This window comes from Ictidomys tridecemlineatus, chromosome 8 (assembly GCF_052094955.1).
Source record: "Ictidomys tridecemlineatus isolate mIctTri1 chromosome 8, mIctTri1.hap1, whole genome shotgun sequence".
Classification (NCBI taxonomy): Eukaryota; Metazoa; Chordata; class Mammalia; order Rodentia; family Sciuridae; genus Ictidomys; species Ictidomys tridecemlineatus.
This window is the reverse complement of record NC_135484.1, coordinates 125,266,101-125,410,279: the sequence shown is the minus strand read 5'-3', so window position 1 is coordinate 125,410,279 and position 144,179 is coordinate 125,266,101. Positions and strand designations below refer to the sequence as shown.

At 35.2% G+C, this 144,179-nt stretch overlaps 3 protein-coding genes and 2 pseudogenes across 3 annotated transcripts; 1 reads left to right on the top strand and 4 right to left on the bottom strand.

Moving 5' to 3' along the window:
• The first annotated feature begins 3,677 nt into the window (after positions 1-3,677).
• Positions 3,678-4,625, top strand: LOC101963006 (olfactory receptor 5V1). Its single transcript, XM_005338846.2, has one exon. The coding sequence runs from the start codon at positions 3,678-3,680 to the stop codon at positions 4,623-4,625; it is 948 nt and encodes a 315-aa protein (XP_005338903.2).
• Positions 4,626-44,946: 40,321 nt separating this feature from the next.
• On the bottom strand, positions 44,947-51,436 carry LOC144365801 (tRNA-splicing endonuclease subunit Sen15 pseudogene; annotated as a pseudogene).
• A 5,325-nt stretch (positions 51,437-56,761) lies between these two features.
• Positions 56,762-57,724, bottom strand: LOC101973193 (olfactory receptor 14J1). The gene has a single exon (XM_005338826.3). It carries the CDS (start codon positions 57,722-57,724, stop codon positions 56,762-56,764), a length of 963 nt encoding a protein of 320 aa, XP_005338883.2.
• Positions 57,725-88,254: 30,530 nt separating this feature from the next.
• Positions 88,255-89,190, bottom strand: LOC101962723 (olfactory receptor 2G3). The gene has a single exon (XM_005338845.3). The coding sequence runs from the start codon at positions 89,188-89,190 to the stop codon at positions 88,255-88,257; it is 936 nt and encodes a 311-aa protein (XP_005338902.3).
• Positions 89,191-97,828: 8,638 nt separating this feature from the next.
• Positions 97,829-139,165, bottom strand: LOC106145319 (olfactory receptor 2G3-like; annotated as a pseudogene).
• Between the last annotated feature and the right edge of the window lie 5,014 nt (positions 139,166-144,179).

Here is a 144,179-nt window from a genome sequence, read left to right as displayed (position 1 = left end):
TCTGTGTGTGTGTGTGTGTGTGTGTGTGTGTGTGTGTGTGTGTGAGAGAGAGAGAGAGAGAGAGAGAGAGAGAGAGAGAATTGGAATCAATAAGGTTTTTTTCATATCAAGCATTTAATATACGTCAGTAATAATGATTATCCTTAATTCATCCCTCTTTCTCATTTCATACCAGAACTTTAAAGATTGTATCTCCTAACATCTCCCAATGCCTCTGATTATTTCCAACCCAGGTCTCACCACTCTGGTGTGAAGTTCCATGACCTTTTGTCTGACTGAAATAGAGAACTCAATGAGCTTGTTTTGCTCATTCTTGCTTCCTTGCCTACACATTTTCCAGAAAGAACATTTTTAGAACATAGACATCTTACATTCTTGAAATATATTCCAATTACTCTTAGATTCTAGTAGAATATTTCACAGGCTTGCAATAGATTCTAGATGCTCCAGATGATTCTTAACTTATTAGAGCAGCCTCCTGCCCTTGCTCCTTTCCTTCCAGGCTTCTTGGATTTCCTTTAGGTCTCACATTACTCCAACCTCAGGACCTGTGCATATGTTCTTATTTGTGTATGGAAAGTTTTCTACATTCACCTTGTCTTACCTACTTAACTCCTGTTTACTATTGAGATTTCAAGTCATATTTTCTCTGGGAAATTTTTGGTAATTAGGTTCCATACTAGTCTATCCTATCTGTTTTCTACTTTAAAATAATTATTATAGTTTTTATTAGATATTTTTAAAATTATGCATAATCTTCAATGTGCACATTCCTAGAGATATGGTTAAATTCTGTTTTCTTTTTAAATTTTTTTTCTTTTTAAATTTACACTTTGTCTTTAGCCATATAATTTACACATTATATGGCTAAAATTTATAATGTATAAATTATATATATCGTATACATCATACATAATTTATACATTAGTACTTATTTTATCTTTAGTACGTACTGCCATATAATTATTAACTAAAATGAGCAGAAAGGGTTTCCCAGGAATAGAAGGAAATGTTAAAAAATTAGTAAGGGGAGGAAGACATTAGGAAAAGAAAAAGAGATGGGTTAGAGAGCAGGAATTTTGGATTGAGTGAAAATTGTACTAGAGAATTAATTTAGTTCTAGTAACAGTGTGAGATACTATATTATGGAAATGTAAACCTTCATCTAATTTGTCAGCTACTTCCACAGAAAATATCCTCAGTAGTTCACAAGCAGTGAGGACATTAATTAAAACAAAAGTTCAAAGGTACTAAATTCCAAACTTAAAATTAGAATGTATATTTTTTCTATAGGCCTGGATAATCACTAAAGTATATACTTGAATAAATATACAATATGTACTTTTAGTTTTAAACACAGTATTTTATTTATGATTTTGGTTTCTCTAATTTGTGTAAGAGCTCAAACTACAAAATTAACTTTTTTCTTGAATTTAAAATTGAATATTTTTTGTGTATTTTACTGAGTATCAAACCCAGGGTTTTGCATATGCTAGTCAGGTGTTCTACCACTGAGCTGTACTCCCAGCCAATACCCTGAAAATTTTTTTAAAATTATTTTGCAATTGACAATTATTATACATATTGATAGGGTACAGTGTGGCAATTAGGTACATTTACATAATGATTATCCCCACAATTTTACCAAACATTTTAATTGACTGACTTAACCTAAACTGTGGAATAGTATCCTTAGTAATACAAACACAAACCTTTAATGTTCATTTGGACAGGCAAACGATAACTGCATTAGATCTTTATTATTTAAATAAATACATTGAAGTGAAAGATCAGATATTTAGTAACAATTAGATTTAACTCTCAAGATGCTGTAGGAACAAATCATTAACATTTGGGAGCACAAGTTATAAAAGTTTGTGACTATATAGTTAAAATAATTTAATTGTATGAACTTAAGTTTTGTTGAAACCAGAAAAGTATTCTTAAAGAACATTCTGTTGTCATTAAAGGGAATCAAATTTTCTACCACTCAATGTAAGTATATTGAGATAAAATGTCTTTTCACCTAAACTCTGCCAGATGTATTTTTTATAGAAACTCTGTCTATAAAGAAAATGGTAATGATGATATTACTTATCTCACTGGATATGTTTAGAGTGAATGAGATGACATGTAGAAAGTGCTTAGAGATTATTGGTAACCTTCTCCACTCAGCACTTAAAATGATTTGTCTAACAGCAACAGAATCTTGAAAAAACCAAATGCCTCTTGAATTTTTCAGATAGAGGACCTGCGCCAGTGAGTTTCTAATTTACTAGGATGAGTGAGTCTTTTTGAAAATTTATAGAAATACAAGTAACCTGACCCCAAATTCAGAAAACTAAATAACAGAAATAAGTAAATTTTTAAAAATGCAAATGTTCACTAATAACAGTGGCTTTTTCTTAAACTACTTCTAATGTTGAGAAATGTTGTTCATTAGAATCTAAGATCATTTTTACCTGTATGTTACCAGGTAACATACAGGTAAAAATGATCCGTAGTTGCATGATAACCTTTAATTTAGACTACTGAAGATATTTTCTGTTAACCTAATGTCAGACCAAACTTCATGACTTATTTCAAAGTCAGGATTCTGTCACATTAAAGGTCGTTAACTGATTCCTTATCATTTATGGAAGTTCTACAGAATTAAGATAAATTATTTACAACTCAAATGTCATGTTTCATAGGGTTTATTGCCATGAAAGACTATCACAATGCAGTGCTTAAGGAAAAAGCAGGTTAAAATACATACTTTTCTCATCCTCATTTTGAATATTTACATATGGGAAACTGATGTGAAAGACAGAAACAAAACCATCTCTGTGAACATTAAGGATTATATTTATCAAAAATTTATTTTTGGGCTGAGGTTGTAGCTCAGTGGTAGAGTACTTGCCTAGTACTGGCCCTGGGTTCAATTCCCAGCACAATATAAAGCCAAATAAACAAAATAAAGGTACCATGTTCATCTACAACTAGAATATTAAAAAAATAATTTTCTATATTTTTAGCATATTCTAAAACAAACACATTAATTTTAATCAGAAAAAAAGACAAGTTTTGTTCTGCATTCAAGGATGGCAAGGAGGAGCACAGATAGCTTTGCAGAAGGTAATGAAGACCAGAGAGATTCTTCTGTAACTATTTCTGCAACACATGTCTACACATCACCAAGAAAATGTAAATAGGGTTGACAGAGGTATTATTAACAGAGAATCTTAGGATGTACATTGCCCTTTTGTGATTTGCTTTTTTTTAAGTTGTTGATGGACTTTTATTTTATTTATTTATATGTGGTGCTGAAAATTGATCCCAGTATCTGACATATGCTAAGCAAGTGCTCTACCAATGAGCCACAACCCAACCCTAGTGATTTGCTTTTAGTTAAAAATGTTTAGTGCTGTATTTTATACAGGGAGATGATTTTCAAATGAAACACTGGAAGTTTTTTTTTTTGTTTGTTTGTTTGTTTGTTTTAACATATTTTTGGGTGGCCGGTATGAGTCATAGTTTATGAGTGTTGCTCCTGTGGTTTACTACCAGATATAGATAGTAATATTTTATTTATAACATTTCCTTTCTTGTTTTTCAGACCATTGCTACTGCAGCATATGATTATTGTAATCTATGCTATTCTTTGCCCAACTCCCCAGAGGAAACCAGACAACATTATGGAAGGAAAGAACCAAACAGCTATATCTGAATTCATCATCTTGGGATTCTCTGACCTGAATGAATTGCAGTTTTTACTATTTACCATCTTTTTTATGACCTATATATGTACTTTGGGAGGAAACATATTCATCATATTGGTGACAATGGCTGATCCACACCTACATACACCCATGTACTACTTCCTAAGGAACCTGGCCTTTCTTGATGTCTGCTACACCACCACCAATGTCCCACAGATGATGGTACATCTTGTATCAGAGAAGAAGAGCATTTCCTTTGGGGGATGTGTGGCTCAACTTTTTGCATTCATTTTCTTTGTAGGATCAGAGTGTCTCCTCCTGGCAGCAATGGCATATGATCGCTACACTGCCATCTGCAAACCCTTAAGGTATTCAGTTATTATGAACAAGGCCCTGTATAATCAGTTAGCAGCCTCATGTTGGACTGGTGGTTTCCTCAATTCAGTGGTGCATACAGTACTGACATTCCGTCTGCCATTCTGTGGCAACAACCAGATTAATTACTTCTTTTGTGACATACCCCCATTGCTGATCTTGTCTTGTGGGGACACTTCTGTCAATGAACTGGTGTTGCTATCTATTGGAGTCTTCATTGGTTGGACTCCTTTACTGTGCATTGTCCTTTCCTACCTTTACATAATCTCCACCATCTTGAGGATCCACTCTTCAGAGGGGAGACACAAAGCCTTTTCTACATGTGCCTCCCACCTGGTCATTGTCCTTCTCTATTATGGTAGTGCCATTTTCACATATGTGCGGCCCATTTCATCTTACTCATTGGAGAAAGACAGACTGATTTCAGTATTGTATAGTGTTGTTACTCCCATGCTGAATCCTATAATTTACACATTGAGGAACAAGGACATCAAAGAGGCTATGAAGACAATAGGGAGAAGGTGGCAGCCACAAAGTCTTGATATGTAATGTTTAGGATAAGAATAAGGATAATAATTATTTTTATATGTAATCTCAAAATAATAATCATATATTAGAATTTAAGTTTTTCACCAATCAGCTGTTTCTCCTGACACTCAAAAACTGCCTGAAATGCTGGGACAGAGATGAAAGACTTGGCACACTCCACATCAAACATACATGATCTTGAGCTTGCTTTCTTTTTCCCCCTCATTTTGGCACTAGAGATTGAACTCCTCAGTCCTTTAATTTTTTTTTTATTTTGAGATAGGGTCTCACTAAGTTGCTAAGGGCCTCACTAAGTTGTTGAGGTTGGCTTCAAACTTGCTATCCTCCTGCCTCAGGCTCCCTAATTTTGGAGATTGCAGTTGTAGGCCATTCTACCTGGCATTCTTGAACTTTTGCTAGTTCCACATGAGAGACATCAATCTATTCTTTTTAGATGTTTTCTTCTTATCTATGTTTTCCATTCTTTATTCTTTTCCAAAGATGGTGACTCTCTTCCATGTAATATTTGTTGGATGAACTTCATCATTTGGTACTTTATTTCCTATATGTGGAAGAATGTGAAAGAAGCTTCTCTTACCATATTTCTTTTTTCTTACTACTTAACTCATGTTTTTGTCCTTTTTTTGGTTCTTTTTAATAAAAAATCATCACCAATATATAAGTTCACATTATTCTCATTTTGACAAAGAAATTTGATGAAATGGTGTCTTAACTCCAGATCTCTTGGTAATTAATTTTAATTTTGTCATTTTAAATTGGCTAAAGCCAATTTATCTTCATATTAGAAAGAAGATACAGTTTCTTAATCCCAGTTTATATTCCTTACTCTATTCAAAAGGTGAAATATCCCGAAAAGATTTTTCTAGGAATAAGTCCACATGACAGATTACTTAACATAATCTTAACATAATATTAGGAACATTTTTATGAAAATTTCGAAAATATAATCAGATTAAAAATATAGAAAATTTATGTTTTATAGGAAGGAATAAAAATTTTAGTAAGATGGCAATTAAAGTTAGAAAAAAATAAAAATTACATGTTTAAAGTATTAAATTACTGCTTTTTAAATACTGTTTAAAAATACTTCTGGTTTACACACTATTCCTTTAACTATGATTATTTGGTAATTGCTGTATTAAGTATTCTGTGTATTACCTATCTTACCTATGTCCTGTAGAAACCCCAAGTAATCCTTCCCTAGGTAGGGCTTGGTTCCTGGCTATATACCACCACTATGACCATTTCCTTAATTTCCAACTTATATCCTACCAATCATTTAAACAAAAACGTCTCTATTATTTATAATTTTGTTCAAAACACACTTTCTCCCAATCACTCCATCGGCAAGTATTTTCTCTTCCTTTTTAAGTCACAGGATACTATGCAAGATGGTGGGGGTTGGGGTGGTAGCAAGAATTCCCTGACTATGCCATTTAAATTGCATATTTTTACCCTCTAGTAATCATTGATAACCCCAATTATTACAACTTATTAATAACAATCATCAATTTATTATTATCTGATTTATGTGTTCTATTCACCTTTTGATTGTTAGGGTCAAGAGTAATTTCTGGCTTATAGTAGCTTTTAAAGAACTTCTATTGATAAAGATTAAAGTAACAGGCTATCATGACATATACTATAGTATTTGTGAATGAAGTCTTTACTGTCTTACTGTAAACACACTTCTAAGGAGGACACGGCTTATAAAAAGTATATATCTTGGTATTCCTCACAGTCCATAGTTTGATGATTTATTCTCTTTTGGGTAATACTACAGGATATTATGCTTTTTGGGTGGATGAATAAAGCAGTTAGTGATGGATATAATTTAGTTATTTTATTGAATTTTTTTTCATTATTGAGCTGAGTTTTTTGGTATTTTGTTGAGGATTTTTTGCAACTACCTTCATCAGGGATATTGACTTATAACTTTCTTTTCTTGCAATGTCCTGGTATGGTTCAAAGCCAGTATACCAAATATCAGGATAACACAAGCTCTTTAAATGAGGTAGAAAATATTTATTTTTCTTAAATATTTTGGAGGTGTTTGAGGATTGTTGTTAGTATTTCCTTTTAAAAGAGTTTAATAGAACTCAGCAGTAAACTATCAGGTCCTGGGCTTTTCTTTTATGGAATTCTTTTGATCACCTTATTTGTTATTGATCTGTTCCAATTTTCTATATCTTCATGATTCAGTATTTGTTGTTTGTATGATTTTTAGAAATTTATCTATTTTTTGTTTTATAATTCCAGGTTTAAAATTATTCAGAATAATCTCTTATGGTCCTTTGTATTTATGTATTTATGTTCATGGATTCTATTTTCTAAAATACTAATTCTTAGGGTTTTTTTTTGGTATTTTAAACTTTCTTGTCTTTATTTTACTTATGTTTTTCTGGTCTTTATTATTTATTTCCTTCTGAGAACTTTGAACATCTTTGTTACTGTTATGTAGTTCTCTGAGTGATAATATTGTTTATTTGGATCTGTCTTTGATACAAGTGTTCTTCGCTATAAATTTTCCTCTTAGAACTGCTTTTCCCCTTTATCTCATAAATTTTGTTATGTTGTTCTTTGATTTTAATTCATCCTAATATTTAAAAGAATATTTTTAAAAAGTTTATTTGCCCATTGTTTTTATGAGAAGCATGCTAATTATTTTCCATGTATTTGTGAATTTTCTGAAATTCATCTGTTGTAAGTATGTAGTTTTATCCCTCAAGAAATATACTTTTTGTGATTTCAGTTTTCTTAAATTTGTTGACTTGTTCTTAGGCCTAACATAAATGTATCTTGGAGAATGTTCCTTGTACACTTGAAAAGGATGTGTATTTTGCTGATGTTGAATGGAATGTTCTTTATATTTTTGTTAGCTCCATTTTATCTAAAGTTTACTTTATGTCCTATGTTTCCTTATTCATTTTCTCTCTGTTGATCTGTTCTTACTAACATTTGCTAGTGTTAATGTATTACAGCCTCTATCTTCCTTTTAGTCTAATAATATTTGCTTTACATATATGTAGGTGCTTTTATTTTGGGTGCATATAATTTTATAATTTTTAAATTATCTGGATGAATTGACCCTTTATCATTACTTTTATTTTCTCATTTGGCAATTTTGACTTAAAGTCCATATGATCCAAGTAAAGCTACTCCTGCTCTCTTCTGATTCTTATTAGTATGAAATATCTTTTTTTTTTTTGCATCCATGTACTTTCAGTCTATTTGTGTCCATAGACATAAATTGAATCTCTTGTAGGCAGCATGTAGAAGGGTCTTATTTTTGTTGTTATCCATTCAACCACTATTTATCTTTTAACTGGAAAATTTAATCTATTTATATTCAAGGTTATCATTTGATAAGTATGAACCTACTTCTGCATTTTTAAAATTATTTTTTTCTGGTTGCTTGGCGGATACTTTGTTTATTTATTTCCCTCTTGCCTTTTGCCTTTGTGGTTAAGTGAATCACTCTAGAAGTATGCTTTGATTCCTTGCTTTTCATATTTTGTGTTTATATCACAAATCTGTACATTTCTTGATATCATGAGTCTTAAAAGAAATCTTCTATAACAGACTGTTTTAAGTTGATAGTGCCTTAAATTTGATTGCATAAAAACTATGCTTAAGAAAATCCTTTTAAAAATAAACTGTAGTTTTATTCCACTATCTTAGAAAGTTAATGAAAAACACTACTTTTTTATAGTTTTGCCTTTTAACATTGATACTAAAAATAAATTATTGAAACACCATGATGATATTATTAGGGTATTCTGAGTTTTTATTTATTTTTATACTTTCCTATGTTTTCATAACATTCATTAAAAATAAAAAACAATGGTCAAATAAAATTAATTAATTAATTCAACTTGCAGTACTACCTTTAGCATTTTTCATAAGGAAGGTCTGGTGGTAATGAACTCCACCCACTTTTGTTTTTCTGAAGGACAGCTTTGAAGACACAGTAATCACAGTAGTTTTTTTTTTTCTGTTAGCACTTCAAATATGTTGTCACATTCTTTTTTTGACCTATAAAGCATTTATGAAAAATCCATGCTAGGATTACTCAAACTTCCTAACATGTCATTGGAGTATTTACTCTTGCTTTCAGAATCCTCTCTTTATGCTTGATTTTTGATAATTTGATTATTACATGTCTTGGTTAGTTTTGTATGGATTGAATCTGATTGGAGAACTTTTATCTTTATGTACTTGGATATTTATCTTTTCCCCCCAAAATTGGAACATTACTATTATTTAATTTTCTTGAGGTTCATAGAGCTTTCTTAAAGAAATTATTTCAAATTATTTGTTAGGCTGTTCATATATGTCCATGTTTTAGGGTCAGCTACTGGAAGATTACTGTAGGGGTTTTTTTTGGTGGTATTTTATCTCTTTGATGTGTGTGTGTGTGTGTGTGTGTTTTGTTTCCTTACATTGATTTTTGCACATTTGAAGATTAAGTAACTCATTCTAGTTTTTGTAGGTTGGCTTTGTCTGGGACACCCTTTAGCAGTCAGCCTGTCCAGAGGTATTGACCCATCCTTCTGGTTTTATTCCAAGGTTGGAATTGCTTCTGGAGTCCTTGAGCAGGATGGCCTGATGCCTGGGTTCACAGGTAAATGGATCCTCTGGGGTTAAACTGATGTATGAGTGTGTAGGGATGGCCCTGCAGGCTGGTTTCAGGGGACCTCAGACTGAAGCCTGGTATTGAGATAAGCATTAAGACTGAATCTTCAGAATATTGCCAAGCTGCTGGGATGGATCTGGTGCCTGAGTCCATTGAGCTGGGTCTGGACTCTGAGTTCATGGGGGCTGAATTGGAACAGGGGCAGACCTGGAGCTTGAGTCTACAGGAGTGGATGTGTTTCCTGGGCCCATAGTGGCTGGCCTGGAGACTGATCTGCTAAAACATACCTAGACTCTAATTCCTCTGGTGCCCATGACCATGGGACCAACCTGTACCTGTTGGAGCAGGTACAGAACTTAAGATCATCAGGGTTTGATCTGGTCTTGGGATCCTCACACTGCTAAGAATGTTATATGGTGCTAAGAAAAGGCTTGATCCCAAGGCCACTGAGGTTGACTGGTAGTAGACAAGCATGGAGACTGAATTCACTGCACAATTCTGGAGGTCAGGATATGGCCTGGCACTGGTGCTTCTCTGTGGCCTCCACAGGAGTCCACAAACACTGGTCTGGAATTTGTGGCCAGATGGACCTGCCTAGTCCAGAGCAAAGTCTGGTTCTCACTTTCTTCTCTTTTGCCATATATATGATAACTCTGTCCAGGTCTCAGGGGTGTGGTCAGCCATGTGGTAAAAATTTGTTTTTCCTATACTTTTAAAACTCATCTTTTCTTATTTCTGCACTAAACCCAAGTGCTCTATTATATCACCCACTTTCCTTTCATAGAGGTATTTTACATATGCAAAGCTGTTTAAATTGATATTTATATGCGCATTGGAAAGTCCTGTTCAGTCATCTTGCTGACATCTCTTGATGTCCTATTTTTCTGTAGCAAAAAAACTAATTGTACTTTTTCTTTAACAATCACGCTCACTTGATCATGTCTTCTATTAATGATTTGGCGCCATTAACTACTGGGATTTAATTAGTACACTGCTTCCCTTTTCATCCCACTTTTATAACTCTGCATCATTTCTCTTCTTTAAAAAAAAATCAAATTCATTGTGGTATCATTTGAATACCTCAAAATTCAGCATTTTAAACACATATAAAGCTGGTATTGACAAATATTTATTGGGTATTACTGCTATCATGTTACTATACCTTTCCCTAACTCAAAATGCTTTTCTCATGACTCTTTCAAATAACTTCCCTTGGCATCACTCCCAGCCACTGGCAACTGTTACCTTCCTGTCAGCAAGAATTATTTTTCCTACAATATTACATGAATGGAATCATGAAGTGTGTGTATTATTTGTTTCTAGATTCTTTCATTCAGTGTGACACTTTTGGAATTTATCCTAATTATGGAATATGTAAATAATTGTTGCATCTCCACTAGTGAATACTATTTCATTGTATGGATACATCATCATTTGTTTATCCATTCATTAATCTACGGACATTTAGATTGTTTGAATTTTAGCTATTCTAAATAAAATTGATATATTCTTATGCAGAAATTATCTCTTTATTCCTCTTTAGTAAATATATAAAATTATGTTTCTTGGTTCAAAGCTATTAGCAAACCAAATATGTTTTTGCTCTTGCTAATTTCACTTTAAACAATTGTTGTTTTACACAGAATTTAATTTAAGACAATAAGCCATACCCTACAGGACAAGTAGATATGATGCTGATTTCCAGTGCTAATACTGATCCTAATTAAATGGAAGGGATAAGTGTAAAATTATAGGCATTAAAATTAAAACCCATAGTTCACAATTCAAGACTAATGAAACTGGCCCACTAGATATTTAAACCCCAAATCTGGAGACCAAAGTCAAGGAAGTAAAAGGGATAAAGAAAAAGCATCCAGTATTTTAACACTGCTGTCTAAGATTTAGTCATGACCCAAAAAAAGACAGCATCCCTCTTAGTGTCTTGTGACTCTTGTGAGTCACCTGATCTCCCAATCACAGGGATCCCCAGGCTCCTAGAGAACAATAGGAAGAAAACCAGTACATATTCAGTGGCTTGTTTTTTAAAGTATGAATTTGATAAACTCATTCATCCATGTATTTCTGATTAATTCAGTAATTCTACAGGTGGTCATTTTTATTAACATAATTAATTTATTTATTAGTTTGTGCCTTATGATTGTACCAGGCAGAATGGTGGCTGCTTGCTTATACAAAGTGAAAAGTCATTCTGCCTGAGCACTTAAACTCAAAATCAAGTAGCTTATGACAAATGACTGCTTTATAAAATGGGGTAACTCAGGTTTAGACACAGCCTGAAAACTGCTGTTTTATACATCAAAGAGTAACTCTGAGCAGGGCATAGTCTGCTCTCCACACCTATACTGAAATTTTGAAATCTGTCTTGAGATGAAGAATGAGTGAAGCAGGATTGCCTCTTACACAGAGATATGGCACACACTATACAAAAATAACTTTAAATAATATATAAGTTATTATTATTAGAGAGCTTAGCAACTTAGCAAAACAGTTTAGTTACTTCTACAATATTCTAAGACAACAATCACGATTAACAGCATTATATCCAGACTATCAGATATTTAAAGCTTTAGAGTAAAACATATAATATCATTGCAAAACAATAGTTATTTTAACTAGAGGTGATAACAAACAAACAACAACAACAACAACAACAAATCAAACAAACAAAGAAAAACAACAAAACAGACTCTAGGACAAAGAAAAATTTGAATGAGCCAGGTGGGGTGGTTCATGCCTATAATCCCAGTGGCTCAGGATTCCAATTTTAAAGTTAGCTCAGTAACTTAGTGAGACCCTAAGCAACTTAGACAAACACTGTTTTAAAATAAAAATTTTAAAGATAAAAAGAGTTGGGGATGTGACTCAGTGGTGAAATACTCCTAGGTTTAAACCCTGGTACCAAAAAAAATTAATAAATCTAGTTGTTGTAGGATTTTTTAAAACAATGAAAAATATAACCAAATCAGCAAAATGATAAAGCATAAAATTTTCATTCTTTAAACCAGTTCTTTATAAACTTTACTAAGAGCAGATCAGCCCTTGTCACTATTAGATCCTGTAACAAGGATTTACATTCTTCACTTTTGCCTGCAAATTTCCAATGGGTAGCTAAAAGCAGGATTAAAAACCTGGCATTTCTTCCCCCATTTTACATCCATACCCTTTACCACTGAGTCCTATGCCCCTTGGATTTCAGGAAGACTGTCTGATCTTGATCAACATCTTTTGATTGTGGGATTTATCTTCCAGGCAACAGCAACTTTGCTATCAGGGATAAGACCCCACCTGACCAATCCTGAGTTAAGGATGGACAGGGAATACCTGATCAAGATCATCTGCTTTGGCAGTCATGGAATGTCTCCAGCTGTTCTGTAATCAAAAGTTATCTAAGGATCTTTAAGATGAAATTAGTGTTTTTCATTTACACAACAAATCTCCCAGACAGACATTCTATGTCTCTGTGTCAAGGGAGAAGAGATGCCTCCAAAGAAGAGTTTGAGGATTTCCTGGAGAAAAGGGGAAACTCACCAGTAGGGTTTTTGGCATAAGTAATGGGAACAGAGTAGTAGCACAAGCCAGTCAAAGGCATAGACAGAGGCTTATTTAGGGAAGCAGATAAAAATTCAAATAAGAATGGAAAAAAGTAAAGATAGATTCCTTTGGGGTAAAGCAAGGGAGAATATGGGCCATATCAAGAGTGAGAGATGCTGTTTGGGGGTTCTAGTGGGTGTGGGAAAATATGTAGGAATGATATAAATATGGTGATCTCAAGATGGGTTCTGGTGGTCTGGTCAATCTCTGGATCCTCAGGCTGACATAGTCTTTATAATCCAATCAATAGATAGCACTGGAAATGATAACACAGAAAAGCAGATTCCTGAAACAAGATCCTACTGAAGCCAGAATTAGGCAGATAGGCAAGAGTCAGATCCAGAGAATGGAGGAAATAAAATGTTAATTCCTTCAGAGCCTTTTCTCCACTCTTATCAAGATAACCTGCTCCTGCTCCAACCTGTTGCTAAGGTAACCTGTCTCAATAATTGTCCCTCCCTATAGAGAATTGTTAATTATGCACACTTCCTGGCCAGATCACTCCAACTTTGCCTCTCCAACCCAGCTGCTTCTCTCCTCTTGGCCATCCCACCTGAGCATCTCCTGTACTTAGTTACATACAGAGGAAGGAGAGAAATAAGGGAAAAGGAGCAGAAGAACAAAGGAAGCCTAGGACATATAAAAAGGCAAAAACAGCCTCACTCCTTGAGATACCAGGATACTGAAAGGGTAAAGTTTCTAAGCTGCCAAGCCTGAGTTAAAATCTAAAAGACCAGACATTGTAAAGTTTCTAAGCTGCAAAGCCTGAGTTAAAAAGTGAAGGACCAGGTATTGTTATGTTCCTCTGCCACACCCAGAACCTGAAATTCCTGAGGCAGTTAAGACAATGCCCTACTGGCCATTTAGCCTAGGGCCCTGTGCAGCTTGTCACATAGGCATACAGGGCCCAAACCAATCAGTTTGTGTACCCCAGCTTAGGAGTGACCAATCACCCCCGCCTGACCTGTTCCCGCCAATGAATGTGCTAATCATGTATGAGAGTTGTTGTTCAGTTTTCCCGCACCTCATGCTGATTTGTTCTGATGTATAAAAAAGCCCCTGCCCTCCCCAAAAAGTGTACTTTAGCACTGCTTAGCCTCTGCTCTGGGCTCTGGGCTGCTCTCTCTTCTTGAGTGAGCCTGGAGCCTCAGCGCGCTGAATTGGATCCTCAATAAATCCCCTTCTGCAATTGTGTGAATCAGTCTCTTGGTGGTCTCTTCCTCCGACTTTTCGCTGGACCCTTACAATACCAGTTATTGCCCCTCCTCCCTCCATTGGGAAGTCTATGTTACCCCTTTTAAAAAAATTCTACTTTATATGCTTACCTCTGCGTGCTTCTCTAATGTCATATTTTAACTTATGAGGGAGTAGAACTGGTCATCAATAACTGGCAGTATCACTACCGAAGACTGGGTTGTGTTTTCAGCTCCTGTGTCTTCATATGAGAGGATTTCAATGTGCACACATGCTAAGTAAAAGTATAGCAGAATTTATTAGAAGAAAAATAAGAAGGGGGAACACCCTCATGGGAGAGAGTGTATCCTCTCAGAAAGAAAATCACAGCTCACTTTTTTGCATCCCAGCTTTTACTTAAGTAGAAGAGAGAGTGTTAGAAAGTCTATCCAAATACCACCTCTTGACTATAAATTGAAAGACACATTAGCTAAAAACCTAAGGGCAATTCTTGGTCATTTGGCTGACAGGTCCTAATTGGAACTGGTTTTATAGAATTTGTGGTTATTGAATTCCAATATTAATCATCCTGTGTTCTTAGTTCTGGAGCTCTCTGGTCCAGGTTGTTTTTTCAGAATCTTATTTAAGATGATTTAGCAATTAGATCCTTCTTAGAAAGTATACGCTTATCTTCCTCCAAATTTATCTATCTTCTTCCTGTTGAAAGAGAAATAGTTTATAGAGCTGACTGAGATCAGGCAAGTGTCCTAAAATAGCTACATTGTTAAATGATGGGGGTGTCACTGAGGCAGGGCTGTTCATTAAGTGATTCACTCAGTACTAAGAATTTTCTTAAACTTCTGACCCACTGCTCATGTCTAACAACTAGGGAACAGAAAGTTTCTTGAATTACATATTCCTTAAGATATCACACCTTCCTTTACTAAATTGATTTATTGGGGGTTTAATTAACAGTAAACAGGTAGATATATGTATTTCTCAGAAATTTGTGAGCAATAGGCCTGGGTGAGAGACTGTTTGGGGGAGTTACAGGAGTGGAAATGTATGAAAAGCTTCTGAATTAGAATCTTTCCCTTCTCCTTTCCTTATGCCTCCTTTTTATTTATTTCTTTTTAAATTTCTTATACCTTATCTATTCCTCTTAATATCTCTTCCAAACAAATTGGCACTAAATAACCCCTATAAAGGGGAAATTTTCCTGTCAAACAAATAGTTTAAGAACTCTAAATTGATTGCAGAGAAACTCCAAGTTGGCTGAAAAGCCCTGGACAACAGCAAACAAAGAGAACTTTATGTTGGTTTTATAGAAATCCCAAATAGACTAAAAAGTCCCATTTGACAGGATACGAATTACAAGGGTCAACATGTGCTGCCAATGAGACTAGGGAACAACTAAACTTTGGGCCCAAGGATTTTTAAAATTTAAATTTCCCATGTCATTAAAAGTGGCAAAGGGAAGTGAATTCTGGCTTCAAGGTAAAAGGAGAGTCAAGTCTTAAAGCTTAAATTCAGTTTTACTGCTGCAGGTATATTCCTCACCAGTTCCCTTCCTACAGTCATTTAGTCACAGGGAGCATCCAAGAATGTGGTTGCTCTTGTGTTATCAGAACCCAGGCAGTGTCCCTGGGCTAGGTTTATGGTGATGTTATTGAGGGGAATTGAGATAATTAGCAATTATAATTATAATTCTGAGATATTGGCTGCACCCCCAGACTTGCCATTGGAAGACATGGTTTTTAGGTTCGACATTACTGCTAAATATAGCACAACCTTAGTCGAGTCCATTATATTTCTATTGATTGAATTTTCTCTTTTAAAATTTGTTCCAAATAGGAAGATGGCCGCTACGTACAGGGGTTGCTGAAGTGTTGAGCGTGGGGCTCTGAGCAGCGGCTTTAATCGAGATTTTAAGCAGCGTGTTAGAACTCCTTTCACCATTAATCTGTAGTGGATCACCTTGCCAAGCAGCAGAAAAAACAAGGAGATCGAAAGAGAGACGCTTTTCTGCTCAGAGCCGCGGGTGCTCTGCGCCCATCTGCTGCCTCTTTCTCTTCGCTACTGGCAGAGGAGCTGAATACGTAATCATCAGCGGATTGTAAGTACCTGACAAAGAAACCTCAGTACAACACCTTTTTTTTTTTTTTTTTTTGAATATTTTCTATGCAAAGAGAGTTAGTGGATTGGGATTGTTGGCTGGGCGGTGGTTTCGAGGCCGAAAATCCACTCCGCGGAAGCCGCCATTTGCTTCCTGCTCTGACTACATCGTCCTGCTGCCGCACCTAGAGACGGGAACTGGGCTGTGTGCCGAGTCCTATCCTCTGAAGGCGGGACCACGACTCCGAACGCAGCGGTTGCGTGTTCCCTGCTGCACCTTTGGGCAAAAACGGTTCTGGACTTGCTTGGCAGTCCCCTGCTAGGGGACCCGCGCTCCGGAGGGAGGGGCTGGAGAGCTGTGGCGGCAGCCGCTTGGACACAGGCACCTAGCCGAGGAGCGACGGAGGTCCCAGCGTCGCTGCTAAGGCCGTGGACAACCGCGGCGCCAGAGCGCGGCCCACAGCCTGCCTGCTCAGGATCACTAGGCAAAGCTGAGCTGACGTGGAGCTAAGGCGTGCAGCCGGGGCCCCTCAGAAAACACACACTGAGCACGAATCAGTGGCATGCAAGCTCTGGTTCGCCTGCTTCTCCTGTCTCAGCACTAACGATCCCACTGAAATAACTAGTCCCACCTGAACTCACAGAGGTAAAAACCAACTGAGCACCATAGCCGGACCCAGGGAATCAGGAGGGACGTAGGACCTGCAGAGCAGAACTCACAGCTATTGCTTTCCACCAGTGCTGACAACAGAGGTCCCTTGCACCAGATACCAGGGGAGTCACTACCTGAGGGCAAACAAGTTCGCTGGGGCCCTCAGCCCCAAGCCATACAAACTTGGGGTCTGAGGGAGGCAAACAGAAAGGGTGTGGCCAGGCATCCATGAAAACAGAGCTCCCAGGAGCAGCAGACCCAGCGTGTAGCTAGTAGTGTGGTAAGCGTCACAGGTGAGCGGGGCCTGGATTGAGGAACCACAAGAGAAGACTCTAAGTACTCAGGACTGGAGACCCACACAGTCTGGGAAGAAGAGCTGAGGCACAGTGATTGGTTCCTACCTATCAAGAAAAGAAGCCTGGCCCAGTGGGCATAGCTCCACCTACTGGAAGAGAAGTTAACCGAGCTCTATGACTGCATTTATTATTATTATTATTTTTCAATGATTATTATTAGTACTTTTTTAAATTTTTCTATTTTTTTATCTTTTTATTTTTTTTATTTTTATTTTTATTTTTTTATTTTATTTTTTTTTTACTTTTTGATGTTGATTAGTTGTTGTTCTTTAACTTTCTTATTAATGGTTTCAATTTTTTAAATTATTTTTATTCTATTATGGTTACTATTATCTTTTAAACTTTAATTTTCATTTTTTATTATCACTATAATTTTTTTTTGTTTTAAAGTCTTAATTTTTTGTTCTTTTCTTTCTTTCTTTTCACTTTTTTCTTCTGTCTTTTCATTTCTTTTCAATTTTCTTACTTCCCCTTTCCTGAACTCTACCTGCCTACACTCATTCTCTTTAGTGACTTCTTCCCTTCCCTTCTATTATCTCTCCTCCCAAGCATCCAATAAATTTATAAGAATAAACAATAACTCAGCAGTCAAACAGAACAAGAAGTAACATGAGCATAAAAAAGCAAGGAAGAAAAGGAGTACAAACAATGAAGGACAGCCTAAATATTCAGGAGGACTTAGAGTCATCAGAAAAATGGCCATATAAAGAACTCAAGGAACACCTTAGACAGATGGAAAAGAATCTTAAAGATCACATTGAAAGTGAATTACAGAAACAGATAAAAGAAGAAGTTAAGCATCTTTATCAGGAAATAGAGATTATTAAAAAAAATCAAAATGTAATTCTGGAAATGAAGGAAATGGTAAACCAAATTAAAAACTCTATCGAGAGTATCACCAACAGAGTGGAACAAGTAGAAGCCAGAACGTCAGATAATGAAGACAAAATATATCATCTTGAAAGGAGTCTAGCCAACTCAGATAGGCTGGTAAAAAATCACGAGAAAAACATCCAAGAGATTTGGGATAATATAAAAAAACCAAATTTGAGAGTCATCGGGATAGAAGAAGGCACAGAGATTAATACCAAGGGAATGAGTAACCTGCTGAATGAAATAATTACAGAAAACTTTCCAGAAATAAAAAAGGAAACAGATATACAAATTGTAGATGCATACAGGACACCGAGCACACAAAATCACAGTAGACCAACGCCAAGACACATTGTTATGAAGATATCCAACATACAGAACAAAGAGAAAATATTAAAAGCTACAAGAGAAAAGAGGCAGATTACATTTAGGGGTAAACCAATAAGGTTAACAACGGATTTTTCATCACAGACGCTAAAAGCGAGAAGATCCTGGAACAACGTATTTCAAACACTGAAAGACAATGGTTGCCAACCAAGAATTTTGTATCCAGCAAAATTAAGCTTCAGGTACGACAACGAAATAAAAATCTTTCAGGATAAACAAAAACTAAAAGAATTCGTAGCCAGAAAACCAGCATTGCAAAGCGTCTTGAGCAAAACATTACATGAGGAAGAAATGAAAAACAATAACCAAAACCATCAGTGGGAAGTGCCTCTATAAAGCCAGAGGGCGGGGGAAAGCTAAGCTAGGAGAAACAAACTAAAAGAAGATAAATAATCAAACATGACTGGAAGTACAAACCATACATCAATAGTAACTCTAAACGTTAATGGCTTAAACTCTCCAATAAAGCGACATAGGCTGGTAACATGGATTAAAAAAACAAACCCAACAATATGCTGCCTCCAGGAGACGCATCTGATTGGAAAAGACATACACAGGCTGAAGGTGAAAGGTTGGGAAAAAATATACCACGCACACGGACCTCGCAAGCAGGCAGGTGTGGCCATCCTCATATCGAATAAAATCGACTTCAAGACTAAATTAATCAAAAGGGATAAGGAAGGGCATTATATACTGTTAAAAGGAACCATTCACCAACAAGACATAACAATCATCAATATTTATGCACCAAATAATGGGGCTGTGATGTTCATGAAAGAAATTCTCATCAAGTTCAAGAATCAAATAGACCACAATACAATAATTATGGGTGACTTCAACACACCTCTCTCACCATTGGACAGATCTTCCAAACAAAAGTTGAATAAAGAAACTATAGAACTCAATATCACAATCAACAACCTAGACTTAACTGACATATATAGAATATATCATCCAACATCAAGTGGCTATACTTTTTTTTCAACAGCACATGGATCCTTCTCAAAAATAGACCATATATTATGTCATAGGGCATCCCTCAGTAAATATACAGGGGTGGAGATAATACCATGCATTTTATCTGATCATAATGCAATGAAAATGGAAATCAATGATAAAAGAAGGAAGGAAAAATCCTACATCACATGGAAAATGAACAATATGTTACTGAATGATCAATGGGTTACAGAAGACATAAAGAAGGAAATTAAAAAATTCTTAGAGATAAATGAAAACACAGACACAACATATCGGAATCTATGGGACACAATGAAAGCAGTTTTAAGAGGGAAATTCATCGCCTGGAGGTCATACCTCAAAAAAAGGAAAAACCAACAAATAAATGAGCTCACACTCCATCTCAAAGCCCTAGAAAAGGAAGAGCAAAACAACAGCAAATGTAGCAGAAGGCAAGAAATAATTAAAATCAGAGCGGAAATCAATGAAATTGAAACAAAAGAAACTATTGAAAAAATTAACAAAACTAAAAGTTGGTTCTTTGAAAAAATAAATAAGATTGACAGACCCCTAGCCATGCTAACGAAGAGAAGAAGAGAGAGAACTCAAATTACTAACATACGGGATGAAAAAGGCAATATTACAACAGACACAACAGAAATACAGAAGACAATTAGAAATTATTTTGAAAACCTATATTCCAATAAAATAGAGGATAGTGAAGACATCGATAAATTCCTTAAGTCATATGATTTGCCCAGACTGAGTCAGGAGGATACCCACAACTTAAACAGACCAATATCAATAGATGAAATAGAAGAAGCAATCAAAAGACTTCCAACCAAGAAAAGCCCAGGACCGGATGGGTATACAGCGGAGTTTTACAAAACCTTTAAAGAAGAATTAATACCAATACTTTTCAAGTTATTTCAGGAAATAGAAAAAGAGGGAGCTCTGCCAAATTCATTCTATGAGGCCAACATCACCCTGATTCCGAAACCAGACAAAGACACCTCAAAGAAAGAAAACTACAGACCAATATCCCTGATGAACTTAGATGCAAAAATCCTCAATAAAATTCTGGCGAATCGGATACAAAGGCACATCAAAAAAATTGTACACCATGATCAAGTAGGATTCATCCCTGGGATGCAAGGATGGTTCAATATACGGAAATCAATAAATGTTATTCACCACATCAATCGACTTAAAGATAAGAACCATATGATCATCTCAATAGACGCAGAAAAAGCTTTCGACAAAGTACAGCATCCCTTTATGTTCAAAACACTAGAAAAACTAGGGATAACAGGATCTTACCTCGACATTGTAAAAGCTATTTATGCCAAGCCTCAGGCTAGCATCATTCTGAATGGAGAAAAATTAGAGGCATTCCCCCTAAAATCTGGAACAAGACAGGGATGCCCTCTATCACCACTTCTATTCAATATAGTTCTCGAAACACTGGCCAGAGCAATTAGACAGACGAAAGAAATTAAAGGCATAAAAATAGGAAAAGAAGAACTTAAATTATCACTTTTTGCGGACGACATGATTCTATACCTAGAAGAACCAAAAGAGTCCACAAAAAAACTACTAGAACTAATAAATGAATTCAGCAAAGTAGCAGGATATAAAATTAACACGCATAAATCAAAGGCATTTCTGTATATCAGCGACAAAACTTCTGAAATGGAAATGAGGAAAAACACTCCATTCACAATATCCTCAAAGAAAATAAAATACTTGGGAATCAACCTAACAAAAGAGGTGAAAGATCTATACAATGAAAACTACAAAACCCTAAAGAGAGAAGTAGAAGAAGATCTTAGAAGATGGAAAAATATACCCTGTTCATGGATAGGCAGAACTAACATCATCAAAATGGCGATATTACCAAAAGTTCTCTATAGGTTTAATGCAATCCCAATCAAAATCCCAACGGCATTTCTTGTAGAAATAGATAAAGCAACCAGGAAATTCATATGGAAAAATAAAAGGCCCAGAATAGCAAAAGCAATTCTAAGCAGGAAGTGTGAATCAGGCGGTATAGCGATACCAGATTTCAAACTATATTACAGAGCAATAGTAACAAAGACAGCATGGTACTGGTACCAAAACAGACGGGTGGACCAATGGTACAGAATAGAGGACACAGAGACTAATCCACAAAGCTACAACTATCTTATATTTGATAAAGGAGCTAAAAGCATGCAATGGAGGAAGGATAGCATCTTCAACAAATGGTGCTGGGAAAACTGGAAATCCATTTGCAACAAAATGAATCTGAATCTCCTCCTCTCGCCATGCACAAAAGTTAACTCAAAGTGGATCAAGGAACTAGATATCAAAACAGAGACTCTGCGCCTGATAGAGGAAAAAGTTGGCTCCGATCTACATATTGTGGGGTCGGGTTCCAAATTCCTTAACAGGACACCTATAGCACAAGAGTTAATAACAAGAATCAACAAATGGGACTTACTTAAACTGAAAAGTTTTTTCTCAGCAAGAGAAACAATAAGAGAGGTAAATAGGGAGCCTACATCATGGGAACAAATTTTTACTCCTCACACTTCAGATAGAGCCCTAATATCCAGAGTATACAAAGAACTCAAAAAATTAAACAATAAGAAAACAAATAACCCAATCAACAAATGGGCCAAAGACCTAAATAGACACTTCTCAGAGGAGGACATACAATCAATCAACAAATATATGAAAAAATGTTCACCTTCTCTAGCAGTTAGAGAAATGCAAATCAAAACCACCCTAAGATACCATCTCACTCCAGTAAGATTGGCAGCCATTATGAACTCAAACAACAACAAGTGCTGGCGAGGATGTGGGGAAAAGGGTACTCTTGTACATTGCTGGTGGGACTGCAAACTAGTGCAGCCAATTTGGAAAGCAGTATGGAGATTCCTGGGAAAGCTGGGAATGGAACCACCATTTGACCCAGCTATTGCCCTTCTCGGACTATTCCCTGAAGACCTTAAAAGAGCTTATTACAGGGATACTGCCACATCGATGTTCATAGCGGCACAATTCACAATTGCTAGACTGTGGAACCAACCCAGATGCCCTTCAATAGATGAATGGATAAAAAAAATGTGGCATTTATACATCATGGAATATTACGCAGCACTAAAAAATGACAAAATCATGGATTTTGCAGGGAAATGGATGGCACTAGAGCAGATTATACTTAGTGAAGCTAGCCAATCCCTAAAAAACAAATACCAAATGTCTTCTTTGATATAATGAGAATAACCAGGATCAGAGCAGGGAGGAAGAGCAGGAAGGAAAGATCAACATTAAACAGATACAATAGGTGGGAGGGAAAGGGAGAAAAAAGAGAAATTGCATGGTAATGGAGGGAGATGCTCATTGTTATACTAAAGCACTCATAAGAGGTTTCGAGGGGAATGGGTAAATAAACAAGGAGAGAAGTGAAATACAGTAGATGGGGTAGAGAGACAAGATGGGAGGGGAGGGGGGGGATAGTAGAGGATAGGAAAGGAAGCAGAATACAACAGATACTAATAGGGCATTATGTAAAAATGTGGATATGTAACAAATGTGATTCTGCAATCTGTATTTGGGGTAAAAATGGGAGTTCATAACCAATTTGAATCTAATGTATGAAACATGATATGTCAATAGCTTTGTAATGTTTTGAACAACCAATAAAAAATAAAATAAAATAAAATAAAATAAAAGTTCATCGTTATCTCAAAAAAAAAAAATTTGTTCCACATTTTTTGGTGCATTATAGTTGTACATAATCATATGATTTTTTGCTAAGTATTTGTACATGTGCATAATGTAACAGTATAATTTGGCCAGTATCACTCCTCAGCTCATCACCTCTCCTTCCTTGCCTCTCATCCCTTGGCCTCTTTCCTCTGTCAATCTCCCTTTGATTTTCATGAGATCGGCCATGCCCCTGCCTTTCTTTTCCTTTTGCTTCTCAGCTTATATCTGAAAAAAATATAAATCCTTTGATTTTCTGAGTTTGACTTAATTCTCTTAACATGATGGTTTATAGTCGCTATCATTTTCCTGCAAATGACATAATCTCATTTTTGTTTATGTCTGAATAAAACTCCTTTGTGTATATATACCACATTTTTAATCCATTTATCTATTGATGGACACCTAGGCTGGCTTCACAGTTTGACTATTGTTAATTGTGCTTCTATAAACATGGCTATGCAAGTATTACTGTAGTATGATTATTTTAACTCTTCAGGATAAATATTGAGGAGTGGTGTAGGTGTATCACATGGTGGCTCCATGCCTAGACATTGAGGAAACTCCATACTGATTTCCATAGTGGTTTTTATCATTTACAGTCCCATCAACAGTATAAAAGTGTTCTTTTTGTCCACATCCTCTATAGCATTTATTATTATTTGTATTCGTGATGACTGCCATTCTGATTGGTGTGAGATGAAATCTCAATGTAGTTTTGATTTACATTTTCCTAATTTCCACTGATGTTGAACATTTTTCACATATTTGTTTGTCATTTGTATTTTTTCTTTTGAGAAGGGTCTGTTTAATTTATTTGACCATTTATTTACTGTTTTTTAATTTTTTTGAGTTCTTTATTTATTCTAGATATTAATCCTCTGTCAAAAGAGTAGCTAGCAAAGATTTTCTCCTATTCTGTGAATTTTTTTCTTCACATTTCTTTTTTTTTTGCTGTACAAAAAACTTTTTAATTTGATACCATTCCATTTATTAATGCTTGATATTATTTTCTATGCTTCAAGGATTCTGTTGAGAAAGTTGTTGCCTGACATATATGCTGGCATGTTTACCCTATGCTTTATTCTAGGAGTTTCATTGTTTCTGGTCTAATTTCTAGGTCTTTGGTCCATTTTGAATTGATTTTATGTTCAGGGTGAGGGATAAAGCTTTAGTTTCAGTCTTCTGTAAACAAATAAATAGTTTTTCCACACTGAATTTCTTTTTATTCTTATAAAATGAATGTAACTGAAAAACATAAGTGGCTGGGTTCAGTGGCACATACCTGTAATCCCAGCAATGAGGAGGTTGAGGCACTAAGATCTCAAGTTGAAGGCCAGCCTGGAGAAATTAGCAAGACCCTGTCCCAGAATAAATAATGGAAAAAGATGGGGAACCCTCCTTGGTTTCATCCCATGTCCCCCCCCAAAAAAAGAATGTGAAAATGATATTTGAAATTACAATTGAAAAATAACACATTGTAATTAGGGTGGATGAATGATTAAAGCTATTTTTAATACTTATTACATGTGATGCTATTTGATATGCATAATGTGTATCAAGTTGTCATGAGAGAAGAGGGACTTTGAAGAGGGTTTAAAGAGAGAAGGAAGTTGACTCAAGACCAGTGAGGTTCTTAACATATGTAATGGAAAAGAATTTATACCACAGATCATTCAGAGGAATAAGCACAGTTTCTTTTTAGGAAAGTAGATACCTATCAAGTAAAATTGAGGACACCTTGAAAAGGACATCTTGGGGCTAGAGTAAGGAATACACATTCAAGAGAGGATGTGGGCTATTTTGAGAGTGATATGTGGTTTCAGAGATCCCAACTCTTCTTTTTACATAAACTTGGTGAGCATTGGTTATAAAAAGGTATATGGTAATGATTTCCAGACAAATTCTGGTGGTCTGATAAATCTCCGTATCTTCAGGATGATGTGGGGTTTTTTATTATTTGACCAGTAGATAGTGCCAGAAAGTTCCCTAAATTATAGTTTATTGAAATTTTATGTCTCTCTTACCTGGTCAGTTTAATTAACAATGTGCAGATAAAGTTACAAATTTTCCAGTAATTTGGGAGTAAGTGACTTGAAGAAGAGACTCATTTGTGGAATGACTGACATGGAAATTTTATGGAATTTCTGAATTAAAATTGTATTTCCTTCTGAACTTCAAAAAATGAGGTTTCTGTAATTTCTTTGTTCACCTACAATCCTTGCCTGACTTGCTGAAAGTTGAGGGATTTTTCTCCAATTAAAATATGAAATAAATGCAGAAATTTCAAGAAATAGATCTTATTTCCTTCTCCTTCCTTTATGTATCTTTTCTACCAGTGATTTCTTCTATCCTAACTCAAACTTATTTGACATCCACAACAGCCACATGAAAGAGGTATTGTTGTTAATAAGGTTTTATCTATTTTACAGGTCAGCAGTTGCACACCAGAATTATTTCCTCATTCTCCTAAGTCAAACATAATGTAATAATTAATGAAACATTATTCAAACTCAAATCAAATTTTAATTCTATATTCTTATCTGCCACATATCCATATATACTACTGTATATTGCAAATCAGCAGCAGACTTTACCATTTTCATGGACTATTTAAAAAGAATAAAGGACTGAATCAGTCTCTCTAAAATATTTTGATTATTTTTGTCAATATAAATGCAAAACAAGAAAAATTTGAAATTTTGGACTTAAGAATTATTTCTCCCAATCTAAAGAACATAAAGTAGAATAATTTTGGAAGCACCTACAGTATTTATTTTCTCTCCAGGATGGTGGTTTCAGCAATTCTTAATCTTCAGACATGTTGCTTATTGAGACCTTTACCAAAAAAATGCTTCTCTTGTTATACACAGAGCAAACATGAGCTGATTAAAGCCATCATTTTGCATTTTAATGCAATTAAAAGTAGTCTCCTGGAAACTGGCTTTTGTTAAGAAAGTTCTTGTTCTACAACAAGTCACTTGGGGCTCATTATAAAGATTACACATAATTACATTAGTAAAATGTTATAAAGGTTTTTACCAAGTCAGTAACCACATAATTGTTTAGGGAGTTCAAAACTCTTTTCTCTGAAGAGGAAGATGACTCATCAGAGTGTATACACTCAATACTTTCAGAGTTGTCTCCAGAGGTGCCAGATTTGTTAGGAAGTCACTCCTGCTTCCATCTCAATTGTGCCTCCTGGCTTTTACAATTGCTTCTGAAAGAGGCCTTTTGGGGCAAGCCATTTATACAGCACACTGAGATAAACTGTCTCCAAGTTTAAGGCATCCCCCAGGGGTGGGAGAAATAAGTGGCTGCACACAAAGCACCATTCAATTGTCAAGTCATTACTATTGAAAAAGGAAGACACATTAGGAAAATTCAAGGGTGTTTACTTTTTCTCTAATTGTCACTAAACTCAGAATAAATAAAAATTGGAAACTTATTAACAGCAACTGTAGACACACATATTTCTACACACACATATATACACACACACACATATTTAATAATATATATACATATATGCACACATACTACATAGCCAATCACTTATTCATTACTCTTATGGACTTGTTATTCTGATATTCTGAAACATTGGTATAATTGTGGGGAGCTGCCACATAGGAGCTGAGTGCCCTCTAGTGTTGAACAATGGAAATGCGGAGACTGGTTTTTACAGTGCAGGAAGTAGGTGGATCCCCATCTTGGCTCAGCAGGGGAGTGGACATTACCTAATGGAAGTATTGCCTTCTTGTTCTTTTGTAATACTACTCCTTACTGTTTTGGGATTGAATGTTCTATGGTACAGCTTCTCTCAATAAATAGAATGATTTCAGGCATGTGTGTTCTTTTTTTTCTCCTCTCTTGCTTTCCTTGTGGGAGCTGGGGCTGGGCAGCCACTGCTGAATGCCAAGAAAAAGGTATTTTCTCTGTCTCTGTGTGATTATTTAGTGCCAACTCAATCCATCTGGAGTGACCCTGACTGATTTAGTTGCCTGTTGAGGTATATAATAATCTATCATATATTAAGTTTTAATTAAACTACAGAATGAATAATAATTCAGATAAATATGATTTTAAAGAAAGTTTATAATTTTGTAACATGGAATATTTTTTCCACTTGATATTTATTTTCTGGCATTTTAAATAATTTTGTTCATTTTTATAATGTAACATCATGTTTTTCTACAATTTATTATTATCCATAAATTATGACATAAATTTGTCATATATGAATGAAATTTATCGGGTATATAGATTTATGTTTAACATTTGTTACTAGATCACAATTTTTTTCATCTACCTCTGAAAAGCTTGATATATATTATTGATATATATATATATATATTATATAATATATATATATATATATATAACTATGTAAAAATTATGAACTCTACAAACTCTTCAACTCCAAGACTATAATCATACCAACATACTACTTACTAATTCAAAGAAAAGAACTTGGAGGACTCAACAGACATGGTTTTGAACATGTTATTTCTTACATGTTTTTGGCAGTGGCTGGCTAGATACAATGAAAGGTCACATCATGCCTATAAGAAGTGAGGGTCATAGGATAGTGTGCATGCCCATGTGCAATTGGATTTCTTCAGATATTTTCATGAATATACTCTTACTTTACAGGCAAGCTCACTCTGCATTGATCTTCACCTGAAAATTGGAGTCAAGAAAGTGGCCTCCACCATGCGGCCAGCACAATGGTTTCATTAATGAGGTTCTTGGCATAAAGTTAGCTAAATGAGATAGAAATAAAACACACAGACTCAGTTACCTTATTTCTATTGCCAGGTCCAAGACAGCTCCCCTCTCTGGTTCCCTCCTCTAACCACCCAGCAGGGCAGCAAGGATTACTCAGGGCTAGCAGGAGAGAGAGAGTTTGAACACGCCTGGGAGTAGCCTTTTATTGGGGAACAAGAGATTCAGGGGAGAATTCCATCCAATGAAGGTTGAGGGGGGACTGCACTCCAAGGTCAGGGTCAGTGATTGGGCCCCCGGGGTCAGTGGTCAGGCACACCCCCACATGGATGGGCTCTCTCATCAGGAAAGGGCCGGGAAAGCTCCGACACAGCCAGAGCACCTCAGACCCTTAATGGGAGCCACCCAATCATGTGTCAGAAATGGCTTCCCACAGTGGCCTCTCCATTTCCTTTGTATCAAATTCTTATTTTCCTTATCTCACTTAGCCCAGAACAACAAGCTTTTCCTAGGCAATCACTAGTGTTTACCCCAATGCAATCAATGCAGATATATGTAATAAAATTGTATATTTGAAACATTTTATTACGTTATTCTAGCCCATAAAACATGAATTATCACACTTTAGAACTGACAGAGAGTAAGATTCTGAACAAGAAAAGAAAAAAATAGATGAGAACAGGACAAAGATAATAGTTTCATGAGAAATTATCTTCCTCTTCTATTGCTGCATCTTTTCTTTATAAATTCACAACTAAGTTGCCCTGCTCTACAGAGTCTTTTATGATTGTGTTTGGAAGAAGCAAGTTAACTATGGTGATTCTCTTCTGCTTTTTTTGTATCAAAAATAAATAAAAGTATTTGCATAGGGGAAATGCATGGATGTGTTAAAGTTATGAGAAGAAGATAATTCCATGACATAACTTTTATATATTTTACAAAGTATATTTTATTTTTCTTTCTAAATAATATATAAGTACCTATTCAGTTAACCTAAATTACATATGTAAATAAACGATTGAGTGGGGCAGAGGCACATTATGAAAGAACATTCTCATGTTACTAATATAGCACAGGACATATGCTTTAGCACCTTTCAAAATGGCAGAGGATACATTTTAAGAAAGTGTGAAATGTTATGGCTTGAATGTGAGGTGTCCCCCAAAAGCTCATGCATGAGACAATGCAAGAAGATTCAGAGGAGAAATGACTGGTGTGTGAGAGTCTTAAGCCAATTGGTGAATTAATCCCCTGAAAGAGGTAAACTGGGTAGTAACTAAAGTGACTGGAGGAGGTTGGAATTGGGGACATGACTTTGGGTTATATATTTAGCTATCTGGCAAGTGGAGACTCTCTTTCTCTGCTTGCTGATCAACATGTGAGCTGCTTCCCTCTACTACATGTTTTGCCTCACCTTGAGCTCCAAAGAATGGAGCCTGCTCCACGAAGATTGAGATCTCTAAAAGTGAGCTCCTAAATAAATTTTCCTCCCTTAAAATTGTTGTAGTCAGATCTTTTAGTCACAGCCAAAAAAAAAAAAAAAAAAAAAAAACCTAAAACAGTGCTGAAATGAGCTCATTTATAAATAAAGTTAAGTTTTTTTAATTTTAATATTGTTTAGTTTAGAACTCATAAATCAAAAAATTAGTATTATCTCATTTGTCAGTTTTATTCCCCATAACAGAACACTCCTATAGTTAAACAGATTTGATAGTAGTCTTGTTTAGTCAGTTTTTGTTTGTTTTTTGTTTGTTTAAATCACTGTGACCAAAAGATTTGACAAGAACAAAGTGGAGGAGGAAAAGTTTATTTGGGGCTTGTTTTCAGAAATCTCAGTCCACAGATGGCCATTTTAATAGCTCTGGGCCCAAGGTGAGGCAGAAAATTATAGTGAAAGGAAGTGCAGAGGAAAGCAGTTCAGGACATGACAATTAGGCAGGGGAGAGAGAGAGAGAGAGAGAGAGAGAGAGAGAGAGAGAGAGAGAGAGAGAGAGAGAGAGAGAGAGAGACTGTTCTACTCACCTGAGACAGAATATATACCCAAAAATATATGTCCCAATGACCTATCTCTTCCAGTTACACCCTACCTGCCTATGGTTGCCACCAAGTTAATCCTTATCAGTGGATTAATGCATCAATTAGGTTTAATATTTCACAATCAAATCATTTCACCTATAAAATTTCTTACATGCATATATAGTATGTATTTGTATCTATGTATTATAATATGTCTCTATATATTACCTATGTATGTAATACTTATATGGGTGTCTAAGAGGACTTAGAGGAATTTAGGACTTAAAATAGATTGTGGCCAAAATATTACTATATAACATATATGAGATATATGTGTACATATATACCACATATACATATATGCATGTATATATGATATACATGTGTACCTATATACACACATTTATATACATATACATATATATTATATAATACCAGAGAATGCAATAGTGGTAACCAGGGTTTGTCATGAAAGGAAATATGTAGTGGTTGTTTAATAGGTATAAAGTATCAGTGATACTAATAGAACAATTTCTGGAGATTAGCTGCACAGCAAAGTGCTTGTGGTTAACAATAAAATATTTTCCACTTCAAAATTTGTTAAGAGGGAATAGAAATCAAGATGGTAGACTAGAAGTGCTTCTGCACTTTTCAACTTCTCCATTGCTTGGAATTTAATGTTGGAGAGCAGTTACTCAGTGAGCTGGGTGACTGAGGAAATATGTTGAAATTCAATATTTAACGTTCAGAGACTTGGAGAGACTCAGAGATGCTGATTTGGAAACAGAGGACAAGAAACAGTGCATTAGCACTAATATTGAAAATCACACTTGAACTTGCTGCTTTGGGAAACATAAGTTCCTACATTTACCTTTCCCCTGAAAACCATAGAAAATATTGTCATGTTGTCCTGGCTAGTATCTACCTTGTGACCCAGTGTGGCCCTATCAGAATGCCATTGAAACCAGTCCTTTGAAAAATATATATTATGAGATTGCCACAGCCAAAAGTGGCATCTACCAGCAGGAACAGAGTGAAAGCTTTAAGAAACAAGTGTCTTTTAATGCCTGGGCATGTGGTTCTTCTCCCCAAGACCAAGGACTCCCCAGGCACACAGAGAACCTGAGCAGTCCCAGAAGTAACAGAGCTGGTGAAGCATTGTGGTTGTGTAGCAAGAGAGTTCCTCTAGTCCCAGGAGCTAGGTGCCTAAGATCAAGGTCAAAGCTGAGAAGACTCTTGCACAGAGCCTCCTCATGAAGGGCATTATCACAGCAGCTAAACATTCTGTGTCCTTGCACAGGAATATTCCCAAGCACCAGGCATGCCACAACCATGAGGTCATCAGAGACCCCAATGTCAGGCACTACTCTCCCATTCTCTGCCACCACTCCCCACACACTTTATTGATCTGTCTTCAATTTATTTATAGTTGAAAATTAGTTCATTATGGGTACATATATACAGGTAACCTCACTGTGATATATTCATATAAGTACATAGGAAAGTTTGGTCAGATTCAGTCCACTGTTTCTCCCTTTTCCCATTCTTCTTTTCACACTCTCAATCCCCTTTGCACTGCTCCACTGATTTTTCTTCTATTTCCATGTGATTCCCCCACAGCTTTTTCTTCTTTCCTCCCTTATTTTGTTCTAGTTTCTGTATAGAAGAGAAGATATATGACCCTTAGCCTTTTGGGTCTGGCTTATTTCTCTTATCATGTGTTTTGGATAGACAAAAACATGTTAATGTCCCCCAGTTTCATCTACTTACCAGCAAATGTCATAATTTCATTTTCTTTATGGTTAAGAAAAACTACATTTTGTGTATGTATGTATGCATTATATATATATATATATATATATATATATATATATATATATATATATATATATTCACATTTTTTTAATACATTCACCTGCAGATGGACACTTAGGCTGCTTTCATAGCTTGGCTGTTGTGAATTGGCTACTACAAATGGATGTGGCTGCATTCTGATGGTATGCTGATTTTGAGTGTTTTGGAAATATATCAAGGGATAGAATAATAGCTGGGTTATAGGGTAGTCCATTTCTAGTTTTTTTTTTTTTTTGAGGGCTCTCCATACTTCTTTCCAGAATGGTTGCATTAATTTGCAGCCCTTTCAATAAAGGACAAGTGTACCTTTCCCCCACATCCTTTCCAACATTTATTATTATGTGTGTTCTTGATACTTGCCATTCTAACTATATTGAGATAAAATCTCAGTGTAAGGTTTTGATTTGTTAAAGATATTGAACATTTTTTCACATATTTGTTGGCCATTTGTGTTTCCTCTTTTGAGAAGTGTCTATTTAGTTTCTTTGCCAATTTATTAATTGGTTTGTAGTGTTCAGTTTTTGAGATTCTTTCTATATTCTGGATATTAATGACTTATATGAGGAGCAGGTAGCAAAGTTCTTCCATTGTGTAGACTCTGTCTTCATGCTTTAAATTATTTGCTTTTATGTGAAGAACATTTTTAATTTGGGCCTATCTAACTTACTGATTCTTAGGTTCATTTCTTGCCCTTTAGGAGACTTGATAAGGAACATGATATTTGTGCCAATGTGTTGGGAGTGTTGAACCTAGTTTTCTTCTAACTGTTGTAGGGCTTATGGTTTAATTCCTAAATTTCATCCTCTTTAATTTTGTGCAGAGTGTAAATATAGGGTCTAGTTTTGTTCTTCTACATATGCATACTTAGAACTATTTGTTAAAAAAGCTATATTTTCTCCAATATAAGTTTTTGGCACCTTTGTTGAGTATTTGATGACTGTAATCCATGTGGGTTTGTCACTGTGTCTATTCTATTCCATTATTCTTCATGTCTGTTTTGGGTGCCAATACTATGCTAATTTTGTTACTATAGTTCTTGTATAGTTTGAAGTCAGGAATTGTTATTTCTCCAGCATTGCTTGCCTTGCTCAAGATTGTTTTGTTTATTCTGGGTCTCTTATGCTTCCAAATGAATTTTAGAACTGTCATTTTTAGTTCTGTCGTGAATGTCATAGGTAATTCTATGGGGGTTGCATTGAATCTGTATGACATTTTAGGTAGTATAGTCATTTTGACAATATTAATTCTGTCTATCCAAAAACATGAGAGATCTTTCTGTCTTCTAAGATATTCATACATTTACTTTGTCCATGTTGTATAGTTTTTACTATACCTGTCATTCACCTCTCTTTGGTTAAATTAATTTCCAAGTATTTTTTTCTGAGGTTATAGTGAATAGAATAGTTTTCATAATTCCTTTTTTATCAGATTCATTATTAGAGTACAGGAAAGTGGTTGATTTACATATGTTCATTTTGTGTACTGCTACTTTGCTAAATTTACCTAGTACTTCTAGAATTCTTCAGATGGAGTTTTGAGTCTTCTAAATATAAGATGAAGTAATCAGCAGAGATAATTTGATCTCCTGTTTTTCCATTTTATTCCTTTAATTTTCCTTCCACAACACACTCTCTCTCTCTCTCTCTCTCTCTCTCTCTCTCTCTCTCTCTCTCTCTCTCTCTCTCTCTCTCTTCCTGATTGTGTTAGCTAGAGCTTCAGGGTCTATGTTGAATAGTAGTGGTAGGAGTGAACATCCTTGTCTTGTTCTTGTTTTAGAGGAAATGCTTTTCATTTTTCCCTATTCAGTATGATATTGGCCTTCTGTTTGTCATATATAGCTTTTACAGTGTTGAGGTAATTTTTAAAATATGAGTGGGTACTGTATTTAGTCAAGTGCTTTTATTTTATTTTATTATTTTTGCATCTATTGATATAATCATGTGATTATTTTCTTAACCTAATTTATGTGGTGAATTTTATTTATTGATTTGAGTACATTGAACCAATCTTGCATCTCTAGGATAAAACTCACTTGATCATCATATATTATCATTTAATGTGTTTGTGAATTTGGTTTTCCAATATTTTATTAATTTTTTTTGCATTTGTGTTCATTAGGGATATTGGTTTGAAGTTTTATTTCCTTGGTGTATCTTTATCTGGTCTTGATATTAGGGTGATACTGGCTTCATAGAGTAATTTGGCAGTATTTCCTCATTTTCTACTTCATGGAATAATTTGAGGAGGATTGGTATTAGATTTTCTTCAAAGGTCTGTTGGAGCTCAGCTCAGCTTTTCTTTGTTCAAAAGCTTTTGCAGCAGCTTCAATTTTATTACTTGATATTGGTCTGTTTAACTTTTCTATATTCTCATGATTCAATTTGGGAAGTTCATATGTCTCTGGGAATGGGTCAATATCTTTGTGATAACCTAGCTTATTGGAGTATAATTCTTAAAAATAATTTCTAAAGATATTCAGAATTAGTGTCTGTGGTGATATCTCCTTTTGCATCTCTAATATTGTTAATTTGAGTCTTCTTTCTCTTTCTTTTGGTGAGTTTGGCTAAAGGTTTATCAACCTTGTTCATCCTTTCAAAGAACCAACTCTTTGTTTCATTGATTTTTTTAATTCTCAATTTTATTGATTTCAGCTTTGATTTTAATTTTTTCCTGTCTTCTACTGATTTTGGTATTAGTTTGTTCTTATTTTTAATAGCTTTGAGGTTAATGTTATATTATTTATTTGGTATATTATTATATTTTAATATAGTAACTCAGTGATATAGACATTCCTTTTATAAATACCTTCATATTGTCCCAGATATTTTGATATGATTTGATATCTCTATTTTCATTTGTTTCTAATAATTATTTTTTCTTCCCTGATTTATTCTGATTTAGTCCTCATTCAAAATTATATTTGATCTTCAGGTGTTAAAATGGTTTCTTTTTTATCTTGTTGCTGAATTCAAGTTTTATTCCATTATGATCTGATAGTATACAAGGTATTATCTCATTTTTTGTGCTTCCTGAGATTTGCTTTGGGACCTAGACAATGACCTATTTATAAAATATTCCATGTGCCACTGAGAGAAAAGTGAATCCAGTTTATGTATGAAATTTTCTATGTTCTATATATATATCACATATATTATTCTACATTTCACATTCTGATGTACAGATATATTATATATTTCTATATTATATATTCTATATTTTTTATACTATGTCCATTTGATTAATGGAAATTTTAGTTCTGAATAATCTTTACTTAGTTTGTGTCTAGAGACCTATCTAATGTTGATAGAAGTTTGTTAAAATTACCCAGTATTATTATATTGTGGTCTATTTGATTCCTTATATTGGAAAGTTTTATTTTATGTTTGTAGATGGACTGTTGTTTGGAACATAAATATTTGTAAGCATTACAAATATGCTGTTGGATGATTCCCTTAACTACTCTGAAGTGACCTTCTTTGTCTCTTCTAATTAATTTTGGCTAGAAGTCTACTTTGTCTGATGAGAGTATTTACCCATATATACTTTTGATTTTTGTTTGCAATAGCATATTTTTTTCTTATCCTTTCACCCTTAGTTGGTGTATGTATTTGTGTATAAGATTAGTCTCTTGTAAACAACATATGGCTATGTCTTGCTGTTTAATCAAATGTGCCAATCTATGTCTTCTAATTAATGAGTTTAGACTATTTTCATTCAATTTATTATTAAGAGCTCATTTTTTGTTTCCTGCTATTCTGATTTGTTTCTAATGCTTGATTCTCCTTTAATTAATGGTTCTTCCAGTGCTATCCTTCCCTATGCTGGTTTTCAAAGTGGCATAGAGCCTAGTAGGCTATGGCAAGCATAGGACCTGTGGTTGTGATTCTTCATGGGTGGTCCATGGTGCAGAAGTGTTGGAATAACTTTCAGTTGCAGCTAGCAGCTCCAAGCAGCTCCAAAGTGCTTGAAATATCCACATTAGTTCAGGCCTGACAGGAGTGCATGCAGGATGAGGTGAAACCACACACTCAGCACTTGTGGTTAGCATTGTGAAACTACCAGGCCAGGAAAATGAGAGTCAGGGGCTTCAGGGCATGAATTCCCTGACTCAGTAAGCTCCCACCCTTAGGAACAAAGACCCTTTCAGATTGCTTTCCACCAGGATAGTAATATTTAGAGTTTCCTCCACAGTGCAGTTACATTAGGCAGAAGATGATTGGCTTATGGATATTGTCTTGCTAATGTAAGATTAACGGGCATGCCCACTCCAACCCTATAACAGTTGTGTGCATTCCAAAAATAAATTGAGCTACTGAATGACTACTTGAGGCTTGTCTCCAGCTAGTTCTCTCACCAGCTCCCAGAGTCTGTGTGTTGATTCCACTTCTCTACCCCTGTGACTGAGGTAGCTGAGCAACTAATTAACCACACCAGTGACAGGAACGTATGCACTGAAGCATTCCCCTTGATTGACACAGATCAACAAGCTACTGTCTCTGCTAGCCTGAGATTCAGTTTGTTCATGGCTTCTAGTTCTCATTACCCAAGATTGAAAACTGTGGGTGTTGCTGCCCTCTGCTGACTGGAACAGAGACAACCATCCCATTCATGTCCCAGCTTCTGCTGGCTGCTGCTGCAGCTGTATATAACACCAATTCACCACAGTGAATTGCAGACTTCCACTAAGTGTTTGCAGGCTGTGTGGAGTGCTGGGTCTAGCTAGCACTTCCTGCAAGTGCACTGATGTTTGGTCTGATCCACACCATTTCCCATGTTTGTGGAAAGGGGGAGGGGCTTCATCAAATTTAATTTAGTAGCAGTCACTCTACAAGTTTCTTTCAAATAACTTATTGAATACCCACTGCAGGGCTATTCCCCCTTGGTTTTATTTCTTGCTATCTTAATGTGTGAAGATGACGTTTTGATTTAATTTCTTCTAGGTTTGCTGGCCACTTGTGGGCTCCAGGAAATATGTCTGCCATGCTTAGCACAGCTTTCTGTTCACAGCCTGGGTTCAGTTTTTTATTTTTTTCAATGAACCTTTCACTCCAGTGCATTTTAATTTGGTCTACTTTCCTAAGCTGTTGCTAAGGGCGTGAACTTATGTCCTCCTCACCTCTATGTGTATGTGTGTGTGTGTGTGTGTGTGTGTGTGTGTGTGTGTGTGTGTTTGCTCAAGGTCATCTGCATACTGTGTGGAGTGTTGCGTTTGGCTAGCACTTCCTATGAGTGCACTTATGTTTGTTCTGATCCACACCACTTCCTGTGTTTGTGGAAAGGGGGAGAGGCTTCAGCAACTTTAATTTAGTAGTGATTATATATATCTTATCTTCCCCCTCCAACATCATGGTGAAGCCAGAATTAGACAGTCAGTATTGTCACAACCCCCTTGCCCGCAAGGAAGACGCGACTCAGGAATCTTCTTTCAGCAGTTTATTCAGGCCCTTGATATTCTTCTAATAATTCTTCTAATCCCCGGAATAATAATAATTGGATGCCCCTCCCAGCCTTAATAAAGCACCGTGAACCCCAATGCGAAGCTGCCACGTGGACCCTTCTCACAGGGTGCTAGAAAACGACACGCCAACTTTCTCTGATAAGGAGTTGACAACACGCCAACTCTCTCTGATATGGAGTTGTCCTTCACAGACCACAGCGGAGCCAGCGCCATCATTTAATGGCGACCACAGTCCACAGGAACGGCTCACCACACAGTATAGATAGATAAATTGAATCAGGTCAGGTCAAGGAGGCTCATTTGAGTGAGTCCAGGAAGTTGAAGACTTCCTCCTGAGGGACTGAATGACTTCAGAGACTTTCCTCTACCCTATCAAGTTAACCTGCCCTACTTCAACCTTTTGCTAAGGTAACCTGTCCAGGGAATTGCTCCTCCCTACATTGAGTTGTAAAAGTTGAAAATTAATGTGTCTTGGGCATGGGCTGCTCCTTCCTGCCCTTACTCCTTTAGCCCACCTGTTTTCCCACCTTTTGGCCATCCCACTGAGCATTCCTGGACCTAGTCACTTATGCAGGAAGAGGAAGAGGAAGGGAGCCAAGAAGAGAGGAAGCCTAAGACATATAAAAAAGGGCAGAATGCCAGGATACCAGCTATGGCCCTCTTCTCCCTCCCAGGATAAATCTATGTGACCCCTTTTTAAATAAACACTGCTTTATATGCTTGCCTCGGCATGCTTCTCTAATGTTATACTTCAACATATGAAGAAGCAGAACCCATCACTGGTAACCAGTGGTATCAATGGCACAGGTTCAGGGATGAGGACTTTGTCCTTATTTTCTACTCTGGTAGCCAAACTTGAAGTCTCTCCAGGTCTCAAACTATCTTACATTGGTCTCCCACCTGCCCTTCCCCCTTCAGCCCACCTGAAGCATTTATTCTATCATCCACCTCTCCAAAAAGCTGTTCTTTATGGATTTCTTTCTCTGCTTTGGAGGGGAGAGGGGTCACTGCCTGTCTCTGCTTCACCACCTTCTCTAGTCCTGTATATATCTCTCTAAAATAACCATTGATTGAAATGGTCTTAATGATGCAATTATGGAACATGTTAGAAAACTTAATTAAACAAAAAAACTCAAATATATGTTGCTTATACAACACAAACATAACTGGCAAAAAATACTGATTAAAAGTGAAGGAATAAAAAAATGATGTTCTATGCAAGTAGGATTAGTAACACTCATATCCAACAAAGCAGACTTCAGGCCAAAATTAATCAGAAGAGGCAAAGAAGGACATTGTAATGGCACCTCACATACACAGAGAGAGAGAGAGAGAGAGAGAGAGAGAAAATCTTACTTAAGCTTCTCCAGAAATATTCATTATAATTAATTTTAGAACTATCGAAGTCTCTACAAAAAAGTTCAGTGTAGCTAAACTTCCTATTTTCCTGTTGCTCTAGTTTACTTGGCCACTATCCTAGAAGAGATCAGCACTCCAAGTGCCAAATGCCCCTTTTCCTAGTTTTTCACAAACATTTATCCATTATAGTAGTTTGTAAAATATGTGTTTATTAATTGTAAAATGTGAATTAAAAAGATAGATCCTTTAATAAGGCCTCTGGCCTTTTGCTGGAGCTTCATAGAGATGTCTACATTTCTAAGAGAAGAGAAGTTACCAATTGGGCTCCATGGCAACAGCTGACAGGAGGAGGGGAAAAAGGGGAGAAGAAGCTCTCCCCTTCTCAGGCACTATCCTTGAAGGATTAACTTGCCCAGAACAGTGAAAGAAAAAGCTGCTTTTATGTGAACTTCTGCAGACTGTGAACTTGTGAGCCCCCTCCTTTCTTCTCCCACACCTCTTCCCTATCTAGAGTTTATATATTCCTCCCATGCTCCCCCTCCCTACCCCCTATGAATCGGCCTGGGTATAAGTTTCTGAAACTACCTGAACTCAGGGTTCAAGGGATTAATTGATTTCAGTGAAAGCTGTACCCTCTGAACCTGGCTACAACCAAATAAAACTGTTTCCTGCTATCATAGTGCCCTGCCTCATTTGTCCCCTAAAACAGTACTACCTATTGCTAAAAAGAATAATTCACCAAGAATACATAACAAATGTAAATATATATGTACTGAACATAAGCTCACCCAATTTATTTCTTTTTTTAAGGTCATCAGTCATATTGGATTGTGATTATCCTAGTGACTTAACTTTATTACCCTAGTGACTTAACTTTATTGCCTCTTTAATTTTTTTTGTTCTTTTTAGTTATACATCACAGTAGAATGTATTCTGATGTATTATACATATGTGAAGTCAAAGCTTATAGCAGCTCAAACAACAGCTAAACTATGGAACCAACCTAAGTGCCCTTCAACAAATGAAAGGATTAAAAAACATTTGAGATATATATACACAATAGAATATTACTCCACAATATAGAAGAATAAAATCATGGCATTTGCTGGTAAATAGATAAAACTGGAGACTATTATGCTAAGTGAAATAAACCAATCCCCCAAAACCAAAGGCTGAATATTCTCTCTGATGTGTGGCTGCTGACTCACAACAAGGGACAGGGAGAGAAGAATAGAAGTACTCTAGATTAGACAAATGGTAATGAAGGAAAGGGAGGGTGGATGGAAATAAGAAGCACACCCAATTTCTTTTTTTAATATTTTTTAATATATGACAGTGAAATGCATTACAATTCATATTACACATATTGAGCACCATTTTTCATATCTCTGGTTTTATACAATGTTTATTCACACCAATTTGTGTTTTCATATATGTCCTTTGGATAATAATATCCATCACATTCCACCATCATTTCTTTCCCTATGCCCCCTCCCTTCCCTTCCCACCTCTCTGCCCTATCTAGAGTTCATCTATTCCTCCCATGCTTCCCCTCCCTACCTCACTATGAATCAGCCTCCTTGTATCAGAGAAAATATTTTCCATTTGTTTTTTGGGGATTGGCTAACTTCACTTAGCATTATCTTCTCCAACTCTGCCTATTTGCCTGCAAATGCCATGATTTTATTCTTTTTTGTTGTTGAGAAATAGTCCATTGTATAATGCCAATTTTTTTAATCAATTCATCTACTGAAAGGCATCTAGGTTGGTTCCACAGTTTAGCTATTGTGAATTGTGCTGCTATAAACATTGATGTAAGCACACCCAATTTCATTGAACAATGAATACTCAACATAAAGGGATTAGTAGGCCCCAATACAATAATAATGGATGAATTCACCACCTCACTCATGATAATAGAAAAGTCATCCAGTTAAAATATCAATAAAACATATCAGAATTAAAATTACACTATAGATCAAATGGATGTAAATATTTTAGTTACAGAATATTCTATCCAACAGCAGCATAATACACATTATTTTCAGCTACTCATGAAACATTCTCAAAAGTAGACCATATTTTAGGCAATGAAAGAAATATTAACAAATACAAAAAATGATTTTTTTTGCATTTGTCAGATGATAATGGATGAAACTAGAAATCAATAGCAAGTGACACTATAGGAACTATGCAAACAAATAGTAGAGATTGGACAATAAACTTCTGAATAACCCATAGGTTATTGAAGAAATCAGGGAAATTTTAAAAATTCATAGAATTAAGTAAAAATAAAAGCACAACATACCAGAATCTGTGGGATACAGTGAAGGCAGTTCAAAGAGGAAATTATACATCCCAAGGTCTTAAAAATAACAGGAACAAATATCTATGTATTAGGTACACTCATACATAGTTGGTGGGACTGCAAATTAATATGACCTTCTGGAAAGCAGTATGGAGATTCTTCAAAAAATCTAGGAAAGAACTACCATATGACTCACCTATCCCAGTCCTCAATATATATACAAAAGACTTTAAATCAGCATACTTTAATGATGCTGTCACATCAATGTTTTATAGTAGTCAATTCACAATAACCAAGCTATGGAATCAGTCTAGGTGCCCTTCAAAAGATGAATGAACAAGGGAAATGTGGTATATATACACAATTAAGTCCTAATCAGTCATAAAGAAGAATAAAATTATGGCATTTGCTGATAAGTGAATGGAACTGGTGACCATCATGCTAAGTGACATAAGCCAGACTCAAAAAGTCAAAGCTTGAAAATTTTCTCTGATATACAGATGTTAGTTCAAAATAAGAAAAAAAAAGAAAGAAAATGAGAGGGAATAAAATGAAAATAGAAGAGAGATCAGTGGAGTAGAGGAAAGAGATTGAAGGGGAGGTTGGAGGGGTATGGAATAAGGGAAGAAAGAGGAGTGGAATGAATGGAACTTTCTTTTCTATGTACATCTTTAGATATTTCAAAAAACTATAAGTAAACTATAAGTAAATAGTAGAAAGATCAATAGAGGGAATGGAACAGAAGAGGGTAAAGGGTAGTATAGAAAACTGAATTAGAGCAAATTATATTATATGCTTCTATAATGATGCCCAAATGAATCCTAATGTTATGTATAAGTAAAATGAATTAATAAAAAGTGATATACAGATTCAATGTAATCCTCAACAAATTACCAATGACATTCTTTACAGATAGTGAAAACAATCCTAAATACACAAGAAATACCAAAGAACCAGAATAACCAAAGAAATCCTGAGCAATAAAAGAATAAATCTAGAGATTTCACCATAGCCAATTTCAAAATATAACACAGAGCCATAATAGCAAAAACTGTATGGTACTGGCATAATAGGAGACAAGTAGACCAGTGGAATAGAATAGAGAACACAGAAATGAACCCACACAACTAGATGTCATCTGACTCTGAATGAAGATATTAAATGCATACATTGGAAAAAAGATAGCCCCTTAAACAAATAGTACTGGGAAAACTGGATACCTGTTTGTAGAAACCTAAAACTATCCCTATATCTCAAAATACAACTCAAAATAGATCAAAGACATAAGATCCATCAATTTGAAACTCCTAGAGGATAACATGGGGGGAACAGTTTAAGATATAGGCATAGGTAAAGATTTTCTGAATAGGACCCATATAGCCCAGGAAATAATAGGAAGAATAAAAAATATATTGCATAAAATTAAAAACTTCTACAAAGCAGAAGAAACAATTAACAGATTGAAGAGGGAGCCTACATAATGGGAAAAAAAAATATTCACCACTTACTCTTCTGAACCAGAATTGATATCCAGAATATAGAAAGAACTTAAAAAAAAAAACCTCCAAACCCCAAATAACACTGTCAGTAAATGGGCAAATGAATCAAATAGTCACTTCTCAAAAGAAACATAAATGGCTAAAAATTACATAAAAACTCTTTAATAATTTTAGCAATCAGGGATATGCAAATCGAAACAGCATTGAGATTCCATCTCACCCCAATCAATGACAATCATCAAGAATGTGAATAAAAGTAAATGCTGATGAGAATGCAGAGAAAAAGGAACTATTACACACTGTTGATGGTAACATGAAGTAGTACAAACACTATTTAAATCAATATGGACTTTCCTCAAAAAGCTAACAAAACAACTACAGAACTACAATATGATCTAGCTATGCCACTACTTGGTATTTATCCATAAGAATAAAAGTCAGCATACTTTAGTATTATATATAAATCCATGCTGATAACAGCGCAATTCAAAATAGCTAAGTTATAGAACTAGCCTAGGTATCTGTTAACAAATGAATGGATAAAGAAAATATTATATGTACGAACATAATATTATATATATGGAGTCTTATTCAGCCATAAAGAAGATTGAAATTAAAACATCTGCAGGAAAATGGATGGAATTGGCTAGCATTATGTTAAATGAAATAAACCAGACTACAAAAGACAGGTATTTCATGTTCTCTCTCATATGTGGAAGAAAAAGATGATCTGAAAGTGTAGGGAGTCTATGAGAGAAGAGAAAGGGAATCAGGGAAGAAGAAAGGGGGTGGAAAGGGAGGGTAATGGAGGGAAGTAAATGACCAAAATATGTTATATGCATGTACAAATATGCTGCAAGGAACTCATTATTCTGTGTTATTAACGTGCACTAATACAAATACTAAAAAAATTAAGAGGTTCAATCTCACATTAAGTACTCACACATACACACACACACACACACACACACACACACACAAACAAGCAAACACAAATCTAAAGGGACATAGGAAACTTCTTAAAGTAATGGATATATCTATTAACTTAATTATGGTGATGATACCATAGGTATTTATATATGTGCAGTTGCATCAAATTGTGCATATGAAATATGTGTGTTTCTTTATATTTTAATTGTACTTCAATAAAACTGTCAAAGAAAATGTGATCAAATTAAATTCAAGAGAAGACTGTCAAAATATCAGGTTATATATCCCTAATATTTCTGTTTAGTCATGTTTAAAGATAACCTTCTCCAGAAAAATCAGATTAACTCACATTTAGAATAAGTATATTAACATGGAAACACACATCTTAGTGACCTGTGTTTGATTTGATCTTGTTATTTTTGTCTTCTTTGTAATCATAGTATTTTTCATGTGACAATTAGTCTCACAATTATATCAAATATCTGAGGGGTAAAATTATTTTATTTTTATCCATGGAAAACAGTCAATACAAACATTTCCTTTATCCACTTTACAAAATAATTTATGACAAAAGAGTTGCTTTTATTTTATTTTTTACAGATTTTTTTTAATTTAAAATATTTCATTATAAAAGTAACATAAGTAAAAGCTAAAATATTGAGGAAAGATAAAGTTTTCCATTCATTGCTCTGTCATCCTACTATAACCAGTTAGTAATTTCATCTACTTTGTCACATTCTAACATGTACTTGGTGTGTTACTTGCAGCCAGGATCACATAATTTTAATGAGTACAGAATATACCCTTCATAGATCTGTTTATTGACTATTTACCTTGACCAGGGGATGACAAAGTACAGCCCCACATTTGACTTCTGCTCTAAACTTCAAGTGATTCATAATTTAAGTTACAAAACAATACTGTTTGGAAAGTCTTTGTTCATATTATTTTCATATTTGGACAAGTCAATAGGAGGATATTAACAAAAGAGGAATAACTGGGTCTAATTAACAAAGATATTTTTAATCCTGAAACTGTCCCTCACTCTCTTATAATATTCCAGCTATGATATAATAAGGATGGTGGTGACAGGATGCAAAGGAAGGCCCAACACTCTCGAAAGCACTTCTCTGGCCCCTATTAATGCTGACATATGAATTTACACTCATGACAAGCATATTTTCAATTCTGATTTAAAGTCAACCCAAAAGGAAAATAAAAGTAAGTACAACAGAAAAACAAACCCACTCAAATAAATCTTTTACTTTATACAAAATATGGAAAAGCAGGCAGAAATAAACTCTCCACATTTCACAATGTACATGAAGTACCAGCTCAAGCTAGCTACAGAGGTCAGAAGGCCCTGGAAGAGCAGAATAAGGGAAGAGGTGGTGATTTCAACAAGGAGCCAGCAGCAGCAGGTGAGTGTGGGTGATGAAGAGGTACAGCACTTCCAGCCCTCTGAACACATCCTCAACATAAAAGTGAGTAAAACTGTCTCTAATAAGAGTTCTAGAGCAACAACTCTATGGTTTTAAGCAATACAAATTCTTTTATCTGAAAAAGTTTTATTCTTCAGAAAGAAAACTTATGGAATGAGAAAAGCTAAATTGACTCTGACTATCTCTGAGATAAAAGATAAAGCAGTTAAATGGGTCTCAAAACCAATCTTTTATGAATAAAGTGTTGAGAAGTACAGATGTCATCTTCTAAGAGTAATATTCTGAGGGTCTGGCAGCATAAACCCTTCAGTGAGTTTATAATAGACTATTGTAGAATCGGACTCCAGGATGGCCAGAGTGAAAGACATTAGTAAATCCGGATTCCCTTGTAGTTTTTGAGATGCCTTCAAGATGTCCCCTATCCTTTGATAGCTGAGGGAAGCAGAGATGGGTGTAGGCAACACAGTCTGTAACCCTTCCCCTTCTATCTCAGTATCAATCAGGCAGATGAGCTGAAGTTCAGGTAATCCCACACAAATTATATCATACCAACTTTTACTCTCCGTGAGGTCCATTTAAACCAAGAATGCTATATACACTTGAGTGGCATCTCCAATATTTAATTCTATCATTTCTAAATACTTAGGGTGGGTGCTCATGCAGGCATCCACCAGAGTCCACTTGCCACCATTGCGAAAGCCGCCCAAGTCCAGACCCCACTACAGCCTGGGGTCAGCTCAGAATCACCACTCTCCTCCAGCCGCCCACGCGGTCTCCCTTGGTGCACCAAGAGTTGCTTTTAATATATAATGTTATAGTAATGCATGGTGACTATATTTTGGTTTTTAAATAATTCAAACACCACTTTCCATGTCTATTTTGCAAAATAAAACAAGGTGAAATTTTACATTCTTAATTTAAAAATAGCTTTTTTATTTTTGGATCTTTCCAGGTTCTCCCTTTCATGAATAAATAGTATTAGTTTGCATAAAACTCAACCTAAAATGTTAGTTAATCTTAAAAAAGACTTTCCTTCTTCTCTAGGACCAATATGTACATATTTAAAGGTAGGCAAAAAGTAGACAAATTATAATGGGAAACATAGTGTTTTTTTTTTTTTCTCTTTATCTTAGGATAGGTTACTTCTTCTATCCCACACTGTCATTCTAATTCTATTTTGGGGGAATGCTTCTCTTTGAATCATCTCCTCACTAATAAAATTCCGTAGCACCTCTGAAATATTTTTGAAAAGTTCTCTTATACCACTACATGCGTTGATTCCTTGCATTGATTGACACAGAACACTCTGTGTCAAGGTTTTCTCCCAACACTTTCTCTTATCATTCTTCACTTCAAATCTGCTCCTTCTTTCCCAGTTTGGAGTGGCAGGTGAGGGACAATGTCTGTATTCTAAGTTCCTTATTTTTCTTCTGAACTTTTATTTCTTCCCTATTATAGAAAAATTAATTTGCCCTTTGTTGTCTAAATCTCCTTTAATAAAAAATTCTCTACATATTGTTTTTCTCCTCTATTTGTTTTCCAGGCAAGTTCTTAACTATTGGACAGCTACATCTGTGTTTTCTTCCCAGCACCAAATTTGGTTGTCATCAGGGATCTATGTCCAGATGACCCAATTTTTGTACTGGTTTTCATATTGGCATAATCAATACCAGGTGGATATCTCTTCTGCCACATTGGCCTTAGACCTCCATGATTTTACCCATTCATTATTGTCCTTAAATTACTGTTGATCACCAACCTATTATGAGACATTTTGATGTTATCTGGAACTCAGAAAATACAAATGTGTGTAAGGTCAAGTCTCATTCTCCCACCTTCAAATAATTTATCATACAATGAGAGAAACAAGCAAGTAGGAGACAATTAACACAGAATTTAGTAAGTACAACTGTTCATCTGAAAAAGACTTCCAAAAACAGTGGAGATTTTGTTCACAGAATGAATGCCACCTATACTTCTACTATGAGACTCTATCCCACTTTCACAGATGTTTGATCTTGGAGTCCACTTATATAATTCTGTGTTTCAAATTCTCCCACTATGCCTCTTCTTTCCAATTTATTCCTTAATATAACATTCTATCTTTTGATATATAATTATGTGGATTTTTTGTCAAACATAGTCACATAACCATAGCCATTGCCAAGGTACAGAATGATTACATTGCCTTCAAAATTCTCCTATGCTTCTTTCTAATGAAACCCTCCTTCTGCCGAGCTTCTAGTGACAATGGATCATTTTTTTCCCTTCAGTTTTCCTTTTCTAGAAAGTGTATTTAGGTGGAATCATATAATATGTAGCCTTTTTCTTTAATTTCTTTCGCTTCAAAGAAGGTCCATCTTGATGCTGGGGATGTGGCTCAAGCAGTAGGGTGCTCGCTTGGCATACTCTCAGCACTGGGTTTGATCCTCAACACTACAAACAAATGAAGATGTTGTGTCCGGCGAAAACTAAAAAATAAATATTAAAAACTCTCTCTCTCTCTCTCTCTCTCTCTCTCTCTCTCTCTCTCTCTCTCTCTCTTTAAAAATAAAAGAAGGTCTCTCAAAGGTATTCTTCCATATATTTGTTGGACATTTGTATTTCTTCTTTTGAGAAATGTATGTTTAGTTTATTTGTTCATTTATTGCTTAGATTGTAATTGTGGTACTAATTTTTTTTAGTTTCTTTTATATTCTGGATAATAATTCCCTGTTGCAAGAACTTTTGGCAAAGATGTTTCTCCCATTTTTAAGGTTTATTCTTCATGCTCTTAATTATTTCCTTTGCTTTGTAGAAGCTTTTTAATTTGATGTTATCACACTTACTGATTTTTTGTTTTATTTCTTGAGCTTTAGGAGTCATATTGCCAAGTTGATGACTGCACCAATAAGCTGGATTGTTGACCCTGTGTTTTCTTCTAGTAGTTACATAGTTTCTCATCTAAGTCCTCTGTCTTTGACCTATTTTGAGCTGATTTTTGTGCAAGATGAGAGATAGGAATCTAGTTTCATTCTTCTACATATAGATCTCCAGTTTTCCCAGTTCCATTGTTAGAAAGGCTGTCTTTTCTTCAACATATGTCTTTGTCAGCTTTTCAAGGATCAGATAACTCCATCTATGTGGATTTGTCTCTGTCTGTATCTTCAATTCTATTCCATTGGTCTTTATGTCTAATCATCCTACTATAGTTCTGTAGTATAATTTGAGATAAGATATTGTGATGCCTCCAGCATTACTTGTATTGTTCAGAATTTCTTTGGTTATTATGGGGTTTTTATTGTTTCATAAGAATTTTAGGACTGTTTTTTTTCTAGTTCTGTGAGAATGTCATTTGCATGTTGATGGGGATCACATTGAATATATTGATTGCTTTTGGAAATATTAGCCATTTTAACAATATTAATTCTGCCTACTCAAGAACATGTGGAGCCTTCCACCTTTGTAAAATCTATTTTCTTTGTTGACTGTTCTATAGTTTTAATTGTAGATATTTTTCAATTTATTGGTTACATTTATTCTTAGGTATTTTATGTTTGGGGAGATTAGAAAACATTATCAACAACCGTAGCAATTAGGAAAAAGCAAATCAAATCTACACTAAGATTTTATCTCACTCCAGTTAGAATGAAAATCATCAGGAATAAATAACAGTAAGTGCTCTAAAGGATGTGGGGGCCAAGGTACACTTATACATTGTTGGTCAGACTAAAAATTAATATAACCACTTTGAAAATCAGTATGGAGATTCTTCAAAAATGTGGAATGGAACCACCATATATCCCAGTTATTCCACTCCTTAGTGTTTGTCCAAAATAGGTAAAATTAGCACACTTTATTGATACATAGATACCAATGTTTATAGCAGCCAAGTTGTGGAACCAGCCAACCTATCCATGTATCCACAAAGAATGAATAAAGAAAATGTAGCATATAAACACAAAGGAGTTTCACTCAATTATAAAGAAGAATAAAATAATGTTATTTGCTCTTAAATATGTAGAACAGGAGAATATAATGCTAAGTTAGAGTGATGGGACAAATGTTTTCTCTCATATGTGTGCCTATGTGCATGAGAGAGATTATAATGAAAAAGAGACCTCACTGAAATAAAAGGGAGACCAATAGGGTAGAGGAAGGGAATTGAGAAGGAGGGAGGAGGGGCAACAGGATAAGGTACTGGGAAATAAAATTGACCAAACTATACTCTGTTGTATCTCCTTGTATGACCATACCTCAAAAACTCCAACTTTTATATATAATTATAATATACTGTTAAAAAATAATGCTAGTGGGCTGGGGATGTGGCTCAGGTGGTAGCGCGCTCGCCTGGCATGCGTGTGGCCCAGGTTCGATCCTCAGCACCACATACAAAAACAAAGATGTTTTGTCTGCAGAAAACTAAAAAATAAATATTAAAAAATAATAATAATAATGCTAGAAGAGGGTCCAATAAAGTATGGGAGAGAAATTAGGTATAGGGTGAAGGAGAGGGGAACAGGAAGTACTGGGCAATGAGTTTGATCAGATTTTGTCATGTGCATGTAGAAATATGTCACAATGAATTTCAGTATTATGTATAATAATAATCTTCAAAGTGTTTGTGCATGTTTTTAATTCTTAAAATAACTTGGCAAATATTTTATGTGTAAGAAAACAGGAAACCAGAAAAACTAATTTAAAGAGCTAGTAAAGAATTAGGAAATTTGAACAAAAAGCTAGAGTGGATCTTATTATTATTGTTATTTTTTATAGTTTATTATTTTGAGAGAAGGAAGGATAAACAACTTGAAACCTAGAGATAGCCAATATTTAATTTAACTTTTATTCTTTCTAATTAATTCTCATGACTTATTTAATACTGAATACATTCATCTATTTGGACTGATTTTTATTTTTCATTTTAATATTAATAGTAAAATACACTGAAAATAATGTACATTGTTAATTTTATCTTTTCTAAATGTATATTTTTTTTCCCTGTAAATGAACTCACAAATCAGGAAATCTTGAGTACAGAAAGAGTAGCAATGAGTTTTGGCCTTTTCCATGGCAAAGAGTTGGAAAGAATTTTCTGTCCTCATGTGTTTAACTCAGTGGATCTAAGAAACTTAAATCAAAGAACAAATCCTGGGAAGAAAGTGGTTGGTTTCTAGTTGGGATGTATATGGGCGATGGGAACAGCAATGAGTGACATTTTATAGAAAATAGTCCTAGTAGTATATCTGAGGTCCCTCTTGATTGGGGCTAAGCTTTTAGTTATGCTTTAAAAATATTTTTTAAAAAATAAATTTGCCTGCTTATTGGCTGTTCCCCAACTGCAAGACAGAACAAGGGATGTCAAGCTCTGGTAAGATTAGTGGAATGAACTCAGGGAATACCTACACTTGTGTGTTGATGTTGGTATCAGCAGTAGCCTGGTGCAGTAGCCCTGGATTTTTGTTTTTACTTTTCTTTCACAAATGCTATGGTATAGGTAATAGAAATTAAGGAAGGACCCTCTAAAAAGAAAAAAAAGAGCAATGGACCTTTGGAGGTACTGAACCAGTATAGTGTAACTACTCTATCCCAGGCAGATTGACTGATGATTTAGGCAGATTGAAGAAGATACACCAGGCTGTAGGGAGATATGAAATATCTTTATGTACGGATGGGAGAGCAGAAAGTCCTGTTCATCTTATGTACAGGATTGTAACAAAGTCTGCAGCATGCAGACTTCATGGATTATATAAGACTACACAGGGACTGTTGCTTCTGACTTTCATAAGACATTGCTCCCTAGAGATCTGGGTGAGGGAGCCTGATAAACTCCATTTTCTTTATAGCCAATGTTTTTTGAATCCATGGTTCCCAGGGTCAGCATCACCTGGTAAGAGTAATTAAATGTAATGTGATTAGGTTCAAGTTTTAGCAGCAGCAATTCTCTTCTCTGCATTGTGTAATCCCTATCACTCCCTAAAATCAGCAAGAGGCAGAAAAGAAGGGTACTTTTGGTCCCTGTTTTAAATATCTGAGTAGTCAAAATAACTAATCCTTCTGGAGTAGTATGAATTTAGTTAAAGCAACAATATATTTGATAAATGAAGCCATTAATAAAAAGAAAAATAAGTTGACTTGATTATAAAAGTTGATTTAGAATCAATGCACTAGAAAATGAAAATGACTTAAAATAAGCTTGATACATATACCCAGTGGGTGAGATAATGTGAAATAAGGCAAACATTTATAACTAATAACAATAGACGAAGGCAATCAAGAGAAAAATCTACTCATCTGGAATATATGTTCACTCTCAGAAAATGTTTGAAAACAAATGAAGAAGTGGAAAATGTGAAGACCAACACTAAGAGATATGTTGTGAGAAGAAACAATGATAGTATATAATAATAGAAAAATCTAGAAAGAAGACAAAACAGTAGACAGTATTCAAAGAAACAATTGAGACTTCACAGAATAAATGTAGTGCAAGATACATTCCCTGAGAAGAAGACTATAACCTGAAATTTAGATTGAAGGATGTTTACTAGGGCATGACTGATGTACTGTAGAAGTGAGGATCAGAAAGCAGGACTGGGAGGGAATGAGCCGCAGTCCGCTCAGTATCAGACTCAGGGAGTTCTGGAGCTAATTTGGCATTGTCTTCAGTTATACTGCCTGTAGTTAGACCTTTATAGTGGCATTGGTTGGCACCGGTGAAGGCACCCATGATATGGGTGTGGTCATAAGTGAGACAGCTTTCTGGAGCTGAGGTAATCCCCAATGCAGACTGGAAGCTGAGGACTTTTTGTCAATAGCATTTCCAAATTCCTTCATAAAATGCTCTTGGAATGGATTCATGGACCCAGTAGTCTCACAGCAAATAGAACCAGTCTAGATTCCCATTCCAAAAGAGAGAGCTTACTTGTGTGTTACTTAGGTAGCACACTGGCTTTCAAATTAGCTTTCAATAAACCTTTGTAACTTCCAATTTTATTCAACAAAATGTATTTTCATTAGTAATGGAGACACAATTTCATTTTCTGTTTTGTTATTATTTGTTCCTATAACCGTCTGTCAGATGAGGAGGTGAGGAGAGCTCACACAGTAATTTTATTTTAACAGGGAAATTTTAACATAAAGAATTATAAAACAATCATGAAAAACTGGAATACTGACAGATTGGATAGAAGTAAGTTAAGAACTCTAAGGAATATAGGAATAACCAAAATAAGAAAAAACCACAAATAACAGGGAATAGAGTACTCAAGAATACGCATTCCCTCCTGAAGCTGAAATAGAGCACTCAAGGTGTTGTGACCACTGCTGAATCCAACTGTCTGATAAAGAATCCCCAAGAGGCAGGTTTTGCGATGAAGATTAGGATGCAGAATACTTATTAAGGAGTACCTTCTGGGTAAAATTTGTATAGGCAAGGGAAGTAAAGAGTAGGACTGTGCAGAGAAAAAATTTGCGTTGTGATGCATTACTGATGACTGCTAAATGGATTTTTGAACCTAGAACTGTCCAAATTTGGGCTGAGATGGCAGGCTTTTTTAGTTCTGCAAGCAGTCATTGGATGAAGGTAGCTCCAAGAAGAAGTTGGCCTTGAGCCAGGAAACTCTGGAGTCAAGACAAATCCCTGAAGTGCCAATGTTTCTCATTATTGTAATCTGGCCATTGCACATTCATAACTTTGTGATTTCTTTCTTACATGTGTATTAAGGAGCTTTCACAATAGAATTTCGCACAATTGCTACAAATATGAAAGAACATAAATGTCACTCAACCACATATTTGATAAAGCTATTTCTTGTATTTGTTTAGTGGAATACTATACAATAATGAAAATAAATAAATGATAGCTAATGCTAGGAAGCTAATTAAAGTGTACAAATAATATTGGGCTAAGGATACATAATAGAATAGAAAGCACACAGTATGTTTTCTTTTATATAAATTTCAAAATCAACTAATAATTATATATTTAAGGAATATACATTAGTAGCTTAATACATTCAGGAAGAGCAAGAGATAGAAAAACTAAAAGGTCAGATTAGTGATGATGTTTTAAGAAGAGATTAAGAGGACTGGGATTAGAAATAGACCTTCAGAGTATTCCGGGAAGGGCTAGGCTTTAATTCATCCTCTTCTTTATTTTTTTGTTTTTTGAGGAAAAAATATCTTAGACTCAATTCCATTTTATTAATCATATGTTTCTATAATCTCTTAACACTCAAGCAGTTTTTACAGTTAAATTTCACATTGAAGATAAACACTATTTGGATTAGGAACAGAAAGCTGAGTCACTTGCATTCTTCATATCAGATACTATATTTTCAACAGTCTCTAGTAGGCTCTACTTCTTGACCGGAATACTGGTGAAATGCCTTGGTCCATAGTTTTATTATGAACAATTATATGTCCCTAAATTGAATAACCTAGAAAAAATGAATAAATTCCTTGACCCATTCAACTTATAACATTAAATTATGAAGAAACAGGCAAGGTAAATATAGCAATAAGCACTTAGGGGATAGAATCAGTAATAAAAAGCCTCCCACCAAAGAAAAGCCCAGGATCTGATGGCTTCACTGCTGAGTTCTGTAAAACATTTTAAAATATTAATTCTTTTCTAACTTATCTAAAAAACTGAACAGAAAGGAACACCTTCAAACTCATTTTAGAAGGACAGGATTAGCCTGATACAGAGCCAGATGAAGGAGGAGGAAAAGAAGGAAGAGGAGGAGAATGAGGGGGAGGAGAATGAGAAGGAGGGCAGGGGAGAAGAGCGAGGGGGAAAAGGGGGAAACAAGAAGCCAAAAACAACTGTGTAGGCCCATTTCCCAGATGAACATAGACACAAAAATCTTCTACAAAATAATAGAAAACTAAAGTTAACAGCACATTAAAGATCATTCAAGCCCCACGTGGTAGTGAATGCTGGTAATCCCAGAGACTTGGGAGACTGAGGCTGGAGGATCAAAAGTTTCAGGCCAGCCTCAGTGACTTAAAGAGGCCTCAAAATAAAAAAAAGAGAGAGCTGGTAATGCATCTGAGTGGTAAAGCACCCCTGAGTTCAATCTCCAGTATAAAAAAATCATTCACCAACCTCTATTCAATATAGTTCTGGAAATCCTAACCAGAGAAATTAGGCAAAAGAAGGAAACAAGAAACATCCATATATGAAATGCAGTTAAATTGACTCTGTTTCATAAGTTGAATTGATTGTGTCCAATAGAGGTAACATTTCTTTTTATATGAGAATAAAATATTTTATTTAATGCTATAGCTACAGCTGCCTAACAAAACAAATATTTGTTAAATGAATAAATTAACAAATGAATGAAGGAATGTGGAGTTCTCAGTTCTCTCAAAACCCAATTATGTTATTTTTTCATCTTAACCAATTAAGGGAAGTGACTTTTAATATAATAATACAACAAAATTGTTCATGTGATGTTGCCAAACAACAATGGAGCTCTGTGGCAGAACACAAGTAAACCTGGTAGTAAAATGTATCTTCTTACCTAAGAAACTGAAAACAGAGAAGAAAATGTGGGGAAAACTTGCTTCTTCCTTTTCTTAACTATAATATAAGAAAGGTAAGACTGAGCTAATTGAAATGTACCATGTAGAAAGTGAATTTAAGACATTTTATTTGGGACTCTAGTTGTTCTCACCTCCTGCTTGGCCATAAATGGCAACTTCAAATCCTCAAATTATAAGGTTATATATACAATTCAATCCTACCTTTTTGGCCTCTTCTTTCTATCTCCATCAAATTAAAAAAATATATAATTATAATTATAAGTCCTTATTTCCTTTCCCTATTTTTAATTTAAAAAATGAGCTTATTGCAGAAATTTGGGTAAATCCTGAGCCTCTTGGAAGGGTAGATGATTAAGCTTGTGAGCCCAGATCCATGTGTTGAGGTCTGGATTTTCTCCTGCTGATGCTGAGACTGGATTCCAGGCCCTATTGTGATTGCTCCCCAAAGCTGAATAACTTGGCCACTAACTTGGGTAGAAAAGGATGCCACAAAATGCAAGCTTGCTCAGACAGCTCTTGTGTAAGGTGAACTTTCAAGTTGGAGCATCTAGTGCTACAACCAGGTTCATTGCTTGCATTCTAGGTGTAAGGGAGCCTGAGGAAGTGGGCTTTTGTATTCTCACTTGGGAGGTAGCAGTAGCAATGCAGAAATACTCATAGTTCAAAGACCCTTGGTAGTTGCATTGTATGCTTATCTTGAATAGAAAGTGAGTCAGTCAGGTTTTGGAAATCACACAAATTAGAGAATGTTTTATTTTCATAAAGAGAATTAGCAGAAATTTTATTTAGAGAAAACAACAAAACTTTTGGTATTTATTGGAAACAAAAAACAAGTTTCACAGAGTACAATATTTTCCAAGTTAATTTGTATATTTTGAATGACTATTGGTCTCAAGACAGACAATAATGACTGAAATGAATGAAGACATTAAAAAGTGTATCTATGAAAGTAACAGAAGACAACAAAAATGTAGAGTAGCTCTTCTACTCAAATCATGCAGTAAAATCAATACACTATTATTTAATTTACTATATATATATATATATATATATAGATAGATATATATATATATAATAAAGAGAATTGAAAAAATAGAATGGAAATTTAAACATATACATATTTTATAATTCAATGGGCTTATTAAAATAATAGGTCAGAGAAAGAAAATTTCAGAAAATTATGTTAAAATATTTCACTGGGGTGAAACTTAAAAAGAAACAAATATAATTCACATGTTATTGTTGTCTGTTTGAATGGCCTGAGAACAGAGGAGGTAAAATATCTAATTATGCATCATTTATGATTATGTCTTGATTACCTGGACTGGTTAAGCTTTGTTTCCACAACATTAAAAGCTCATATTCAGCTTACTTGATATAAGGTTTGCATATATAAAATGGTCTGAGAATTTGAAAGAAAAAGGACCTGAGAAAATGATTTTTCCATCATAAAACAAAATTGTAATGCTTATAAAACTTTTCATAAAATAGGAAATGTGTAAAGCCAAAATGAATAATATGGAAAATAAGTATTGTGAATATATTTAATTTCTTGTGATATCACACATTTGAAAATAATTACAAAAGGTAAAATATTGTTATTATTTTTTAAAGACCCCACAATTTAAATGCTGTATCTGTATTTTTGTATTGCAGGCACCTGATATGACTTCAAACAGCTAATAGTTCTCTCTGAATATTTTTTGCATGAATTAACAAAATCATGTAAGACATAGAGTAGAAATGACTTGGCCATATATTTCCAATTATAACATAAAATATCTAATATTTTTGGAAAGAAATATGGTCTCAATAACACTGAACAATTTGTACACTTTGACTCCACAACCAATACTTTGAAATTATGAAAATTTCAACTTTCAGCATTACCTATAAGAGATAAAAATTGAAAATAACTAGTATATGTGAAAAAGATAAATGATTATTTGTATTTTCAGATGAGTTTAATTGATTATGTTGCATTAAAGAAAATTAGCATAGTAAAACTATGTGGTTAAACATAGTAATGGCCTATAAATTTAAACCGATATGCAAAATTGGTATATATTAAGATAAAAATTAAGGTGAATATTTAAACTTAGATTAAAATGAAAATAGTTGACTTGTTTGGTGGGTGAAACTGTGGGTAAATATTATCACTTTTTATTTTTATTGTTGTAATATCATTTATACAAAAGTGTTTAAAACATGCTATGATTGTTAGTGTGTCTGTGTTAGTATGTGTTTGTGTTTATATGTACTGGGATTAAAAAAAGAAGTAGTGGACCTATATTACAAGGTCATATGTGTTTACAATTTTTCTTAATTAAAAAAATTATTTCAATGAATACAATGTTCAATAAATTAGGAAAAAAGTTTCTTCAATGATGATGATTATTTTACATAGTTTATCTATAGAAAGCAATGCAATTTCTTCATTAACTTTACAAATTGATGGATCCAATTACCAAAAAAAAAATTCCTTGTATATAATGAAGAACCACTAACAACAGGACAAAAGTGTATTTTTCCCAGAGAATTTTCTTTCCAAAAGTAAGTTTCTTAGTGCACCCTTCATGGCCTCATTCCTCAGACTATAGATAATAGGGTTGAGTGTTGGGGGTATCACTGTGTAAAAGATAGATACCATAAAGTCAAACGCAGATGGTGAATCTGTAGTTGGTTTTAGATATGCACAGATGCCTGTAGAGAGAAAAAATGAGACAACAAAGAGGTGGGGCAGGCAGGTGGAGAATACCTTAGAGCGGCCTTCAGCAGAGGGTATTCTTAGAACTGTGGAGAATATGTGAACATAGGAGAATGCAATGGAGGCAAAGCAGGCTAAAGCTACCACAGACATGAAAGCAGCTACTCCGATCACTCCTAGGTAATCATTGGAACAGGAGAGCTTCAGTAATTGGGGGACATCACAGAAAAATTGACGGATTATTTTCACCCTACAGAATGTGATAGAAAATGTGGCTGCTGTGTATAAGATTCCTGAGATGCCTCCACTCACCCACACAGCTATCACAGCCCACCTACAATTTCTGGGATCCATGATGACCTCATAGTGCAGTGGGAAGCAAATGGCTGTATAACGGTCATAAGACATGACTGTAAGAATAGCTACCTCAGTCCAGGCCAAAGATGTGAAGAAGAAAACCTGCAGTATGCACTGGCCATATGAAACATAGTTATCATCCATCAGTGAATTGTCAATGGCCTGGGGGACTGTGACGGAAATGAAGGAGAGGTCCAGAAGGGAAAGTTGCTTCAAGAAGTAATACATTGGAGATTGGAGGTGCTGGTCCAGTGTTGTGATGGTGATAATGATGAAGTTTCCTGTCAAAGCCACTAGGTACAACACCAAGAAGAGCAAAGCATACAAGATCTGCAGCTCCCGATCATCAGAAAACCCCAAGAGTAGGAATCCATTCCTCGTGGTTATGTTTGTCATAATCATTTGGAAAATTCAAATCTGGTAGCAGCTGGAAAATAAAAGAATATGGGTAATGAAATAGAAAGACACTAAAATAATCATTCATCCTGTTCATCCATTCATCCTTTCAACCATTTAAGGACCTGTTATTTATCAACTGTGTCCTAGATGTTGGGAAATCAAAGGTGATAACACATGTTTCTTAAGTAAATAGAGCTTACAGTTTACCCTAGTAAACTAGTAGTTAGAATACAAAACAGATCATATCAAGAAAAAGTCATTATGTTTGCCCCAGGAAAAATGCTATTCCATTGTCACAGGTGAAAGCTTTTGCTTTGTTTTTCACCAAAAGAAACACAATAATGAGCTCTTAAGAGTTTTTGAATAGTGGATGAGTTATATTTGAGCACACTGGCTTATTTTAGTAAATGAAATGGCCCTTTTTAGAGGAAATTTTGGAAATTCAAACATGGGCTTTTTTGTGGACCGGTGATCCCCGTTTTCGTTCTAGGAAACAATATGGTCATTACAATGAGAAGCCAAGAGCCAAAATGGACAGTGTTATTGCTCTTCCAATTAACATTGTATCTAATGGACATGTTGAAATTAAGAGCAAAAATACTTTGTAAAGTAAATACTTAAATACCACTCACAGATTGTCTAATTTGATTACATGAGATATTTTCTGATTCTAACAAATTCTATTTATATCTTCATTTTATTGAAGTTGTTAAAGCTATCAAATAGTTATTGATCACTCACTACAAGCAAAGACACTTGTAAAGAAAAAGACTGAATGCCCTGAGGTGGTTTTTAAACATGGAAGGAAAAATACTCTAATACACAACTTCAGAAAGAGATTTGTGGAATAAAGCAGTCTTCATTTCAGAGAAGGGATAAACCAAGTTTGGGTTCATGACCCGGGCTTTTGATCTTTATGAGATGGAACTATCCAAGCATTCATTCTCCCCTTAACAAAATGCACATTGGTATGTGAGGACTGATGAGACATTAGTAATGATTCTCTTATATTCCTGCACATTTTTCCTTTCATATCTTAGTTCTATGCAACAACTGAAGAAATTGCTGTATTAGCTTTTTTGGACTTTATTCTAAACCACATGAAATCTCACTGAGTGTGTGTGTTTGTGTGTATGCGCGCACACACACACACACACACACACACACACACACACGAAATTCATCTTAGATATATCTGGGAGAATCCAAAGACTTGTGGTGAGCACTCCCTCCCCATTCCTTATCAGTCTTTTATTAAACCATCTAATGCCAATCTATCCTGCTCACCACCCAGACTTCTGCTGCCTGTGTTTCATGAAACTTCTCTTTCCAAAAAAATGCATCTAAGGATCATATTTCTATTTCCTGCTGCTTTTAGACTATAATAAAAATGGCTGTAAAATTAACTAAATATTTTAATCTTGTTTTAGTTGTCACAGTTGAAAGCCTCTTTTCTCTTACTCTGTAAACATGAATTCCAAATTTAATTTAATCTACCTATAGTGTCCTCAAACTTATTGATTTCTGTTAACATTTCATACCACATAATAGCAGAGAAAATTAAGAGTGAAATTATACTTCTAACAGAATTTCTCTAGTCCAAGTTCTGTTTTATTTTTCCATTTTGCCCTGTACTGATAAAATTATAAACAGCATGTTTAACGATACTTAATTTTGATTCATTTAATATTTTAATCTGCCAAAAACACATATGTGGTTATCAAGAGACTGGGAAGCAAAAAAATAATAACAATCTTGAGCATTCATTTTAATAAGACAGACACCATACTAGAGTACATCCTAAAAATATATATCATTTAATTCACACAGGTATTTTTATCTTTTTGGAGATAAGCATCTTAATCTTCATTTATACAGGAAAAACTTAATGCCCAGAATGCTTAAGTAACAGAATTGATGTTGAGTTCCAAACCCTTGACCTTTGTAGCTCATACTGCTTTCTTACATGTAAAAATCTATAAAACTTAATCAAAGACATGAAGGAATGTTGAGGAAAAAGCCACAATTACATTCAGGCTTTTTATTCCTACAGACACCAAAGATTATTTGAAGAAGTTTTTTACAATGCTTTATTTAAGCTGATAAAATATTAACCTTTCACAATTTCCTTAAGTGGCTCATTATTTTAACACACTTATGTGAATTAAATATATAGATTTTATTAATTTGCTTATTTTCTGGGAACAAAGATTCCTTCCCTGAAAGAATAAATACTCTTGCTTTTTCTAAAGTCAATTTGAAGAACATAGGTTCTGTCAAAAATTTCATAAAAACTTACTCTCTTTTCTTACCCAAGATTGGAAAACTCACCACAGGTGTCTTTTGTATGCAGTAGCTCTTAAAACCGATCACCAACTTCTGACACTTCTCATTTCTAATCACACAGATTTTAAATATATCTCATTTCCCTCGAGAATGGGTGTGTGTGTGTGTGTGTGTGTGTGTGTGTGTGTGTGTGTGTGTTGTTTTTCTTTTTGGAGGGGGAGCAGGGAGCATCTTTCAAAATGGAAACTAGAACTAAATAATAAATCTTCATTTTCTCTACCCCTCTAGCACCTGGGACTTGGAGTCATAATATTTCCACACAAAGAAATGGTTTAGTAAGTGGTGGTAGATGTTTGTTGTCCCTGCCTCAGTGGTTCTCAAACTTTAATAGGCATGTGAATCACCTGGAGAGCTTATTAAGACACAGGAACCTAAGAACTACACTCAGAAATTCTGATTCAGAAAGGCTCAAGTGATCCCCAGGAATTTGAGTACCTACCATGCTTCCAGGTGTTGCTGCAGATCTGAGTACCATGCATGGAGAACCACTTTACTAGCTAAATCATGTATTTCTAAGACAGGAAATCTTGAATTTTAAAAAAAATTAATATTTAATGTCAGTCCTCCTGGAAAACTAAAAATAAATGTTTATGTTTGAAATTGAGACCTACCTATCGAATCTCTGGTTTTGAACAACTATTTTGGTCATTCATTATGATTAGTAACAATAGAAAAAAATAGTAAAAAAAAAATCTACAAGGCCATCCTAAAACAAATGTAGCAACTACCTGAAATCCTCTCAGGTGGCCCAGTCTATTAAAATTTATTATTGAAATCTTTACAATACCTTTAAAAGTAATTGAAAATAAATGTAAGCCCACAATATACTTTTGGTTTTTTCTGAGATCTCTTACCATCTTTTATGGACATCATTAATATTTTTTAGTAATTACCATGTGACCAAAGATTTTCTCTAAAGCTATGTGGATACTTACTTGTTATATTGTAAAGGCTGCATAACATTCTGCTCAGATTACAAATCACAGCTTGCAGGTTTTTTTTTTTTTCATTTTTTTAAAAGTTTTATTGAGTGCCATGTTTTGTACCATGCACTTTTCTATTTTGTGTCATTTCTATTTTGTGTCATAAATAACATTTTTCCATGTTTTTTAAATGCAACCATTATTCAATTCATGCAAACATAAAAAAGGCTCTGTTAAAATTTTCTTTATTATAAATAAAGACTTGTGGGCTGGGGATGTTGCTCAAGCTGTAGTGTGCTCACCTGCCATGAGCGGCGCTGGGTTCCATCCTCAGCAGCACATACAAATAAAGATGTTATGTCTGCCGGAAACTAAAAAATAAATATTAAAAGATTCTCTCTCTCCCCCCCCTCTCTCTCTCTCTCTTTAAACCAAAATAAAGACTTGTGCTAGCATGATCAGTCTTATAAATATTATATTTTCTACAGTTGATCTTTCTTAAATTTAAATTGAGATGAGGTTATTGTTGAAAATTTTCATAAGTTCAAATATTGAGAATTCTTTTTAAAAATTATCATGAAATGTTATATTGCTTGCAACATTATTTTCCCTGATCTCACCAATACAAGGAATTTATCATTTGTTATGTTTTGTGTTAGATTACATAAAACATATTGTGTAATAGTATTCATGTAGCAATTAAAATCAGATTGCTCAAGTTTGGATTCTGGTTCTACCATTTACTTTTTATGAGGAAACTTTAAATAATTCATCTTTCTGCATCTTTAATTTCTTATCTGAAAAAAATGAGCATATTGATTAGATAATTCATGAAGAACATTCAGCAGAGACTCATAATTAATTAGGCACTTAAGAATAAGTATTATGACCATTGATGTTTTATTTAAAATGTTACCACCCAAAATTTTTACAAAAAAATAAGAATATTCGAAACACTTTCTATTTTTTTTGTTTTGTTCTGAAAACAAAGTTAGACAAAACTAGTGTACACATACATATAAAAGGGAAAAATAACTTCGTATCAATGCATACATAAAAATTTCATAAAATTCAACAGCCATCCATAATAAAATGATTAAATTACTGAAAATGAAGAGGGAAACTTTGATCTGACAAAGAGAATCCTAACAGAAGCTATGGTATTTATCATACTTAATAAGGAAATATTTAGTATTTTCCTTGTGATTATAGAAATAAGAATGACCACTAACAACATTTCTACTGGACAGTTCAATAGTATAAGAAAAGTCACAAAGAATTTATAAAATTTGGAAACAAATTACATGGTTTTGTACATAAAAATGCAAAAAGAAAATATATGTAAGCTATTAGAATTAATTAGTAGTACAGTATAGTCAATGAAATTATAAAATTATAAAAACCATATGTTTTGGTATCTTTAAAAAGCACCTAGTGTTAAGAATAAATCTAGGGGCTGGGGTTGTGGTTCAAGTGGTAGCGCGCTCACTTGGCATGTGCGAGGCACTGGGTTCAATCCTCAGTACCACATAAAAATAAAATAAAGATATTGTGTCCACCTACAATTAAAAAATAAATATTTTTTAAAAAGAATAAATCTAATGAAATATTTTGAAAGACTTTACATTATTGAAAAACCAGAAAATTTTGCTGATAAAAATTAAAGCAGACAAATAAATTTGGGGTCACAGTATTTTAATAAATTGGAAGTTTTAATAATGTTGAGATGTCAATTATCCCCAAATTGATCTGTAAATTCAATGTAGTTGTCATTAAAATTCAACTGGCTCATATGTTTATGAAAGTTGATGATTCTATAATTAATATAAAAATACATAGAATAAAGGTCACAACAAAGTTCTTAGGAACTTACATCAGTGGATATCCAAACTTACTATAAAGCTGTGATATCTAGAACAATCATTTAGAATAGAGGATCCCTGATCAAATTCATACAGCCATTCATCAGATTTAAGATAAATATTCCACTGCAATGAATTGGGAAGAGAATAGTGCTATCGTTTGGATCTTAAATATTCCTTAAAGGCCATGTGTTGAAGGATTGAATTACAGCCTGAATTCAAATTGGGAGGTGATGGAACTTTTAAAAAGATAGGGCCTTGTGGAAGGAAGTTAAGTAATTTGTGACTTGTCCTCCCTAAAGGGGATATTGGGACTCTATCCCCTTTCTCTCTTCCTTAATGTTTCTTATCTGCCATAGGTGAGAAGCTCTACTCTACTACATATTCCCTGTGATGATATTTTGCCCCACTTTGGGCCAAGAGCAACAGAGTCATTAGACTATGAAGTGAAGAAACCTGTGAAACTGTGAGCCAAAATCTTTCCTCTTCATTAGTTGATTATCTCAGGAATTATTTCACAGTGATAGAAAACTAACAAAAATGATCTTTCCAATAAACTTTGCTGGGACAACTGAATATCTATATGGAAAGAAGCCATGTTCTCTATTTCATGTTCTTCATAAAAGGCAATTTCAGTGTAGTGAGAACTAAAACAGTAAATCCTCCTAAAAAAATTTATCAAACTGAATAATCATGAAGTAGAAAAAATTTGTTTAAGGCACAAAATACATGAACCAGAAAGATGAAGATAAATAAACTATATTTAATTAAAATTGAGAACTTATAATATTGAATCATAATTTTAAAACTTATTGATGATTACTAATTTTAAATGTTCAGAACTCTTTAAAGTAAACCTTAATTGCAATTAAATATTTCAAATGGTTTATCTTGCTAATCCTAATCCAATTGTATTAGCAATGAGAGATTATCAGAAAACAATGAATATTAAATATTTCAAATGGTTTATCTTGCTAATTCTAATCCAATTGTATAAGCAATGAGAGATTATAAGAAAGCAATGAGATTTTAATTATAAAAGTATTATTTATCAAAGTGCGAAAAGCATATAAGCTGATACTTAGATGATAAGAGATGGCCTGAAATATTTATATTAGGAATGAAAACAGATTGAAAAAATGTTGAAAAACCACAAATTTGGCAAAATAATTAGATTTACAAATCTCCAAGTACAGGTGACATATTAATATAATATAAGAACAGAAGTTGTTGAAATAGATGAATAAGTAAATAAAGAATATTTTAAATTGTCACTAAATTATTATTAAACTGTTAAAAATTTTTAGCAAGATTGCTAATTAAAGATGACAATACTCACATTGATAATTTATTAGTGAAAAAATGGTAATTCAGGTAACAATAAATTTATAAAAAATTGTGGAAATTTATGCCAATATTTAAAAAAAAAAACAGTTGATTTGACTCAATAACCATGAAAAAGAAATAGAACACTAGTTTCCTTACTATGATATACACATTCTGAGGGGACTTCCACCTAAGGCCTTTGTACTCTCTTTTCTCTGGCTGGAATGTTATTCCCCATATATCTACTTAACTACTTTCATTTATTTTTCCATTTCCATTGGTATTAGTTGCATGGGCTCTCTCATCCATCGAGGAGGTCCATGGAACAGGGTAGAGGAGAGTGTGACTGTGATCGGTAATCAATACCTCGAGAGATGAAGCAGGAAGCAGGTCTGATTTTATTGCACAGTTACCATGTATATATACTCAGGCAGTAGCTAAGCAGATTACAGGCAGCTACCAATACAATTTCTGGTCAGCTGTCCTTGCAGCGAGCAATCAGGAGTGAGCCACAGAGCAAGTGCAGGGACTGCAACACAAGGCCTCACGCCCAGGATTGTCCCTAGGAGGTAAGTCCTGCTCATGCACCTAGCATGAGGGGAGTGGTTTGCAACTCAGATGCCCTTAATGTATGCCATGTATGCAGTACTCCAGGCACTTGTCCCCACAGTTGGTGAAAGGCTTATGATATAAAACAATTACTTTCCTATACTATCTTACTTGCCTCTTTTTCTTAATTTCTGTAACATGTGTTATTAACATAGTACATTTTTACACACTTATTTGTTAATAGTTTTTTGTCCACAATACACTGCACAATAAGGATGGAAATTTGTTTTCATTTCTAAATTTTCAATAGAATACAAATAAATTAACTTGAATGAAAGATGAATTAAAGAATAAAAACTGGTGAACTCAATATATTAGTTGCATGCAAGTCAACATAAATTTATGATGGAAAACAGCAAACTTCAAGTAGGAGAACACTTTTTTAATTCAGTTAAAGGACTTTGGATGGAATATTACTTTAGTGTGTTCTGATAACCCAATCCTCCTGATACTTATATCCATTGCAAATGACTCTGTACTTAGTCATGTGATATATTTGGCCAGGGTAACAGATGCAAGCAGAGCTTTGTAAGCTCTTGAACTAGTGGTTTATTTTCTCAGGACATATATTCTTCTAATAATTCTTGGAACCAAGCGATCATGCATGCTCTGATACGAGAAGCTCACTCTAGCCATGTGCAAAGGACCAGAAGAGAAGAATCAACAACCAGCCAAAAGTTTCAGCTGCCCCCCCCCAATCAAAATCTTGAACCATCTTGATTGGACTAGTGACAAGCTGTCTTTAACTAGCTCAGTTAAAACAAGCCCTTTTTTGTATTTTTTTTTTAAATTTAGAGAGAGGGTCTTACTGATTTGCTTAGCACCTCGCTCTTTTCTGAGGCTGGCTTTGGACTCATGATCATTCTGTTTCAGCTTCCCAGGCTGCTAGGATTACAGATGCACACCAATCAGTGGAGTAGAGAAAAGGATTTGGAAGGGGTGGAGAGATGGGAAAAGGAAGGAACTGTGTACTAAATAGGGCCAAACGTTCCTATGTATATATATCTATATGCCAGAAAGAATTTCACCTTTATGTATGTCTATAATGCACTAATTAAATAAAACTGTAAGAAAAGAGAACATTTTTTAATGCAGAGTAATACTCCATTGTGTATAAATGCCACATTTTTTTATCCATTCATCTATCAAAGGGCATCTAGGTTGGTTCCACAATCTTGCTATCATGAATTGTGCTGCTATGAACATCGATGTAGCAATGTCCCTGTAGCATGCTCTTATTAGGTCTTAAATCATAGAATTTGGAGGGAAATGGGTGGCATTAGAGCAGATTATGCTAAGTGAAGCTACCCAATCCTTAAAAAACAAATGCCAAATGACTTCTTTGATATAAGGGGAGTAATAAGGACAGGGTAGGGACAAAGAGCTTGAGAAGAAGATTAACTTTAAACAGGGATGAGAGGTGGGAGGGAAAGGGAGAGAGAAGGGAAATTCCATGGAAATGGAAGGTGATCCTCAGGGTTATACAAAATTACTTATAAGAGGAAATGAGGGGTAAGAGAAAAATAATACAAGTGGAAGAAATGATTTACAGTAGAGGGGGTAGAGAGAGAAGAGGGGAGGGGAGGGGAGGGGAGATAGTAGAAAATAGAATAGACAGCAGAATACATCAGACACTAGAATGGCAATATGTAAATCAATGGAAGTGTAACTGATGCGATACAGCAATCTGTATACGGGGTAAAAATGGGAGTTCATAACCCACTTGAATCAAACTGTGAAATATGATATATTAAGAACTATGTAATGTTTTGAATGACCAACAATTAAAAAAAAAGAAAAGAGAACAAAGATCCATGCAGTAAAGGAGAAGGGAAAAGATGGAGGGAGGCAAGGAGAGAAAAGGAAAGGACTGAAGATTGAATTGGAGCAAATTATATTCCAAGATTGTATAATTATGCCCAAATGCACCCTAATATTATGTATAACTATACTGAAATAATTAAAAATAAGATTTCATCCCACCCCTATTAGAATGGATATTATTAAAAAAGTAAGAAATTCTGGCAAAGAAATAGAGGAAGAGATACGTTTTTTGTTTGTTTTTTTAGAAAGAGAGAATATTTTCAATATTTATTTTTTAGTTTTCAGTGGACAAAACATCTTTATTTTATTTTTATGTGGTGCTGAGAATGGAACCCAGTGCCCTGCGAATGCCAGGCAAGTGTGATACCACTTGAGCCACACCCCCAGCCTGAGACACTTTTGTAAACTATTGATGGGAATATAAAATAGTACAGCCAATTAGTACAGCTAATTATAGTACCACTAATAGGATGAAATATTTCTCAAAAAAATAAAAATTAAACTATTGTATGATCCAGAAATCCCACTATTAGCTATATATCCAAAGGAAATGAAATCAGCTATTTTAGAGAGAGCTCTACTCCCATGTTTACCACAGCATTATTTACAATAGTCCAGATATTAAATTAAGTGTTCATTCACAGATGAATGGATAAAGAAAGTGTGGTATACATACACAATGTAATGTTAGTCAGCCACATTTAAGAATGAAATCCGGTAATTTTTAACAACATAGATAAGCCTGGAGGCTTGTTAAGTGAAACAAGGCAGACAGAGAAAGACAAATATCACATGATCTCTCCCATATGTGGAATCTAAAAAGTGGATCTTATAGCAATAAAGAGTATAATAGTGGTTACCAGAGGCTGAAAATGGTAGGAAAGAGGAGAGGATGAGGAAAGGTTGGTCAATGAGCACAAAGTTACAATTCATTTTGGCTTATGGTTTCAGAGGTTCAATCCATGGTTCGCTGACTTCAAAGCTCTGGGCCTAACATGAGGTAGAACATCATGGTGGAAGTGCATGGTGGAGGAAAGCTGATTAGTTCAGGACAGCCAGGGAAAATGTAATCCCCAATGCCTTAATCCAGTGACCTACCACCTCCAACCACACCCTACATGCCTATATTTAGCATCCAATAATCTATTCAAAATTTTATCCAACAAATAGGTTAATCAACTGATTAGGTTACAGCTCTCAGAATTTAATAATTTCACCTCTGAACATCCCTGCATTTTCTCATACATGAGCTTTTGGGGACATCTCACATCCAAACCATAACCCAGTACATAACTGTTGTCTATAGTCATCTGAGAGTGTAATAGCACACCAGAACTCTGTACTCCTATCAAACTGTAATTTGGCATCCATTGATCAATCTTTCTCTATTCCTACCTGACCACTTCTTTCCTCAGTCTCTGGTAATCTGCATTCTACACTCGACTTCTAGGATATTTATTGTTTTAGATTCCACATGAGTAGGATCTCACAGTATGTGTATTTCTTTCCTGGCTTAATTCTCTTAACTAGATGACCTCTATGTATACATAACATGTGCTCTTTGTCATCCATCAGCTTGTTTGGACCTTTAGCTTGTTTCCATTTCTTGGCTCTTGTGAATATCATTGCAATAAACATGAGAGTGCGGAAGTCTTTTCTGATTTTGTTTGCCTTTTATTTTCATTTTTTCCTTACATAATTAGTTGGGCTTTCACTACTAGCACTATATTGGAGTAAATAATAAAAATGGCTATCATTGTGTTGTTCCAGATCTTTGAAATCAACCTTTTAATTTTTTAACACTCAGTTAAATGCTAACAATTGTCTTCTTATACCTGATCTGTATTGTGTTGGAGTATGTTTATTTTATACCTAATTTGTTCAGCATTTTTATAAGGGAGAATATTAAATTTTATCCTATAATTTACTAGTAATATAGTTTCAGTAACATTAGGTAGATGGTCCAAAACAACAGTAAAAAAAATATGCTGAGAATAGGAGATTTGTATTCATTCCCAACATTTTTTAAATTGTCTAGTGTTTTTGTAGTAGATGACAATATTTATTCTAATATAAATATTTTTACCTTATTTAATATATTTTCCTACTGTTCCAACTATGTCAAAAATTATATTTCTATTTAATGGCTTATTGGATATTTTAAAAACTTACTAATGTAATATTTTAAACATTTACAATATTGTAAAATTGCTTTCAGGAACACTAAAGTATTTCTTCATTAATCTTGTTTACATTGTTATACTATTTTTATTTGCTGGCTTGACACTAATGTAGTATACTTCACTTAGCTTGTTATAGTTAAAGCTTCATCCCAGGGTTTCATAAATTGACTTCCAGACCACTCACGTATAATCAAATCAAGCCTTTATTGAAGCACACCGGTGGTGGCTGACCAGAACATAAAGCGGTTCCTTTGATCAGCCCCGTACAATTGCAAGGGCACTCCTTATAAGCAGTAAAACTGCAAAGGGGATGTTCCAGGGGTCTAGCCAATGCAAGCAAGCCAGGTTACAGAAGCAGGACAGTGCAGTCAAGCGGAGGGAAGCCTAACCAATAACAGTTATTCCAGTCACCCCAGTTACAGAAACAGAGCCCCATTACTTTAGTTACAGAAACAATGCCCCATTAGGTAGTTCCGTGTTCTTAAATGTTTCTATAGCAAAAGGAAAAGAACATTTTGCCCCAGTTATGACTCTTCTACTTAGCATGGTTGTTTTACAGGATAAAGTCATAAAACAAAATGGAGTCACATTTGCTCCTAGTATCACAGCTATGTATTTAAGCATATGGCCTCCTAAAATCTCAGGAAGCATCCATGAAGAAATATTAATTGCTATTATAAAATTAAAACTTCAAAATTCTCAGGGTTTTTTTTACATGACTGTGATTTTAAAGGTGAGTCAAATATATTCCTAAAGCTTGGGAGACATACCTGGAACAGTTTCTCACAGCAGCCAAACATTTCTCTGAAGACTCATGTTTTTGTGTAATTTAATGCAATTCCTATAATGTAACACATACATGTTTACTCAAATGAAAAAGATTTTTATTTAGTGTCCTCAAATACCTTAAAACACATGCCTTCTGAGGATGATACTGCTTTAACAGAACACATAAATTAACACAATACATAATTTTCTTAATACATATTATGATACATTTTATATTATATTTCATGTTGCTAGGAGTCCCATCTAAGAATTAGTTGTGTGAGAAACTCTCTGACTAAAAAAAAATAATAATTAGAATACATTTTTGATTATATTAGAACTAAAAAAAAAAAAGTGGCCTTCAAAAGTATTTCCAGAAGCCTTTTTTTAATGTTCATATCCAAAGACTAGTATTGAGAAGCAGAATACAAACATAAGTATTACATGGACTTGAGAAGGACTTTTCTTATAAAGTATTGCTACATGATAAGGTGTTCTAAGGAGACCCATCTGAGGAAAAGGCAGTTTATGTGTTAGGAGAAAATCGGTGTTGTAAAAAGAAGCAATTTTCAGATGCAAATGAACACGTTAGTAGAAGGAATCCCAAAAGTCATGCTTATGTGGGGGGAAGAAGGAGAAGTTCATATAAAATCCTATGACATGGAGAATCTCAATTTGTTAGAATATTTTACTTTGGGGTGGATTTTGTCCATGTTTTGTATAGATCTTATCTTAAACATTTGCATTTCTAGGTTTTCATAATTTCTGAGAATATTCAACCCAGGAAAATCATTAATATTTCCAGTCATGCTAATTTAATTTAGGTCCCAGGATTCACACCATCCAAGCATTTATTTAAAGAGTCCAATTAAATTCACTGAAGGATTTTCAAAAGATTGTTCAGTTCTTGTTTATCAGGACATCTTATTAAGGGATCCTAACCCATTATTTTGAATGAACTACAGAGAAGTAAAGTGCGTAAAAATCATTAGACTCATTTATATAAAGATAACACTTTGGACAATATAATCATCAATAAAGCTTACTTTAAAGGAAGAAAGGAAGGCTGAAGTAGAAAAATAAGGGAGAATGAGTGGAGAGAAGGCTGTGCCTTGATTTGAGTTACTCTTTGATGTACAAAATATCAGTTTTCAGGCTGTACCTAAACTTGAGTCACTTGCTTTTGTAGAGCAGTGATTTGCCACAAGATACTCCATTTTGAGTTTAAGTGCTGATGTGGAATGACACTAAACCTTGATGTAGAAGTGAACAATGTCTATCTGCTTGGCACAACTGTATGGCACAAACTGATAAATTATCATACTAGTAAGAATGCCCACCTGTGAAATTATCAAATTAATCAGGAACACGTGGATGCATAGGTGTATCAAACTCATATTGGAAAAAACAGGCCCACAAGCCTATTCAATGCACAGACCACCCAGTGATGTGACCCCTTCATTTGAGACCCATAAAAGGAACAGCAGCTTGAGACTGGACATAGCAGGACCCTGGATTTTGATATCTTCCCTTCTAAAAAGTTGGAATAGTACTACCATCAACTCTACATCTCACGGATATTTAGTTATGATGACAGAGTATGGGATCAAACAAATTAAGAAAAGCCAGAACTTCAGGTTGAACCAAGGACAGCAGGAAGAAGGCAGATAAATCTGCAGCTGAGGCAGAGCTGATGTGTTCATCTTCATCACACTAAACCTGATTAGAGGCATCTTGGGGACTTTAGTCCTTCATAAAATCTGCATGATGATGGCATATCAGCACTCTTTTACACCTTTTAAAATTTATTTAGGGTCCTATTTAGAAATATAAAATATAGAAATATATATAATTATATATAATAATTAATATGTTGTATTCTCTAAGAAATGGGACTGACAGCACTGTCACTGGATTAGATAATTATTATAGAAATAGATTTTGATATGCAGTTGTGAAATAATTTTGTCCTTATACTTTTAGAATAAGTTTTGCCTTATCTATCATGGTCAGAGGAAGACTTCTGTGTTGCAGAATTATTTATAGAAGGATATCACTTAATCAGCACTCGTGTAATTCCTTACCTAATTAAAATTTTAAAAAGGACAATTGTGAATTATTCCCTTTGTCTTATCTGGATTTCTTTCTTGATAAACTCTTTCAGAATATCATTATTCAATTACCTATAGTCAGATAATGTTTTTCTAAACCTGAAAAAAGCTAAGTTTCTTCTATTATATTTTTAAAAATCTGTATCATTTTCACAATGTTCATATTTTCCTGACACCTTTGTCTAAAATGACATAGCTATATGTTCCTGTATCTGAGATAAGCTTACATTTTTGTGAGAAAATCAAATTACATACTTCACTCAAGGGAACACTTAAGTTATTAGATGGGAATATGTAGCATATATTTTGACTTTCTGAATAGTCGATACATGCCTAAATAGTGGAGATTTATGGGAACATGGGTAAATTGAGCAAGGATAAAATAAACTCAAAAAATGGATAAGAAAGATAATGAGAGAAAAAGATAAAAATATAAATGCAGCAATATTCTGTCTAACAACAGAAGACACTTAGGTTAAATATATGCTGAATATGTGAATATAAAAAGAAATAGAAGAAAATGGGAAATAAAGATGTAAGACTAATTTAGGTAATTCAGTTTATTTTCCCAGAAAGGACTATGGGGAGTTCTTGCCCTTCTGGCTTAATAAGAAAATGACAGGGATTAGAGCTTAATTTACCTAAATAAGAAGTAAAAAAAAATATGCTTTTGATTCTCATGAGGATGAGAAACTGGAGCCAAGAGACAGAAGTATCTATAGGTCTTAAGAAAATGAGGTCTGCAAAGAAATGAAGGGGGAGGAGGGAAAAATTATCTGACCATAACGCTTAAGAAATCATGGAGCTCCTCAGTACATTTCTAATACAGTCTTTGTTAACTTCATAAACATGAATCTGATATAATGTGTTAATAAGACAAAATAAGAACAATAATTAGGTGTTCATTCTACCACTAATCCAGTTTAGATATTTGCTATGGTTTTAACTCCATGCTGACTGTTGTATTCTCTTATTCTAAATTATCATAGAATTAAACAATCTTTGGTTTGTCTGAATGATAGGTGTTTCAGAGCTAAATCAGTTTCTACACAAAATCAATGTTATAGTATCTACAATTTTATAATGCAAATAGCAATTTCAATAGTAAAAAGTGGTAGAAAGATATATCTAAAATATTTAAGAGGTAAATAACAAAAATAGTGACACATGTATTTTCCCATAGCTGACCTCATAAAAATATATTGTAGTAGAAGGATTTGCAAATACCAAAATGTTGATGTCAAATTTTCCACTAGCCTAAATTGTAATCAACTTTATACATATATACAATACTCCTTATAGTATATCTATTTGGTTCCCTCAATAAGTTTCCAAGGTAAAAATATTTTTTAACTAAAGAGAGAAAATTTAGGTACAAAGAGATTATAGTACTTGCTCAAATTAATAAATCCAGTAAAATCAGAAATAAATATTTGAATGACAGCAGATTTTAAATTTTATATCAGAATGTTTTTCATAATTCCATTGTTGTTCTCACAAGCAAAAGTACAGGTGACTTGTAGAATCACCTTTTTAATATTTTTTCAAATATTTTAACTTTATAGTTTCAACCTTAAATAATCCTTTTAGCTCATACCATGAAGACTGTCAAGGTAAGATAACATTGGTCTTGACTAACCTTCCCTCTCTGAATCCCTTCTGCATTTACCTGGTGCTGTGTTGCAGTACATCAGTTTGTGAGGGTTGTGATGTGGAGAGAGATAGAAAACTGCCCTGTGGCTCAAACATAATCCTCAGACCAGTCCACTAACCAGGCACTCTTAGACTTACTGGAAGGTCAACTTTAAGAAACCAGTTCTAATTCATGGCCATCCATAAAACCTGTGGGTCCACAGGGAGCTTTCCCATGAGTTTCCATTACCATTACTGTCTTAGACTCATCCTCTACTTAAGCCTCTGAGATTCAGCATAATTAGTACTTGCTTCCGCCAACATGTCCAGGAGAGAAGAACTAGAGGGACTCTACAAGGGAAGAAAACTTTGAAAGCAATCAATGAAACATTTCTGGCAAAACACATGATTTGGGCCCTCATATTTAGAGAGTCACTTAAGAAGACATTAAATCAATTCCAATAAGACCAGATCTCAAAAGTCGTGAAGATTTTTATAATATAGGTTATGAAATATGCAAAAAATTCCTTTGTATATGGTTGCTATTCTGAGAAAAGTATAACAATTCATAAAAATTTGAAATTCTCTATAAAATATTACTTTTTATGTTTCTTACCACAATAGCTCTTTATTTTCACTATCCATTTATATTAATATGCTACTTTATAATCATTAGACATATTATTTATTTGATAAATATTGCCACTATATAAATTAAGAAAGTATACTCTTTATTTTATTATTTAGCTGGCCACAATTCCAAACCATCAACAAAATTAAAAAGGTCACACACACTCAGAAACCAGGGACACAAACTGATATTACCAAATTTGATCTATTCCAAATTTTCTCCTTTAAGCTATTGAACATAACTTATCTAGACTCCTTAGATTAAAAGTTAAAATTAAAATTCAGCATGCTTTGGTTATCATCTCCATTACATTAGCTTTTCTCTTTAATAATATGTATGGAATATTAGAAATATAATGACATAAAACTGTAAGATTATTAACAAATACCAAATCTGTTTATTAATAATGAATATCAGGATTTGCATTTCTTTATCACAAAGCTCCACTTATTAAAATGAAAGTTTAAATATAGAAATGTAATAATGTCAGGTGAAATATCTACAATTACTCAAAAGATCTAAGATGACTAAAAACTCAGACGGCTTTAAATGATTGATATATTTTAAATGTTAAAGTAATATTTTGGCAGAGACAAATATCCTAAAGTGAAACAAAAACACAAGTGACAAAGTCTCAAGGAATTACTGTGAAAGATGTGAAATAAAAAAAGGCCAATTTCCTCAATATCTGTTTGTTTGTTGTAAAAGACCAACAGTTCCCTGAAACACCAGCAAAGGACCATGAGAGAGGTTTATGTGATTTTCACATGTGTAAATTAAAGGAAATACTTATGTGTACAAGAAATACAAATTAAAACCACAAGAGATACAATTTTAACATCTGGAATTCACAAAGAGCAATATTTTATTTATGTCATGCTAGAGTACCATTTTGCTTTAGCTTTCTTGTAAAGCAACTTAGAATTATATATCATATGTAAAACTGAACCTGCTTACTTGAACAGCAATTTCATTTCTAGACATTCACCTAGTGAAGATTCTCTCTTATTCATGAAGAAGTGAATGGCACAGGGCTGGGGATGTGGCTCAGCGGTAGCGCGCTCGCCTGGCATGCGTGCGGCCCGGGTTCGATCCTCAGCACCACATACCAACAAAGATGTTGTGTCCGCCGAGAACTAAAAAATAAATATTAAAAAATTCTCTCTCTCTCTCCTCTCTCACTCTCTCTTTAAAAAAAAAAAAGAAGTGAATGGCACAAAACCTTCATTGCAATGTCTTTCTGCATTAGCAGAGAGCTAGACATAAATTATCACTATTTCTGAAGTTGTTAATACCTCTATAATGTAATATTTTGCATTCATTAAAATAATGATGGATGTTCATAGTTACAGAACTGGAATGGTTTTCAAGATATATATTTCAGGAGAAAATAAAATTACAATATAGAATTTATAACATGCTGGGTGGGCTCTCTCTTGTCCAGCAAGGAGGTCCACAGAACAGGGTAGAGGAGAGTGTGGCTAGGGAGTCACTATTCAAGACTTCCAGAGACAAGAAGGAAGCAGGACTGATTTTATTGCACAGTCATCTAGGCAGATTGTAGGCAGCCACCAATACACTTTCTTGCTAACTGTCCTTGCAGCACCCAGTGGAGGAGCAGGCAGTAGAGCAAGAGCAGGGACTGCAACACGTGGCCTCACCCACTCAGGGCTGTACCAACAGGGTAAGTAATCATGAGCCTAACATGAGCCCATCATGAGCCTAACATGAAGAGAGTGGCCTTTCCCTCAGATGCCCTTAACATATGTCATGTATGCAGTACTCCATACACGTGTCCCCATAGCACATTTTTTATCTGTTAACCTGTCAACATACATATATAAAGAAACATTTATAAAAACACACTTGTGGATACATTCAAGCACCCCATATATGCTAATATATTCCAGGATATGTTGGAAACGATGGTGAATGAAGAGAAATGGGGAGTGGAGATGTGATTTTTTTTTCCATGAATATCTCTATTGTATTTCTTATCTTTATGCTTTGTTGTGTTTATGAATATAATGAGGACAAAATAACAATACTACAGTACCTTTCATAGGAGGTTTCCTGAGGAGTTTATGTAGTGTAATTATAATCATAAAAATATAAGCATAAGATCTGTAGTAAAAAACCAAGATTTTACCTTTATGATTATCCTTTGCTATTCATCTCTCCTCTTTTAATACTTTATGTTTTCACATTTAAATTTATTTCTCTAAGAAATATGAACACAAAATTTAAACAGTTCTACATGGATTTTCAAAAACAACCACAGCTAGTATGCCACCCCTGCTCCACCTCAATTTCCTCTTCTCACAAAGTAAGATTTGGGGGCTCTTTTCGATTTCTATTTGTCAGTTTCTTAAAATTTTTCAAGTTAATTTAACATTTCCAAAAACAGTTCTTTTAAGTGTCAGTGCTGTTCCTGTGCACTTGGGATGCATCAGCAAACAAAAGATCCTCCTTCTCAAAGGTTAATATCCCAGGAGAAAATGAAGATAGTAAGCAATGAAGCTAAAATTTATTATGTGGTATGTTATAAGATGATCAGTGCTACAGATGAAAGAAACCACATATTGGCATAAGAAATATCAGGTGGTGGGTGTGATAACTGTAAATGAAGTGGTCCAGAGAGGTCTCCTTGAAAAGATGTGATTTAAACACCTGAAGGTAAAGAAATTAACCAAGCATGTATCTGATATCTAGAATTCCAGAAAAGAACAACAAAATCTTTATAGCAGGAGATATCATAGTGCATTTTAATTATCATCAGGAGGCCAGTACAGAAAACCAAGAAGAGAGATAAGGGAGATGTTGCCAAAATAGGAGGGCACCACATGAGACTCCACAGGCCATTGCAAGAACTTAGAGAACTGGGGTTTTAAAGGACTGAAGAGATACATTATGTACCTTAATTTCAGATGAAACTGTAATGTTTAGAATTCCCTGGAATACTGGAAGAGATTAGAGAAAGAGTAGACTACAACAGTAATCTATAAGTATTTAGGCTGTTCTCAAACTAGGAAGCTTATAAACTATGGGAATTTATTTCTCACAGTTCTGGAGGCAGTTAAATCCAAGATCAAGATGCCATTAGATTTTGCATTTGGTCATGCTATTCAGTTTACAAATAGAGGGGATGCTTTTGGTTTATAAAAGAAGTCTTTTCACTCTATCCTCATATAGTAGATGAGAAAAGGCCGCTCTTTGAGCTCCTTCTTTAGGACCTGTTCTTCAAGGGCACTAATTATCTTCTCATCTAACCACATCCTTAATGTCCCACCTCATAATACCAATATGTTAGTGATTAGGATTTCATCATTTGAAAGTGCAGGGGCCACAATGATTCAGCCCAAGGAAGTGTGATGATAGTGATTATGAGATGGGTCTGATATTAATTTTAAATAATCCAGTGTTTATTTTATATTCATAATAGAGTTTTAGCAGGTAAGCTGCATAGTTCACTGTGATACATTTTCCTTTCTCACATAGCTTTTGATTGTTCATTGAATTAAAAGACGTGTGAGTATGCAAGTTTATGTATGAGTGATTTTTCTCTGTACTTTTCCTTAATATAGTCCATAAAATTATAAGGCTCCTCACAGAATGATCAAAGACATCAAGAGATCAGCACTTTTTTTTTTTTTTTGGATTGACTTTGCTGGAAGCAAAAGCCAAACATCTTTTGCTCCAAACTGGATTCTCTTTACATATCTTCCTGGCCTTCACTTTTACTCCCTCCCAAGGTGTTTTCCCCTTTATTTCCTGTATTCAGTCCCTTGTTTCCAATTCTTTGCTTTTTACTTCCTTACTTTTCTTTCTTTTTAGTGAAGAATGGTACCCAGTGTTTTCTTGAGAGTACTTGGCCAAGAATAAATATAAAATATGAGAGCATCCATGTCAAAAAATTTCTTAATATTTCATAATATTTATTTAATTGATATTTTGTCTCAGCACAGAATTTTAAGAAAGAAATAAACATCTCTCAACATTTTAAAATTGTTGTTTCACTATAGTTTAGTTTCCATTTTTTCCCCTTAGAAACTGAAATGCCATTTTAATTCCTCAGGCTTAATATGTGACTTTTCAGTCTTTACTGAAAACTTTTTATTATTTTTTGCCTGATTGCTCATGATTGCAATCTTACTATGCTATATTTTTGTGTCTTTTATTTCTTATGCACCAACTGACACCTTTTAAAGGTAATTTTTAACCACTTCTATATGAAAATATTATTTTCAGAAATAATCATAAAATTAAACAATGATAATGATTAAAAAATAAGTGTAGTAAGAAAACATTGTCTTTTATTGAACTATAAAGATGTGCTACTAGAAAGATGCAGAACAAACAATAAAATGAATACTATAATATAAACACCAAAACTACTGCAAGAATACAATTGTGTCACTAATACAGCATTTCAATTTGTTCTTCAATTTTAAAACAAAAGTCTAAAGAAAGAACAAATCTCAGTTTTAAGCATTGTAGTCAAATTCAGTTAACTATTTTAGGTAGAAATTAAAATCCACACTTAAACAATGCAAATACCTTCTTTCATTGTTTAAATTTTAAAAACAAACAAAGATTTTAGGTGGTCAAATCAGAAGAAAAATATAAGTATTTCAATACTGTACTATCAGTTTATTTTTCTTTTTAATGTAAAAAATGCTTTTTTAAAATGATCTGCCACAAAAGTTTGAAGAGAAGGAATGTTGTCAACTAGTTTATGTCCAAATCTGAGCCAAGGAAGGACAAAGCTGCCTAAAGACACAAGAAGGTGAAACCAACTGCAGAGACCAAGATGGCTACTGGCCATTTGAACCAGCAATCTTAGGCAGCCACATTTTGAACATCATCAAGAGGCAGCAAAGACAGCAAAGTTGCTGGTCCACGTCATTCCAAGGGAAATGCAGGTGTTCAATCTTTAGACATATTGTTGATGATCTATGCTCTTTTATGACCTCTCAATTACTGCCAATGAATTACTCTATGACCTGACACTTCAAAATGTCCTCATCTAGAAAGCCTAGGACAATTCTGAAACCTCTCAGGTATTGAGTGGGAGGTTCAGAAGCTCTGAAAGCCACTACTCTTAGTGAAGGTGTGTTGGGCTTAGTGTTTGTTGAACATATAAACATATAGGTTGTCATCTTTCATGTCCATTTGGGAGCTTGAAGTAAGAATCTGGAACAATGAAGCTAAGAAATAAAACTCACAAATAAAAATGCAGTAGAAAACATCAATAGCAGAATCAATCAAACAAAAGAATGAACCAATAAGCTTAAAGTGAAGATAATTGAAAATACATGGTGAAGTTAAAAAAAAAGAATAAAAAGCCATGAGAACTATGGAGAACATCAAATTAATAACTTTTGAGATTATAGAAATTCCCTTGAGAATACTCATGGGCAGAAAGCTTATTAAAAGAAATAGTCACAGAAATCTTCACAAGCCAGAGAATGATACAAATATCCAGGTATAGGAAGGTCCAACCTTTCCACTAAGATTCAACTCAACTAATAATTAATCTCTCAAAGATAAAAGACATAGAAAGGATCCTGAAAGCAGCAAGAGATAAGAAACAAATAATTTAGATGTTTTTAATTCACCTGAAGGAAGACTCCTCAGCATAAATCTTATAGGCCAGGAGATAGTGGGATATATATATATATTTTCAAAGTGCTGAAAGCCTTAAACAAAATCTGCCTATAAGATACTGTACCCAGCAAACCTATCTGTAAGATACGACAAAGAGATAAAGATATATCCCAAACAAAAGCTAAGAGAATTTATCACCTTCAGGTTTGGCTTATAAGAAATGCTGAAAGGTCTTCAAACTGAAAGAAAAAGAAATGAATGAATAATAAGAAAATATCAGACAGGACAAAACTCATTCAGAAACAACTATACAAATTCAGAATGTGCTCTATTATAACAATAGTACATAAAATATTTATATGTTTATTATAAACATTAAAAAAATTAAAACTAATAATAACTACAATAGTTAAGAGGTGATATATGAATATGTATAATAGAACATCAAAAATTCAATATATGGGGGAGAAGGATGGAATGCAAGTGTAGAACATTTTTGTTATTACTCTTTTCTTTTTCTGTATATTTACATATCTTTGTAATCTAAGTTGTTACTATCAATTCAAAATAACTTGCTGTAAGTGAATGACATTTTCATAAGCCTCATTCCAACTACAAAAGTAAAAAACTACAGTAGACATACCAAATATAACAAGCAAAAAATCAGTAGAGAAAATCACTTAATCACAAATAAAAACTATGGGAGAAGGAGAAAGAGAAAGAAACTACCACAAAACCAAAACCAAAACCAAAAATAAAACATCAAGCCACATAATGGCTTACATATTTAAAATTACCTTAACTGTGAGTAAATTAAATTCTCCAATTAGAGGACACAGAGTAACTGAACAGATAGAAAAGCACGACCTAACTGCATACTGCTTATAAAAAACTCAAACTCTAAAGACTGAAATCCATAGACTGAAAGTGAAGGGATGGGAAAAGATAGTTTATGAAAATGGAATCAAAGAATCAAAGAGAACAGGAGTAGCTAAGTACATTTTTTTAAAGAGAGAGAGAGAGAGAGAGAGAGAGAGAGAGAGAGAATTTTTCAATATTTATTTTTTATTTTTTGGTGGACACAACATCTTTGTTTGTATATGGCACTGAGGATCGAACCTGGGCCACACGCATGCCAGGCAAGCGCGATACCACTTGAGCCACATCCCAAGCCCGCTAAGTACATTTTGATCAGTTAAAAAATACTTTAAATCATAATTGGCATAAAAGACAAGGAAGTCTTGGCTCAGTGGCATGTGCCTATAATCCCAGCAGCTCAGGAGACTAAGGTAGGAGGATCACAAATTCAAAGCCAAACTCAGCAACCTGGTGAGGCCCTAAACAATTCAGTGAGACCCTGTCTTAAAACAAAACAAAACAAATAATAAAATTTAAAAAGGGTGGGGTATGTGGTTCAGTGATTAAGCACACCTGAATTCAATCCCTAATACCCCCCCTCAAAAAATAGATAAAAGAAGTCTTTATATTGTGAACGTCTAGTGTGTTCGGGTACCTGGGTAAGGGTCGTGAAATCACCGGGACACAGGGGATGCAGAGCCAAGGCAGCAATTGCAACTGCATGCTGAGGTTTATTTGCATGTTCCTTTTATATTCTTCTTCTAACAAATCAAGCAATTCTTCAGTAACACTTCACCCAAATATCATGCCCAAATATCATGCCTCAGCGGGTACACAGAGCTAAATTCAGATTGTTCCTGTTCTTTTTGATAAGTACCCTCCCAAAGTTCTTTGTAGACATTATCTAATCCCCTGAGGATGTATCTGCTTCTTTAGAATGTACTGTTCCCAGGTCCAGTATGCAGGAAGCTTATTCCTCTTGGCCAAACCATGCAGAACTTGTGAATTGCGATAAGGGGAAGAGAAATTTTCCTCCTCCTAGCTGAGGCTTGCCTCAGCTGACCTAAATCACAGCCACAGGTCTATCAAAAAGTCAGGCTTGAGGGAGCTAAACTCTGCACACTTAAACCCCAACATTATATGACAGTATAGATATAGGGATTATAATGCATAGCAAGGGGATGTAACAATGGAAAACCCACATTCACTCAGTATCAAAGTCCCTAAGTGTATAAACAAAATATTACTATGACTAAAGGGAGGCATTTATTTCAATACACTATTAGTAGAGTACTTTCATTTACTGTTTTCCACTATGAATATATATTTTAGAAAGAAAATTGACAAGGAAATAGCAGGATTAAACTGTATCCTAGACTAAATCTAGCACACATCTACAACATACACATAACTGCTATAGAATTTTATTAGTACAAGAAATCTTCTCCAGGATAGATCCTATGAGAGGTCATAAACAAGTCTCAACAAATTTAAAAAATTAAAATTATATTGAGTATCTTTTCTGACCATAATGAAATAAAACTAGAAATCAATAAGAAAATTTTGAAACACATGGAAATTAAATAACACACACCTGGGCAATCAGTGGGTCAGTAAAGACATCAATAAAAAATTCATAATTTCTTGAAAAAAATGATAACAGATACAGTTACAGATAATATAACTTTGAGAACTCCCATACAACTACTCCCTGATGAAGACAATGACTCAAGAGAGAAAATGACAGTGGAAGAGAGCTTTACTGGCAACAAGTTGGCAAGTTGTAAGATGGAGACATTTGCCTCTCCTCACCAATAGAAAAAAAAAACATCTTGCTTAGGGGTTCCAGATACAAGGCTTATGTAGAGACTTGGGGTGAGTATATGTTTAGTCTAAACAAGTGGATTCAGAGGTGATCATAAATTTCCTCATTAGTCTGCTTTTCTCATGTACATACTGCTATCATCTGAAGGTCAACAGATATTTTGGATTCTGTAATTCTAAAGAAAAGTCAGTGATTGGAAAGTTCCTATATTTTCAGGAATAGCTAGCCTTGCAGTTAATCATTAAGATATAAAACAAGGAAAGAGAGCAAAAATTAACTTGTGTAAGGAGACAGTTTAAACTCTTTAGGTGACTGAAGATAATACATCTTACCAAAACCTATGGGATACAGAAAAGCTAATAAAAGAGGCAAGTTTATAGCATCAAAACCTGCATCCAAAATACTGAAAGGTCTCAGGTAAAAAACCAATCATTACATCTCAAGGAATTAGAAAAAATTAAGTCAAATGAAAAGTTAGACAAAAGAAAACAGTAATGAAGATCATAGCAGAAATAAATGAAAAGACTAAATAAATATATAAAGGAAACCCATTAATCTATATAATTAATATGCACTAATAAAAAAGAAAAAAACACAAAAGATCAATAAAATGAATAACTGTTTTTGAAAAGATAAACACAAATAATAAACTCTTAAACAAGAAAAAAAGAGAAGACTCATATAAATAAAATCAGAAACGAAAGGAGACATTACAACTGATACCACAGAAATATGAAGGATTATTAGATACTATTATGTACTGTTATGTACTGTTAATACTCTTTTCAGTGTTGTGAGCAATAACTGACAGTAACAGCTTAGTGAAGAAAAAGTTTATTTTGGGCTCATGGTTTCAGAGGTCCAGTCCATAATCATAATAGCTCCATTGCTGTGGCCCTGAGGTGAGGCAGAACATCATGGCTGAAATATGGTGGAGAAAACGTGATCAGCCTATGGCAGCCAGGAAGGAGGAGAGAGAGAACAAGAGCCAGAAACAAAATATAATCCTCAAGAGCACACCCTAGTGACCTTTCTTCAGCTGTGCCCAACTGCTTACAGTTACCACTCTGTAAACTGTTTGAATTTTTAATCCATTAAATTAATTAACATATTGATTAAGTTACATGTGTCAAAATCTAATCATTTTGTAGAGGCACTCCCTTTCTCCACAGAAAAGTCTTAACTGGGCTTCTCCAGAAATCTTCACCATGGCTGATTTTAGGACCTTCAGCAAAAGAGTCCCCACAAAAATGTTTAATGTAGATAAACTTCCTATTTTCATGTTGCCCTTACTTGGACCCTTACATGCTGGGTATAAAATTCTGAAACTACCTGAACTTGGAGTTCAGGGGATTGTGCACTCTGAACCTGGCTGCAGCCAAATAAAACTGTTTCCTGCTATCTTCGGTGCCTTGCCTCATTTGTCCCTACAACAATTTTACCTCTAAACATTCCTATATTGTCTTATGAGCTTTTTGAGTATATTCATATCCAAACAATAAGAAGTAAAAATATATGCCAACAAATTTGGTAACCTAAAAGGAATGAATAAATTCTTGGACACTTAATCCTAACAAGATAGAATCATGGAAAATGGAGAATGAACAAACCAACAATTAGTAATCATATTGAATCTGTAACAAAAATTCTCTGATTAAAGAAAAGTCAAGGATCATGAATCTTTTCTTTTGTTTGCTTCTCTGTTTATGTTATAATATTCTCTGTGTTGGAAGCTTTACATAGAAGTGAGATGATACAATCACAAGAAAACTGATAGAGAATCCTTTGATTTAAGTTTGCTGAATGGGGTTTCATGACAGGATGATAAAAGCATTTGGTTAGAGTACAACAAATGTCAGTATTCTTTGGGTATTTTTGAACAGGTCTTAATTCTCCGTTAGCACTTCTATAGCTCTACCTATACAGTTATAAGAATGGCTTCCTGTGTTTTGAGATCAGGATAAGAAAAATACATAGGAAGGATGCCATATGCAGCATCTAATACAATTCTTTGCTTTGGGTGTAACACAGTCAAATCTCAGTTGTGTTAGTATATGATCTCACCTCTTTAAGGATGACAGCTACTTTTATCTGCTTTGATATTAGGATAGCCCTCATTTGGTTGTGTGGCTTAGAGAAAAGGTATTTTTTTTTGTAGTTGTTCTTGTTTGGCAGAAACTTAAATTGTTTTTACTTTAGTGTCACTCCACAGTCTGTATTCTAGGCCATACAATATTTACCTTTCTAAACCTCTGTTGCTACTCCAGGGTTCTATAGTAGAAATTTCCTTTATTTTTACTGGCTTCTCCCTTTCCATGTCAGAATCCTCTAAAAGCAGTTTTGTTTCATCTTTTTTTCCCTTCTTGAAACCATTTACTACCTTTCATTAATTTTACATATGACAAAAGCTTATTTGTCCTGAATCTGCTGTTAGCTTCTCTTCAGTCCTATTAGTCCTTAATACATTTGTAGCCTTTTTTTAATGTAGTGGAAATGTAATACCTTTTATAAAGGAATAGGAACAATCACTTCTGTTTAATTTATCCTGTTTAATCAGAACTACTTATTATGATTTAGCTATTTAGGTTGCTGAGTTTGAGGATTAAATAAGTACATTTCAACAAAGATTTATATGGTCACAGTTATAAAAATGTAAGATGCCATATAATTTTTATTCCTGATGTATATTATTAGAAGCCAATGAACTGATTTTCATCCTTCAGAAATGTGACTTCTGATCCTCATCACATTCACATTCTCGTTGGAGATGCATTTTTCTTTCCTCAAATACATTTATAGTTTTATCTCTATGCCTATAAAATAATACTCAGTAGTTTGTTGATCCATAGTTAGTATGAACTTCTCAAGCAATGTACTTGCCTTCTTGTTTCACTATGCATTTTGTATAACCTTATATAAGTTTTAACTTTTTCTTAAATCATGAAGTATATTTTATAGGAATATTATATATTACTTGTTGGCAGTGCCAGTATCAGCATTATATATTAATTGTTGGCAGTGCCACAATAATAAACATACCTTGGTTCATAAGTTCTTACTGATTGAATGACAAATGAACATATTGTTGATATATTGATCTATGATTTGACCGATCAGTTCTTTGCTCACATGATTTTTAGATAATTCTTAAAGGTTAGTAATCACTAGTTCACTGTCTTTCATGTAAACTTATTTTTCATTCATTTCATGTGAGGAATTTTGTGAAACCCAATGGATAACTGTGAAAAAGACACTCATAGGTTTAAAAACTAAATATAATAAAAATTAAAATATGGATAATCATTTAGATGAGACTTGAACCTTGATAGTATAGCTTTTCAGGAGAACATTGACAGTCAGGGCCTACCTGGTATAGGCATAGTAGGTAAACCCAACTTATAGACTGGGAAGTCAACTAGATGTATAATTAAAGATGAAGTGTGCTACACAACGTTTGGTAAGAATATCTTTGAGTTTTAAGTTAATGTGAGAAATAAATTTCCCCTCATATTATGGAAATGGAGAATCACAAAAATCAAAGCAAAAAACATGTTAGAATTGTGTAACAAATATTAGCTCACAACTGAGTCAAAATCATTATATTGCAATACACTATTTTTGGCCTGTCTATAAAAAAGAGACACATTTATATAAACAATAAACAAATATATTTTACATGTCAAAAGCAGAATTCATTTGATTATTGTGAGTGAACTTAGTAGAGAATTAATAGCAACTAGTGACTGCTCGAATAAATTAGGCCTGGAAAACATGTATGTTTGCCATCAAGGATACTTGATCTGACATCAATGGTTTATTAATGCATAAATTACATATACTTAGTTCTTATACATGTCTTGTAACCTCTAAAATGTCACAAACTTTGAGGTTTTCCTAATGTTTGAAACACGATAACTGAGACTCTGGTCTCTCCTTGTTCAAACACAGTTTTTTCCTACTACATTTACAGTAACTATCCTTTCAAAAATAACACTTTTAACTTTACTATCACCATTAAAAACAAATATACCATGCATTTCATAAGTGAGTGAAGGAAATGAATCAAATTTTTTCCATATTACAAAGAAAAAGTAAGAATTAACTTATTTTCTATCAGATCTTTAAGGTATTTTTCCCATGCAGATGTAAACACAAATTATGCAAATAATTCTAGAGTAGATAACAATTTTTATGGGATCAAATTTTTTCAAAAGAGAAGCCTAAATTAGACTTCCCATAGAGGGAATATTATGACCAGGAAAGTAGACTTTTGAAAACATGCTAATTGATATTGATTGATCATTTATTATCACTTACTGCATTTTAAAATCTTTTAATTAATAGTGAAGCTCATTGATTTTTAAAGGGTTTAATTATAAGGTATAATTTGGAGTTAAAAATCTATAAATGGAGTTTAGTTTGGAACCAATTAATGGGAGAAAATAAAACATTTTCTCAAAGATATTACAATACATTTTCTTGAAACAAAATCCCAAATGAGAATTTTCAATCTGTACACGAGAGTGACTTAATTACTGATATACAAGAAAAGCACAACACCAATGGGTTTCCTTATATATGCATTTTAAATATCTATGTGCATTTCATTCTTACAAATTTTTAATGTTTTAGACAAAAGCATGAAAGTTTGAATCTAATGAGATGTTGCTTTCAATTTGAAATATTATGTATACATGTATATAAAAAATAAGCCAATATATGATTCATCTGACAGATTTTTAAGATCAATAAAGGCTTATTATCAAAATGTAGTTAGAATTGAGGGGAGTAAGCCAACCTCTTGATACTGTCTTGTTACTGGCTTGTTTTTTCAGTAATATCAATAGTGATTTTTGGAGAAAATCATGTGACTTCAGCCTCTTTAGTTAAGATCAGATACCACAATCATCAAGGGGGGGGCAGAGGAGGTGTGCAAAGGGGAGTAGGCAGATGATGTCAAATGATAAAAGATGAACTTTGCATTCTTTTTTGGTATGTATAAAAACAGACCAATGAAGGGAAGTAATTATACATAGGAACAAAACTGCAATCAAATAAAGACATAATAGCCAAATTAAATTATTTTAATATTACATATATAGATGTTTAGCCATACTCTAAGATCAACTCTTTAAGAGCAAAAATTTATATCCAATTTACCTGCTTCAGATATGACCTTTCTTGTTTGATACAGTAAGGTCTTATATACAAAGCTGATTACTTTTTAAATCATACATAAACATGGATACAAAAAAGTTCAACAAAACTGCATGAGCTCAAAAAAGAAGTTGTGGAATTCAAAAATCAAATTCTCAAATATTTTCACAAGGTGTATAGCTTTTGCTGTGACAAAAGAGAAAAGTTTAAAAAAAATGTTTAGGAAATTGCTTTCATGAATTGTTAGAATATTAATGGGAAGAGCTATAACATAGAGGCATGAGAGAAAACAGTTACAAAGCACATCATACAAATGGTAAGAAAAACTGAGCCCAGAGCTGCACACCTATACTTGAAGTTACTTGAGAGGTGAATGCAGAAGGGTCACAGGTTCAAGGCCCACCTGGACAACTTGGACAGACCCTGTCTCAAAATAAAATACAAAGGGCTGAGGATGTAGCTCAATGGTAAGAGTGTTTACCTGGCATGAACAAGGTCCTGAGTTCCACTACTAAAAAAAAAAAAAAAAAAAAAAAACCTGAAAACCAAGTGTAATATAAAGAAGGAATAAAAGGTGGAATAAGAAGGAAGGAAGGGGATGACAAAATAAGAAATGAAAGAAGAGAGGGTTAGAAGTGGAAATTATTAGGAAAATGGACATTAAAGAGTGTGGGTAAATTGTGCCTTTCAAAGGCCCAAAAGAAGCCTGTGAAAAGATTGGAGAGGACAGATAGTTGTGAGGCCATGTGAAGTACAAACATACAAACTGTGGAGGTTCCAGCTGTGCTTTTAGGCTGGTGAAGGACTATATGAGATGATATTTAAGAGACTTGTGATGAAAAATTGACCAGTCTGTACTTTGCTTCATTTTTTACACACGTAGGTCTCTGTGGCATATTCTTCCCAGTGCGCCTTTAACTTCTTTATTCCTCAAGGTGTAAATGAGAGGATTGAGGGTCGGGATGATTACTGTGTAGAAAAGGGAGATGAATTTTCCAAAAGTGTGGGCATAGGAGCTGTTGGGCTGGATGTAGTTGGCTGTGATGCTCCCATAGAATAGGGATACTATTGTCAAGTGGGATCCACATGTCCCCAGGGCTTTGTGCCAGGCCTGCAATGACTTGATGCTTATAACTGCCTTGGCTATGTGTCCATAGGACATCAATATCAGTGCCAAGGGCAAGAGGAGCAAGACCAATGAAGCAACGAAGAGCTGGATCTCATTGGCATGGATGTCCACACATGCAAGCTTAATCATGGAGGGGACCTCACAGAGGAAATGATGGAGCCGCCGGTGTCCACAGCGCGGTAGCCAGAGGGTGATAGTGCCCTGGATGAGAGCATTTCCTGCTCCACTCAGCCATGCGACCCCTGCCAGAACCTGGCACAAGCGTGGGTTCATTACAGCTGTATAGTGGAGAGGTTTGCACACAGCAGCATAGCGGTCAAAAGCCATCACAGCCAGGAGAACACATTCAGTGGATCCCAATGCCAGGGAGACATAGAGCTGGATGGCACAACCCAGGGATGTGATGGTCTTGGCTGGTCCCTTGAGGTTCCACAGCAGCTGAGGGACAATACTGGTGGTAAAACAGATGTCCACTAGGGAGAGGTGAGTAAGGAAAAAGTACATGGGTATTTTGAGTTTAGGGTCTATGGAAGAGACCAGAATAATTAGTGTATTTCCCACCAATGTAAGAAGGTAGGATATCAAAACAGCCACAAAGAGTATCTTTTCCAGCTGGGGCTGCTCTGAGAAGCCCACCAGAACGAAGTCTTCTTTGGCACTGCTATTGGTCATGCCCATTACCTTGTTCAGACAAGAAGGAAAACATTACAAGAATTAAAAAGAGAGTATAATGTGTTGGTCACTAGTGACAGCATCAAACTTTATAAAATAACTCTATGAAATCCTCACTCAGACAAATTACAGTGACTTAGAGAATAAATTTCAGTGCAGTGTCCTTCAAAAGTTGCAGAAGGTGTTGTTAAAGATCCTCTACAGAGATGCACCTGCAGCTTACTCTGGAAACAAAGTCTTTCCTTGAGAGAGAACTATTAGAAGTTGAGATAAAATCTTCCACAGCAGGGGAAAAAAGTACAGAGAAAGAAAGAAAATGCCAAAGGAAAAAATACATTAAATTCATTAATAGCTTATGAAGAATCATTCAAATTAAATGGAAAAATTCAGTAAAATAAATGCTTAATATAATGCAAATTATATATACATATTATTTCCAGCCTTAAAGCATAAACTTTGAGTTGGGCATTCTTTTTGGATGATTTTCTTTATATGAATGACTTTTGGGTTGTGGAGACTATAAAGATTCTTTCTACGTAAAATGGTAAACACTTGGTTAATAAAGTCATAATATTATTATTTACATCTGTTTAATAATGGGGACACATAATATCAGAAGCATGTTTCCTTTAGGGATTAGTTAATTCATTTATTTCATCAGCTTATTGAGGATACAGATTCATGCAGCACATTAAAAAAAACCCTCATTTTTTTTTTTTTTGGTATGTGGTTACTAGGGAAGGGAATGTTGAATAAAAACATGTTTAAATACAACAGTTACTAGTATGGCATTATGTAAAAATGTGTATGTGTAACCGATGTGATTCTGCAATCTGTATTTGGGGTAAAAATGGGAGTTCATAACTCACTGGAAACTAATGTTTGAAATATGATATGTCAAGAGCTTTGTAATGTTTTGAACAACCAATAAAAAAAATCTGAAAGGAGGGAGTAGGGATTATCATTATGAGGGCACATCAAAAGAATGAAAGAGCTGCCTCAAAATGCATAAAACCTACATAGAATTTTTACCTTTCAGAAGGCTAAAGGGCAGCTTTTAAAAACTCCAAATATTAATGAATGCAAAAGTTTAAAATGTATTCATCAATTCAATGAATACATCTAAAGACCATAACCATATCTTTTGTTTAGGATAAATAGACACTTTCTACATGAATGTGAAAAAAATCTTTCAGGCCTTGAAATTCTTCCCTAATAATTTCATATCCTGTGATTGTCTTATTGAGAAAATTAATCATGTATATAAAATATGTAAAATAATTGTCAAAAGCAATACCTTATAGTAATTATACTTATCATATAAAAGTGATACTTAGCTGAAATCATTAAAAATTAAATCAAGGGAGTGGTATGGGAGAGACATCAAATAGCAGCATCAAGTCCTTGAGAGATCACTCAAGAGATAGGGAAAGGGGAGCACTATAATAAAAAAGAATATGAAGGAGGCCCTAGATATACACGTATATATATATAATTTTGTGTATATGTAATATACATAAAATGTATTGCAAAGATGTTTATACATATCCATGTCCAATCAAAACCCACAAATACATATATGCATAATTTTTATTTTTTTTCACTTTACTTCTATCAATGCAATAAAATAAATTCAGACATTTTACTCTAATTCTAATCCTGCATACAGCCTCTACCTATCTTGGCCAAACGTTACTTTTAGTAGAGTTTTTAACACACATTCTCACACATATACAATAGCAAAAGAATGCAATGAGAGATTAATTCTGGTCATGAGAAAGTTTCTTACTTATAAGACTGTGTTCATTTTAGAGTCATAGAAGAATTGTATTTAACTCTGATGCAAAATATAAAATTACATGTGCTCCATTTTATCTCCCTTTATCCAGATGGACATCACTTTAACCCCAAATCTCAATTTATTATTAAATGTTAAGAATCACGGGAATAAGTCAGATATAAAATCAAGGCATTAATAATAGTGAATATATTAAAAGAGAAGAAGCTCTTCATATTTTTTATCCTAATAATCACATTTTAAAACAAAAGGAAATTTAAGCAACAAAGCAAAAACAATTTTTACCTTGAAGTGATAAATCAATGTCTGAGGCCCATGTGTTGGTTGTAGGGATTGTTATTTGCGATTGGAGATCCCTGAAGACCTGCAAATGAAGAGAGGTTGAGAGAGGACACAAGCTATTGAATCCAAAAAGTTCCCAGGGACACAGTTCTCCCAACATGGCAATTAATCTCAGGCTCTGTAGTATCCAAAGTCCATGGTCCCAGGAGATCATTCTGAAAGAGAGTCTTACTTTTCAGTACTGTTTAAACTAGACAAAATCACACACAAAAAATTTTAACTTCTACTTTAATAACCTTCCAATATTGACTCACTCCATTTTGAATATATTCATATTAAATTTCTATCAATAATGTAGTATTACACACACACACAATAAATGCATCCTATTGGCAGATAATTTCATTGGAACCTTAAAATTTTCTCTTATCTTTTCTTTATGTCTACCCTGAAAACTTAGACCAGGAATATTTTTTACAGGGCTGTTCTCCTCATTTCTTACAAGCACTGGGTTTGATGGAGATAAACATATGACTTTGTGAAATCACACCCTTGAAAATCCCAGTCTCTCTTCAAATGGCCTCTTTGGTCTGCCCAGAATTCATTCTATGTGTATCCTGTTGTTCTTCTCTCCTATCATAGAAAATTGGGACAAATTATTAAATCCTCCCACTCATCACTGTAGAGGTTATCTTACTTTGATCTAAGACCAAGCAAAGGCCCCAAATGGAAATCCCATTAATTTCATGCCTGCTGCCTATAAATATACCATATTCATCCCATACTTTATGCTTTTCTTCAAGCATACTTTTCTCAATAGAGAAGGTGAACTTCATTTTGGCTAAGGCTATCAACTCCTCTTCCAATATTTCAGTGTCTGAGGAAAAACTCCTGCACATTCATGTTCTAGCCAGATGATATCAATGGCATGTCAAAGAAAACAATTTCAGTGATGTAATGATGGGTGGCAACCACATTAGCTAAGGCCTGTACCCAGTACTAAAAGAGAAGCAGAAACTTGGACAAACTGCACAGCACATACAGAATCTGAAGGAAACATAGTTCATCTAACTTGATCAATTTTCTGTGCATTGAGTCCCAGGACTGAAAAATATTTATAATCCTCAAAAGAATATGGATTTTATGAAAGCCTATTGATTCTTTATATAAATTTATTTCATATACAAATAAACCGTTCAGCTGGATATGGTGATGCATTCCTGCAATCCCAGCAGCTCTGGAGGCTCAGGCAGGAGGATTGTTAGTTCAAAACCAGGCTCAGCAAAAGGTAAGTGCTAAGCAACTCAATGAGATCCTGTCTCTAAATAAAATACAAAATAGGGCTGGGCATGTAGCTCAGTGGTTGAATGCCCCTGAGTTCAATCCCTGTACCCCTCAAAACAAACAAACAATGCATAAAAATACAGGTTGCTGACTTCTTACATTATGAAAACATCTTGATGGAGAAATAAAACAAACAACACTCCAGAACAACCCTCAATTCATTTTCATATAATACTTTACTTATCACGTGTAACATTTATTATGATTTTTGAACAGCATATAAACAAAAATAATACATCACTATTTCTTTTGTCTCTGACTTCATTCATTCAACATTATCTTTGTGAGATTTAATCATTATGGTTCTTGTAAAAGCAAATTACAATTTTTATTCCTGCATTGTATTACATTGTGTGAAAATGCCACTCCATATTTAGCCGTTGTAGTATTGATAGGTATTTAAGTGTTTTCAGGTTCATCTTTTATGAGCAATGCTGCTATAAATATTTTTGCACATATCTCTGGGTAAACAAAAATATAAGTTATCTTCTGATGAATTGTTTAGACATAGATTATATTCAGATTTAGTAGCTACCATTAGGCCTGAAAATTGATGTAAACACCTATACTCCTCAGGGCTTAGGAATTCCAAATGCTCCACATCTATGACTACACTAAGTATTTTGTGTTCTTTTAATTTTAATCCATCTGGTAGTAAGTAATGGATATTTCATTACTACTTAAATTTTGTACTCCCCTGATGACTAATAAAATTGACCAGATTATTTTGTTTAAAATTCATTGAGAGATCTTATGTATCATACTTGTTCAAGTCTCTAGGTTTTTTTTCAAGTTGACTTCTAAAAAAATTTTACATATATCAGAAGTTTGAAATATAAAAGAAAAAATTCAAATACTTGTTTTAGTCAAGTGTAACTTTGTAGCAAAACAGAAAAGTAAACGATAGTCTGACAAATTAACACGGGTTTGAAATATTATGAAGTCCATTATGAAATAAATCATGCTCATTGCCCAAATTGAATTTATTCCAGAGCCAAAACATGAATAATGATAATTCACCCAAATAACAGAATTAAGGAAGGAAAAATTACATAATTATATCAATAGATCCCAAATCAGCTTTTGATAAAAATCAAGGTTCACAAAAATAATTTATTTGTAAACTATGAATAGAATAAGACAGGCTAAACTTTTTTAAAAATTTGGCTTTTCAGGTCACTAGAAGGAGTAATTTTTTTTCATTAGATGCTACTGTAATAACTAATCATTCATATGTAAAAGCAGACATGTGACCGCTATCACACCATCCATAAATATTCTTGCCTGAAGATTATAAAACCAATGATGAAAGAAAAAAACTATACATTCATGACATCATCACAAGAATGCTTTCTTAGAAAATTAGTAAATTATTGAAATATCAAACCATGAAGGAAAAGTTTGATTGATTTGACTGTGTTATTACTGAAAAGCTTTGTCATTGCCCTTGGGCTAAATTCTTAGGAAACACCCTGCTGTTTCCTGGCACAGTATACTTCTTCTTAGAAAGTCTTCCTACTGTATACATATCCGTGCCCATACTGGTTTGTATATCCTTTCCCTTCCCTCTAGCTTCCTTCTCTAACATCTCCTTTTTTTATTTCTCTCTTTCTTTTTGTTTCTTTCTCTCAATTTGCATACTCTCCTGGGTTTCTGTCAGTCCCCCAACAGCCCCCCACCCCATACACAACCATTCATGCCTGCCAGGCTAAAATCTCTGACTGCTCCAAATCAGTCCCAAAGTGCATAGAAATATATTCCTGTTCTGAAGTATGCAGGAGTTCATAATGCTCATTTATTATCTTTATTCTATTTAGAATTTATTTAATACTGGCTATATTATTTTGCTTAATGATAATGGTTTCTTTTTCTTTCTTTTCTTGGACAATCTTGCTAACAGTTTATCAATTTTGCTCAACACTTTCAAAAGTGTAGCAAAAAAGTACATTTTAATACGGTGAAAATCTTATCAATATTCTCATTTGTAAACTCTTTACTATTATTTAATATTTTTATATTTGTGACTTGAAAGCAGACATTTTAACTACTGATCTGAGAATATTTTATTAGGAAAAGTGGCTTCTTTTATCATTTGTAAATACATAATGAAATATTACTCAGCCATAAAAAAGAATGAAATTACAGTATTTGCTCTTAAATGGGTGGAACAAGAGGCTATCATGTTAAGTGAAATAAGCCAATCACAAAAAACAAAGGCCAAATGTTCTCTCTGGTGTACAGATGGTGACTCTCAATAGGAAGGGGGCAGGGAGGGAGGAATGAGGTTCACCAGGTTGGATAGGGGGAATGGGAGGGTGGGAGAAGGGATGAGAATGGGAAAGTAAGTAAAATTAATTGGACACAACTTTTCTTTATTTATTCATATATGAATACAATACTATTGCAACTCCACATTATGTACAACCACAAAAATAGGAATTTATGCTTCATGTATGTATGATATGTCAAAATATGTTCTACTATCATGTAAAACTAAAAAGAACAAATAAATTTTTTAATTAAAAAAAAACAGACAAATCATGTGCATTCTAAAACTCCTCTCCAGGGGCATGGAAAGAGCCACACTCTGGTATGGGCAGAGAAAAGAATAAAGTAATGCTTCTTCTGATTTGATAGTGCTCCTTGAAGAATCTCACTGTTGACAGACAGGTGTGTTTTGAGCTTTGCTAGATATCAGGCCCATAACATGCACCGCCTCACTTGCTCCTCACCCTGGTATCATGAAATTGGCACTATTACTCTGTTATGTAAATTTAGAGATTAAAGAACTGATTCCACGATTTAGAACTTAGTTGGTGTGACTCTGGTGTCCAAAACCTTAGAAGAAACAAGATATTCTTCTAGAATTCATAGGAATGTTCATTTTTCTTCACATACTATACAAGTCCTTAAGTGATTTGATTCATTTCACAATTCCAAGACTATCTCATATGATTTCTGGTTCTTATTCTCTTAACTATAATAGAGTACTTGAATTCCTAAAAAGCCCTTTATTCTCATAAATTTATTAATTACTAGTACATGAAATGTGATATGGCAATACAGAAAAATAAGTTATTATTGAATGAGGACATTTATGTGAAATAGGTAAGACTTAAGTTTGGCTTTAAGAAGCTGATATAGTAAATATTCTAAGGTTAATGAAAAGAAAATATTCAGAAACTTCTGTTTAAATATGAATTACACATGGTGAGGAAAACAGAAAAATTCAGTGATGACAATGGAGAACCTGAGATTTCACTCTGTAACATTTAAGTATCATTTAAAATTGGAATAGCATAGTCATAAATAGAATGTATTATTTTAGAATAATCAAAGTTGTCATTTAGAAAGGCCATGAAGAGAACAATTTGGACATTTAAAAAATTTGGTCACACATACCAACACTTTTAAGTGCCTCAAAAGCTAGAAAGTGACCCACATGGAGCCCATGGGCCAGGTGTGGAAGGCTATAAGGCAGAAAATCTATTACACATTTGGGTGCATTCACAGTCACTAAATTAAACTTTGCCCTCCAAATCAAACATGCCTGTAAAACCATTTTTACTCAGAACTATATATTTTCAATCTTTTTAAGGAGCAGAATAGAAGATTTGAACTAGGTCAGTGGCATCGTGAATGTGATGGATGAAATGGGTTAAGACACCACAAGGAATAGATTGAAGAAGATTTTCCTATGGCCATGATGATAAGGGAAGTCTAAATATAATGCAGGATCCACATTCCAACTTTCCACTAAGTTAGGGGAGTTACCAAAAAGATAGGGAATAGTTGTGCATAGTTAAATGTTGTTGAACTAATAGTAGGAAGTGATTGAAGACATAGAGAAATCATTAAATCAGTAAGGTCAATCAAGTTATAAAGTTTGGAATAGTATAAGTGGTTCAGAAGTAGCTAACAATTATTGAGTGGTTGTTATTAATACATAATAGATAGGTCTGAGCTTAACTGTTTCCCAATCATATTTACTTATCACAGTAGTCAAGTAAGTTAGGAACTATTATTCCCACTCTTGTACTGTTGAGGAAACTGTGAATTGGCATTATAGAGATATGTATTTAAACATTATTCTAATTGATTTTTTCCATAGTACTGGGCTTTGAACCCAAGCACTCTGACTCAAAGTTTCAACAATATAGTTTAGAGAAAGATTCCAAAGTCAAAATTGGTACTTGATTGCAAATTGGGGCTGATACAAAGAGGTGTGAAGAGAGATTTTGATTGGTTTTAGTGTTTCCAGGAAAAAAATCAAATAAACAAATAAATAAAATTCAAATGAATTAATAAATTAACAAATAAAAAATCTAACTATCAATTAATATAAAATGTAAAACAAACACAAACCACACAATGAAGTGCATTTTGAGAATGACAGAAGTTGTGTGGGAGGACTATGAAGAATTTTGAGTACCATTCTATTTTTTAAAATATTTTAAATATTTGTTAAATTTACTCAGTACTTATTACTGCCATGACTTTTTGACACTTTGCATGAATTAAGTTTATTTAATTGTCACTGAACAGGTAAAGTAAAGAGCAGAGGGTTATGATCGGCAAGTGAGTAAAATCTTGAAACCAAAAAAGTGTGGCTACAGAGTCTACATGGTCAAAGGCCACAAAGACACTGGGAAGGCATGAGACTGTTACATAGAATTGAATGCAAGATTCTGCCAAGAGCCTGGATCAAGCTGAAACTAGGTTATGTAAATATTTAGTATTTATTAAATTATTTAGTAATTATTTATTTATTGTAGAATTGTTCTGCAAAGAAAATACTACAATAATTTCTTCATGCTAATATATAATTTTCAACTTTTCAATTAATAAATAATATTTTAATTCTCTAATTATGTTTGCAGGCATATATGTATATATGTACAGTGAAAATCTACAAAATTTTCCATTCTTACTATATGTGTACCATTTCATTTATATGAAATGTATTCACATAAAATCCATTTAATAAGGGAGTTTGTGTAAATATCTGTAACACATACAAGGTTCCACGTGCTACAGAAGTTGAATCTAAGTGTTCTTTTTCGAGACAATGTGGTCCACACTGTACAAAAATGCAGCTAGAGAGGCAGTCAGTCACACATGAACTGAACGTTAGGGAGAAGTTATAACATGGTAACTCTTTAATAAGTTTCCAGCACAGACAGTCACTGCCCTTTGATTTTTCCATTAGAAATGTTGTTCTCACCTCAGTAGTCTCCTCAGGGCTCCTTTCACATCCTTGTTCCTCAAGGTGTATATGAGAGGGTTGAGAATGGGAGTCACAACAGCATAAAAGAGTGTGAATAACATGCCCTGGCTGTGGCCAAAGGATCTCTGTGGCTGGATGTATATGACTAAGCTGGTCCCAAAATAAAGGGACACCACTAGTAGATGAGAGCCACAGGTCCCTAGAGCCTTGTGCCAAGCTTGGGATGACTTAATTTTTATCACAGCATGCAGGATGAATCCATAGGAAGCAGATATCAATGCCATGGGAAGGAGGAGGAGAACTAATGTAGCCACAAAAAACTGGACTTGTTTTGCATGGATATCAACACATGCCAACTTGATCATGGCAGGCACTTCACACAAGAAGTGGTGAAAATGATGGTGCCAACATCAAGGAAGCTGAAGGGTGATGGTGCTTTTTATGAGAGTGTTTCCCACTCCACTTAGCCAGGCTATTCCTGCCAGGGACTTGCAGAATAATGGGTGCATGACAGTCATGTAGTTGAGAAGTCCACAGACAGCCACATTGTGGTCAAATGCCATGATAGTAAGGAGAACGCACTTAGTGGGACCTAAGGAGAGGGACACATAGAGTTGTAGGACACAGCCGGTGGATGTGATGGTCTTGACTGGTCCCCTCATATTCCACAACAGCTGGGGCACGATGCTGGTAGTGAAGGCAACGTCAAGAAAGGAGAGATTAGTGAGGAAGAAGTACATAGGTGTGTGGAGTTTGGAATCCAGGCTGGAGACCACGATGATGGCTGTGTTACCCACAAGGGCCGGAAGATAGGATAGTAAAACTACCACGAAAAGGATGATTTCCAACTGCGGTTGGTCTGAGAATCCAAGCAAAATAAAACCTTCCTCATGGGTTTCATTGTTTCCTTCCGTAAGTCTTCAAAGGCAAAAGAGAAAAATAGAAGTTCAATCCAAAGAAGTATCATTATTACTATTTACCTAATATATTTGAAGTAAAAACTTAGGTAAGGTTTTTAACCAGTAAAATTACACAAAGAAGAAAAGATATAATTATTAAAAGACATTTAGGATTGTCTTTTAATGCAAAGGCATTTTGTGTCATTTATTGGATCACATTAACTATTTGACACCTCCTCTTTTTTTTCATGAACTATTTCCCCTAATTGTCAAAAGTTATTATTGACAATCTACTTAAGGAAAGCTTCCATATGGTTGCAGTGACAAAAATCTGACTAACATACCACTCAAATCAGATAACTACTTAGAGGAGGAAAAATTTATTTTGAGGTTATGGTTTCAGAAATTCAGTCCAGTCAGCCAAATCCATGGTTCTAGGCTTGAGGTGAGGTAAACATCATGGAAGAAGGGCATGGTGGAGGAAACTTGCTACTTCATGGTGTCTGGGATGCAGAGAGAGAGAGAGAGAGAGAGAGAGAGAGAGAGAGAGAGAGAGAGGAGCCAGCGGGACAAGATATAATCCTCAAGAGCACATCAACAGTGACCCACCTCCAGCCATACCCCACATACCTACAGTTACCACCCAGTACAGTGGAACTTTTCAGTGATTCATTCATGAAATAGATTAGGCTACATTTCTAATAATCTAATCATTTCACTTCTAAATGTCCCTGCATTACCACAGGAGCTTTTGGAAAACTCTTTATATCCAAACCATAACAGTGGCTATTTTAGTGGGAGGGGAGTAACAGGTGTATGCTGGGACTAATTTTAAACTACCATTGAATGGATTGTTCATGTTCATTGTTCATAGTAATAGAAATTGCAATACAGAAAAATAATGGATAACAGTGAAGAATTTGGTCAGGAAAATAACTGGAATGTATTTTGTGTCTTTTTTTTGTCTCACAGATAAGGTTAATGATGATGATGTTTCTTACATTTAATTATCTGATCTGAGTGATAAAGGGTTAGACTCAGGTGATAATATAGAAGAAAACTAAATAAAGCTACTTTTTCTCTAATAACATACTTAGGAGTCCTTACAAAAAATCTTTTACCTCTTAAATGTGATAAAAATAGATCCTATATACATATGAAAAAACACAGGTACAAAATCTCAGATGTGCACTCATTTGTTGAGACAGATAACCATAAGATATTTTTGATAAAAATAAAGGGAAACTATAACCAATTCCTTTAAATACAAGGTGCTGGCATTTAAAAAAAATCATGAGAAAGCAAATCATATCTTGTTCAACTCACTTTACATTGCTCTGCTTAATAAATAAAAGGAGATTGGACCATAGTACAATCCTCCATGCCTCTTCACTTACTATTTTTTATGATGTTATCCTTTGTGCTCCCAAATTTTCTGCTCTCATGGTAGCATTTTCTTGAATCATTTACTTTTAGGAATAATGAAAAAAATTTTTTTGTTTTATTCATATGTGTTTATATTCAAACAATAAAATTGTGTCTGGAATGTCTTAATGCTTTAATTTCTGGACCTAAATGTTTAGATATGCATAGCTAATAAAGAATTCTACTCAGAAAGCCTGAATGATATGCTATATAGAATCTCACATTCTGCATATTCCTAATGCTACTTGACATAAAATGATAATTTGTCTCATACTGGTATGTTTTTAGTTTTAGTTACTAAAGTAACTAATTCAGTAGTTTAAACAAATGCTTAGCTCTAATAGAAGCATAAGTTATTCATATTGCCTTAAGAAAATAACACAATGTACATATTTTTAAAAACTTTAGAAACATCTTAAATTTGAACTCTTTTGAATGTAATATTCTCTTAAATATGAGTTTATTCATAATGATAAATTCAGGCATTAGCAATTTTCTAATATTTTAAAATCACATAATTTGATAGGATATTTAAAAGCAACTTTAGAGATAAATTTTTAGTTTGTTTCCTTTTTAAGATTTTAAATGCAGAATCAAGTATTCAACACATTTGTTGAAATTAATAGAAGAATTCAAAAGTTATGTTAAAACCAATTGAATTTACAACCTGATTATATAATATTAAGAACATTTTTGTTTGTGCACTACATATCCCACATTATTTACAGTGAATCTGGTTTTAAAGCTATACTGAAGAACTATTGATAAATATAAATTGAATATATTAATAATATACATGATGTTTGGTTCATGTAGCCACAAAACAGCAATTTAATTTTAATTTTATATAGAGAAATAACGTTTTTGTATGTGCTTATGAGTCTACAAGGAAATTACATGGAAATGATGGGAGACCCTCATTGCTATACAAAATTACATATAAGAGGTTGTGAGGGGAATGGAAAAATAAACAAGGAGAGAAATGAATTACAGTAGATGGGGTAGAGAGAGAAGATGTGAGGGAAGGGGAGGGGGGATAGTAGGGGATAGGAAAGGTAGCAGAATAAAACAATTACTAATAGGGCATTATGTAAAATTGTGGATGTGTAACCGACGTTGATTCTGCAATCTGCATTTGGGGTAAAATTGGGAGTTCATAACCCACTTCAATCTAATGTATGAAATATGATATGTCAAGAGCTTTGTAATGTTGTGAACAACTAATAAAAATAAATAAATAAATAAATAAATAAATAAATAAAAATAATCCTAAATATGTAGGAATAATCTAATTATGCCTCTCACATTTTACTATTACAATACTGAAAATTGTTAAAACATTGGGATTATAAGTAATTTTTCAAGAACATCTTTCCACTTGTACCCATCAATTACTCTATCTTTTTATTCTGATTAGGTGATTAGGTTGAAGAATAACTATTTTATCCAATCTCCTGAGAACCTGCTCATACCTCTGAAATTGGATGTGTAGGAATTTGCATTCTCCAGTTCAAGTCTGACTTGTGGCTTGAAGGGAGTCACTGAACAGGACCTAGAAAGGAGAGTGGTCAGAAATGTGTGTGTGTGTATGTGTGTGTGTGTGTGTGTGTGTGTGTGTGTGTGTGTGTGTGTGTTGAAACCAAAATAGAATTATAAAAACCTATCTTTTCAAATCTTATATATGAACAAAGACTGAAGTACTATTTGGAAAATTATTGTCTACAGAAAAATTCTTTTTCTTTTGGAAAAAATATCAAGAAATTTATTCTCCCCACCTTTTTTCTGATTGTTCTTATTTTATGAACACATTTATTTTTAATGAATATGCAGAGGGAGAGACACAGTGACTCAATCAGGAAAGTAGCTAACTGGGTTGGTGCTGACTAGTGTGATTGGAGACAGCTAAGAGTGGGAAAGACATGGTGATGCAAGTCATTTAGAGAATTACCTACATCCTGTAGATCATCTCTCTCTTTCCCTTTCACACTTATTGGCATGTAGAGAATATTGCTGGTGATATGACTTTAGCATAATAGGGATTTTCTCCTGGAGTGAATATCACTGCCCTACACCCAGGTGAAAGTAAATATGGCTTAAGTAATTTTCTCTGGAGAAACATAGATTAGAATAAGTGAAAAATACACATGATACGGATTCTCTAAACACCATTGGGATCTATATTTTTTAAATTTCTAATTATCATGGAGTTGATTAACATTCAGAACTTTGCTCTCTCAAGAGAGACACATAAAGGAAGGCATTTCTTGACAGAACATTTTTTTTCCTGACAGACAATATCATGGGAAAATTCTCTTACCCATATTCAGACCTCTTACCCATACTTGTTCTTTAGTTCATTGCTATGGGTGCTGCTATGGGTGCTGTGGATGAAGTCTGTGTCATTGCTATTGGAAGTTAACTACATAATTGGGTAAATGAGCCATATCTCCTTTGTAGGCCAGTTACTTTCACTAACAAGTATAAATAGTTTTATAGCATCAGAAAATATTAACCATAAGATCATTGCCTCAATAACATTCCATTATAAGGGTATACCAAATTATTTAAATAAATCCCACATTTAGAGTCACTAGATCTGCATATAATTTCACTGTACATTATAAATTATTCCCATAAAATATTTCTTATAATTAAGTATATGCATATTTTAGTGTATATTTAATAAGGGAACATGTGTTATCTGCCTTAATAAAACTTTTCAAATACCAACTCTATGTGCGTATTTATGCAAGTATTATTTGTCTTAATTTTATCCCTATTCATTGATATTCTTAGTTTAAAGTAAAATTTTTATCTGTTTTATTCTTTAATATATAGTTGCTAAACTGGAAAGTCAGATATCTAATGCTGTCATTATTTTGTAGGATCATTATTTGATCCACTAAATAATATATTTCCTCACTAATTTGAAATACTAGTTGTATGGCATGTTGTTATTTCAGATATTTGTATTTTTATTACAGAGCTTATGAATTTTTCATTATATATTTCCAGGGATATACCCAATGATTAAATCTTTGCATACAAATTTTGTTATTTTTGTTACTGTTGCCATTTTATGATTTAATTTTTTTTAGGAGTACTGGGGATTAAACCTTGGGATGCTTAATCATGGCCACGTTTTATATATATATATTTGTTTATTTTTATTGATTATTTTAAAAATAAATGACAACAGAATGCATTACAATTATTGTTACATATAAAGACCACAATTTTTCATAGCTCTGTTTGTATAAAAGTATGTTTACACCAATCCGTGTCTTATACATGTACTTTGGATAATGATATTCATCACTTTTCACTATTATTGCTAACCCCCTGCCCCTCCCTTTCCTCTCACACCTCTGCCTATCTATAGAGTTTGTCTATTCCTCCCATGCACCCCCTCCCTACCCCACTATGAGTCAGTCACCTTCTATCAGAGAGAACATTCACCATTTTTTTTGGATTTGGCTAACTTCAATTGGCATTATCTTCTCCAACACCATCCATTTACCTACAAATGCCATGATTTTATTCTCTTTTAACATTCCAATGTGTATATATGCCACATTTTTTTATCCACTCATCTATTGAAGGGCATCTAATTTGGTTCCACAATTTAGCTATTGTGAATTGTGCTGCTATAAATATTGATGTGCCTGTGTCCCTGAAGTATGCTGTTTTTACAACATTTGGGTATATACTGAGGAGAGGGATACCTGGGTCAAATAAAGATTCCATTCCCAGTTTTCCAAGGAATCTTTCCTACTCCTTTCTATATTGGCTTCACCAATTTGCAGTCCCACCAGCAGTGTATGAGTGTGCCTTTTCCCCTACATCCTTGCTAACATTATTGTTGTTTGTCTTCATAATAGCTGCCATTCTGACTGGAGGCAGATGGTATCTTAGAGTAGTTCGGATGTGCATTTCTTTAATTGCTAGAGATGATGAACATTTTTTCATATATTCGTTGATTAATTCTATACCTTCTTCTTATAAGTGTCTGTTCAGGTCCTTGGACCATTTATTGATTGGTTTATTTCTTTTTTTATTGCTTAGATTTTTTAGGTCTTTATATACCCTAGAGATTAGTGCTCTATCTGATGTGTGAGGGGTAAAGATTTTCTCCCAAGATGTAGGCTCCCAATGCACCTCAAATATTGTTTCTTTTGCTGAGGAGAAACTTTTTCATTTAAGTCCATCTCATTTATTGATTCTTGGTTTTAATTCTTGCACTATAGGATTCTTATTAAGGATGTTGGGGCATAATCCCACATAATGAAGATTAGGGTCTACCTTTTCTTCTATTAGATGCAGAGTTTCTGCTTTAATTCCTAAGACTTTGATCCACTATGAGTTGAGTTTTGTGCATGGTGAGAGAAAAGGGTTTAATTTTATTTTGTTGCAAATAGATTCCCAGTTTTCCCAGCACCTTTTGTTGAAGAGGCTTGTTGAGAGACACAGCCAAAGGGGCCCCAGCAAACTTCCAGCTGCCAGCAAACTTCCAGCTGCTGGCTGATGATTGGCTCACAGTGGCCCCAGCAACATCTAGCTGATTGGCTCCTCTGCGGTGATGCTCATTGAACTGTTTCCCTGCCCTTTCAGACCACGGAGCTGCTCATTGGGGGACTTCTTTGGCTCCATCCATGCGACCCAGCCAATCAGCCTCAAGAGCAGGAGGATTGTGGGAGGTGGAGAGGCTGGGGTGGGGGTGAGAGGCTTATGGGAAGCCGGTGGTGGCAGTTAGGCTCTGAGGGTTTTTTCCTGAGGAGCTGTTTTGTTTGGCGTTTGTAGTTCTAAAAATAAAGTTAGTTTCTTTTGACAAGTGGCTCCTGTGCCCAGCCAGGCTGCAGCATTTGGTGGCTCGCATGGGGAGCGAATGAGGGTAAGTAAACTGCTTGCCCCTGAGGGCAGGGCAAGAGGATGGGTAGCCATTCTAAGTTTCCTCTTTTGTTTTGCTTCATTTTTGTTTTAAGTTGCCTGTCCCTGGAGATGAGTGAGACGGAAGAAAAACCGCTCACATCTGAGGAAAAACTATTTGCTTCTGAGGAACAGATAGGGAGAAAGGATGGATGCACATGTCAGGAAGTTAGAAAGGCTATAATGAATTTTTATTGTTCCATTTTTATTTCATTCTGTATTAGTTTTGTTTGGCATCATCTTGTTGGGTTGTACTATAGTAGAAATACAGGATCAGAAATTAGTAAAAAACAAACCAAAAGACTGTTAAGTAAATTGTTAGAGGAAGGAGGCATTTCAGTAAAATCAAGAAGAGTCAGGGAATACATTGATACAATACAAAAATGTAGCCCATGGCTTTTTAAGGAGGAGTTGTTAAATATATCACAGTGGGACTATCATGGTGAAGATTTAAAAAGAATAGAAAAGAACAGCCCAGGGACTCTGCCAGTTGGCACATTGCCATTGTGAACATTTGTATCTGGTTTGCTTAGTCCAAAGCCTTCAGTTCAGACAATGGTAGAGGAAGGAGAAGACATATTGATTCAAGTAAAAGAGAAGATCTCTCAAGTTAGTCATACAGAGAAAAAGATTCCCAACCCCCGCAGTTGATAGTTGGGATCCTGACACCGGATCTCAAGTATTAACATGCCCTGTATTTGAGGTAGGAGGGCAGCAAATTTACCAGGGTTTAAATTTCAAAATAGTGAAGGAGCTAAAAGAGGCTGTAACAACCTATGGTCCTCAAGCACCCTTCACTGTAAACTTGGTTGAATCCATTAACAACTTGAACATGACGCCAGCAGATTGGGCTAATATGTGTAAAGCTGTGCTAAATGGAGGTCAATACCTGTTATGGAAGGTTGCCAATGAGGAATTTTTCAAGGAGACGGCTAGGCGAAATGCAGCAGCTGGTTGTCCTCAGAGCAATCTAGATATGTTGTTAGGAAAGGGACCTTATGAGGATCAGCAGCAACAAATTGCATATGATTCTGGCGTATACTCACAAATTGCTGTAGAGGCGATTAGGGCATGGAAGACTTTAAAAGGACATGGAGGTTTACAAGGTCAATTATGTAAGGTAATACAAGGAGCTAATGAACCTTATGCTGAATTTGTAGATAGGCTTATTCAAACAGCTACCAGAATTTTTGGGAATACAGAACAAGCAATGCCATTAATAAAACAACTGGCTTATGACCAAGTGAATCGTTGGTGCAGAGATATCATTAGACCATGGAAACAGGAAGATTTAAACACATATATTAAATTATGTAGAGACATTAATGAACAAGAGCAAGTCACGGCAGCTGCAGTAAAACAGGCTTTAGATGCCAGAGACATTAATGAACAAAGGCAAATTGTGGTAGCTGCAGTAAAACAGGCTTTATATGCCAGGCCAAGAACATGCTACAATTGTCAACAAATAGGACATTTTAAAAGGAATTGCCCCATAGGAGGAGGGTTTAACAAAACTAGGTATCAAAGGAGTAGAGCACCGGGTATTTGCCCACGATGCTGTAGAGGGAGACATTGGGCTAATGAATGCCGTTCTCAAACCACCATAGAGGGTACTCCATTATCAAAAAATGAACAAGGACAAGGTGTTTATCCACAGTATGGGCAAAGGCATTGGGCTCCATTGCCAAAAAATGAACATGGGGCCCCAATGCTCTGGGGCCCCAAACCACAAATATATGGAGCACTGGAGGAACCCAGCAACCCCATCAGGGTAGTGCCCAGGACACATTGTCCATCAGATCCCTCATCAGACAAACCAGAGAGAGCTCAGGGTTGGACATCTGCGCCTCCGCCAGATCAGTACTAACTCCAGAGATGGGTGTTCAAATCATTCCCACAGGGGTGAAAGAACCTCTTCCCAAAGGAACAGTAGACTTATTATTGGAACGCAGCTCTTCTACTCTAAAAGGACTTATGATAAGTTCTGGGGTAATTGATCCCAATTATGAAGGTGAAATAAAAATTATAGCCAGTTCTCCAAAGGGTATATCAGTAATTTCACCAGGAGATAGAATAACACAGTTACTAATAATACCAAGCCTACATGATAAATTTTCCAGTCATGCTGTAGAAAGAGGTTCCAGGGGATTAGGCTCCACAGGTGTAGATTGGGCTATGCTTTCTTTAAATTTAGATTCTCACCCCATGCTAAAACTAAATATTCAAGGACATGAATTTAATGGGCTACTGGATACAGGTGCAGACCTTAGCATCATCTCTCGTCAAGAATGGCCAAAACATTGGTAATTACAAGACACTCAAACGCTTCAAGGCCTAGGAGTGGCAACTAATCCCCATAGAAGTGCAATGATATTAGATTGGAAGGATCCTGAAGGATGTGAAGGAACTATACAGCCATATGTATTGGATCATCTTCCTGTAAATTTATGGGGACAAGATGTCCTAGATCAATTAGGTTTGACATTAACAAATAAAATCAATCAAAATGCACCCACTATTATGGCTAGACAAGGTTTTAGGAAAGGAAAAAGATTAGAAAAACAAGAACAAGGTATAGCAGCACCAATACAAATAGATCAAGGAACAGACAGACATGGGTTGGATTTTCACAAAGGGACACTGAGATAATAAAAATTACATGGAAATCAGAAAGACCAGTAAGGGTTCCTCAGTGGCCCTTGATGAAAGAAAAGATACAAGTAGCCCATGATCTGGTCAAACAACAATTAGCGGAAGGACATATACAACCTTCTGTATCTCCCCATAATACCCCCATTTTTGTCATGAAAAAGAAATCTGAAAAAGAAATGGAGATTATTGCAAGATTTAACAGCCATTAATAATGAATCCCTGCTCAATCAGGGATTCCTCAATTGTCTGCTTTGCCAAAAACTTGGTGTGTTTTAGTTATAGATATTAAAGATTGTTTTTTTTCAATTCCAATTCATCCTGAGGATAGTCCACGTTTTGCATTTACTGTCCCTGCACTGAATCATGAAGGTCCTGATCAGAGATATGAATGGAAAGTACTCCCTCAACGGATGGCTAACAGCCCAAGTATGTGTCAAATTTATGTTAACAAAGTAATCCAGCCACTTAGAAATCAAAATCCTGAACTACAAATATTTCACTATATGGATGATGTATTATTAGCACACAAAGCTAAAAACACATTGCTAGAATGTTATGCCAAACTTACAAACTTATTAAAATATTATAATCTAGAGAGAGCAATAGATAAAGTACAATTAAATTTTACAATTAATTATTTAGGAGTTCTATTATCCTCAACCATGGTCCGTCCACCAAAAATTCAAATACAAGTAGATCATCTCAAATCACTTAATGACTTTCAAAAGTTATTAGGAGACATAAATTGGATAAGGCCTTATCTAGGTATTCCAACAGGAGAATTGGGACCTTTATTTGATATCCTAAAAGGTCCATCAGATCCAAATTAACCCCAAATGTTAATGCCTGAAGCAAGAAAGGCATTAAAAATTATTGAAACATATATAAAAAATATGCATTTGGATAGAATTGATATAAGTTTGCCTTTATTATTTATTGTACTACCAAAAAAATTATTCCTACAGGAGTATTTTGGCAAGAAGGTCCATTATTATGGATACATTTATCTTATTCTCCTAACACTATTCTTACTAGGTATCCTGAGGCTGTAGGACAATTAATACTCAAAGGAATAAAAACAGCAAAGGGAGTGTTTGGAATTTCTCCCAATAAAATTATTACTCCATATACTGTGAATCAAATTGATGAATTAGCTAATGAGTTAAATACTTGGGCAATAATCATGTGCAAATCTAATGTTTCATTTGATAACCACTTACCATCTAATCCTTTATTGTCTTTTTGGTCATTACATCCTGTAATTTGTCCAAAAATGACAAGAAAAACACCTATCATGAATGCTCCAAATATATTCACTGATGGGTCAAACAATGGTACAGCAGCAATAGTTACACCTGATCAAACTTTTACATTTTTATTACCCAAACAATCAGCTCAAAAGATAGAGCTTAATGCAGTATTACAAGCTGTTGTGATGTTTAAAGATTCTGTATTTAATTTATTTTCCAATAGACAGTATATAGTTAATGCTATAGTATCCCTTGAAGATGCTAGTAGAATTTCCCCTTCTTCTACTGTTTTCTCTTTGTTTTCCACTATACAAAGTTTAATCTGAGACAGAAAAGATCCATTCTTTATAGGACATATCAGGGCACATACAGGATTGCCTGGAGCCCTTAGTTTGGGCAATGATTTAGCAGATAAAACTACACATGACATACATATTTTCTCTACACTATAAGAAGCTATAAATTTTCATAAAAGGTTCCATGTCAATGCTAATACTTTACAAAAGCATTTTAAAATAACTAAGGAACAAGGTAGATAAATAATAAAACAATGTCAAAATTGTGTGACCTTTTTACCACAAGTTAATCTTGGAATCAATCCTAGAGGATTGATACCTAACCATATTTGGCAGAATTTGGAAAATTAAAATATTTGTATGTTACAGTTGATACTTCTTCCAGATTTTTGATGGGCTCCCTTCATACCGGAGAATAAACTAAAGATGTTATAGCTCATTGCTTACAAAATTTTGCCACTGTGGGCGTTCCAAAACAGTTAAAAACAGATAATGTCCCTGGTTATACTTCTACCTCTTTTAAACAATTTTGCTCATCATTTGGCATTACTCCTATAACAGGAATCCCATACAATCCACAGGGACAAGGTATAGTTGAAAGAGCTCATCAAACTATTAAAATGTACTTATTAATGCAAAAAGACGGAATTGGGAAGGAGTATATATATTCCCCAAAGATAAACTTAAAATAACCCTTTTTACTCTAAACTTTTAAAATTTGGATTCATCAGGACTTAGTGCTGCAGAAAGGCATATGTGTCCAAAAAATGTACATAAGCCCAAGGTACTTTGGAAAGATATTCTAACAGGACAATGGAAAGGTCCTGACCCAGTAATTGTCTGGAGTCGGGGGTCTGTTTGTGTGTTTCCACAGGAAGAACAGCAGTCGATTTGGATTCCAGAGAGATTAACCAAGGTCCTGACCCAGTGATTGTCTGGAGTCGGGGGCCTGTTTGTTTGTTTCCACAGGGAGAACAGCAGCTGATTTGGATTCCAGAGAGATTAACTAAAGCGATTTCTACAGACCAAAAAGAAGATGATTTGGCTCAAATCCACAACAGCTGATATCCAAAACTCCAATTTGGCTATCCTTACATCTGCGACAGAACCAGGATGCTTTTTTCAATATCTATTTTATTATTGCCCTTTCCCATATCATGAAGTTCTATTTTGTTTTTTGAGCTCATACAGACCTAAGTTAATGTTTTGCTCATCAGTTCTATTTTTTTTTTTTACTATAGAGTTTTTAAATATTGCAATGAATATTTCACCTGTAAAAAGTTATAAGGCCTTTACTATTATGTTATGTGTTGTATGTATTATATTATGTGTGCACACCTGTGTTTTGTGTTATATGTTTGAATGTACGTATGTCCATATATCATATATGATGAGCGCTCATGAAAAAATGGATCCAAATATTTTTTTTTATTCACATGATTTAAATGGTTTAATTTAAATTGGGTAAATAACTGTTAAGAATTATTTTAATATGTAAACAAAAAAGGAGGTTAACAGATCTGTTTGTTTACTTTCACCTTTCCTTTTCATTATATTTAATAATTCTCTTCAAGATAATGTAAATTGTTAAGAAAATTGTTTTCTTTTAGTGCATTCTGGAATGTTACACAATTTTTTCGTTAGCCATTATTGCCAGAATTCCTATCTTCATCCCAGTGCCAGTGAAGACAATGTAAATTGTTAAGAAAATTGTTTTCCTTTAGTGCCTTCTGGAATGTTACACAATTTTTTCTTTAGCCATTATTGCCAGAATTCCTATCTTCATCCCAGTGCCAGTGAAGACAAAGATAAAACTAATCTACAGTTTCTGCAATAGCCATCACTGAACTGCTTGCAGAACTTGCCTAAACTATGTATCACTTGTATGCATTGTGAACTCACTTGTATGCATTGTGAACTATCTGTTGGTGCAGCAACTTGTGGTAGTGTTGGGTATTTTTGCTAATGTCATTGGTGGTACAATTTTCCCAAAAGGAGCCGTCAATTGGCTTGGTGTATCTTCCTTTCTTCTGCTTGTCATGATCGTTCAGCTAAAATTTGGGGGCCAACAGAGGTGAGGCAAAGAACCTCACCCCCCCCCCGCTGGTACCTCTGCACTGGTGTGGCTGTATACTGGACCGGTAGTCAATGACGGGTAAGATCCTAAGACAGGAGGCTGATGCCCTGATGCTCATCTAATGACGGGTAAGGACCATATGTAGTATTGGACAACCTAAGGCAGGCACGGTCCCTAAGCCACATGCTTGTTGTTTAAACAGAGAGGGGGAGATGTTGAGAGCCACAGCCAAAGGGGCCCCAGCAAACTTCCAGCTGCCAGCAAACTTCCAGCTGCTGGCTAATGATTGGCTCACAGCGGCCCCAGCAACATGTAGCTGATTGGCTCCTCTGCGGTGATGTTCATTGGGCTGTTTCCCCACCTTTCAGACTGCCAGCTGATGATTGGCTCACAGCGGCCCCAGCAACATCTAGCTGATTTGCTCCTCTGCGGTGATGCTCATTGGGCTGTTTCCCTGCCCTTTCAGACCACGGAGCTGCTCATTGGGGGACTTCTTTGGCTCCGCCCATGCAACCCAGCCAATCGGCCTCAAGAGCAGGAGGAGTGTGGAAGGTGGAGAGGCTGGGGTGGGGGTGAGAGGCTTGTGGGAAGCCGGTGGTGGCAGTTGGGCTCTGAGGGTTTTTTCCTGAGGAGCAGTTTTGTTTGGCATTTGTAGTTCTAAAAATAAAGTTAGTTTCTTTTGACAAGTGGCTCCTGAATTGTGCCCAGCCAGACTGCGGCATTGGCTATCTTTTCTCTAATGCATGTTTTTTATTTTGCATCTTTGTGTAATATAAGATAGTTGTAATTTTGTGGGTTAGTCTCTGTGTCCTCTCTTATGTACCATTTGTCTACCATTCTGTTTTGGTGCCAATACCATGCTGTTTTTGTTACTATTGCTCTGTAGTATAGTTTAAAGTCTAGTGTAGCAATGCCAGACTTCACTCTTCCTGCTAAGGATTTCTTTAGCTATTCTGAGTCTCTTATTTTTCCAGATGAATTTCATGATCACTTTTTTTATTTCTATGCGGAATGTCATTGGAATTTTGATCAGAATTGCATTAAATCTGTATATTGCTTTTGGAAATATGCTCATTTTGATGATATTAATTCTGTCTATCCAAGAGCAAGGTAGATATTCCCATCTTCTAAGGTCTTCTTTGATTTTTCTCATTAGGGTTTTGTAGTTTATTGTATAGATCTATCACTTCTTTCATTAAGGTGATTCCCAAGTATATTTTTTTGAGGTTATTGTGATTGAGGTAGTTTTCTTCATTTTCTTCTCAGAGGATTTGTCACTGACATACAGAAATGCCTTTGATTTATAGGTGTTGTTTTTAATATCCTGCTACTTTGCTGAATTCATTTACTAGCTCTAGAAGTTTTCTGGTGGAGTTGTTTGAGTCTTGTAATTATAGAATCATATCACCAGCAAATAGTGAGAACTTAAGTTCTTCTTTTTCTATACATATTTCTTTGATTACTTTCGTCTGTTTGATTGCTCTGGCCAGTGTTTCCAGAACTATGTTGAATAGAAGTGGTGAAAAAGGGCATCACTGTCTTGTTCTGTTTTTTAGTGGGAATGATTCAATGTTTTAAAAATTTAGAATGATGTTGGCCTGAGGCTTAGGATACATAGCCTTTACGATGTTGAAATATTTTCCTGTTATCCCTTAGTTTTTCTAGTGTTTTGGACATAAAGGGGTTCTGTGTTTTGTCAAATGCTTTTTATGCATCTATTGAGATGATAATATGATTCTTATTTTTAAGTCTATTAATGAGATGAGTTACATTTATTGATTCCCATATGTTGAAGCAACCTTGCATCCCTGAGATGAATTCCACTTGATCATGGGGCGCAATCATTTTGATATAGTTTTGTATTTGATTTTCCAGAATTTTATTAAGAATTTTTGCATCTATGTTCATGAGAGATATTGGTCTGAGAATTTATTTTTTTATGTGTCTTTGCCTGGTTTGGGGATCAAGGTGATATTGGCTTCATAGGATGAGTTTGTAAGTGATGCCTCTTTTTCTATTCCTGAAATAAATTGAAGAGTATTGGTGTTAGTTCTTCTTTAAAGGTCTTGTAGAACTCGACTGTGTACCAATCTGGTCCTGGGGTTTTCTTGGTTCATAAACATCTGATGGCGTCTCCTATTTTATCACTTGATTTTGATCTGTTTAAATTGTGTATATCTTCCTAATTCAATCTGGGCAAATCATATGACTTAAGAAATTTGTCGATGGCTTTATTATCTACTATTTTATTGTAGTATAAGATTTCAAAATAATTTCTAATTATCCTCTGTATTTCTGTAGTGTCTGTTGTGATATTACCTTTTTCATCACATATGCTGGTAATTTGTGTTTTTTCTCTCCTACTCTTTGTTAGCATAGCTAAAGAGTGTCAATTTTATTTATTTATTTTAAGAACCAGCTTTTTGTTTTGTCAATTTTTCAATTGTTTCTTTTGTTTTGATTTCATTGACTTTAGCTCTAATTTTAATTATTTCTTGCCTTCTACTTTTGCTGTTGATTTGTTCTTCTTTTTCTAGGGCTTTGTGATGTAGTGTGAGTCATTAATTTGTTGACATTTTCTTCTTTTAAGGAATGAAGTCCATACAATAAATTTTTCTCTTAGCCCTGCTTTCATAGTGTCCCAGAGATTTTGATATGTTGTATCTATGTTATCATTTACTTCTATGAATTTTTTAATCTCCTCCTTGATATCTTCTGTAACCCATTGTTCATTCACTAGCATATTGTTTACTCTCCAGGTGATGGAGAAATTTTTATTTTTGTCAATTATTTTCTACTTTATTCCATTATGATCTGATAAAATTCATGGTAGTATCTCAAATATTTTGTATTTGCTACGAGTTGTTTTGTGGCATATTATATGGTCTATTTTAGAGAAGTATCCATGTTCTGCTGACAAGAAACTGTATCCACTTGATGCAGGTTGAAATATTCTATGTATGTCAATTAAGTCTAAGTTATTAATTGTATTATTGAGTTTTATATTTTCTTTATTCAACTTTTGTTTCAAAGATCTACCCAGTGGTGAGAGAGTTTTGTTACATCACATTGTGTTGAGATCAACTTGATTCTTGCACATGAGAAGAGTTTGTTTGATAAACATAGCTGCACCATTGTTTGGAGCTTATATATTTATGATTATTATGTCTTGCTGGTGTATGGTTCCCTTGAGCAGTATGTAATGCCCACCTTGATCCCTTTTTATTAACTTTGGCTTGAAGTCTACTTTATTTGATATGAGGATGGAAACCCCTGCTTGCTTCCTCAGTCCATGTGAGTGGTATAATTTTTCCCAACCTTTCACCTTTAGTCTGTGTATGTCTTTTCCTATCAGACGAGTCTCCTGTAGGCAGCCTATTGTTTGGTCTTTTTTTCTTTAATCCAATCTGCTAACCTATGTCTTTTGATTGGTGAGTTTAAGCCATTAACATTCAGAGTTATTATTGAGATATGGTCTGTATTCCTAGCCACAATTGTTTATTTTTGTTATTAAACTTGACTTGGTTTTCTTCTTTGACTAGTTTTTCCTTTAGGATACTACCTCCATCTGTTGCTTTACATGTTGTTTTTTGTTTCCTCTTCATGGAATATTTTGCCAAAGATGTTTTGTAGTGCCAGTTTTTTTAGCTATAAATACTTTTAACTTTTGTTTACCATGGAAATTTTTTATTTCATCTTCAAATCTAAAGGTTAATGTTGCTGGATACAAGGTTCTCAGTTGGCATTGATTTTCTCTCAGAGCTTGATATATGTTGCTCCAGGATCTTCCAGCTTTTACAGTCTGTGATGAAAAATCTGCCATTATCCTAATTGGTTTCCCCCTATGTGTAATGTGATTCCTTTCTCTGGTGGCTTTTAAAATTCTTTCCTTATTCTGTATGTTGGTCATTTTTATGATAATGTCCCTTGGCGTGAATCTGTTGTGATTTTATACATTCAGCATCTTGTAGGCTTCATGGATTTGGATTTCCAATTCATTCTTCATGTTTGGAAAGTTTTCTGATAGTATTTCATTGAATAGATTGCTCATTCCTTTGGTCTTTTATGCCTTCCTCTATCCCAATAACTCTTAAATTTGGTCTTTTTAATGCCATCCCATATTTCTTGAATGTTCTGCTCATGGTTTCTAACCATTTTCACTGTGTAGTCTATGTTCTTTTTAAGATTATATATTTTGTCTTCATTTTCTGATGTATCTTACTATCTTCCAAGTGGTCTACTCTGTTGGTGATGTTTTCATTTGAGTTTTTAATTTGGTTTATAATTTCTTTTATTTCAAGGATTTCTGTTTATTATTATTATTATTATTATTATTATTATTATTATTATTCATTTTTTATAACCTCTATCTCCTTGTTGAGGTGATCTTTTGCTTTTTGGATTTGTTTATGTAGCTCCTTGTCAAAGTAATCTTTCAACTGTTTGAATTTGCTGTACTATGTCTTCTTTGAATTCACAGGACATTTTGACCATGTATATCCTGAAATCTTTCCTTGTTATTTTTTTTTCTGCTGTAGCTGCCAATGATTCTAATGATGAGTTGTCTTGATTTTTTTCTGGAACTTTCTTCCCTTGTGTTTTTATGTTGCTCATGTGTCTTCCTTTCTAGCTCTGTGGGTTGGTGTGTTATTATTTTTACCCTATGGATTTGTAGGGCTCTTATAAGGTTCCAAGATCCCTCCTTTGTGAGGAAGGACAATGTTAACAGATCTGAATATCAAGAATATATCAACAATGAACAATTTGTTGTTATTAATACATTTACAGTTTACTCTCAATGTCCAGAAATGTTGGATTCAATTATTATCTAAAATATAATCAGTAATTTCATAAAAGTATTACAGTTTCTGGTAGTGGATAATGAACTGGGGAGAGGGCATAGGATGATATAATAAGGGGAAAGATGTGATGGTATAGAGTTAATATATCTTAGGAAACATGAAAGAGAAATCTAATGAAGAGGGTTTGGAGCAGGAGAATAGACAAGAAGTAATTTAGGGTAGACAAGTACATGGGAAGACAGTAGAGTACATAAATCAAACACATATATGTATTTAGAAAGTTACAGGATTTAAAAGTAGTAAAATTTGGAGGGGGAAAGAAAAATAAAAAAAGAAAAAAGAGAAAGAAAGAGAGAGAAAAGGAAAGAAAAAAGAGAGAAGAGAAAAACAGGGCATATGCAACTTCTCTCTATTATACTATTCAGATGACTCAGTCCTCAAAGTCCTATTTCATGCAGATTTCTTAGTTTCATATATATTGGGGATGTGAGGGCCGGAGGATACAAAGGCAGAAAAGAAAGAAAAAAATTTCAAAAGAAAATGTCAGGGTTGTTACTAGTTTTAGAGATCCATTTCTTTCCTGCTTGTCATCCAGTAGGTGGGATTGTCTGTTTTAAGCTGATATCTCTGCATTCAGGGTGGTGTAGGTAACCAGGGTGAGAAGACTGGACTTGGTGTAGAGCATCTTGGAGTGGGGAGTGCTGCCCACCAGTCACAGCAGGAAAATTGCACCTCACAGGTCTTTTTGGGGGGCCGCTTCTCTGACTTGAGAGCCCAATATCATCTCCCTCTTTTGTCTGGAGATTTCCCAGATCCTGGTCTCTCTGTTTTTCTCCAAACTTTAGAGCCATTCCATCTCTGACTTAGCAGTTCCCAACCATGGACCTCTCACCCACCAGGCTCACATCAGGTGGGCAGTGCCCTGGTCGCAATGCACACCTGAACAATTGAGAGCTGTTTTGGGGTTGGGTGGTCACTGTGCCAAGTTATCACCACTGGGGAGAGAGAGGAATTGGAAACCAGGTACCTGGCCAGATGGAGATCAAATCTGAGAGCTGCACTCACCAAATATTGTGAGAAAGGTTATCCAAGATGAAGTGGGTCTGATTCCAACTCCCCGGTATCTGGTGAGGTGGGGGAAGCTGGGCGATGGCCTTGTGCTGTGGGTAAGTAGCAGCCATGTGACCTACTTGGGAGCAGACAGTCTGGAGTTCTGCAGAGGTGCTGATATGTGATTCTGCTAAGCTGCTTGAGAGCTGTGCTTGGGGTACAAGTGCGAGCTTTCGGTCTGGAGTCCGGAGTCCTACTCAAATGCTGAGGCTCTGATTCCTGCGATTCCTGTGCAGGTGTTGCACTGCTGGTGAATTCTGAGAAAATCCTCTGTATAGGGGTCCTCTCGCCCTCTCTGTGATGCTGTATTTTGACTAGGTGAGACCTTGGTCACAGAGCAACACAGGATGCTGCCTCTCTGGCTGCTATTTTCCTTTTCCTTATTCATATTTTAAAATAACCTTAAATAACACCTAAGTAATACTTAATGTGACTATGAGCTTTAAAATATGAAGAAAAGAATGTTTTAACCTCTTTTCTAGATTGACCATGTCTTGTCTTTGCATAAAAATCCAGTCAAGATGTGTTCTGTCTTAAAGCAAAATTCCCATACAAACAGATGTTAAGGTTTATTTGGGTTCAATAATGAGAGAACCAGCAGAGTATAAAATAACAGGAGGTCAGGGTTTAAAAGTAAGGAGATATAGATAAAGAAAGGGTTTGTCAAAAGGGATTTATTAATTTTATAACTCTTAGGGTTATTTTCTGTACCAAGTAATAAAATCATCATATCTTATTAATATCTACAAGTAAAACTTCAGTTTATAGAACTGTAATCTAGGGGTTGGTATGCAAACTAAACCAGAAGGCAAAATTTGACCTCTTGCCTATTTGTATAAATAAAATTTTGTTGAAATTTAAGTCACTCTGAATTACTTTCTATGGCTATTTTTATGCTATAATTAGTTTATTCATTGCTATAGAGATTGTTGTGGCCACAATACCTAGCATATTAAATATCTGGCCCTTAACAGAGAATGTTTGCTGATTTGTGTTATATATTAAAAAGTATTCATGAAACATACCAACAAATACGAGGTATAGGCCTTGTGTGGATCTTGATCTGAACAAACCAAAGATAAAAGTTCATTTTAAGACACTTAGGAAAATCTCAAGTTGAACTGATAAAGAATATTGAGAAAATATTGTTAATTTTTGTTTTAAATTGTTTATGATTTAAACAATATTATACATGGGGTTTACTTCTTTAAAAAATACAGCAAAAAATGTTACAGAAAGTAGATAAATCACAATTAGCAAGATAGTGATAAATTGTTAATGTAAAGTTGCTGCATATGTGGCTGATCTTGTTAATCTATCTGCATTTCTCTATGTTTGAAATTTTTATGTATTAAGAACATTTAATTAATGTACTATATGTTATTGATTTCTATCCTGATTTCACATTTTTACATATTTATTTTTTAGTTGTAGATAGAGAACATGACTTTATTTCACTTATTTATTTTTACGTGGTGCTGAGGATTAAACTCAGTGCCTCACATATGTGAGGTTAGCACAATACCACTTGAGCCAAATTCCCAGCCCCTTATTTCACTTTTGTCAGATAAAATGCTCTATGCTTCAAGATTTTGAAAGCATTTTTTTTATTTATTATTCAATATATATGGTAAACTTTTTGTAAAATTTGTGTATGATTGAAAGAAAAATTTTTAGGTATTTGTTGGTGTCAATATGACCTCTATATTTATTAGGTAATTTTTGTTAATTGTGCTATTACAACTTGCTATTTCTTTATTTGTTTATGGTTGTATAAATTTTCTGTCAATTATTCTTCCAATACAGTTATGATTTCATCTATTTCTCTTTTATTTGTCTTACTTTACTTTATATTTTAAGTTATGTTATAGAATGTATATAATTAGGATTATTTTAAAATCCCAATTAGCTAACTATTTCAACATTATTAATTTCCCTTCTTAATCCTAGTAAGTTTTCTCTTTAATATGTATTTTGTCTGGTATTAATATGATGGTTTTCTTTTGTATTATATTCACAAGGTATGTCTTTTTCTTATTGTTCACATTCTCATATGTAGTATTTACCTTAGTATTTTTAAATATACTCTGAAAATCTTTTTATTTCTTCAGATAATTAATAACATTTAACATTTATTAATTATTGTTATATTTGGGTTTATAGCTATTATTCTTTTTGTTTTCAATTCATCCAATATTTTGTTAATCTTTCATTCTTCTGAATTTATGTCTTTGTAATTAATGAAGTATTATTTTAATATGACATTTTTCTTTCCTATTTGCTCATTGTAAATACATTATTTTACGTTTCTTTTAGTGATTATGTCAGGAATCACAAGGTCTCTCTATTATTGGATAATTTAAGTAAATGCTTTAACAATTTTTTTCCATAGGAACTAACTTTGAGTAATATCCATTTCTACCAAGTGAAATAATCAAAATACAAACAAGTATCTACAGTAGTCTGCCCTTTTCATAAGAAAAACAGTAATAAAATATGTGTAGTGTCTTATTTGAGCAAAAGAAACATGAGGAGAAACCAGAAACTGATTAGTGATTCCATGCAAGAAATGAGTAGAAAGGGATGAAATAGACAGGAGAATTGGAGCAAGTTAAGAAGGATTAAGAAGTGATGTTTTTCTGAATATATCTTTCTGCATAGTTTTAACTCTCAGAAACATAGTCATGTTTGGTCCACTTCCACAAATGAATGAGTAACTAAAACCACTTAGGATGTGAGTGGGGCCTAAATAGGATATGTTATAATAAAATTTTAAAATATATAAATAAAATAAAATAAAATAACTATACTTAAAGGATGAGGAAAAAAGAACTAAGCTGTGTAACCCTGGAAAAATTATTTTTCTAAAATTTATATATTGAAGTTCTAACCACCACTATCTTGGAATGTGACTGCATTGGGAGAATCTTTAAAAGAGGGAAGTAAGATTAGATGAGGCTATGGGGAGGTTCTCTAATCCATTACCACTGATGTTTGTTCTTATAAAATGAGGAGAATAGGATATATAATAGTACAGAGGGAAAGCCAAGTAAAGACTCAGGGAGGAGGAGACAAGAATCTACAAGTCAGAAAGACATGTCTCATCCCAAATAAACCTGCTAGTTCCTTGATCTCAGACTTCTAGACTTTAGAGTTGTGAGATGATAAACTTCTATTTAAGTTTAAAAACTTGAAAAAAGTAATGTGGATATTGCAAAGCTAAAGATAATTTTTAAATCTACAAAAATCCTGTTCTCTAGTTCATATCTTCTTCTCATTGAGTTAATATTAATTACTCTGAAACTACTTTGCTTACCAAAATTAAAAATAAATGAGAAAATAAGAAAAGAAAGAAGGATGGCAACAAGAATGAGAAACACTGGGATGAACCTATGAACCTTGTGATATTGAATTTCACTGGTATTGGTATGATTTCGTGGTTTCAGATTTGTGTATATGTGTATGTATGTATATAAAATTTATATGAAACATGTATTCACATCACATATATCTACTGAGAAAGAGAAAGAAAATGGCATACATGTGTGGGTGCATGGGTTAGCATGTCATATATATTTCCTGTTTCTCTCTGCTAAACAGGTATAGAAACATTGACACTCAGTGACAAACAGTGCATCTAGTGCCTAGATATTTAGTTTCTGTACACCATTCTCTAATAAAAGGTACCAGGATTTGTTGGAGAAGTGTTAGACTCCAGGGATAAAGTAGAAAAGGATGAGATAAGCCTAGAAAATATGGGGTACTAGAAAGTAAAGAAGTGTTTGAGAAACAATGGGGCATATTGAAAGGACACAGGAGTCAACATGAAGGAGCTCCCCATGACCAATGTTGAAACAATTTGAGCAAGAAAACAAATAATGATAGTATTGTGTTATAACTCACAAAATAAAACAAATATTTGAGTCCATATTTAAAGAGTATCCCAATTAACAATGGATAGGGAATGAAGGAAACATAAAATTACCATTAGGCTAACACCAAGACAGTTGTTATAGCAAGACTCACCAACAGATGCTAAATATCTGGGTGACATTTTGAGGAGAATAGTTTCAAAGTTTGAAAGTACTTCTCATTTTGGATAATGTCAGAACCACCCTCTGACAGAAGTAGTGAAGCGCACTAGACCAGCCAGTGTCTCCGAGGCTGAGCAAGATGATGAGTTTCACAACCCGGCCCACCACCCAGCCTGGCCAAGAATCACACCAAGTGGGGAGTTGAGTCAACCATAGAGGTGCCGCAATCTCAATTTTATTGTGTCAGGGACAAGGTTATATAGTGATAGGAGGGGGTAAGAATAGACAGCAGCGAGAACCAATAAGGGGCAATTATGTCACTATCACTAAGGGGCCTAGGTAGATTTCAGATTAAACCATTAGGTGGGGCTAAAGTCAAAAAAGCCTGTGTGTGGGCTTTTAGCCTGCGCACACCAATCCAGGCAGGTTACATATACAGAAATGCTCCGGAAGAACCCATGAGGCCACCTCAGCCAACACCCAATAATGGCCGAGGTCCCAAGGGAGATAAGAGGTCCCAACAGGATAAATACCAAGAAGTGGAATAGTTGGGTCATATATGGTGTTTCTATTCCTAGTCTTTTGAAGAATCTCTGTGCTCCTTTCTACAGTGGTTATGGTAATTTGTAGTCCCACTAAAATCAGCCTACTAAAGTGAAACAACCGTATCAATGTTCATAGCAGTGCAATTCACAATACCCAAGTTATGGAACCATTCCAGGTGTGCAGCAACAGATAAATGGGTAAAGAAAATGTGATATATATATATATATCTTTACTCAGCCATAAAGAAAAAATACAATTATAGCATTTTCTGCTAAATGAATGGAAATGAAGAACATTATGCTAAGTGAAGTAAGTTGTGGTGAGCCGTTCCTGCGGACTGTGGTCGCCATCACATGATGGCGCTGGCTCCGTTGTGGTCTGTGAAGGACAACTCCATATCAAAGAGAGTTGGCGTGTTCCCAGCTCCTTATCAGAGAAAGTTGGCGTGTCATTTTCTAGCACCCTGTGAGAAGGGTACACGTGGCAGCTTTGCATTGGGGTTCGCAGTGCTTTATTAAGGCTGGGAGGGGCATCCGAAGTTTAGTAGAAGTAGAAGTAGGAGTAGAAGAATTATTAGAAGAATATCAAGGGCCTGAATAAACTGCTGAAAGAAGATTCCTGAGTCGCGTCTTCCTTGCGGGCAAGGGGGGTCGCGACAGTAAGTCAGTGGTCAAATATTTTCTTTCATATGCATAAGCTAGAGCAAAGTTATGGGGGAATGGTGGGGGAATTCCATAAAAATAGAAGGGAGATAATTGGAGTAAAGGAAAGGGATTGAGAGGAAAGGAGGAGAGATAGGAAAAGGAAGAGTGGAATAAAATTGACCAAGTCAAGGCTGGAGATATGACTCAATTTGCAGAGTGTTTGCCTAGCATGCACTAAGCACTGGGTTCTAATCCTCAGTACTACATAAAAAAGGAAAAAAAATGATCAAGTCATGCCATATACATACATGTAAAAAGCAATAAATACGTAGAAGGAAGACCAGTAGAAGAAGGGGAATAAGGGATGGAGGAAGAGAAGAAAACAGAAAGTACTAGAGACTTAAATGGAGCAAATGATATTCCATGCATGTATGATTATTCAAAATGAATTCCAATATTATGCATAATAATAAATGCCCTAATTAAAACATTTAAGAAGTATTTCTCTTAAGTCATTTATCAGTTACAAATGGAAAAATAGTAAGCTTTCAAATCTGAATATACATCCCTAATCACATGGTTAAGAATAATACACTCGGGGCTGGGGATGTGGCTCAAGCGGTAGCGCAATCTCCTGGCTTGCGTGCGGCCCGGGTTTGATCCTCAGCACCACATACAAAGAAAGATGTTGTATCCCATCGATAACTAAAAAATAAATATTAAAAAAATCTTTCTCTCTCTATCTCTCACTCTCTCTTTTAAAAAAAGAATAACTCACTCTACAAAGATCTGAGAAGGATACAACATCACTTCTGTGGTTTTTATGCCAAAAATGCATAAGATTAACATAATCATAAAAAAGCATTAGGTAAATCCAAAGTAAGGGATATTCCATGAAACAATTGACCAATGTTTTTCAAAAATACTAAGATCATGAAAGACAAAATTTAAAAAAAAATAGCTAATGAACTGTACTAGAGTGACAGGGAAGACAAACTGAAAATAAATTGGTATTCCAGATTGAATTTTAGAATGGAAAAAAGACAGTATTAATTTAAAAAATAGTAAAATTCTAATTCTGCAATGCTGTACCTGTGTCAGTTTCCTGATACTAAGAATTACTACTATGGATATTTATAATGTTAACCTTTGCTAGATGACATTTACTTGGAAATTCAATTATTTCTGTGAATTTCCTATAAATTTGAATTAATTTCTATAATAATAAGTTTAAAACAGCATAGAAACAATAAGGCTCTGCCTATATAATTAATTCTGTTTAGGGCCTGAAGACATGCACAGGGAAGGCTTCCACTTTGTTTATAATGTTTTATTTATCAATACAGATGTTAGTAATAAGAATATTTTCCTTTTTGTGAAATTATACTGAGTTCTACATATAAGAGTTGTGCTTTGAAATACTATATTACAAAGTTAACTAAAGACTTGCCATCTTCCAGTATTTCATCAAAATGATAGTCACAGAGGAAAAGAGAGGTAGCTGATACATGTTCTCTAGGCCTATTATAAATCATGGAGTTGTTCCTTTGGTCACATGTGTGTGAATCTATAAGACAGATAGAAACCATGGGAATGTGTGCTTCAAATCTTACCACTACAAAATCGGAATAGTCTACAGTGTTACCCAGCATGCTTTGGTACTGTAGTAAACAAACAATTAAGGACAAGATTATTGCCAGGAGAATTAATGATTGTTGAAAATAGTAAGCACTCTAAGAGTCAAGATAGCTTCCTGAAATATGTGGAAAAAAATGATGAGATAAAGGAGGAAACAAAAAAAAAAAAGGGTACCTGAGTCCAACTGCGTCATCAGCCTGCCCTGCCAGAAGGAGCCCATGTTGTGAAACACAGTGGGAAGGAGCCTGGGCTGCTGGAACAAAGTCCCTATTAACTTATGGCATATTAGGTGTAAAACAAATGGACTGAAAAAAAGTTAGATAAAATGTTTACTAAAAGTACAATGAACACATTAAAACTATTAGGAGTTTTCATTTTCTTGTGGATATGAGAATATAATTTATATTGGATTTTATATGTATTGTTTTAAGGTTTAAAATTTTCCATTATTCAGATAATTGTAGTGCTTATTAAATACTTGACTATCCTAATCCATCAATAAAATTTAAATTTAAATAAGAGTAGTAATGATTACTAATGTCAATAAAATTATATTTTATGAACAGAAAAATGCAAGGTTTACAAAGATAGTGCCTAAGTTACCTTATCAATGTCATCTAACTACATCCTAGTCTTCTTTTGCAATGTGTTTTTAATACTATCCACTCTATTTATTATATTCCCTAGAATTACCTGTCTGTACTTAAATTATTCTTCAGCATTAATCTCTGTTAAAATTATTTATTTTAATAAAAGAACACCAAATAATAACATGTTTCAAGTATAAAAATTTGATAAGAATCAGAATAAAATTTTGCAAGTAAATATTGTGAATATTTGGAAAATGAGGTGAATTAAAAAAAATAGATTACCAAATTTTAAACATCTCATTAGAAGTGTTAAAATATTGAAGAGAAATAGTCTCACAAATTCTAAAAAATTATTCTATAAATAAAAATGCAACATAAACAACAAACATCATTGTAAAACTATGTTTACTTTTAAGTTTTCAGACTTATTGACAATACTTTATATTAAACCAAAAGAGACTGTTATTTTATGTTGACAAGATATGGATGAGAGTTATCTAGATTAAAATATCAATACTTTCCTATTTATGAATATTCAGTCTTTTGGCTCATTTCCTTTGACAGCTTCCTCTGTGAGTGAGAAAGAGCAGAAAAAATCCAGGCTGCACATAATCACAAATGACCCTGCTCAATGACCTAGAAGTACCATCCCCCAAATAAGGCAACTGTTGGATAGTGGTTGCTTTCTATCAAGCTTTCTCACTTTCAAATAAAATACAAACAAAACATCAACTGCCTATAGTACTATCAAATACGAGATCTACAAAGCAGCAGGAAACATTTTCAGATAACTTTAAACTTCTGCAGTTATGATTCAAATGATACCTTCACAATGTCGATTTTTCTTCTATGATGAGAAAATGGGTTTGTCATAACCATGTCAGTTGTGTTCTTAGTTATTAGAGTAATAACTCAGGATTTACTTACACATACACATTCATATACATTCATGTATGTATGAATATTTATTTATTCATAAAACTCTTAAGAAGTACTGAAAAAAGAGATGCGGAACATTTTTAGAAAAGAAAATTAAAAGGGCATAAAGTAGGTAAGTTCAGGATGTCATTAAAGAAAATTCCCCACCTACTTTTATGTCAGAGATTTTATGCATCTTACACATGAAAAAAGAAATTATAAATAAATAAAACCTACAAGTCCCCAAAGTCTGAGAGAGTGCATGGGTGTGTTTTGCATTTCTCCCTAACCTGGGTCTCTTGCCAGCAACCTTCTTGTTGCCCACTTAATTTTTTTTTGTTTCTCAAGGTTTAGATCAGAGTATAGAAAAGGATAAGAAATTTTTTGTGATTCTGAGTGGACTTGCTCTTGGGTTGTATATACACAGAAATTGCAGTTCCAAAAAAAAAAAAAAACTATAAAAATTAGGTGAGATGCACAGGTCCCACATGCTTTCCTCCTGCCTTCAGTGGATTTTATTCTCAGCATACTCCTAACAATGCAGCCATAGGATAAGCCCCAAAGGTATAAGCATATAAAGGACAGTAGCTATGGAGAGCTCATATTTCAAGAAGGTTGTTTCCATACAAGCAATTTTAATTAGTGCAGGCTCCTCACACATAAAATTATCCACACTGTGGTGGCTACAGAGAGGCAATTGGAAAACAAGGGTGGTCTGAACTGTGGACTCCACAAAACCACTGGTCAAGGCCACAACTACTAGTTACTGGAGAAGCTTTGGGTACATGATAACAGCATACCAGACAGGTCTACAGATAACATTGAAATGGTCATAGGCCATAATAGTCAGGAAGACACACTCTGTGGAGCCAAATTACAGAGCACTGTATAACTGGATCACACAACCAGTATGATTGATGGTCTTCTCAGGGCCCTTGAGATTCCAAAGCTTCTATGAGACAATACTGGTAGTAAAACGGAGGTTCAGGAAGGAGAAATTGGAGAGGAAGAAATACATGAGTGTGTGGAGTTTGAGGTTCAAGTGTGAAAAAAGTATTATTGCTGTGTTCCCCAGCAGGGTCAAAATGTAGATAACAGAGATGATGAGAAGAACCATCTACAGCTGGGGCTGGTTAGAAAATCCCAGTAAGATAAATTCTGCAGGGTTGGTAAAATTTATTCCTTTGATTGTTCCCAATTTGAGTTATCTTTCTCAATAATTTCTATTTTATTCCTGTGGGAATAAAAACCCTATACTGTAACCAATAAAAAAATAATGAACTAAAACTTGAGTATTTCATTACTGAAATTATATACAAAAAAATATATATACACATATAAAATAATGTAATAATAAACTGACTTGTTACATAGGAGACAAATGCATATCATGAACATCCCAGATACAAACATAAAATAGACATTAGAGTCACATAGCAAAACAAGGTTGAGATATATGCTGAACTACCTGAAAATGAAATATGTTGGGAGTCTCCCTAACTCCAAAGACTAGCCTCCCCCTCCCCCATAGAAAAGCCATCCAATGGTGAGTCCTGCTGACTCACATGATCCTTACCCACCAATCAGAACTTCCCCATCTCCATCCAATGGTGAGTCCTGCTGACTCACATGATCCTTACCTACCAATCAGAAAGCACCTCATGCCAGCTGCCAAAACCATTAAATTGTTACACTGTTTCAACCATCAGACAACCCCCGGCTCTATAAATATGTAAAGCTGCCTCAATAAACGGGCATTTTCTCCAACGGCAAGCCTTGATCATTTTTTCATTGGTGCCAAAACCTGAGAAGGAGAATACCTAGCTGCTCGAGAGCCCCCTCTCTGGAGGCTTGCAGTCCTCATCCACTCTTTCAAGCGCTGCTCACAACACTTGCTCTTTAGTAGGTAAGTTCCCCTATCGGGTATCCAACTTCAGATGGGCTACACAGGGACTTTGACCATGATCATCCTGCACACCTCTGACACCCAGTCTGGAGGAGAGAACACACCCTACCACGACCTTCATGATCACAGTGGACTCTCTGGAACCTGGCTCATGAACAGGAGGTCCTGGAGGTGGAAGAACAGGTATTCCTCTCTCTCTCTCTCTCTCTCTCTCTCTCTCTCTCTCTCTCTCTCTCTCTCTCTCTTTAGCTACCCTTGTCCCTCTCCTGGCCTAAATAAATGGAAAAGCCTGGTGCCAGGTGATCCATGACTTCCATCCATTCTGGGCCTGCTGGCTGGACTCTCAGATGACAAGTTGACCATCTTCCCGGCCCCGACTCACCTGAGTCATATTGGTTGAGCTCCCCTTGTTGGGATGCCTGTGAGGAGGCTCATCCAATTCTGTTATGGTCCAGACCCTTACCATCTTCCCTCTTCCTTCTTAGGGACCATTATGGGGACCTCTTCTTTCCTCCTTGCAGACTCCCCCTTAAAATGCCTCCTGGCTAATCTGGATCTGGTATCCCTCACTCCTGATATAAATCCCAAGACTCATGAAATTATGCACATAAGATTGGCCTTACTATAAATTGGACAATCAAAGTCAATGGCCACCAGGAGGATCCCTAGATGCCGCAATTCTCAGAGATCTGTTTAACTTCTGTAAGCACTTAAAAAAGTGGAAGGATATCCCCTATGTTGAGGCTTTTTCTCTTCTTCATTCTTACCCTGACCTATGCTCTTACCTTAATGACCCTACTGACTCTTCTTTCGATCCGGCAGATGAACCCCCTCCCTACCGATATCCCCCATCAACTCCCCCTGCTCCCCCTGACACCTTTAGTTCCCCAAAACTAGGACCCACTCCCTAGTCCCACAAACCATGGCGCCTTTAAGAGATGTTGCTGGACCTGAGGGCATTATTCAGGTAAATATCCAGTTTTCTATGAATGACCTCATACAACTAGAGTGAAGCTTGGGCTCATTCACTACAGATCCCACCACTTACATTAGAGAGTTTTAATGGGTCCTCCAGGCTTATAGACTCACTCACCATGATATAGATAGATAGATAGATAGATAGATAGATAGATAGATAGATAGATAGATAGATAGATAGATAGATAGATAATATCATATGTGTGTGTATGTGTATATGTGTGTGTGTATGTGTGTGTGTGTATGTGTGTGTGTGTGTGTGTGTGTGTTATTGGCTAATACTCTCCTTCTTGAGGAACGTACCAGAGTCTGGGAACTTGCCAGAGCCCATGAGGATGAAACTCACTGAATTAATCCCAGTCACCTTCCGTGGTCACTTGCTGCCCAAGATCAAACTCCTGACTGGGATTATAATACACAAGCTGGCATACAGAGTAGGGACCAATTCTCCACATGTATTATTGCTGGGCTCAAAAAATCTGCACATAAGGCCATCAATTTCCAAAAATTACAAGAGACCGCATCAGAATTTCTGGATCAGCTTACAAAAGCCCTTCAGCAGTAACATAGATCCCGAAACCCCAGATGGTCGTCGTATTCTTATGACATATTTCCTCTTTCAGAGCTACCCCGACACCCGGGCCAAACTAAAAAAGCTCAAACAAGGCCCTGCCACCCACCATGCCCCCCAGACTGAGATCTTAGTGGTAGCCTTTAAGGTTTTTCACAACCGGGATGAGGAAATCAAGCACCACAAGCACAGGGCTGAACACAATAAATTTGAAATGCTCGCCCAGGTGCTGCAACGTGCTTCCTCAGGTCACCACACATCATATAAACACCCCCCCCTGGGTGCCTGCTTCAAGTGTGGCAAGGAGGGACATTGGGCCAAGGCATGCCCTGCACCATACACTCTGTGTAACCCATGCCCTAAATGTCAACAAGGTCATTGGGGTTCTGACTGTCCTAGATTCTGTAGGAAGCCTATAGCCAGGGAGCCCTCTGGCCTTCTGGGAATAACAATAGAAGATTGATGGAGCCATGGGTCCTTGTCCCTGGCCATAATGATTAATAAACAAAAACCCAGGGTGTGGATTCAGGTGGATGGGTGCAAGGTTGATTTTTCCCCTTGACACTGGTGCTACCTTCTCAGTCCTGACAGAATTCTGGAGGCAAACAGTGCTGTCCACCTCTCCTATTGTCGGGGTAGGAGGAAAGACCATCTATCAAAAAAAGACTCCCCTATTACTCTGTTCCATAGACAACTTTCCATTCTCTCAGACATTCCTAGTTATGCCCCAATGTCCACTTCCTTTGCTCAATCAAGATATTCTCTCTAAATTTAATACAATAATCAACATCCAGGGTCCTGGCATCAATCAGGCCCTAGAATTGGCCTGATCATCTTTTCTGGCCCTTTTGGCAGAAGACTGGCCATTCTGCTCCAGTTGTGAGACTTACATGAAAAAGGACCGCTTCCCTATGAACCTGGTTGACCCAATTGTATGGGATACCCACACCCCCTCCACAGTTTCCTGCTCACCAGTTAACATTCATCTCAAAGATCCTAACACCTTCGCCAATCAGGCTCAATAACCCCTGTCCACAAAAGCTCTTCTGGGCCTACAACCTATTATTCAGGACCTTCTTACAAGGGGTACCTCCATCCTGCTCATTCCCATTACAATACTCCCATACTAGTGGTAGAAAAGCCCAATGGGTTCTATAGCTTAGTTCAGGACTTATGACTCATCAACACCTCCATTAGGCCCATGCATACTTTGGTTCCCAACCCATACACCCTGCTGTCACAGCTCCCCCACAATGCCACCCACTTCTCGGTCATAGATTTAAAGGATGTTTTCTTCTCCATTCCCCTTGCCCCCAAATCACAAGATCTTTTTGCCTTTACCTGGACAGATCCCATCACCAGACATTCTCAACAACTAACCTGGACTGTCCTTTCTTAGCAATTTTCAGATAGTCCACATCTCTTTGGACAAACCTTGGCCTCTGACCTCTAATCTGTTCACTCCCAGTGCCCCAAACCCACTCTCTTGCAATATGTTGATGATCTCCTCTGTAGCCCGTCCAAAGGGCACTCAATAGATGACACAGTTCTCCTACTTAATTTCTTGGCCTTAAAGGGATATCAGGCCTTTCCCCAAAAGGCACAAATAGCATGTAAAGAGGTCACATATCTAGGATTATTCATCTCTCAAGGGAAAAAGACCATTACAGTAGACAGAAAAAGCTTATTTTGTCTATACCTACACCAAAGACCAAAGATGACTCTCCTTCTTGGGTTTGGCTGGGTACTTCAGGACCTGGATTCCTAATTTCTCCCTACTCACCAGGCCACTGTATATTCTGGACAAGGGCCCCCAAGATGAACCCCTTCCCTCAGCAGTAGGGAAGCCCTGTAAAATCCTTAAAAAGGCTCTCCTCCGGGCACCCACACTGCATCTCCCTGACCTCTCCTGACCCTTCACCCTCTATGTACATGAAAGACAGGGACAAAGTCTGGGTGATCTGGGTCAGGAATATGGTTCCACACTTGCGCCAGTGGCATACCTATCCAAACAGTTTGACCCCACTGTCAGAGGCTGGCCCCCATGTCTCAGAGCCCAGCAGTGGCCCATAACCTCCAGAAAGAAGCATACAAGCTTACCTTTGGCTCCCTGCTAACCATCTCATCTCCTCACCATCTAAAGGATTTCCTCACTTACAAGGGGCTACAGTCACTTCCTCCTTCCAGGGTTCTATCCCTCCTTGTCTCTCCTTGAATATCCCTCTATCTCTTTTCAGTCCTGCTCTTCATTAAACCCTGCCTCCCTCCTCCCATCTTCTCCCTCACAAGATCCCATCCACAAATGCCTGGAGGTATCAGAGACAATTTTACCCTGCCCTACCACTATTTCTGAGGGACCCCTGCCCTCTTTGGACCTTGTCTGGTTCTCAGATGGTAGCTTCTTTATACATGAAGGAGTTAAAGTGGCAGGATATGCTGTCATTTCCCTCTCATCCATGATAGAGGCAAAACCTCTCCCACCCAGTACCACCAACCAACAAGTTGAACTCATAGCTGCCACAAGGGCATGTGAGCTAGCAGAGAAAAAAACCCTCTCCCTATATACAGATTCCAAATATGAATTCCATATCCTGATCTCCCATGCAGCCATTTGGAAAGAAAGGGGGCTATTGACCACCAGAGGGACAGCATTCATTAATTCCATACTTATTTCTTGCCTACTATGAGCCTCGAAGCTTTCTTCCCAACTGGAAATAGTCCATTGCAAGGCCCACCAAACTGACTCTTCCCATACTACTATGGGGAATTCCAAGGCCGATCAGGCAGCTTGATCAACTGCCCTACAAAGCTTTACCTCCTCCCCATTACTCTTTGTTACCACTGGGGATTAGCCAAAAGATCCCCAGCAACTCTTCCAGTTTCTTTACTCTTTATTGCATTCTAGTCCACAGAGTCTTACTACTTTCCTTCACTCCTTTTTCACCTTTTCCCCACGTGATAAGACGCTCCTACAAAAGATCACTTCCACCTGTAAGATCTTCCGGAAAACCAATACCAATACTCCATTAAAACCTAAACCTTTCCCTTCTCATCAGGCCCTCAGTCATGCCCTACCTGCAGACCGGCAGATTGATTTCACCAACATGCCCCGAGTAAAAAACATAAAATATCTTCTTGTATTGGTAGATAGTTTTTCGGGATGGGTTGAAGCCTTTCCCACTTCTAACAAATGGTCCTCTAAGGTAGTTGATCTATTGCTTACTAACATAATCTCCCATTTTGGAATGCCCACTTCTATCCAATCAGATAATGGCCCAGGATTTTCCTCACAGATAACTCAGGGACTGGCTCATACGTTATCACTCCCTTGACATTTCCATTGCTCTTACCACCCCCAGGCTTGCAGAAAGGTTGAAAGGAAAGGACCAATTGGTCCCTTAAAGAGATCTTCACCAAGTTCACCATGGAATTAAGCCTGGACTGGGTAAAGGTGCTCCCCTTGGCTTTATTGCACATTAGGGCCTTGCCAAAAAAGCCTTCTAATCTCCCACCTTTCAAAATCATGTATGGCCATCCCCTCGTTCCTCACAGATTGCCTACAGAACCCCTACCCATCTCTGAAACCTATGCCCTGCCCCTCCTCTTCCATCTACTCTCTGAACTCTGGCGCTATCAGGAATGGCTCCTTCCTCAATGGCCAAACTCAAACTACCTAATAACCAACTTACCCTATGGTTTCATATTTCCAGGCTTAAGCCCAGCACTCCTACACCATCATCAGAAGAGCCAACAATTGTCACTTGTCATTAAGTACTCTTGTCAATGCTCCCCCTCATTTCTGGCCCCTCTTGGGTCCTCTCTTTGCCCTATGTCTGAAGATTCAAGGCAAGTGACCCTAAGGTCCACCTCCAGCCAGACCCCTCCCACTTGCTTGAATCTAGCCGGTAGTTAGACCATTGTGTGTTGTCCTTCTGACAAACCACTTAGGTGTCCAGAGAATGGTGACCCCTGAATAAGTGTGATCATAAGAGAGAACTTTATCAGCTGCCTTCTGGGCCTAAGGAGAAACATGTGTGTTTTGTTTACCCTCCCAGTTTCATAAGAATTTCAAGTATCAGTATTTAAAGTTGAGGTGTTTCACATAAAACCTGGAGAGATCTGACTGCTCTCAAAGGGAAATGTAACAATGGGCCACCATCCTCCCTTGGCTGCCTTCAAGAAAGGAAAAGAGAGAAGCAAGCTGGTACACCCAGGTAGGAGAAAGTTTGAAGATCAGCCTTAATTGAGAAGGGAGGGAGCTAGATTGGACTAGGAATGAAGAGTGGAATTAAGGTGTTAGGTGGAGGACACGTTAGGTGCATGCCAAACAAAGTTAGCTGCAGAATGACCTGGCTTCTCAAACCCTCTGTCTGGTTCTATATCACCTGTTTGCTTCAAGCAACCCCGCTCAAGGTTGGACACTTAACCCCCTTGTGCCAACAAGGCAGCTTGCAGACCCAGAGACCCCATTAGATTTGGGCTATAAAAACTCCCTGTGCCTGTTTCTTCCCCATATCATAAAGTTCATTCAGACTTAGGTGGGTAAAATTTCTAATCAAGCTTTTAACCAGCTTCTCCTCAGGAATTACCAACTCCTGGCTACTGATGATACTTCCAGTCCAGACCTATGCTGAATGGACTGACATCATCATGGATCTGTGGTGGCAAGAAACCTTCGTCTTCTCTGCCCTCCTGTGGGGGCTCCTTACTTCTCTTCTCTCTTTCTCCTACACCACCCCATTTCAGCAGTAAGCAGCCAGAATGAGTTGATGCCCACTCTCATTTAATAACAAAGAGGGGGAAATGTTGGGAATCGCCCTGGCTTCCCAAAGACCTACTTCCTCTTACCCCAGTCCTGCTGACTCACATGATCCTTACCCACCAATCAGAAAGCACCCCATGCCAGCTGCCCAAACTGTTAAATCGTTAAACTGTTTCAGCCATCAGACCACCTCCAGCTCTATAAATATGCAGAGCTGCCTCAATAAACGGGCATTTTCTCCAACAGCAAGCCTTGATCATTCTTTCAAAATACATATTTCATCAATGAGCAAACTGCAAAAAAAAAAAAACAAAGCAAGTTGAAAATAAAATGATTTCTATATGCATAGATACATGATAGTTACACAATATAATAGATTCATAAACTGAAAAATACATAGAATAGTTAGAGTTTGGGATACAGTAAGAATAATTATAATATGAAATAGGAGCTATTAGATATATCTATCATTAATATTGTTTTTCTATGAAGCAATCAATTACTGAAGGTACAATCAACAATCAAATTAAGAAAAGTCTTCTGTGATCTCTCTATTGGAGGCATTGTTTTGCTTTATAAATATTGCTCTCTAGAAACATCTAATTCATTTTAAAATCTAACTGAAGGCCACACACTTTAAATTGTTTTAATTATAAGATACGCAAAGTAGAGAGAACTAATATAATCCATTGACCTTTTATAAAATAAATTATAAGACTGTATAAGTTCAAACTACTAACTTGCAAAGTTAAGAAGTATAATTATGAAAATTCATGCTTCTGATTGGTCAATTTTGGGGTTCCCCAAAAAAACTGCAGCATATTGATTAACTATGATAGTTATATATACAAGAAATATTCCTTTATAATAAAATATTCCTTTCTAATAAAAATTTCTGATTAGGTCTCAAACAGCCTAACTAGAAAACCAATAAATCTATGAATCCTAGGTTGTTATGTTCAGATTCAGATAATTATATAGCTCATTAGGAAAATATGAGCCTAATTTTCTTTGGCATCTATGAGGGCTCTCTCTCATCCAGTGAGGAGGTCCATGGAACAGGGTAGAGGAGAGTGTGGCTGTGGAGTTGCTAAATCAAGACCTCTGGAGACCCTGCAGGAAGCAGGTCTGATTTAATTGCACAGTTACCATGTATATATACTCAGGCAGTAGCTAAGCAGATTACAAGCAGCCACCAATACAATTTCTGGCCAACTGTCCCTGCAGCAACCAATCGAGGAGTGAGCCATAGAGCAAGCACAGGGACTACAACATGCGGCCTCATGACCAGGGCTGTGCCTAAGGGGTAAGCAGTTTGCCCCTCACACACCTAGCACAGGGGAGTGGTTTGCCACTCACATGCCCTTAACCTATGCCACTGCCACGTATACAGTACTCCATGCACTTCTCCCCACATCTCCCTGTGCTGAAAGGACTTCAGCCAGGATTGTTGTTTTTCATTTGGTGGCCTTTACATGGTTACATAAATGTCTACAACATAAGAAAAAAATATAGATATTATAAACAGTAAGGCCAGGGTAATACCATTATAAGGATTAGGTAATTTGGCTATCAGGTTTTTCCAATGTTCAGTCCATTCCTGGAAGAAAAAAGAGGTTGTCAAGATAGACACATTCAATCTCATTGATTTTGAAAATTGCCTTAGTAAGGTTATGCATAATCATAACATAGTAAGCATCCCAAGCACACTTAATATACTGAGAAAAATTGGAAAAATGAAAGGTTAAATTTTCAGATACAGCATATTGGGAGACACAAATACTATGAAATTCAGGGTCTCAAGTGATCCTGTGCAACATAAACAGAATATCTAGTTGTTCCTGGTGGTGGTCTAGTTCTTGCTGAATGACTTAAACAGCAGCTCAGGACAGTTTATTTAAGTTATTTTGATTGGCAAAGGCTGCTGGCATGGCAGTAGACAAATTGTTTGCAGTCTAAGCAGTCTGTATACTCTGAGTGAGCAAATCAGCGACAGTGGCTGTGGCAGTGATGATGGCTACTAGAGCAATGATTCCAGCAATGATGACGCTAATTGCATGCCTTGTCTGGTATAGGATCTCATTCAGAAGATTCTTCATCTGCATGTCCCATGGTCTCCTCCACTCTCTGCACAGGTTCACTGGAAGCTAGATTGCTGGGGGTACTCTGAACATAAATATAAGTTTAGCTTTCATAGCAGGGGTTACAATTTGTAAGCCTGCAGGATATATTGACTGCACAGGGGATCTCTGTATGAGTAGTGTTTATGCCATCAGTATTGTTTATTATTAACATGGCAAGGGGTGGCATAACACAAGCTTGTGCATTGTGGGTATGGGTATAATTTGGCACAAGGGCAAATTCATGGTTAGGGTCTGGACTCAATATAGACCCATTCATCTAGCTGGCTGCTGCCCATTTGATGGTCCAGCAGCTTGTAATATTGGCGTGATATCCTTCATGCCATACTGATTTCTTGCACACAGGTTAGTAACAGCTTGTTCCATGTAGCAGTTACTGCAGATTTTGGGTACATCAGTTACATTCCAGGAGCTATGCTCACCCAGGCACATAGATGTTGTTCTTCCCCAGAGAAATTCCTCTTATCAAGGAGATAAGATATGACAGTGGGATACATTAGTTCCATGGGATGCTATAATTATCTGAGAAGGACTTTCCAAAAAGTGTGATGGGCAGGTTGGCAGCAAGGGTTTCTTGTATTTGCCATGGAGGAGTCTATGGCTATAATTAGCATTAACTATAACTCTAAGGTCAGTGAGAGATAGCTCAACATATGACTTCTTATAGTTATCTACAATAGTTTTATTGACAAGAGCAAAAGAGAGGGGACTGCCTGGGTTATAGGTTTCATTATCTACTATGGAGAAATAAATGGGCAGATGCTCGTGTTTCAGGGTACAGCTATCTCCTGGATGGATAACTCAGGATCAATAAGATTGGGATTATTCAAAAAGAGCTTAGGTAAAGCCCCTTCCCAACTAGCAACAGCCAGAAAGTGTGGTCTAGTGACAAGGGCTCAATTTACCTGGGCCATGGTACTATTGATGCATAGAGCTGTGCATAAGAGTAAAAAAAAAAGACCTGTCTGGGAGGATTAGAGCCATGACCCAGGCTTTCTCCAATATCATTGGCCTGCTGTATTAGCCCCTTTACATCACCCCATGTGGTCTTGTGATGGAGTTTCCTCTGGTGTCCTCTCGCTCTCTTGCGTTTTTGCTTCCTTTCTCCTGGATTGTGCAGAAGGCCATAATGGCAGGTAGGTATCCAGGGTCGGACATGGTGGACTGGAATCCAGATAGGCTGTGGATATCTTTCTGGAAATTAACAAGCAAAACCCCTACCCAACACAAGGAGCAGTGAAGGCTCTGACCACTGATTGGTTAAGGGGTCTTCATATTGCACTAAGGGTAAGTGAGATGGCCCATCAAGGGACCCCAATGCTTGAAGGCAGGTGTACAATCATCACCCTTGTGATGATTTAAAATTTAAAGATGATAGTATTAAGAATATCATGGGGAGACCATGAGGAGGCGCTTTCTTCTCCATTTTATTCTATAATGGTGGCCTTTAGCTATTTGTGGGCTCTTTCCACTATCCCTTGCCCCTGGAGGTTTTAAGGAATACCAGTGGTATATTTAATGTTCCACTTGGAACAGAACTCCTTAAATGTTGTACTGGTATATGCGGGGCCATTGTCTGTTTTTATTTCATATATTACTCCCATAGTTGTAAAACAGCGCAAGAGGTGAGAACAGACATATTTGGATATTTCTCCTGGGGCTGTCATTGCCAGGAGGAGCCCCGAGTAGTTATTTATGCATATATGCACATATTTTAATTGCCAAAAGATGGCACATAGTAATATCCATCTGCCATAGGGCATTGAACTTTATACCTCTAGGATTGACACCTTGTGGTTGTAAAGGTCCTATGGGCAAGAAGGGAGCACATTTAGCACACTCCCTAATAATTAGCTTTTTTAGGGAACACTTTGTGTAAGCTATGGGTTGATTGATGGAACTTGCTGTGCAGCTTGATTGCCTGCTCAGGCAAGGAGACCTTATAAGCTTCATGGGTCAAGTTATCAATCTCCTCATTTAGTTGTGACAAAGATCCAGGCAACCCAGAATGAACTCAGATATGTTGAATGTAAAGAGGATTAGTACTTTCTTCTAGGAGGTTTTGAATGGATTTTAGTAGCAGGGTAACCATATTGGTATCATTCTTTATGGAAGCAAAAGCCAATCTAGAAATAGCTATCAATCACAACATTAATAGATTCAGGGAATTGCAAGACCAAGTTTATAGCTGATAATTCTAGTGCTTGGGGATACCCAGGAGAGTAATTATATTGGAAGGTCCTTTTTACCCTGGTCTCAGGGTGGAACTAGGTTATGCCAATTTTCCCTGTGGAACTGGGATTCGTGAACACCAACGGCGCACCAGGAATAGGCTGACTCACTATTATCTTTGATTGCTTTAGAGACACAGGGAAATGGTTTGCAGGATTCTTGATGGAGGCAAATGACAGTCAAGGACCACAGTGAAAGTATCCATGGCCACTTGGAAATTAGGGCTAAGCATCATAAGATTATTCTCTTCTGAGGTAGTGAGATGAATTATGAGCCTGTTTTTTTCCACAGCACTTGAAGTAGGAAACTTCTCAATGAGATGATCATCTGTGAGATGCCTTCCACTTGACTTTGGACTTTTTTTGTGCACTGGAGGAAGAGTGCACTCATGATATGATATTGTCTGGCTCTTGCCAGATGACTCCAGTAGGAAGCCCAGGAGTTAGGCATATGATTGCCCAGACATCCTTCTTAGGGTCTAGTGTTTTACCTCTATGTTGTTTAGGGATGTATTAACCAATTCCAAAGCCTCAAGAGCTTATGGGGTATGTAAGATGGAGTCTAAATGTTGGTCTCCCTTTAGCAAATCAAATAAGGGCTATATTTTCTTTATTCATTCGACTGTTGATTTCTTAACTTAATTGATTTCTTAACTTGGCTGTTGTGAATTGTACTATTATGAACATTGATATGCTGTATCCCTGTAGTATGCTGATTTTAGATTTTTGGGGTTGTACACAAAAGAGTGTGAGAGTTAGGTCATATGCTGGTTCTATTCCTAGTTTTTGAGGAATTTCCATACTGTTTTTTGGAAACAGTATGGAAATTCCTCAAAAACTTGCACTAATTTGCAGTTCCACCAATGATGTATGAGTTTACCTTTCTCCCCACATCCTCATACACACTTAATGTTGTTTTCTTGTTAATTGCCATTCTGACTGTGAAACCAGTCTTGAAAATCAGGATCAGGTTCTCATTCCCCAATTATTGAAAACAAAACATGTAAGAAATACCAAGGCAAGAGCAAAAAGTAAATTTTATTTAAGAAACAGAACAGAGAGAAAAGAGAACAGAGACAGTCCTCCAAAAAGGTGCCTGATGGAATGAGGATGTCTTGCCCCTTTATAGATTTTAGGTTTTCTTTCTTCTCATGTCTCCTCCTCCTCTTGTCATGCCTGTATGACCAAAAGTGACAAAAAACGGCAGGAAGAGAGCCATTTAGGGGGTCATTATTTGTGTTGAAATGTATGATACCTCCCTTTCCTCAGAGGCTCTTAGCAACTGGGTGATGGTTGTGAGGATTGGGGTGGGGGAAGTTGGTGTTAAATTTTGTTGAGTTCTTTATGTATTCTGGATAGTAATGTTTGAGAAGCAGCTGACAAAAATTTTACCTCATTCTGTGTGTGCTTTCTTCATGCTCGTAATTATTTTCTTTGCTGTGTGGAAGCCTTTTAATTTGATGCCTTCCCACTTAAGAAATTTTGGCTTTCTAACTTGTGCTTAGGAGCCTCTTTAAGGAAGCTTGGCTGTGCCAATATGTTGTAATGTTGGGACTACATTTTCTTCTAAGAGTTGCATAGTTTTTGATCTGATCTGATTCTTAGGTCTTTGATTGCTTTTGTACAGAGCAAGAGATAAAAATCAAGTTTCATTTTTCTACATATGTATTTACAGTTTTCCAGTAAAATTTGTTGAAAATGAGATATTTCCACCATCATATATTCTTGGAGCCTTTGTCTAGTGTCAGATAACTGTATTCATGTGGGTTTGTCTTCCTATCTTCTATTCTATTGATCTTCATGTCTGTATTGATTCCAGTATCATGCTGTTTTCATTAAAATAGCTCTGTAGTATAAATTGAGGTATGGTATTGTGATGTCTCCAGCATTACTCTTTTTGCTAAGGATTGCTTTAGTTATTCTTGGTCTCTTATTTTTCCAACTGAATTTGAGAATTGCTTTTTCTAGTTCTGTGAAGAATACTATTGGTACTGACAGGGATTGCATTCAATGTCTTTAATGCTTTTGTGAGTAAGGTCATTTTGATATTAATTCTGCCTATCTAAGAACATGGGGGGTATTTCCATCTTTTAAGGTCTTCTTTGATTCCTTTCTTTAGTGTTATATCATTTTCATTGTAGGGTCAATCACATACTTTATTACATTAATACTCAAGTATTTTGTTTTTTGAGGTTACTGTGAATGAAATAACTTTCCTAATTTCTTTTTCAACAGATTTATTATTGGAGTATGGAAAAGATATTGATTTTTGTGTTGACCTTGTATCCTGCTAATTTACTAAATTTGTTTATCAGCTCCAAAAATCTTTAGGTAGAGTATTTTGGGTCTTCTAAATATAAGATCATGTCATCAGCAAACAGGGATTATTTGAGCTCTTCTTTTCTTATTTGTATTCCTTTAATTCCCTCCTCTTGCCTGATTGCTCTGGCTAGTTTCAAGGACTATCCTGTTTCTATTCCTGGCTTCTGTTGAGTTAATTGAGGATTTTCTATATTTATGTTCTAATTTCTTTTCATTTGACAATTTCTTCTGCAATTTCTCTCTTCTGAATTTTACTAAAATTCACAAGGTGAACCCAAGCCTCACCTTTAAAACTTTACTTATAAATGTATTCTTCTAAATAACCGTATCATAATTCAAAGTTCAACCTTCAACATAAGACTAGAACACAATGCCACATTATTTACATAGAAAGTATAAGATCTTTAAATAGTTGATTGAGGTTAAATTAGATCATAAGGATGGGGTTATTGTTTGAATCTTCAATGTCCCCTGAAAGCTCATGTTCTGAATGCTTAGTCCCCAAGTGAAACAAAAATAGGAAATAAGGCCTAGTTCTAGGAAATTGGTCATTGGGGTTGTGCCCTGGAAGGGTGTATTGAGATCCCAGGCCCTTTCTCTCTCGTTTCCAAACATCATGAAATATACAGCTTTGCTCCACCACATATTCCCTGCCTTGATATTCTGGCTTGCCAGTGTCCCAAAACAATGGGGCCAAGCAATAATGGACTTAGACCATAAACTAAAGTAAATGTTTCCTCAATTTATTTTTCTCAGAATTTTTTTTCCTGTAATAGAAACCTAACACAAAATCCTAAATCAGAATGATAGTATCCTAGTAAAAAGAGACACCAGAGATATTTGTAAGACCATGTGAGGACACAGAAAAAAAGGAGGAGAGACCTCAGGAGAAAGCAATCTTTTAGGACCTTGATTTTAGACTTCTAGCCTTCAGAACTGTGAACTAATAAATTAATGTTATTAGAAACACAAAATCTGGAGAACTTTGTTATGGCAACCACAGCAGACTAAAGATAGATAGATAGATCGATAGATAGATAGATAGATAGATAGATAGATATAGATAAATATAGATATAGATATTGATATGTAAGATTTCACTGAAAGTTTTATGGGGAGAAGTTATTAAGCAGTTGAGATGGGAGAAAACAGAAGAAATATCTTGGTATTTTTTTTTCATCAGTTTCTTATTGGTCTCCTTACCTTCAAGGAGGCTATTTCCCCAAATACCTAGATTTGAGCACCCAATCTCTAGTCAGTGCATTATAGTCTCATGTCTTAAAATCTGACCTTTCATCAATTCCTCAAATAAAGGGTTAACTTGATGTAACATGGGCATGCAAAAAAAGATAAAAGAGGTACTTCATCAAGGATTCTGAGAAAGTTCACACAGAGGGTTTCCAATATAATACCTGAATATGTAAATAGATATGCCATTGGCAACCATGAGATTTGATTGTGGAAATATATCATTATTCACTAGCAAATTCATGAAATAACAGCAGTACTTTTTAAAAGAAACATACAAGTGATTTATATTTCAAAAAGAAAGAGGAACTATAAGAAGAAAAAGCAGTCATATTATATTAAGTCTAATTCAATAAATGCATTAGCAATTAGGCTTAGCAACATGGAAGAAAATAAAATCTATATTGTCTTTGGACTAAAAATTTAAACATAAAAACAAATATGTAATATTTGAGGAAAAATTCACAGGGCGAAAATAGTACACAAATATTACAACAAAAGTTACTTTGCATTTGATTAAAATTTTAAAATATTATAAACACAATAAATTAAAATAATTCAGTGTGAGAAGTGCAAAGGTTTTTATGCAAAACCAAAAATGCAACAAATCATTAGGTTACACACACATATATACACAAAGACTCTTTAAAATCACACAATAGATAAATGAACCATGTGAAATGAATCGGTTAACAGAAAATGAAAACTGAATGATCAATAAACACATAATAATGTAGCTCAACCTCCTTGGTATTCAATAATTGAGCAAAATAAATAAAACAGTAATAAATTTCAAACAATCAGTTCAGTTTAAATCCATATCTAAACATTGCTACAAGGAGTGTCTATTTGTACAGCCAAGTTGGACAGCAATTTAGTAATGTTCAAAATTTTTTCAAATATTCAAAATTCACATGTCAGAATTCTAACATAATTATATATGAAAAACTATTGCACATGTGCACAGACAAAAGGAAGTACACATACTTGCATTCACTTAAAAAAAAAAGTGAACCTGGAAACAATCTATCTTCTCACAGAGTAATTAATAAATAATCAGTGTCATATTGAAAAATGATACATGCCAAGTTTTAGAGAAACTAACAATATCTTTGTACAAATATCTTTCTACAAAGAATAAGAAAAAATGTTAAATATTGTATTTAAATATACAATATACTATGAATGAAATTTTAACAACCTGTAAAGCATTACTATATATTATTTATGAACATTCTTTTTTTCTAAACTCATTTTTAATATTTTTGTTGTAAATTTGTACATTTAGGGATGCACCATATATACAGTGTGCATGAATCAAATCCAGGTAATAGCACTTCCATTTCTTCAACCATTAGTCATTTTTATGTGTAGGAAATTTTATACCCATCTGTGAACACATATCGTGTGAGGACAGCATAAAAAGCTTGAGAAGGGAACATATCAACTTCAGAATAATAGATGCTTTGTGAAACAATGTTTAAAAAGTGATTTGAGAGTGATAAAATGAGGACTTACAGTTTATCTGTGATTGTTGACATTTTAAAAGGATTTAGAACCAAAATAATTATAAGACTTATCATAAATGTATTTAATTCAAAGGCTTTACAATATCCATATATTTAATATTAAACAAGATAAATAAAAAAGTAAAGCATATGTAAAGAGGTATTTCTCTATTTTCAAAAACTGCATGAAAACCAAATTTTATCATGGTATAATATATAAATATATTAATTAGCCATGAGAAGAATTAAAGAAAACTCTTTGCCCTTTTAATAGAATACTCACCTTAAAAAATTATTTCCAGAGACCCAAGATAGTGTAGTAGAGAAAAGAAGCAGTTTTAACTTAGTTTTTTGGTCACTGTGACCAAAATACTCAAGAAGAACAAATTAAAGAAGGAAAAGTTTATTTGGAGTTCACTGTTTCAGAAGACAGTACATAGACTTCTAACTACATTGCTCTGACCTAGGATCAGATAGCATAACATGGGGGAAGGGCCCAGCAGAGCAAAGCTGCTCAGTGCACAGCAGGGTCAGGAAACAAAGAAAAAGAGAGCTAGGGAGGGGCCACAGGGCAATCTCCCCAGGACCCAGCTCCTCCAGCCATGTTCCAACTGCCTTCACTTACCACCCAGTAAGTCCATTCAGAATTGAAGAGGTTACAGCTTGATTAGGTTACAGCTCTCATGATCAAATCATTTCATTTTTGAATAGTTCTGTATTAACAGGAGATTTGGGGGGCAGTTAATCTCCAAACCATATTGCCTCAATCAGAGGAATGTCCCACTTGTTCTACTGTTTGGAATTGAAATGAGAGGAATAGTGCTCATCTGAAGGAGGGTATCTGAAGAAAATTACTATAAATCATAGATT

Coding starts and splice junctions, on each gene's coding strand:
- LOC101963006 (XM_005338846.2), top strand. CDS start 3,678: ATGGAAGGAAAGAACCAAACAGCTATATCTGAATTCATCATCTTGGGA.
- LOC101973193 (XM_005338826.3), bottom strand. CDS start 57,724: ATGATTATGACAAACATAACCACGAGGAATGGATTCCTACTCTTGGGG.
- LOC101962723 (XM_005338845.3), bottom strand. CDS start 89,190: ATGGGCATGACCAATAGCAGTGCCAAAGAAGACTTCGTTCTGGTGGGC.